The sequence below is a fragment of the Quercus lobata genome, chromosome 6, assembly GCF_001633185.2.
Source record: "Quercus lobata isolate SW786 chromosome 6, ValleyOak3.0 Primary Assembly, whole genome shotgun sequence".
NCBI classification, from domain to species: domain Eukaryota; kingdom Viridiplantae; phylum Streptophyta; class Magnoliopsida; order Fagales; family Fagaceae; genus Quercus; species Quercus lobata.
The window spans coordinates 3431799-3563437 of NC_044909.1; the positions used below are offsets into that span (position 1 = coordinate 3431799).

General features: G+C 35.6%; 8 protein-coding genes and 4 pseudogenes across 12 annotated transcripts; 9 read left to right on the plus strand and 3 right to left on the minus strand.

Moving 5' to 3' along the window:
* Positions 1–3393: 3393 nt before the first annotated feature.
* LOC115994162 lies at positions 3394–4361 on the plus strand (annotated as a pseudogene).
* A 538-nt stretch (positions 4362–4899) lies between these two features.
* On the plus strand, positions 4900–5934 carry LOC115994701 (annotated as a pseudogene).
* A 10139-nt stretch (positions 5935–16073) lies between these two features.
* Positions 16074–17124, plus strand: LOC115993705 (annotated as a pseudogene).
* Positions 17125–19448: 2324 nt separating this feature from the next.
* Positions 19449–20420, plus strand: LOC115994215 (2-hydroxyisoflavanone dehydratase-like). Its single transcript, XM_031118274.1, has one exon. The coding sequence runs from the start codon at positions 19452–19454 to the stop codon at positions 20418–20420; it is 969 nt and encodes a 322-aa protein (XP_030974134.1). The 5' UTR covers positions 19449–19451.
* Positions 20421–24162: 3742 nt separating this feature from the next.
* LOC115994047 (2-hydroxyisoflavanone dehydratase-like) lies at positions 24163–25232 on the plus strand. Its single transcript, XM_031118060.1, has one exon. The coding sequence runs from the start codon at positions 24181–24183 to the stop codon at positions 25153–25155; it is 975 nt and encodes a 324-aa protein (XP_030973920.1). The 5' UTR covers positions 24163–24180; the 3' UTR covers positions 25156–25232.
* A 13244-nt stretch (positions 25233–38476) lies between these two features.
* Positions 38477–47679, plus strand: LOC115994702 (annotated as a pseudogene).
* Positions 47680–53455: 5776 nt separating this feature from the next.
* On the plus strand, positions 53456–65103 carry LOC115994703. Its single transcript, XM_031118932.1, has 2 exons — positions 53456–54476; positions 63834–65103. Exons 1-2 carry the CDS (start codon positions 53505–53507, stop codon positions 64896–64898), a joined length of 2037 nt encoding a protein of 678 aa, XP_030974792.1. The 5' UTR covers positions 53456–53504; the 3' UTR covers positions 64899–65103.
* A 4001-nt stretch (positions 65104–69104) lies between these two features.
* Positions 69105–69869, plus strand: LOC115995108 (40S ribosomal protein S16). The gene has a single exon (XM_031119543.1). It carries the CDS (start codon positions 69215–69217, stop codon positions 69650–69652), a length of 438 nt encoding a protein of 145 aa, XP_030975403.1. The 5' UTR covers positions 69105–69214; the 3' UTR covers positions 69653–69869.
* A 7838-nt stretch (positions 69870–77707) lies between these two features.
* On the plus strand, positions 77708–81676 carry LOC115994661 (RAN GTPase-activating protein 2). Of its 3 annotated transcripts, none has more exons than XM_031118879.1 (2): positions 77708–77987; positions 79656–81676. In XM_031118879.1, exon 2 carries the CDS (start codon positions 79682–79684, stop codon positions 81269–81271), a length of 1590 nt encoding a protein of 529 aa, XP_030974739.1. In that variant the 5' UTR covers positions 77708–77987; positions 79656–79681; the 3' UTR covers positions 81272–81676. The 3 variants fall into 3 exon arrangements, with proteins under 3 accessions (XP_030974739.1, XP_030974738.1, XP_030974737.1); XM_031118878.1 differs by lacking the exon at positions 77708–77987 and adding an exon at positions 77995–78090 and having other exon boundaries at positions 79658–81676; XM_031118877.1 differs by lacking the exon at positions 77708–77987 and adding an exon at positions 78993–79541 and having other exon boundaries at positions 79658–81676.
* A 1295-nt stretch (positions 81677–82971) lies between these two features.
* Positions 82972–95148, minus strand: LOC115994058 (probable ATP-dependent DNA helicase CHR12). 2 transcript variants are annotated; one of them, XM_031118076.1, is made up of 12 exons: positions 94735–95148; positions 92546–92699; positions 91710–91774; positions 91066–91254; positions 90628–90777; positions 89466–89861; positions 87885–88144; positions 87566–87784; positions 86502–86709; positions 86271–86424; positions 84697–85302; positions 82972–84202 (listed from the first exon to the last, which is right to left on the minus strand). In XM_031118076.1, exons 1-12 carry the CDS (start codon positions 94990–94992, stop codon positions 83499–83501), a joined length of 3363 nt encoding a protein of 1120 aa, XP_030973936.1. In that variant the 5' UTR covers positions 94993–95148; the 3' UTR covers positions 82972–83498. The 2 variants fall into 2 exon arrangements, with proteins under 2 accessions (XP_030973936.1, XP_030973935.1); XM_031118075.1 differs by having other exon boundaries at positions 86502–86712.
* A 3082-nt stretch (positions 95149–98230) lies between these two features.
* LOC115995307 (putative methyltransferase C9orf114 homolog) lies at positions 98231–104946 on the minus strand. Of its 2 annotated transcripts, none has more exons than XM_031119823.1 (11): positions 104508–104944; positions 104350–104397; positions 104076–104252; positions 103893–103959; positions 103208–103269; positions 102139–102217; positions 101587–101705; positions 101390–101469; positions 99303–99372; positions 98739–98816; positions 98231–98638 (listed from the first exon to the last, which is right to left on the minus strand). In XM_031119823.1, the coding sequence occupies exons 1-11, from the start codon at positions 104793–104795 to the stop codon at positions 98567–98569; spliced, it is 1140 nt and encodes a 379-aa protein (XP_030975683.1). In that variant the 5' UTR covers positions 104796–104944; the 3' UTR covers positions 98231–98566. The 2 variants fall into 2 exon arrangements, 1 of the variants encoding a protein (XP_030975683.1); XR_004093319.1 differs by lacking the exon at positions 98231–98638 and adding an exon at positions 99450–99602 and having other exon boundaries at positions 98802–98816; positions 104508–104946.
* A 5488-nt stretch (positions 104947–110434) lies between these two features.
* On the minus strand, positions 110435–121566 carry LOC115994737 (protein phosphatase 2C 70). The gene is made up of 13 exons (XM_031118970.1): positions 121276–121566; positions 119864–120053; positions 119568–119741; positions 119269–119444; positions 119013–119171; positions 117969–118112; positions 117822–117883; positions 113567–113702; positions 112752–112846; positions 112186–112301; positions 111969–112098; positions 111329–111383; positions 110435–111197 (listed from the first exon to the last, which is right to left on the minus strand). Exons 1-13 carry the CDS (start codon positions 121426–121428, stop codon positions 111045–111047), a joined length of 1743 nt encoding a protein of 580 aa, XP_030974830.1. The 5' UTR covers positions 121429–121566; the 3' UTR covers positions 110435–111044.
* Between the last annotated feature and the right edge of the window lie 10073 nt (positions 121567–131639).

A 131639-nucleotide genomic window follows, 5' to 3' on the forward strand; every position in this document is an offset into this window, starting at 1 on the left:
AAAAAAAACCAGAAAATCAGCACAGAAAAATACCCAAAACCTTATTGAAAATACCCAAAAAAAAAAAAAAAATCAATCCTAAAACTCCCTCTGTACACACCACCAAAAATAGCCCCAAAACCTTGCAACAAAACCATTAAAAACCCTCAAAATCTTATTGCAAATCCACTGCTGAGATCGTGTGTGGTGGTTGGCGTTGGCGTTGGTTGGGTTCAGTGGTGGAATGGGGAGGCTTTGCTTCATTTGGATCAAAGTCTAGATAGGCTCGGATTGAGTTTGAATTCAGAGATAGAGCAGAGAATGAGGTTGTTGAGTGTTGTGGTTGGAGGTGATGAGCTTGAAAAGCACTGGCCATGGAGGTTTAGAAGGAGAGCTCAGTTTTAGAGAGAGAGCTCGAAAGGGTGAGAAGTGTTTTAGGCCGATGGAGAGGGTGAGACTTAGGGTCGAACCACCATGGAGTGGTGGCATTGATGTTTAGAGATGGAGCTTGGTGGTCAGCCTGGAGCACGAGTTTGAGAGCAGAAGATCAGAGAGAGAGGGAGAAGGTTCTAGATCTATTGGTTTTTGACAGAAGGAGAGAGAGACAGAATAAAGAATGAATAAAAAATAAAAAATATTTAAATAAAATGGTAAAAAAATAGAAGTTTTGATATTGAGTTTATTGTAAAGTGATATGTCAAATGCTATAAAGTTAATTTTTCAGATGATGTATACTAAAATTTTTAAAACCCTTAGTGGGAATGCTCTTAAAAGACCAAATTTTGTGGCAAAGCCTTAGTTTCCATCACTATTCTGGAGAACTATTACAAATAGGAAAATTTACAAATTTCCTGGCAAAGCCTTTGTTGAAGATTGGGCCTCCTTTTTTGCAAGCAGATCATAATTTTGAACAAGGAAGTTTCCTACCACTCTCTGTGAGCCTAGGGGTAGAAAAGTATTTACAAATGAAAAGATTTTCCTATGGTGCCTCATGCTCGTTAGTAAGATTCGAACACAACTTAGCAACGAGAGCTTCATTTCTAGCTTTGAATTGAAAACGGTTTTCTTTGGAAGCGTAATATATAGTGCGCCAATTAACAAGATGAAGTTTTCTTTTTCTTTTTCCTTTTTTTCTTGGGTGGAGCCCACAAAAAAATCTCCATGCAATTTATTAATAGCATTGCAAACTTTGACAGGGAGAGAACAACATTGCATAAAAAATTCTGGAATGATGAGAAACAAGTCTACCCACTGGTGACGGAAATTTGGACTTCCACCCAACTAACTTATGAAAAAAATTAACGGTAGTACTATTCTAGCCTTTGTGAAATTTTCAATTAAATTAAAATATATGGTTGTATTGATTAATAAAATACAAATAATTTTATATTTAAAAAAAACAATTAGATTTGATGACAAAACAACATTAAATTTAATTGAAGAGTCTAATGTACTGTACCTAAGAAACCGTACCTATTTTTTATACCCCAATTGATGAAAAGAAAAGAGACCACCCATAGTATCTTGTAAATATAAGCTCTAACAATGACAAAGCCAAACCAATTTATCAAACTAGTAGTAGTAGAAATTTTATATCTTAGTGCCAAAAAAAAAAAAAGTCCATATTTATTTGATTTTCATATCCACCTTTGCTTGAGAGGAAAATATTGAAATTTTCTCATTTCAAAGGCATTGGTAAATATAAAAATTTTATTTCTTTTTGTATGTTTGATGGTAAAAAAGATAGAAATTTTCTAAATCCAAATAATTTTGTGTGTTTATGTTTCTTAAGTTTCAGCAAAATTATATTAATATTTTTAAATATACTACGCATTATATGATTTTTATCTTTTATTGCATTAAAATTAGCTTAAGGTTTGCTGTCATGCTAGGTGTGATGAAAATTTAGACAATTATATGCAATGATTTACAAATATGTTGCTATAGTGTGGACAACTTGGCATTGAAGTGTGTTTACAGTATTATTTCAACTCTTCAACATATAAAATAAAGATGATATTTAAAAAAAAAAAAAAAATCATCACATCTTTTATTCCCATCCCCCTACCATTAATTCCTTTCCTGGCTCCACCATGTGGAGTTAAGTTCTTTTATTTATTCTTTCTCAAAAAAAAAAAAAAAGTTCTTTTATTTATTTTATCCCATGCATCTCATTCTTCTGTCGAGTTTTATTTTATAAAGTTTAGAATGATGTTAAAGATATTACAAAAAAATTTACTTCACGAATCTTATAAACTGCCATATCACTAAGGACAAAAAAAATTTTAAATATTCATTTATTATATTGTTTAAGTGGCACTAGTCACATTCTCGGCGCATCAATTTATAATTTTTTATAGTAAAATATATAATATCTTTAGGGTATGTTTGGATACCACTTATTGTTGAAAATTGAAAACACTGTAGCAAAATAATTTTTAAATGTATGAATAATGCCGTATGATCCATTTTTAATGAAAATTTTGCTAAAAAAAAAAGGTTTTTGGGTTCCATAAACAGTGTACGGAACCTACTGACAGACACATTATTCAGTCTTTGGGCGTAATTTTTGGCTACTATAGCCATGAGGCCCACGGACTGTGAACGCCAAACGCAAACGTTGCTTTGAAACGTTGTATCCAATCGTTACCTTAGTATACTATTTTCCAAAAATGTGTACACATGGCGTTAATTTGTTAATACATTCTGTCCCTTTTGGTTCGACCACTACTAGAGGCTTGAGCTTGTCTGGATTCCAAAATAAATCTTAAAATGGATAATTGTTTTCATTTCATGATATGGGCATTCTACCTTGTTGCAGTTCCACTCCAAAGTCTCCAAGTACAGATTATTCGATTTAGCACTTCTGCGCAATGGTACTTTAGATTTCTACTACTTTGCCTCCCATTTTTTGTGCAAGGTCAGAGTATAAACAACATTCAATAGAGGAGTTGGAACCTGTCGAAAGGGCTGAAAAGATTCCCATGCATACAGAAAATTAGGCACTTACAAAATCCAAAATCCAAAATCCAAACCTGAAATATATCTAAAAAACTGAGTTGTTGGTTCCTATTCTAATTTGCAGCATGGCAACCTCTACAAAACAAACAGAGAAACCAATAACACGTGCGCTTTTGGATGATTGGCTAAAGTCCCTGGCAAATATATAATCTAATACACATGTTCTTTGGTTAACATGACTGACAATACATTATAGGATTTATATATTCCCATGTGATGTGGGTGCAATGCTCAGTAATATTTAAATTCAAGCCACTAATCAACAGAACCAAGTCAGTGATCCAAGCAGACTGATGGGTAGGAAATACCGATGAGCTTTGCACAACCTTGCTATATATCACAAAGTATTTGCAGCTCAAGGTGCAAAGCTTGAACCATCCCCAACTCCAAAATATGGCTCCCATTGACAAAGAGGTGGCTACTGAGCTTCTTCCATTCCTCCGAGTCTACAAGGACGGTTCAGTTGAGCGATTAATAGGCTCACCAATTGTGCCTCCCTCACTTAACGATCCAGAAACAGGAGTGTCATCAAAAGACATTACCATTTCTGAAAACCCCACCATTTCAGCTAGACTTTACCTCCCAAAACTCACACAACCAAACCAAAAATTGCCCATCCTGGTCTACTTCCATGGTGGAGCCTTTGTTGTTGAATCCGCCTTCTCCTTGACCACCATAAGTACCTCAACAGCTTGGTCTCTCAAGGTCAAGTTGTTGCTGTATCGGTGGAATATAGACTGGCTCCTGAGCACTCTCTCCCCATTGCATATGAAGATAGCTGGGCTGCATTTCAATGGGTTGCATCTCACTCTTTGGATAACCGTGTTGATAAAGAGCCATGGCTAGAAAATCATGGGGACTTTAAACGAGTTTTTATTGGTGGTGACAGTGCAGGAGCTAATATTGCCTATAATATGACCATGCGAGCTGGGATTGACAGCTTGCATGGTGGTGTCAAGATTTTAGGAACTTTTCTAACTCACGCTTTCTTCTCCGGATCAAAGCCAATAGGGTCAGAATGTACTGAGGAACTTGAGCAGTCACTCACATGTAGGTATTGGGAGTATATATATCCGGGAGCACCTGATGGTATTGATAACCCAAAGCTGAATCCGTTGGGTCCAAGTGCACCTAGCTTAGCTAGATTTGGGTGTGATCGGTTGCTTGTGACTGTTGCTGAAAAAGATGAACTGAGAGATAGGGGTGTTTGGTTCTATACTGCAGTAAAGGAAAGCGGGTGGGATGGAGAAGTAGAGCTGGTTGAAGTGGAGGGAGAGGATCACGCTTTCCAAATTCTGCATTTTAGGTGTGAGAATGCTAAGAATTTGAACAAACGGTTGGCTTCTTTTCTCCTCAAGTAAAGTTATCTTTCATGAGGTTTCATGATTTCTTGCTTTGATTTGTTTTGTTTGTAAGGCCTTAGTTTTATGAGTGATGACCAGCAATTGCAAGAAGAAAATTTCACTTAGAAATATGGAGATTATAAAATTATAGTATAAATGCATTCTCATAAAATCCAAAATCCAAAGCTCAAAGATATCAAACAACTCTTGATGCTCAGGTTTTGGTCTCCTTCCTAACTTGTTCCTCAAAAGTTCACCCCTATCTTTTGCCTTTGGCAATGGATGACTGAAGTCTTTGTTGCGGGGGATTCCCAACAATCTAGTTCAACATGCTTTCAGGGAGGCGAATAGGACTGCCGACGCCCTTGCAAGGCTGGGAAGATACCAAGACCTGGATTTCGTTGTTTTTTCCTCTCCCCCGGTTTTGTTTCGGGGTGTTTTGTAATGGATAATTTGGCGATGACTAGCTCTTGCCTTGTTTCGCTTTCTTAGTTTTTAATATAATTCCTTATTTACCAAAAAAAAAAATTGAGGAGTTGTTTGTTCCTCAATTAACATGAAGATTGCAAAGATAGTATAAGAGCCCATCTATAAGTTTCCATTAGCTTCACCATAGCACTAGTCAAAAGACTAGATTTTCTAGCAAAGCCTTAGTTCCATCACTATTATGGCGACCTCCTTTTCCTGATCGACTTTGATTTCCAAAAGGTGAACCATTAGTGTTGAGCTTATACCAGCCAGCAGGTGGTTTGCTTTAGAAGACTGGGACAAGGATTCTAGACTTCTAGTCTGGTTGGTTTTCAAACTAGCTAGCTTGGAGCAATGGAAAAAAACTTAGCTGCTTTTTTAATATATAATTCGTGAACTATATTGGGTTCATAATTCCTCTATGGAAGATAAAAGGAATTCATGTGCAACGTCGCTCAAGGTCAAGTTGTTGCTGTATCAGTAGAGTATAGGCAAGCTCCTGAGCACATTTTCCCCATTGCTTATGAAGATTGCTGGGCTGTTCTTCAATGGGTTGCATCACACGTCATAGATGATACTAATGCTGTCAACAAAGAGCCATGGTTGATGAATCATGGTGACTTTAGCCGAGTTTTTCTTGGTGGTGATAGTGCTGTTGTGCATAATTAATATAGCAATGAGAGCTGGCGTTGAGAGCTTGCATGGTGGTGTTAAACTTGTAGGAGCTTTTCTTACACATCCTTACTTCTGGGGTTCAAAACCAATACGGTCAGAGCCTATTGAAGGACATGAAAAGGCTTTGCCATACCAGTGTTGGAACTTTGCGTATCCAAATGCACCAGGTGGTCTTGATAATCCAATGATCAATCCGATTGGTGTAGCTGGAGCACCTTGCTTGGCTGGACTTGGATATTGTCGAGTGCTTGTGACTGTGTCCGAGAAGGATGAGATGCGGGATAGAGGTATTTGTTACTATGAGGAATTGATAAAAAGCAAGTGGGAAGGAGAGGCTGAGTTGGTTCAAGTTGAAGAAGAGGAGCACCCTTTCCATATCTTGCATTTTGAGACTGAGAATGCAAAGACTTTGATCAAACGCTTGGCTTCCTTTCTCCTCAAGAAGTAATATTCTTGTGTACTGTTGGGAAAATAGCTCCACTTTTTGGCTGCTTTGAGGCTAGAGGAGCTTTCGATGAATGTAAGGGCATATTCAAAGCCCATGCACTTTCTTTTTGGTTCTTGAACTTGGCTGTTTGTACTTGAAATAACCACGGTTAATGATATGTGTCTGTACTTGAAATGCCATAATTCCACATACCTCGATGAATGTAAGGCCATATCCGAAGCCCACTTACGTACCATGATGTATGTAATTGTGAATGATATCCTTTCTGTTGTAATTTTTTTTGAGGATGTATCTTTCTTTTTTGTTAGAAGAGAGGGCAATTCTTCAGCCTATCTCTTAGCCCTTTGGGCCGCCTTCTGGCATAGATTTAAGTCTGTTCCCCTCTCTTGCCCTCTTGCTATTGTAGTTCAAGCTTTGGAAAGAGATGGGTCGGGCCTAGTTTTGCTTTTTGTTTATAACTGGTCGGTTTCGGCCTTCTTCACAATAAAATGAGGTTATTCAGCCAAAAAAGAGAAAAAAAAAAAGAAAAAAGAGTTTTCCTTTTGGTTCTTGGAATTAGATGTTTGTAATTGAAATGATAACGGTTAATAATATGTGTCTGTACTTGAAATGCTATAATTCCACCAAAGGGTTCTAGATCATAAAATATTCTATAATTTTTTATCACAATTTTAATGTGGCAAACTGTAAGTAATTGTCTTTATCACTTACGCATGAATTCACAATTTTTTCCTCATCAATCACATTCTAACACATTACAGTTGTGGCAAATAAGTTATATAATTTTTTTGTAATACTATATTTTTTTTCTAATTCAACGTGTACCTTTTAGAATGGATTATGCATTTGTTGGATCAATGTGTTTGTTAATTTGTTTTACAAACTACTCACAATCTTTACATCGCTAGTTTTGTCATGGGAAGAGACTACTAGAGTCGATCTCTTCCAAATTGCAGGCAGAGAGATGGTCTATTTGAGAGAGCACTTAGAAAAACTGTACTGAATCAAAAATAAACCTATTATCAGATGCGTGTTTCCTAATGTTAACGTGTATTAGGGTATGTGGGCTTTAGACCCACATTGTTTACTTGTATAGCACACTTACTTGTACTGCACACTCTGCCTCCTATATAAAGGCACTTATGTATATTCTATTACTTGAGAAATACAATACAATCATTCAGTATTTCTAACATGGTATCAGAGCCATTGCTCTAATTTTCTTGTGTTTTGCAGTCCTGTCTTCGTTGGTATTTTCCGCTGCCTCGACTTCATCGGTCCGTAAACCTTTTCCGTGCCCTCTCCTGACTGTTCCATCGTCATCAGAGGTGCAAAGGTTGAATCTTCACCGCCAGAAGCTCAATCACCGCCACCAAGATCACTGCTTCCGTCGGATCTTCCACACCGGATCTCTGATTAAGACATAAGACCTATCATCGGGTAGATCTTCAACCGATCTACACAAAGCCGCCGGAATCACCACACTCTGACCATTCACGCGCTTCCACGCGCCGGTCAAATATTCCGCAGCTTGTTCACGCGCCTCACGCGCCACCAGTGTTGCTCCGATCAACTCACTGCCGCCTTCATCGGAATTGTCTTTCTCTGATCTACATAACCGGAGAAAAATCGGCCTGATCGGAATCCCCATGCGCTCTCACGCGCCGACCAAAGTTCTGGCGAGATTGACTCACGCGCCTCACGCGCTCCACGCGCCTCTGTGCACCTGCTGATGTCATCATCCACGTCAGCCCTAGTTGAGGTCTTCAGCTTACGTCATCCTGCTGACGTCATCATAGTGGTTGACCGTTGACCGTTGACTTTTCTCAGGGTTGACTTTTTGCAGTCCAGGTGCTCCTTACCCAGTTTTTCGCGTAGATTTCATTTTTGCAGTCCATTTCTACATATTTTGCTTCTAAATGAAAAATAAGGACATGTCTTCTTCTTGTTGCAATAATCGTCGCCGACAATCCAGCAAACGTTTTTGCAATTTTTGCAAACGTTTTGGCCACAATATTGAGACTTGCTATCATCGCAACAAATCAGCTGTGTCAATTTCCGCTGCTACTGTTGCTAACACTGAAAGTGTCCAACCAATGGCTCCCATCTCTGCACAGTCTAAGTCTTCAGGACGCACTTTCACCATGTCCACAGATGACCTTAAAAATATCATCGCCAATGTCATTCGTATGGTTGGTAATGCATCTTATTCCTCTTCTCTCTCAGCTTTATCTGGTATGTCTCCTTCCTCTTAGCTTATGGATTCTGCTTGTTGTAATCACATGACTCCTCACTCGTCCTTATTTTCTGAACTTAAACCTGCACCACACCCTCTTAATATTCACACAGCAAATGGTTCCACTATGTCTGGTCATAATATAGGTTCCGTTTCGACCTCTAATCTCTCGGTTCCTGGTGTCTTTAATGTTCTTGACCTTTCTTACAATTTATTTTCTGTGGGACAATTAGCTGAGTTAGGTTATAGTATTATCTTTGATTATTCTGGGTGTATTGTGCAGGATCCAAGGACGGGACAGGAGCTTGGGATCGGTCCTAGAGTTGGGCGTATGTTTCCCGTGGACAACCTTCGTCTTCCACTTGTTGCTGCTGTTTTTATTGTTGTAGCTACTGCAGTTTCTTCTACTCCTTCCCTTGCACTTTGGCATGCTCGACTTGGTCATGCATCTTCCTCTCGAGTACAACAATTGGCTTCTAGAGGTTTGTTAGGTTCAATGTCTACAGAAAATTTTGATTGTGTTTCATGTCAGTTAGGAAAACAACCAGTTTTGCTTTTCAATACTAGTGAATCAATATCCACTGATATCTTTGACCTTATTCATTATGATATTTGGGGGCCTTCCTCTATCTCTAGTATTGGTGGATCTCGATATTTTGTTGTCTTTGTTGATGATTACTCTCGCTATAGCTGGATTTTTAATATGAAACATCGTTCTGAGTTATTGCAAGTATATTCTAATTTTGCAAAAATGGTTGAAACTCAATTTTCCAAACGTATCAAAATTTTTCGATCTGATAATGCTCTTGAGTACACTCAATATGCTTTACAAGCTGTTTTGCATTCCTATGGCACTGTTCATCAACTAACTTGTCCAAGTACCTCTCAGCAAAATGGTAGAGCCGAACGAAAACTTCGTCATATTCTTGACACTGTTTGTGCTCTTCTTCTCTCTGCCAAAGTTCCTGCTCCTTTTTGGGGTGAAGTTACCCTTCATGTTGTTCATGCTATTAATCGCATTCCAAGTCCTGTTATTCAAAATCAAACTCCATATGAGCGCCTTTTTGGGTCACCTCCAGACTATCACCACCTTCGCTCCTTCGGTTCTGCTTGTTTCGTTCTTCTTCAGCCACATGAGCATAACAAACTTGAGCCTCGGTCAAGGCTTTGTTGTTTTCTTGGCTACGGCAAAACTCAAAAGGGGTATCGGTGTTATGATCCTATCTCTCATCGTCTTCGTATCTCCCGCAATGTTGTCTTTTGGGAATATCGCTCCTTTGTCGAGCTCTCTCACTTCCGTGCCTCCCTATCTTCCTCCTATGTTTTAGATCTTTTTCCAGATGAGGCACATATTCCTTCTGTAACTGCTCCTGATCCTCCTGTAGTTGCTCCTGATCCTCCTATAGACTTTTCTGTCCAACCACCAAATACCTTTGATCCCTTTCCTAGTTCACCTTTTAATGAACAGGTGGAAGATGCACAGGTTGAAGATGAGCTACCCAACCCTGAGCTTGGGTCCCCTGCTCCTGCTCCGCCTGAAGATCTTGCACAAGAAATTCCACCTCATCACTCAACTCGGGTAAGATCCATTCCTACACATTTACTTGATTATCGTTGTTACACTACTCTTGCTACACTGCATGAGCCTCACACCTATCGTGAGGCTTCCACTGACCCTTTGTGGCAGATTGCAATGAAAGAGGAACTTGATGCATTATCTAAAAATCATACTTGGGATTTGGTGACTCTCCCCCCTGGGAAATCTGTGGTTGGTTGTAAGTGGATCTACAAGATTAAGACTCACTCTGATGGGTCCATTGAGCGCTATAAAGCTCGTCTTGTTGCAAAAGGTTTTACACAGGAGTATGAGATTGATTATGAAGAGACCTTTGCTCCGGTTGCTCATATCTCATCTGTTCGAGCTCTTTTAGCTGTTGCTGCTGCCAGAAAATGGGATCTTTTTCAGATGGATGTCAAAAATGCATTCCTTAATGGGGATTTAAGTGAAGAAGTTTATATGCAACCTCCTCCTGGTCTCTCTGTTGAATCAAATAAGGTTTGTTACCTTCGGCGTGCTCTTTATGGCCTTAAACAAGCTCCACGAGCTTAGTTTGCCAAATTCAGCTCTACCATCTCTCGCTTAGGTTACATGGCCAGTCATTATGATTCTGCCTTATTTCTTCGTCGCACTGACAAATGCACTATTTTACTTCTCCTGTATGTGGATAATATGATCATAACTGGTGATGACCTTAGTGGCATTCAAGAACTCAAGGGTTTTCTCAGTCAGCAGTTTGAGATGAAAGATCTTGGACATTTCAGCTACTTCTTAGGTCTTGAAATCACTCATTCTACAGATGGACTTTATATTACTCAAGCCAAGTATGCCTCTGAACTCTTGTCTCGAGCTGGACTCACAGATAGAAAGACTGTTGACACTCCAGTTGAGCTTAATGCGCATCTGACTCCGTCAGGGGGGAAACCGTTGTCTAATCCCTCTCTTTACAGACGCTTGGTTGGCAGCCTAGTTTATCTCACTGTCACTCGTTCAGACATTTCCTATGCTGTTCACCAGGTGAGTCAGTATCTGTCTGCTCCACGATCGACTCACTATGCTGCTGTTCTGCGCATACTTCGATACCTAAAGGACACTCTCTTCCATGGTCTTTTCTACTCTGCTCAATCTCCTCTTGTTCTCCGTGCATTTTCTGATGCTGATTGGGCAGTAGATCCCACTAATCGCAGGTCCACCACTAGCTATTGCTTTCTTCTTGGTTCTTCTCTGATTTCTTGGCAAAATAAGAAACAAACTCATGTGGCCCGCTCCAGTACTGAAGTAGAATATCGTGCCCTTGCTGATACCACATCTGAGCTCCTTTGGCTACGGTGGCTTCTCAAAGATTTAGGTGTATCCACATCCTTTGCTACTCCTCTTTATTGTGACAACCAGAGTGCCATTCATATTGCTCACAATGATGTCTTCCATGAACGGACTAAACACATCGAGATCGATTGTCATTTTATCCGTTATCATCTTGTCCATGGTGCTCTCAAACTGATCTCAGTTTCTTCTAAAGATCAACTTGCAGATATCTTCACCAAGTCACATCCTAAGGGACGTCTTCGCATTTTGGTTGACAACCTCAAGTTGGTCTCACATCCACCTTGAGTTTGAGGGGAGCTGTTAACGTGTATTAGGATATGTGGGTTTTAGGCCCACCTTATTTACTTGTATAGCACACTTACTTGTACTGCACACTCTGCCTCCTATATAAAGGCACTTATGTATATTCTATTACTTGAGAAATACAATACAATCATTCAGTATTTCTAACACCTAAAAATACTCTACTATACTTATTTTATTTTATTATCAGAAACTGTACTGAATCACAGAATAAACCTATGATCTGTTTCCTCTTGTTTTATTTTATCAGTTCTATAAAAGGTTTGATGTTTTAATAATATGATTTTTGATATTGTATATGTTTTATTTTTTCCATAACCTTTTCCAATGGATTTCATTTTTGTAGTGGAAATTTTCCCGTGATTCGCTGAAGAGGTTATATACTTATATTCTTTAATCAGTTGCACCCTGGAGGTGCTGTGTGTGCATGCATATCTAATGTCTGTTGATTTGGATTCATCTATCATTTCAATAGTCAGTTGGGCTTAAAATATCTGTCATAATTTTAATGTATACAATTATAATTTATATGCAATGATTTACGAATATGTTGTTGCAGTGTCTACGAGTTGGCATTGAAGTGTGATTCTATAGTATTATTTCAACTCTACAACATATAAAATAAAGATGATATTTTTTTTATTCCACGCTTCTCATTCCTTTGTCGAGTTTTTTTTTTATAAAGTTTAGAGTTATTTTAAGGATATTACAAATATTCATTTATTATATTGTTCAAGTATTACCAATCACATTCTTGATGCATCAATTTGTAATTTTTTATTATAAAATTTATAATACCTTTAGTATACTGTGTTCTCCAAACCTACTAGGGCTGTGGTACTGGACGAAGGATTTGGGTCCCCAATTTATTTATTTGTGGGCTTTCTAGCAATCCTACAAGTTGGGCTCCAAGCACCAACTAGATAGTCTAGGTTGTATCTTTTCTATGAACTTTTAGACCTACAAACCTCACCCTCTGGTAGTTCTCCTTCCTTCCTCTTTGCTCACACTCCCTTCACTCTGTGTTTTCACTCTTTTTCCAGTGTTTTCCAACCAACCCCTCTTGTCTGCCTTCCCACCCCTTATATAGTCTCTCTTTAATGGGGTACTAATCATTATCATTTCACCAATTCACATGCATTTCCACTTTCACCAGAATCCCAAAAAATCATCATGCCTTTTGAGGATTCTCTTGAAACTTGTTCTAGATGCCAAATAGCGTTTGGTAGCGAGTTCCCTAAAGGTACTAACAACTCTCAGCAATTGATATTAGTTTAGTCAATTCTTCATCGATTTTCCACCATCTCATCAATTGGTGGTAGGCTGAACGCTAAAGGATTCCCCCAAATGATGATTTCTATGTCCCAATACACATGTTATCGGACTGAGCCCACTCCAACCGAGTTTGAGGTCCACTTCCCTCTTATGGGTTGGTTTTGGCTACTTAGGCCGATCTTGGGCCTTAGTTGAACGGGTTGGTACTGATTTTCTGGGCCCAAACCCCCCACATATACTATTTTTCAAAAATGTGTACACATGGTGCTACTTTGTTAGTAAACAAGAATAGTCACTTCTTTTTTGGTCATTCTATCCCTTTTGGTTCGATCACTACTAGAGGCTTGAGCTTGTCTGTATTCCAAAATAAATCTTTGAATGGATAATTGTTTTCATTTCATTATGTGGGCATTCTACCTTGTCGCAGTTACATCATTTCAAAATTCCACTCCTAGTGCAGATTATTCAATCTACTTTAGACCGGATAAAAAAGAATCTGCTTCTGCGCCATGGTACTATAGATTTCTAGCTACTACTTTGCCACCCATTTTTTGTGCAAGGTCAGAGTATAACCAACATTCAATATTGGAACCTGTCGAAAGGGCTGAAAAGATTCCCATACAGAAAATTAAGGTACTCTTACAAAATCCAAAATCCAAGCCTGAAATATATATATCTAAATAATTGAGGAGTTGTTGGTTCCTATTCTAATTTGCAGCATGACAAAACAAATAAAGAAACATATAACATGTACGCTTTTGAATGATTGGCTAAAGTCTCTGGCATATAATTATATAAAGATACTAATTTTGGTTAAGATGACTGACAATACATGCTTTGTTAACATGACTGACAATACATTATGGGGGTTAAAGGAAAAGGATTCCTTTACTTGGAGGAGGTATCAGAAGCATGGGCCAAAAATAATTTGCATACCTCTAGTTACGAAAAATGTGTATAGTAGTCTTTGGACAACTATTACACAAATAAGAAAATTAGTATCAAGGGTAATTCCCCTTGAATCCAAAACCTCGCAAGTTGGAACACTATGGTGACAAAGAAAAGGATTCTAGGAGATGTATAGATATGTCATGCCAAACCCACATAAAAGAGGAAGTGTCAAGGATCAAAAGGTTTAAACCTTTACCCATTAAATAAGCAGACTTGAGAGAAAAGGAGCCATCCTTAGAGAAGGCTCAATTTAGCAGGTACAGGATCAATTTTGTGATACTAATTAATATATTAGTCAAGACTCAAGAATTAAGATAAACTATGATACACATACATAAACACTTATACACAAATATATAAACTTAATATTTTAATATTAGAGTAGGTCATAATATATAAATATATTGTATTCCAAATTATCAACTTTACAAATTTCTAAAAGACTATAGTTTCATTTTTCTAACCTATAATATTAAGCCATGCATGTGTCTCACTTCTTTACCGGCTTCTAGTTTATAAAAATTTATACACGTAGTGTTAATTTTTTTTTACCACACGCATCTCATTCCTTTGTCGATCTCAAGTTTTATTTTATAAAATTTGGAGTCATTTCAAGGATATTAATTTATAGTACCTTCAGTATACTATTTTTCAAGAATTTATCTACATGGTGCTAGTTTGTTAGTAAACAATAATGATAGGCCAAAAACGAATTGACCCTTTGTGATAAATTAACCAATTAATTTAGTCAAGTGAATTAATTAAGTTAATTAACATGCAAACGCGTGGTAGCACAAATAAATCACCAAATAACTAAATATGCAGCGGAAAATAAATGATACAGTAATTTGTTTACGAATAGGGAAAACCTAATAGCAAAAACCTCACCAGATGATTTTCAGGTCACCACTCCCGAAACTCCACTATTATCACAACAAGCGGTTACAAGTAAAGGAATCCCAAATATCTTACCAACCTACAGTTGAACCCTTACTCCAATACCCAATTGAACTTGTTTTATAGTGACAGTTCCTCCTTTCGATGCACGGCTCCCAAGTATGTGACTAACCAATTGCGCGGATTCCAGTACGCGACTTTAATTACCAACTAAGAAGGTTGTTGGCTGCAAAATTCTTCAGTTCATCCACACGATGAAGATCAAGAAAATACTTGGGTACAAAACCCTACGATGCACATACACAGCAACTTCTTCAAGAGAAAAAGATGAACTAGGGCAAGAACTTCGTCTCCTGTCATAATTTACTTGAACAGAGTTTGCTCAATGCTTGTGCAACTTGTGAACTATTTGACGGCCCTTAAAACAATCCTTTTATATGTCTAGGGTTAAGAGAAAAGAAGGCCCAAAGACACATCTACGGATCCCAAGAAAAACAGATTAGAAATTCTGTTTTTGTAAACCTCGACGATAGAAGCTGTCAAGTATCTATCGAGCTAGCTGTCGAGTCACGGGGCTGAAACAACTTTTTAAACCTCGACACATGCTAGCTGTCGAGCTTCAGTAACTCTGCACTTTTAGCTTGTTTTCTTGGACAGACTTGAAGGCTTCAATACTTGATCTTTAAACATAGTTTCTTGAAGTATTTAAACACATTCTAAATCTACCCCAATACAAGTAAAGTGCGTTTTGTCAAACGATAAATCAATTACATAAAATAGTGACATATGTTTCTAACAAGTGAATCACATATGTCCTAACAAATAATAGTCACTTTCTTTTTGTCATTCTGTCCCTTTTGGTCCGAACACTGCTAACTAAGGCTTGAGCTTGACTGTATTGCAAAAAAAAATTTTGAATGCATAATTGTTTGACAGATAAAAGTCCCTTTTTTTAGCAAAATAAAAGTCCCTTTCATGATATGGACAATTTGACCTTTTAATTTGCGGTACGTTACATCATTTCATAATTCAATCGCTAGAAAGAATTATTGGCTTATTTCCCCTTTAGTACACACACTATTCGTCCTAGCGCTTTTGCGCCATAGTACTTGAGATTTCTAAATGCACAAGCGTCTCTCATACTTCGCTTTCCATTTTTGTGCAATAATAAGGCCAGAGTATATAGTAAACATTCAAAAGAGTAATTGGATTGAAAAGATTCCTATACAAAATTAAGCACAACCTGAAATATATTTTTAAATAACTGTCTCTGTCTCTGTCTCTGTCTCTCTCTCTCTCACGTATAACAACTTCCTATTCCAATTTGCATGATTGGCTAATAATGTCCACAGCATATAATCTAGCTAATACAAATGTGGTTTGGTTAAGATGATTGACAGTACATTATGGGATTTTTATATTGCCATGTGAGTCATGTGAAGTCGGTAGAATCCTCAAATAATACTTAAATTCAAGCCATTAATCAAAAGAACCAAAGTCAATGATCCAAGCAGACTGATAGGTAAGGAATACCAGTTGAGCTTTGCACGACATTGCTATATATCACAAAGTATTTGGAGCTCAATTGTGCAAAGCTTGAACCATCCTTAACTCCAAAGTATGGCTTCCATTGACAAAGAGGTGGCTACTGAGCTTCTTCCCTTCCTCCGAGTCTACAAGGACGGTTCAGTTGAGCGATATCTAGGCTCACCAATTGTGCCACCCTCACATGAGGACCCAGAAACAGGAGTGTCATCAAAAGATATCACCATTTCTGAAATCCCCACCATCTCAGCTAGGCTTTACCTCCCAAAACTCACACAACCAAACCAAAAATTGCCTATCTTGGTCTACTTCCATGGCGGAGCCTTTATTGTTGAATCTGCTTTCTCCTCTGACCACCATAGGTACCTCAATGATTTGGTCTCTCAAGGTCAAGTTGTTGCTGTATCAGTGGAGTATAGGCTAGCTCCTGAGCACTCGCTTCCCATTGCATATGAAGATAGCTGGGCTGCTTTTCAATGGGTTGCATCACACTCTATGGATAACTATGCTGATAAAGAGCCATGGCTGGAAAATCATGGTGACTTTAAACGAGTTTTTGTCGGCGGTGACAGTGCAGGAGCTAATATTGCCTATAATATGACCATGCGAGCTGGGATTGAGGGCTTGAATGGTGGCGTTAAGATTGTAGGAACTTTTCTAACTCACCCTTTCTTCTGGAGTTCAAAGCCAGTAGGTTCAGAGTTTACAGTGGAACATGAGAAGTCACTCCCATGTAGGCTTTGGGAGCATATATTTCCGGGAGCACCTGATGGCATAGATAACCCAAAGATGAATCCATTGGGTCCAAGCGCACCAAGCTTAGCTAGACTTGGGTGTTCCCGGTTGCTTGAGTGTTTCTGAAAAAGATGAGCTGAGAAATAGGGGTGTTTGGTACTATAATGCAGTGAAGGAAAGTGAGTGGGAAGGAGAAGTAGATCTGGTTGAAGTGGAGGGAGAGGGTCACGCTTTCCAGATTATAAAATTTGGGTGTGAGAATGCTAATAATTTGAACAAACGGTTGGTTTCTTTTCTCCTCAAGTAAAGTCATCTTTCATTAGGTTTCATGTTTGTGTGTGTGAGGCCTTAGTTTTATGAGTGCTTGAAAACTCAAACTTTATGATGCTTGAAGGCTCTGTTAATAAAGGAAAATTATTGTTTTACGCTCTTTAATTTACATTCTGTATAAACAATGTCCATATTTTTGAGTCATATAGCTTAGCTTGCCCAATTAGAGTTGTGAGATCAATTAAAAAAAAAAAGGTAAATTCCACAAAACTACCCTGAAATTTGGTATAATATCCAACTAGGTCCAACATAATTTAAAACCTACCAATTTCATCTTAAAAGACCATTTTGTCCCTAATTTTTATTATCTCTTCTTTCTCTCTCCGGTCTTGTTACTCTCCCTCTCTCTCAACTCTCTTCTCTGAGTTCTCTTTCTTAGAACTCTCTCTCTAACTGATGAAACCCATGAGTTTTGGTCACCGGAAACACCACCCAGCAAAGGACTTCTCGATTCCCACCATAGGTTTGAGTTGTTTGACGCCATTAGTGCTATTTAACGGACTCTCGTCCCTCTCAGATCGGAACCCATGCGGTGGTGATGGTGCTTCGATCTGGATCTTGCCAACAACAGCCCAAACACCGTTAGTGTTCTTCAAGGGATGACGACCCCAATCTTGTGGTGTTTTTTTATTTTTTTTTTCTGGTTTCTATTTTGATGTTTACAGTGGGGTCTTGGGTGGTTTTGTATTGATTTTCTGTGTTGTGTTTGGTTGGGATTTTTTCTGGTTTTTGGGGATTTTTGTTAGGTTTTTCTGGAGATTTTAATGGGGTTTACAAGCGGATTAATGGGTTTTGAAAGAGTGATTTTTATGTGCTTTTTTGTAGCATATTCAGGGGACCTTTAGTGGGATTTTGGTACTGCTCTTATGGATTCAGAGATTTGGGTTGGGTATTTTTGGTCAGAGAGAGGTTTGGGAGTGAGAGAGACGAGAGAGAATAGAGAGTTTGTATGTTTAGGGGCAAAGTTGTCTTTTTAGGACCAAATCGGTGGGTTTTGAAATGTTCTGGACCTAACTGGTATTATCACAAATCTCAGGGTAGGTTTGTGGAATTTACCAAAAAAAAAAAGTCTCAACTTTCACCTAATGCTATGCACTAACGGCTAATGAAATCAACAAAAATTCTCATCCTCTATTTAGCCTCTATTTGGGAAGTGCGTTTTGCATGTTTCCAGTGGAAGCATTGTTTTTCGTGGGTCCCGTGCACTGTTCACGGGACTCACAAATACCTTTATTCAGTAATTTTTTCTTTAAAATTGGGTTCCATGGCACTATTCACACATTTAAAAATTATTTTACTACAGTGTTTTCAGCAATAAGCGGTACCCAAATGGACCCTTAACCTCCTTCCCCATTTTCTCTCTCCCCTCACTTTGTCTCATTTTTTCTTTGTTTTTCTTGGCAACCAAACAAATCCAATTTCATGAAATTCACAATTAAACAACACTTGATTGTTTGAGCTTAGAGCTATGCTTTCACTACACTATAGGTCTATTTGGGATCCGCTTATTTTGTTAAAAGTACTGTAAATAAAAGTAAAAGTTAGCTGAAATAATATAGTAAGACTCATTAATAGTACAAAAAAGTGCAGTAGAGCCCATAAATAGTAACAAAAATAAGCTGAATAGTAAAATAAGTTAGCAAAATTAATCATGCCAAACGGACATTATATCATTAAATTATTATTTGATTTGACATTAGGTCTACGTCAAGAAAAGTTTACTAGTAAATATGAAGATTACCCAAGTAGTATAAATGTATTTTCACTAGAATCCAACATTCAAATCTCAAATATATTAAAGAAGTCTCTTTCACGAAAAGATATACCCTACATCAGGTATATGTCTTCTCTCTCTCACAACTAGTGAGTCTCTTAAAAGAAATATATAACTAATGTAGGGTATACCTTTTCCCTTCTCACATATAACAAATAAGTGGCGACTTGTTGGCTCCTTAGTTAGCATGGAAATTAGCTCCTCAAAAAAAAAAAAAAAAAAAAAAAAAAAAAGCATGGAAATTACAAAGACGGGTATAAATGCACTTTCACAAAATCCAAACCTCAAATATTATATGGAAAGGACTCTCTATCACATATCACAAATAAATAATATATTGAGGAGTTGTTCGGTTCCCTATTCTAATTTCCACCACCACCAGGACAGCCTCGACAAAATAAACAAAGAAACTTGATATAGATGCATTTGGTTAACATGACCGACTGTGATGGGATTTATACGCTGATGCAATGCTAAGGTAGTACTTAAATTCAAGCCACTGAACATAACCAAGTTAGGAAATAGCAGTTGAGCTTTGCACAACCCTGCTGTATATCACAAAATATTTGCGTCTCCCACTCCAAAATATGGCTTCCAATGACAAGGAGGTGGCTATTGAGTTTCTTCCGCTCCTCCGAGTCTACAAGGAAGGTTCAGTTGAGCGATTAATAGTCTCACCAATTGTGCCACCCTCATTTGAGGACCCAGAAACGGGTGTGTCTTCAAAAGACATCACTATTTCTGAAAACCCCACCATTTCAGCTAGGCTTTACCTCCCAAAACTTACTCAACCCAATCGAAAATTGCCCATCTTGGTCTACATCCATGGTGGAGCTTTTGTTATAGGATCCGCCTTCTCCTCTGACCACCAACAGTACCTCAATAGTTTGGTCTCTCAAGGTCATGTTGCTGCTGTATCAGTTGCGTATAGGCTACCTCCTGAGCACTCTCTTCCCGTTGCTTTTGAAGATTCCTGGGCTGCAATTCAATGGGTTGTATCACTCTCTCTGGATAACTATGTTGATAAAGAGCCATGGCTGGCAAATCATGGTGACTTTAAAAGAGTTTTTGTTGGTGGTGACAGTGCAGGAGCTAATATTGCCTATAATATGACCACGCGAGCTGGGATTGAGGGCTTGCACGGTGGTGTTAAGATTTTAGGCACTTTTCTTACCCACCCTTTCTTCTGGGGTTCAAAGCCAATAGGTTCAGAGCGTAGGGTAGAAAATAAGAAGTCTTTCCTCTGTAAGCTTTGTGAGTATATATATCCAGAAGCACCTGATGGCATTGATAACCCAAAGATGAATCCGTTGGGTCCAAGAGCACCAAGCTTGGCTAAACTTGGGTGTGATCGGTTGCTTGTGACTGTTGCAGAAAAAGATCAGCTGATAGATAGGGGTGTTTGGTTCTATAATGCAGTGAAGGAAAGCGGGTGGGAAGGAGAAGTGGAATTGGTTGAAGTGGAGGAAGAGGATCATGCCTTCCATTTTATGCATTTTGGGAGTGAGAACGCTAAGAATTTGATCAAATGCTTGGCTTCTTTTCTTCTCAAGTAAAGCCATCTTTCATGATTTTCTTATGTTCTTTTTAGGATAAATATTATTGCGCACACTTTTACACGGTTAAAAAATGATAATTGGAATTGTGAAATTGTGACTTGAAGTCACAATTTATTAATAAGCATTACTCTTCTTTGAGAGCCTGACTTTTATGGACAATGGAAAACTTAAGCTTTATGATGTTTGAAAGCTTTTTTATAACTTATTAATAAGCCTGATTTGAAATCACAATTTATTAATAAGCACTGCATTATATAAGTGATTATGAGAATCCCTAATTATAACTTAAACAGTAGTCTTTTGAGTTCAGAGCTAGTTTTTAATGCCAAGTGGTTCGGGAACTTCACAGCATAATGTAATTAATTAATTTTGTACGAGAGTCACTGGAAAAGGGAGTTGGCATCATTTGATAATGAATGAGCTACATAGTTACATTTTTCACGAACTTCTCTTATATACCCTTGTTGAAAGGTTTGGATTGATTTTTCACAAAGTCTAGAGCTCCCCAGGGGAGTTTTTGAATGATTGAGAGATTGAAAGATGACGGAAGTATGGAGAATAAGAGGATATAGGGGTTAATATGGTTTGGTCTTGACAACCTAAGCATTATTATGTTGCCTAAGTAAAATTTATGTAGGAGTTAACCTAATTTTACACGGACCCACAATATATTTGGGTCTCTTGTGCCATGAATTTTCTAACACAAACCCCCCAATATCTTTAACTCTTTTTTTAGGCCTTCACCATCCACCAATGATATATATCAAAAAATTTGAGGAATCTTAATATCTTTATTGTTGGAAACCCTTGGGACAATTGACCCAGAAACAAATGAGTCAATTCCCAAAACTTAGAGATGAAAAAGTCTCTTCTCACTACTCCCTCCCAAGCACAGCTTCCATCAGAATCTCCTTATAACAAAATTCATTTAATCATAGATTTTATAAGAAAACATAAATGTGATTGGCCCTATTTTCCCAGGATAATAACTTGCTCATCCAACCATTAGTTTCCAATTTATCCTTTATGTAATTTAATTTTGGGAGGCATGGATAACACCTCTAAACATAAAATAAACCTAGTGATTAGGGGTTTCTCTGAATGAGACCCCTGAAGGGTCTTCCTCACTAATTTCCATTTATAAGAAATAATAAGAAGTGAAAAGGACACCGTGAAAATACATTAACAAATAAGTCCAATGAAGAAACCATTGAAGCCAAATCTCTCTATATATTTAAGAAAGTCTAAAAATAAACATAACTTTCATTTAAATAGAAGAATAATGTTAGAGATACAAACTATTTTACAAAAAAATTACAAACTACTAATGTGATGAGTAGTTATTGGTAAATGAAAAAGTGATATTAATGGTGGGTCTAGATGAAAATCAATAAAAGGTTGGCCAAAATAGAATACAATCCAACTTTTTTTCATTTTCCCACTCCTACTACAGTTTTGTGTTTATAATATAAAAGTAAAAGCTCTGTGTGACTAAATTAGACAAGAAAGAGTGAAAGACAAGTTTGAAGCTTTCGTAGGCCCCTCACCCATGTACAGTGCTCCTTTACATGTTACTTTACTTTCATTTGCTTTTTTATTTTATTTTTTAATTCCTTATAATACATTATTTGTTATTATAATAATCAATATATTATATACCGTATGACATTATAATTTATAAATGTACTTGATTAGTCTGATTAAAATATATAGTATATATTACTATATTAACATGTATTTAGCACTTCAAAAAAATATTAACATGCATTTAGCTATTGTTTATAGCACATTACTATTTTAGATTTCATTCACACACAAATTTTTTTTATAAATGGCCCTCCCAAAAATAAATTCCTAGCTCCGCCACTATATTTATGCCCAACCCACCAACCACTGGTATGATTTATACTCTTCTTTAATGTATGATCTATTCCTTGGGCGAGATTGTTCATTCTACTAATCGAAGACAAGCAATTTAACGTGGTTCGGCTATAAAGGGCCCAAGTCCACAGTACTCTCTAGTTCTCTATTTCACAGTGTGTTTCTCTGTAACATTATTCTGTTTATATACACAGCTTTTGGGGACAGGATAGGAACACTACACACACTCAATTCCTAGTGTATCTGATTTCGCAAATTACAAGGCATGCAATTTTCTGAGTTGGTCAGTGAGATTTCCATATCAGTTTGGTAATAAGAATTATTTGATTTGGGATGTGAAGTTTCCATATGGGTTTGATCCTTCTCAATATCTACGCACTCCATCTGGTCGTGGTCTCATTCTATTAGCAATTATCTACGCACAACCGCAATGATAATTTACTCCAGTGTACCAATAGTGAATGATAAATCACATTATTAGCAAAAATTGGCTCATAACAGAAGTAGATGAAAATTTTAAACAAAAAAAATAGTTCATTAATTTTAGTATAAAAAAAATTGTCCTTGGTTAGTTTTGTAAAGGGCGAGATAAGAAAGAGGTTTTCTATTTAACAGGATCATTCTCATCAGTCATCACAAGTACCCTTATCTGTCAGCTTTGAAAATGTCCCTTAAGCTGACTCATTCAAATTTTCTTCTTTGGAAAACCCAGTTGATGTTTGAGAGCGAAGTGATGATTTCTCAATGGTGAGTTTGCAATACCTAAAAAAAACTGTGATTTCCATTTACAAGAAATGAAAAGGATACAATGGAAATTCATTAACAAATAAGTACAAAAACAAAACAATTCTATCATGTTATACCTTTTATTGTTAATTTTTAGGACAAAGTTTGGCTATAAATTTGGTTATAGCCTAAAACTACAATCCTCACTAATAAAATTAACATAATTTGATAATTATATATTTTAAAAATCTAACTATTGAATTGTATGTTATTTATGTTTTTAATACACGTTAAATTTCATGTTAATTAGATTTTAATTATTATACAATCCATAATCTTATTTTTTATGCATGATTTTAAACTACAAAAATCTAAAATTTAAATATTTGATTAATGACATAGCTATTGGTTTTTGATCTTTTAAAAATTTAGCAAGCATGAAGATATATAAAAATGTAATCCAATAATAGATTTGTTAAAATTCAAATTTACTAAAAAGATATTAGGTGGAGTTACTCTTAGCCTATATATAGTCTAGTTTGTTGATAAAATTTTTCCTAACTTTTATGCCCAAATAATGGTATGATTTTATACAATTCTAGAATGTAAGACCAATTCTTTGGGCAAAAATTGTGTTTTCTACTGCGCACCCCATTTTGTAGTGGTCTCATTCTATTAGCAATTATCTTAGAATTAATTAATTACTTCTAAAGAACTTATCAAAAAAAAAAAAAAAAAACTTCTAAAGAAATTCTGCACAACTAGAACGTGAATTTACTTGTGTCCTAATCGGGAATGGTAAAGATGGTGGCATGCGATCTCAGTGTATTGGAGTTTTAGGTTAGTTAATATGTAAGAGGTATCTTTTGTAACAATTTGTGTGATTATAATTCTTATTATTAATAATGAATTTTTGTTGGCATTAACCGTGAAGGTGGGCTTGGAATAGTTTAACTACGTTAATTTTGGCTATTGTTTGCTATTTTATTGTTTTGCATGTATTTTCACAAGACTATTTATTGTAACTAGACACAATCTGTTGACGTCATGCTTGCTTATCTTTTTGCACTCCATAAACTCTTTTAGTTTTGCAAGCTATCGCTAATAGTTTCATTCAATCGCTTCCTCTCTTTCTCAACCAAAGGCAGCAATGACTTCCACCACCAAAGAAGTAGACTTAGAGATTCTTCCTTTCATCCGGGTCTACAAGGACGGTTCAGTGGAACGCCTCGAAGGCTCACCATTTGTTCCACCAACACCTGATCAAGACCCAGAAACTGGGGTCTCATCCAAAGACATAACCATTTCAGAGAACCCTTCTGTTTCAGCTCGCCTTTACCTCCCAAAACTTACTGATCACACCCAAAACCAAAAGCTCCCCATCTTAGTCTACTTCCATGGTGGTGCCTTTTGCATAGAGTCCGCCTTTGGAAGCATCTACCACCGCTACCTCAACAACTTAGTCTCCCAAGTCCATGTTCTTGCTATCTCGGTCGAGTACAGACTTGCACCAGAACACCTTCTTCCAGCTGCTTATGAAGACAGCTGGGCTGCACTTCAATGGGTTGCCTCTCAATCAGCTGGTAACGATAAAGAGCCATGGTTAATCAATAACGGTGACTTTGGAAGAATATTTATAGGAGGTGACAGTGCTGGTGGCAATATAGTGCATAACATGGCCATGAGAGCTGGTGTTGAAAGCTTGCCTTGTGGTGTTAAAATTTTAGGTGTTTATCTTGTCCACCCACATTTTTTTAGTTCTCAGGCATATGGGTCAGAGTCCAAGGAAGGGCACGAGAAGAGCTTGCTGTATGCAGTTTGGGACTTAGTGTATCCCTCAGCAACTAGTGGTGTTGACAATCCAATGGTCAATCCTGAAGGGCCAGGTGCACCGAGCTTGACTGGGATTGGGTGTGATCGGATGCTTGTGTGTGTGGCAGGGAAGGATAAGATGATAAAGGAAAGAGGTGTTTGGTATTTTGAAATAATGAGGAAGAGCGGGTGGAAAGGCGAAATAGAATTGTTTGAAGTGGAGGAAGAAGGTCATATTTTCCATATCTTCAATATTGAGAGTGAGAATGCTAAGGCTATGGTCAAACGCTTGGCTTCTTTTATCTTCAAGTAAAAAAAAAATTCTGGCACATTACAGAAGGAATGCTGCTTGGAACTGTAACTGCAGCAAGCAATAATAATTATAGTGGTAGTAGATGCTTCCTGATGAATATCGTTAAGTCCCACTTGCTTCCTTCTATTGTTTTAGTTTAAATTATGTCGTTTGATTGTGGCAAATTCCTTATTTCAAAGTCGAATAAAATCATTTGTTTCCTTATTAGAGTTTCATACTTCACCAACTGTATTATGTCAAATATCTGATTTTTTTTAAAGAAAATCTTTGAATACTTTAATAAGAAAATTAAAATGGACAAGTTGTAGGTTGTAATTGTATTTTAAAGAATAAAGTGAAACATTAAAAGTGAGAAAGAAGACTTGTATTAGTCAAAAACGGCTTGTGATGAAATTGGTTATTTATTTACTTTTATTGTGTTGATGCTTAATTTGGTTATGTCCTTACATATCCATGCATATACAATTTTATTTTCCCTCGAGATTTCATTCATACACTTGTTGAGCTCTTGACATTATTTTAGAGCTAATGCAGACCACTCTCTCTAATCGGAGATGGTATTTTGTATCATGGGGATGTATAAAGCCTTGCTCACATGAAGATTAGTATGCTATTATTAGTCTCATTCTATCTTAATTCTTATGGTCTAATTGGATAAAGGGAGATAGAGGGGGTAGAGGATAGCATAGTAGAGATAGTCAGAAATTATCAAGTCTTACATTGATTTTGCACTTTTTTGCCTACCCTTTTTTCTTTAGTGAGAGATTCTTTGGAATCATAGCTTCTCAAGGGTGCTATGTAACATTCCCAAACAATGGCCTGGTCTCTTTCAACTTTCCTTATATTTTGCTCCATGGGAAACCACACCTTCAAGTCGTGGTTGTGCCAAGTAGTTTTACTAAATTATAAAAATATTTTGGATAAAAATAATTTATAGATAGAGACAACAACTTATTTATCTATATATATCTAAAAGCTGAAGTGTAGCATTTATTATTGTTACGCTCCTGATAAGCCTTCTCATCCTTCACATTATTGTCACATCATTATTTTTTTATATTTATTTTTTACTTTTAATTTTTTTGACATTATTAAATGTATAAATACATTGGCTTTACAAATTCATCTTAGACGGTTTTAACTTTACATATTTAGCTACTTTAATTTTAATGTTATAACTAAGTATTGTCTATACACATTCCTCTTAATCAGTTTTAACTTTACATATAATTTTGACCCTTTATCTTTCTTTATTTTGTCTCTTTTTATTATCATCCTCTTACTATAAATTTGTCATTCTCTCCTATTTTATGCATATTTTATTTTCTCACACGAAAAGGTTCTCTCTCTCTCTCTCTCTCTCTCTCTCATATATTTTTTTCATTCTTTGTTGGATTTTTTACAAAGTTTGTACACCCATTGTCTGATTATTGACTAACTTATATGTGTTCCTTGATGCAAATATTTTTTTTTAATCATTTTATTTGTAACACTAAATACTTTTAATGTTGTTGACTAGATTTAGGGGAAAATTATACTATAATATGTCCATATTTTGTGTTATTGTTAGGTTCTAGTTTATTTGGAAAACAATAGGATAGTTTGGACAATATGATAAAAAACAGTTAGTGCAATTGAAGAAGACGGTCTCTGTGCAATTTTCTTTCACATTTGTAAATATCTTCATTATATGATGTTTTTAGATGCGTGAGTAATTGTTTTTAAGCATTTACGGATATTTTGTATTGCTCATCTTCCTTATCTCATTAGTGTATTTTTTGAGATTTTTAAGAAAACAAATTCAATTTCAAGTTTAAAATTATTTATTTATCTATCTATTTTTTGCATTTTGGATTAGATGTTAAATTAGATTATAACAGTATTAACACAATATTTGACTTGATTACAATCATTATGTATAATAGGATAAAAGTTTTGAATTTAATTATGAATTGAATATTTGGCTTGATCACATCACATTTGAAGTGTTTTACATATTCAACACATTTGAAGTGTTTTACATATTCAAGAGAATGACTTTGACTTTGATGTGAGTTTTATTTTTCCCTTTCTTTTTTATTTGAATTGTAATTTTATTGAATTTTATAAAAAATTTTGATACATTTCTTGGTGTTTTTGATTGTACGGTAGAAAAAATTGGGTTTGAAAAGTTTTTTTTTAACTAAAAAATAATTTCCAAATATTAGTTACTTTTTAATGATACATAAAATGTTATAAATAATTTTTATTAAAAAAGTAATATTTTTTCAACCTTCTGAATTTCTGAGAAAAATTGTTTTATTTTCATTTTGGTATGACAAAAATTCTATATTACGTTTGTGATTGTCACTATAACAAATGAAAATATAATTATGAAATACATAACTACTTACTAAATTAGTCCAAATTGCAAAAATAAATTTAATGAGACCACCCTAAAAATATTATCATGCACAACGCGTGGAATCCATGATTAGTTATTATCAATTTCTTTAGATAAAATAACAATAAGTGTTTTAATAAAACATACAACATGCATCTAAGTTTCGGTTGATGGATACAAGTAGACAATAACTTATTTGTTCTTATCAATTACTTTAGATAAAGTAACAATATATAAGTGTTTAACAAAAAAAAGGCAACATGCATTTTAAATAAAATAACAATAAGTATTTTAACAAAACATGTATCATGCATCTAAGTTTTGGTTAATAGAGACAACAACTTATTTTTTCTTATTAATTTCTTTAAATAAAGAAACAATAAATGTTTTAACAAAACATGCAATATACATCTAAATTTCAGTTGATAGGGACAACAACTTATTTGTTCTTATCAATTTTTTTTTTAAATAAAGTTGTAAGGACGCGATTCGTGGCGGACCGTAACAGTGTCGGGTTCGCACGTGAAAAGGCCCCTAACAATATCATTTGTAGAGCGTGGGTTTGGAAGGCTAGGCCTTGGTTGATAGGCGGTGGGTTTTTCACGGTGTTCGTACCAGTTTCAGTTTTCCTACACCCCTGGAGTCTTTTTCCTAAAGGTGGGCTGGGAGGCTCTGGTTTCTGGCCATTTTTTCCAGCCTCTTCTCTAGTTTACTTATCTTTCCTTTTATATCTCCTTGCGTTCATTGTCCTTCGTCCACGTATAGGGTCAACTTTTCCAAGACTGATACTTGTCCCATCAGCCCATACCCAAAGTCGTTGGGGATGGTTGTAAAAGCCAAAGAATGCGGCTCTGTCGGGTTCAGAACATTAAATGGCAATAACAACAGCTTTCCCTGGATATTTTTAGATCTTTCTTCCATGTTCCAGTCCTATACCGTTTTTACCCTTCCCTTTGGAGGTACTGTGGGTCTGCCGAGGACTGAACTACCCTCGGCGGTACCCAAAGGCTATTTCGTTGAACTTGGGCCATAATCCTCCTCGGCCTGGGCCTTGGGACTCTCCCTGGGTAGAGGGGCCTGGCCCATAAATCATTTGCGCCCCACATTAGCCCCTCAAAACCCGGCTGTCCAACCTCTGGGCTGGACAGGGGGGTTTTGGTGATGCCAAACTTCTTCCTACGGCCCAATCCATTCGGCCTATTGAACATGCTGGCGGCGCTTCATATGCCCAAGAGGTGCACCGGTCTACGAGACAGTTTTTAATTTCGCGCTTGATGCATTCTTATCGCTTGGGGTATTCAAAAACGCGCTTTGAATAATCACTATTTACGAGACTACTTTAATTCGACGGTTTATTTTGATGGGGTGGAGAAGCGGAACCGGCGTGTTTGGGTTTGCTGGTTCCTTTGGAGATCTGAACCTATTAAATGCCCCCCGCTCCGCCCTCTGTATAAGTAGGACAGGAGGAGGTGATTGTTTTTACCAAAAATCCCTTTTCATCCTCCTGCGACTCTGGAATACTTAGCCTCCCTTAAGATTCGGTTTACTCGCCGGTTTATACACTTAATCGTAAAATACTTTACCATAACAACAAGGGATGCAAAAGTCCCACCCCTCCCAAAAACGCCACGTTCCGATAAAGCTTATCATGGCTCGATCGGGACAAGGATGGCGAAGACTCAAAATCAACCTCATCCTTCTTTCAGTCAAAATCCGAAGTAGGGACTCGTCACGTCAAACTTTCGACGTGACTGAGTCGAGAACACCCAAGATCGTTACCATCCGGCTCCTCACGAGCGTACCTAATATGGCACTGGCGTGTTAGGAGTCAGGGCGGAGGCAAGGGCTAAGTGCTTCTGCTTCTCCCTCTTTTGCTCCTTGGTGCCCTTCCCCTCCCTCTTCTTATTGTCTTCCCAGCACCAGTTCTGCCCTGGTGCTGTTTCTTTTCTATCTTTTGTTCCTCTCTTTGTCTCTTTGTCTCTTCATCTCTCTCTCTTCTTCTCCTCCTTCTTTACTCATGTCCTTCATCTTCTTTATTCATCCCCCTCATTTTCGTCATTGATTTCTTCCTTACTATTTCCTTCTTCTTCATTCATTTTCTTTTTTAAAGTGAGTCCCTCTCTCAGTATGAGCAGCAATGAGGCAGAGATTGGAGAAACTTTGAAGACGGGTTTAAAAGACGCTTGACAGTTTACTTTTCTGTACTACAGATGTAATGGTTGCTTAGGTAGTTTACATTTTGTATAGGCTCGTTTGAGCCCCTTTTTGTATGTTGTAATGATTTTTTTATATTAATAAAAATTGTTGTCTACCTTATTTCGCATGTTATGTCTCTATGTTTTCATAAATTTGCAAGCGCTGCTCGGCACAATAATATAGCATCTAAATCAACGACGACTAAGACCAAAATATTTGATAATAAAATGATGTCGCCATAGCTTTAGTAGAAGTGCTTGGCACAATAAGGCCAACCCGTAAAAAAAAAAAAAAATAGTACTCACCCGGAACTAGCCGAGGAGAGAACCGAAGGCTTGATGCCGTGTGAGAAATAGCCGTCCGAGGACATATCCCCTACCAAATGAATAGCCCTCTTATACGACTAAATGCTGGGGCGTTCCACCCCCTTCCTTACACCTTTATTGGCCTTAACATTTTATGGTGTTTAAGCCGTGGATGAAGTGACCTGACATTTTTACCAAGTAACCTTTCTTATGAGAGTCAAACCTTTTCTTATCCAAGTATTTGGTTTTCCCATAGGCTTGAGTCCGAGGACCATGCAAGGCCTTGGTTCTGTCCAATAACTTGTAATTTTTATAATTTTTCGTGCTTGGCTTCCCCATAGGCTTGAGTCCGAGGACCATACAAGGCCTTGGTTCTGCCCAAAAACTTGTAATTTTTATAATTTTTCGTACTTGGTTTCTCCATAGGCTTGAGTCCGAGGACCATACAAGGCCTTGGTTCTGCCCAAAAACTTGTAATTTTTATAATTTTTCGTACTTTGTTTCCCCATAGGCTTGAGTCCGAGGACCATACAAGGCCTTGGTTCTGTCCCTGGGCCCATATGCCGAACGGGCCTGGGCCGCGAATTTACTGGGCCCACAAATTAAGAGGTGTTTCCATAACTTTTGATCACGCGGTACCTTTTGGCGTCCCAGTGTTTGAGGTGCACCTTCTCGAGACTCCTTTAATCTCAGGGTTGCAGACGACGTTGGAAGTCGAGCCAGAGATGTTTTGTCTGTAGCGTTCCTTGGGACGCTGCGCGAATTAAATGCCACCACCTTATCTTTTAACATAAATAGGAGAGAAAGTTGCTCCTTTTCACACACAAATCCTTCAGATTCCTCCCTTAGTTCATCATGCTTGAGGCAGAGATTGGGAAAAAGGAGCTCCCTCCGCCACAAAGGCGTCATGTCCCCCCGAGACTCAGAGTAGGGAGGTACGGGCCAAGGAGGTGCAAGTTCAAGGGAGCATTCCATTTCGTCATAGGGGAGAGGGTCCTCTTCCCTCTTTTAGTCGAAATCCGAAGCAGGTTCTGGTCATGCCAGTTTTTCGGTATGTCCAAAGAAGGAATTTCCACCATCAGCACTGTCTACCTTGTGGCAGGCAAATTTTTGTGGGGGCTTCCCAACCTCAAGCTCCTAGCACCTTTTCTGTAGATGGTGTTAGCCTGAGGTCAGGTTCTTTGGCTGCCTGAGTTATGGGCATGCAGAGGTGTCGAGGAATGGCTTCCTTAGACAATAACTTGGCGCAGTAGCCAACCTCTCCTCTGAGCTGTCCCCACGGCCTTCTCTCCACTCGCTTGTATTTTCCTTTACTTATGTAGTCAGCTTCAGTGTAAGCTTGTTTCAGCTTTTCATTGTACACTGTACTGTTCCTTTGTCTTAGTAAAATATGTGTCTATTTCTCCATACATATCTTTCTTCTCCGTAACAACTACTTTATGCATGAATATTAAATGCAAGCTTGCCCTTAAGGATATTCCAGGCAGAAAAAATGCTTTAACACGGGTTCCTACTAATTTAAACTCACAAATATTATCAAGTATAACAATGGTAACTTTCAATAAATTAAATTCTTGGAACTAACCGGGATAAGCGCTGAGTACTACGCGATGCATGCTAGACCAATGTCCGAGAACGATAATCTCTAAATAATTCGTCTGAAAGGGTAGCTAAGTAGCGAAGGACTTTGGTTGTGCTTTTGGGGTAATATGTTGCGCCGTATCGCATCAACCCCTTTGATACTGGGGATCCGAGGGTAGACCGAGGAATCCGCGCCATCAAGGTATTAACCCGTCTGCTAACGCGGAGTTCTCTTCGGAGGGATTTCGAGGTTTACGGGCCATAGTTTTTTCTTTAAATAGTTGGTTCCTCATCCAAGTAGTTGGTTTCCCCACAGGCTTGAGTCCGAGGACTTTGCAATACCTTGGTTCTGTCCAAAACCTAGTTTTCATTACATCCAGGTAGTTGGTTTCCCCTGAGGCTTGGGTCCGAGGACCATGCAATGCCTTGGTTCTGTCCAAAACCTAGTTTTCCACATCCAGGTAGTTGGTTTCCCCTGAGGCTTGGGTCCGAGGACCATGCAATGCCTTGGTTCTGTCCAAAACCTAGTTTTCCACATCCAAGTAGTTGGTTTCCCCTGAGGCTTGGGTCCGAGGACCATGCAATGCCTTGGTTCTGTCCAAAACCTAGTTTTCCACATCCAGGTAGTTGGTTTCCCCTGAGGCTTGGGTCCGAGGACCATGCAATGCCTTGGTTCTGTCCAAAACCTAGTTTTCCACATCCAGGTAGTTGGTTTCCCCTGAGGCTTGGGTCCGAGGACCATGCAATGCCTTGGTTCTGTCCAAAACCTAGTTTTCCACATCCAGGTAGTTGGTTTCCCCTGAGGCTTGGGTCCGTGGACCATGCAATGCCTTGGTTCTGTCCAAAACCTAGTTTTCCACATCCAGGTAGTTGGTTTCCCCTGAGGCTTGGGTCCGGTGGACCATGCAATGCCTTGGTTCTGTCCAAAACCTAGTTTTCCACATCCAGGTAGTTGGTTTCCCCTGAGGCTTGGGTCCGTGGACCATGCAATGCCTTGGTTCTGTCCAAAACCTAGTTTTCTCATTGTGTGGGATCTTGGCTTTAGGGGAGTTAGCTCCTCGGCCAAGCCCCTAGAGTTTATCCATACGGTTAACGTTACAAGGTACCTAGTTTACTCTTTACAGGGGACCTTGGCTTTAAGGGAGTTGGCTCCCCAACCAAGCCCCTAATCAAGAAACATAGTTCCTAACAGAACTTTATGCTAGAACTCTATAACCGACGGTTAGATATAACGAAGAAGCTCTATCGACCCACTTCCTATACCAACACACAAGCCTTTCCCACAGACGGCGCCAATTGTAAGGACGCGATTCGTGGCGGACCGTAACAGTGTCGGGTTCGCACGTGAAAAGGCCCCTAACAATATCATTTGTAGAGCGTGGGTTTGGAAGGCTAGGCCTTGGTTGATAGGCGGTGGGTTTTTCACGGTGTTCGTACCAGTTTCAGTTTTCCTACACCCCTGGAGTCTTTTTCCTAGAGGTGGGCTGGGAGGCTTTGGTTTCTGGCCATTTTTTCCAGCCTCTTCTCTAGTTTACTTATCTTTCCTTTTATATCTCCTTGCGTTCATTGTCCTTCGTCCACGTATAGGGTCAACTTTTCCAAGATTGATACTTGTCCCATCAGCCCATACCCAAAGTCGTTGGGGATGGTTGTAAAAGCCAAAGAATGCGGCTCTGTCGGGTTCAGAACATTAAATGGCAATAACAGCAGCTTTCCCTGGATATTTTTAGATCTTTCTTCCATGTTCCAGTCCTATACCGTTTTTACCCTTCCCTTTGGAGGTACTGTGGGTCTGTCGAGGACTGAACTACCCTCGGCGGTACCCAAAGGCTATTTCGTTGAACTTGGGCCATAATCCTCCTCGGCCTGGGCCTTGGGACTCTCCCTGGGTAGAGGGGCCTGGCCCATAAATCATTTGCGCCCCACAAAAGTAATAATAAGTGTTTTAACAAAACATGCAACATACATCTAAGTTTCAAAAATTTAAATCATACTCCAACTAAAAATCTATTATCAAAATATTAAAACTTATATATATTTACTGATGGTTTATCCATAAAATCTCTCTTGCATCCCATGTTTTTGTTTGTTTGTTTGTTTGTTTTTTTTTTTTTTGCTTTTTTCGAGTTGCAACTTACGCATATGCATTTGTATTGAAAGGATGTACATGTTGTATAGATTCATAGGAATTGATAAATTTATATGATACTCTCTCTCTCTAATAAACAAATACTCTCATTAATTATTAAATTAATTTTTTTATTAATTGTTAGGATATATTTCCTCAAATTAACGGATATAGAATTAACAATAGTTTAATTTAAGTAAAATTCATAATTTAAATTCTATTAAAAAAAATGTATATTATAATTTTTTTAACTTCCTTTCCCAGGAAAAAAAAAAATTTCTATATTGAAATCTAGAGAATTTGAAGTGGAGTTTGCCCAGAAGTGAGAGAATTTGAAGTTGTGAGCTTGCTCAGGAAAGTTTTTAATTGAAAAAATTTGGTAGTTACGGTTAGGGAGGAGGAGGTGGAGTCCGCAAATGTGTTAATGTAAAACAAAACCATGATTGATAGACAACTTGAGTTTAGGATAAGTTACTTGTGATTAGTGGGCTATTAGAAGAGGAGTCTAAAATCCTAAAGTTTGAGAAGTTTTTTGCTAATTTTTTTTTAACAATTGTTGATAGATAAATTTGAAGCTTAGTTTGAATTTGAAAACCAACTTGAGAGTAATTCTATTATGTAGGCAATATTGTAGGTGAGAGTTTTAAATATATTTTTATGGGATTGTCCTCTCAGTTTTGTCTCTACTTAATCCTAAGTGTAGGAGTATTTTTAAACCAAAGAAATGTCTATTCTAGATAGGAGATGTTCGTTAAATGGTATTTTATATATATGCCACAAACACAGCAATAAGCTAAAATATACAAAATATAGTAAGCTTTTTTTTTTTTTTTTTTTAAATCTCCAAAAACATGTATGGTATCAGTAAATTAGGTTTACATTATACTAGTAATGTAGACTTACATTATAGACACACAAAAAGTGTACTATGTTGTATAACATGAATACTACTGAATTTTTGTGTTAGAAATATCCAAATTGATATATAAAACTAAAATTGTTTCTAAGACACAATTTTTGTATAACATAATTTTATTGAATTTTTGTGTTAGAGATATCCAAACCTTAAATGTTTGAGTGCATGATATCCAAACTAATATGTAGAATTGAAATAGTGTTTTTAGGACACAATTTCTGTATAACGTGAATTTCTTCCTTAGAAATATCGAAGATGTATGATTTCCAAAATGATATGTAGAACTAAAATGGTGCTTCTAAGATGCAGTTTCTATATAACATGAATTCTATTGAATTTTTACCTTAAAAATATCCAAAATTTAAAGATTTGAATGTCTAATATCTAAACTTATATGTACAACAGAAATAGTGTTTCTATGACACAATTTCTAAATAACATGAATTCTTTTGAATTTTTGCATTAGAGATATCCAAACCTTAAAGATTTGGATGTCTGATATCCAAATTAATATGTAGAACTAAAATAGTATTTTTAAGATATGATTTCTGTATAACATGAATTCTATCAAATAATTTCCTTAAAGATATCCAAACCTTAAAGGTTTGGATGTTTGATTTCGAAACTAATATGCAGAACTAAAATGGTATTTCCAAGACACAATTTCTTTATAACGTGAATTATATTCGATTTTTACCTTAGAGATATCCAAATTTAAAATGTTTGGATGTTTGATATTTAAATTGATATGTAGAACTAAAATAGTATTTCTAAGATGGACAAAATTTAGCTACAAAATTGATTGTAGCTACTTACTCAATAAAATAAACATTACTACATATTTTGAAAATCTAATCATTGAATTGCATTTTCTTTACATTCTTAATACACATATCAAATTTTGTGTCAATCAAATATTATTTATTATATGATCTATAAGTTTATATTTTATGTATAATTTAAACTATAAAAACTTACAATTTAAATAATTTATTAATGACATAGCTATTGATCTTTAATTTTCTAGAAATTTTGCAAGCATGAAGGATATAAGAAGAAAATGTAATTTAATGGTGGATTTGTTAAAATTCATCTCCAATAAAAAGATATTGAATAAGATTGTAGTCTTAGGTTACAACAAATTTTGTAACTAAACTCTATCCTTCTAATATATAAGAGCATTATCATTGGTGGTGCTAAAAAGCTATATTGCTATTTTTAGCACTACCAACTAAATATTTTAATATTTTCTTTTCTTTTCTTTTCTCTCTGCTCTTTGTTCTCTGCCCCTCTCTCATTTTCTCTACTCTATCATTTTCTTTGCTCATTTCTCTGCTCTTTTCTTTTTTCAAAATATTTTCTCTTTCTTCTCAAATTTTTCACTCAAATTCTTTTCTTTTTCTTCTCAAATTCTTTTCTCTCTTTCTTCTCAAAATTTTCATTGTTGTGTGAGGGAGGACTCTTTTGCCGTATGGGTGTGGGTGTGGTGGGTCATCGGTGTTATGGTCATGCTGTGGGTGTGGTGGGTCATCGATTTCAGGTCATGCCGTGGGTGTGGGTTTGTGTCATGGGGTTCGTGGGCCATGCCGTGGTGGATCTCGCCTGAGTTTTTCTTTTGTGGTTGTGTGTTGATTTTCTTGGCTTGGGTTGCCATGGGTTTTAATTTTGTGGTTGTGGGCTGAATTTGGTGGTTGTGGTGGTGGTAGGCAGTGGTGACTCTAGAAATTTTATTTAGGGTGGTCATTAAGAAATTTAAATTAAATAAAATTTCATAAAAATAAAATTTGAATATATTGACATAAAAAAACAATTGCAAATACATAAAATTTTAAAATTTCATTCTACAAGTTTTTTATATTTTGAAATTGTTGTATGATAGTTTCATTATTAATGCTATCAACTAATTATTATTTTTTCAATATACATAGTTAAGTAATCATTAAACTACTGATCTCCCATTCAATTATCAACATCTTACCTAAATAAGTAACAATATAAACAAAATGCATCATCCTATTCTATGATATGTTCCAACCTATATTTCGTATTCTTTAAACTAATCAGGATTAAATCAATGCAGTACTCCACTAATTTCTTTTTTAGGGAAATCATGGCAAAGAAGTTGACAAGAACATCAAGAACATCTTTGTAAATATGATCTTTTTATTTTCTCTCGATTATTAGGATGAAAAGATGAGAACTTTTCTCATAGCCTAGGATCTAAAAGAAGATTATTCAAGTTAATACGAATTTGCTTAAAAGATAAATTTTGTAATAAAAGTGATTTACTTATAAGAATTTTGTCCATAGTGATAACAAATAAATAGAGGGTAAGTTACAAGTTCATTCAACATATTCAACTTAGGCATTAAACTGTTACATTAATCACATTCAATAATAAAATATTGAGGTATTATTTTAGTGCATATGTGTATGTACAAGATGTATCACATAAATCCAATAAATTCATCTAAAGACTAAAGCAAGTACTAACTGACTAGTTATTGGAAAATATGCATTTTTTATAATAAAAAATAGCAATTTTAAAATATATCTTTTGCAAACATAATTTAAAATATCACAATTAAACATTTGATTTGGGCTTTTAGGCTAATTTGTTTGTTTGGAAAATTTTTGAGAAATGTTACATGCACAATATTTCCACAACAAATTTTAGTGGGCAATTGTTACTAGTTTTAATTTACATATCATTAAATTTTTTTTTTTTTTTTTACCAGTGACAATTTGCCACTTAAAATTTATTATAAAAGTGTTGAGGACATTTTGTGAACATAATACTTCTTGCAATTTTTTGGTTTAATCTTCAATGGAACAAAATTTTGGGGAAGTCAAATTTTATTTTTAAGATAAATTTTTATTTAGGATGCTCAAGTTTTTTTTAGGGTGGTCAACCATCAACATTAATTTAGAATTTTTTTTTTTTTTTTTTTTGTAGGTATAAAATTTATGTATTTTTCAAGTTTGAGGGTGGACCTGGGTGGTCATAGGTGTGACCACCCTCAATTATATATGGCACCACCCTTGGCGGTAGGAGTAGGCTGTGGGTAGTGGCGGTGGTGGTGGTGAGCTGTGTGAAGTGGTGGTTGGCCGGTGATGGTGGTTGTGATTATTGTTTATTTTAGTAGATATATTATTTTATTGTAATAAATATATTATTTCATTGTATTGAAAGTTAAAATAAAACTACTGATGTTGGGTGTTTTGTAAAGTAAGAAAATAAAATAAATAAAGTAACTTTTTATTATGCCAAATAGTTAAATTTATGGCTCCACCAATGTGGATGCTGTAATTTATGTATAATATGAACTCTATTGAATTTTTGTCCGAAATACATCTATACCTTAAAAGGCTTGGATGTATCAAAATTGATACGTACCATTGAAATAATTTTATTACATTTAGCAACATAAGTGATCCACAAAAAGTAGTATTTTTTTTTGAAAGGAGTCTTCCCCAAATTATGAATCTTTTGTTGCTACCCTGCATAAACCTCCAATTCCATCCATCCTACAAACAAACAATTCCATTGCTTCAACGTCACGAAATGATGAACTCATATTTTACTAATTCTTCTAACCATATCCACTGTAACCAGACACAATCTGCTGAAGTCGTGCATACCCACCTGATTTTCTTTATCACTTTTATTGGTATGATTGTCAGCTATGACAACATTTAAAAAAAAAAAAAAAAAAAAAGAAAAAAAAGAAAAAAAAAAAAGAGGATGAGAATAAATTCTGAAGATTTATCACAAAGTCTTCTATATCTTCCTTTTACAAGCTCACGTTAATAGTTCCACTTTCTCTCTTTCTCAACCAAAGGCTGCAATGACTTCAACCACCAAAGAAGTACCCATAGAGCTTCTTCCTTTTATCCGGGTCTACAAGGACGGCTCAGTGGAACGCCTCGAAGACACCCCTATTGTTCCACCATCACCTGATCAAGACCCAGAAACCGGAGTCTCATCCAAAGACATAACCATTAATTCAGAGAACCCTTCCATCTCAGCTCGCCTTTACCTCCCAAAACTCACTGCTCACAACCAAAACCAAAAGCTCCCCATCTTAGTTTACTTCCACGGCGGCGGGTTTTTCCTAGAATCCGCCTTCTCAAGCCTTTACCACCGCTACCTCAACAACTTGGTCTCCCAAGTCCATGTTCTCACCATCTCGATTGAGTACAGACTTGCACCAGAGCACCTTCTTCCAGCTGCTTATGAAGACTGCTGGGCTGCACTTCAATGGGTTGCCTCTCACTCAGCTGGTAACGGTAAAGAGCCGTGGTTAATCAATAACGGTGACTATGAAAGAATATTTATAGGCGGTGACAGCGCTGGTGCCAACATAGTACATAACATGGCTATCAGAGCTGGGGTTGAGAGCTTGCCTTGTGGTGTTGAAATTTTAGGTGCTTATCTTGCCCACTCTTATTTTTGGAGTTCTAAGCCAATTGGGGCAGAGCCTAAGGAAGGACACGAGAAGAGCTTGCCGTATTTATTTTGGAACTTTGTGTATCCCTCAGTAACTGGTGGTGTTGACAATCCAATGGTTAATCCAGAAGGGCCAGGTGCACCGAGCTTGGCTGGGCTTGGGTGTGATCGGATGCTTGTGTGTGTGGCTGGGAAGGATTTGATGAAGGATAGAGGTGTTTGGTATTTTGAAATGGTAAGGAAGAGTGGGTGGAAAGGGGAAGTAGAATTGTTTGAAGTGGAGGAAGAAGATCATATTTTCCATATCCGCAATATTGAGACACAGAATGCTAAGGCTATGGCCAAACGCTTGGCTTCTTTTATCTTCGAGTAAAACTATTTTCTGGCACATTATTCTAGGACTGCAGCTTGACAGCAAGGAATAATAATTATAGCGGTAGTAGATGCTTCCTGATGAATCTTGACGAGTCCCACTTGCTTCCTACCACTGTTTAAGTTTAACTTTTTTTTTTGGAGAATAACTGTTTAAGTTTAACTTATGTTGTTTGATTGAGGATTCCTTATGTCAAAGACGAATAAAAATCATTTGTCTCATTATTAGTGTTTCATACTTCACTTCACCAACTATATTATGTCAAATGTCTGATTTTTTTTTTTTTTAAAGAACTTTGAATACTTTATAACAAAATTAAAATGGACATGTGGTAGGTTTAATTGAAGTATAAAGTAGAATATTAAAAGCGAGAGAAACTTTATATTAGTTAAAAGATAGACTTGGATGAAGTTGGTTATTTAGTTATTTTATTGTGTTGATGCTTAATTTGTTGATCATGTTTTTCGAGCCTGATCCATATATGTCCTTATGTATCTTTGCGTATACATCTTTATTTTCTCTTAATAATTCTTGCGTACACTTGTTGGGCTATTGTCATTATTTTAGAGCCAAAGCAGGTCATTCTCTTTTGTCAAAATTGGTATTTTTGGATCATGAAGATATCCAAAATTTATTTCCAATAAAGCCTCAAACGAGACAAAACTATTACTCTAGGCATTACGCATTGCATGGTACAAAATACTTTTTTTTGTTGTTGATAGGAATGGTACAAAATACTTAATTGTGTAGTATTGGGAAGGCATTACGCTTGGATCAGTGACTCACATTTTTAGGGAAGTTAATAGATGTGCTGATAGACTTATTAAAATGAAAGCGATTCAACTAATTGACTTTCTTATTTTGTATGAATCATCGTCTGTGATGGATAATCTACTAACTTTTGATAAAACTGAACTATTTTGTAATAGACTGATTGTTGCGTAGTCTTATATATTTAGCCTATTTAACCCAAAAAAAAAATTGTGTAGTATTGATAAGTGTCTTATACTACAAAGTTTTTTTACCCGCTGAATGACTACACAATTAACTATAATCTATGGTAGTATACAATACAATAAGAAAATATCATACTTGAAACAATCTGAAATCACTTGTGTAGGGGCTTGGTTTAAAAGCCTAATATATAAATAAAGAAATAAAGAAAATAATATTTTATTGAATGAAACAAAACCCAAAGAACTGAAGAAATCAAAAGTTTCATACTTCACTGGCTACGCAACCATTACAACCATTGAATTGTCAATGCCCGGCCGTGTAAAGAGGTGCGTGGTCCACGCACCCTTTCATCACTCAAACAAAAACAAATCCCATGGCTTTTATTTACACAGATAAAATAAAATAAAAAAACGAATTAAATAATCTCATTATATAGCTTAATTACATTGACAAGTTAAAAACAAACAAGAAGGCTTTAAAGTTTAAACAAATACGAAGGACAGTCTTTTATAGCCAAACCAAGGATAAGGGTCCATTCCGACAACAAAGGTACAAGAAGGGATAAAAAATTCATATTTTTCATTAAATACACGAAGAGAATGACAAAGTTTCTAGTAAATAAAGACAAAGTAACAAAAAGGTTTGACTGATTTTTTTAGTTTTTTTATTTTAATTTTGCTTTTGGTTGTTGTTGGAGAGAGACAGAGAGAGCGATTTCAGTTTGTTATAGTCCAAAAATGTTTTTTTTTTTCTTTTTTGTGTGCGTGAATTTTCTTGGTAAAAAAAAAAAAAGTATTTTCATCGACTATTAGTTAATACTGAAGCTTAATTAAAACTTCTAGGTAAAGGGATAACTCTATTGATAAAAATTTGGAAGCCTTAGACAATTACATAACTCACTTGGCAGTAGAGCCGACGTTGCCTTGAGGTCACCTTGTATTTTTCCAAGTTATGTAATATTAAGGAAGTCAATTTTGTACCGTACTGGCCGATATAGCCGATATATACCGTACCGGCCAATTCACCGGTATAGGTACACCTCTTGTTTCGTAGCGGAAAAAATACCAGTTGTATCGGCGAAATCCGGCTGTTTCGGCCGATAAAGATGTTTTGGACCGATACAAACAAAAAAAAAAAAAAAAGATGGGAAAAATGGGTTTGTGATTCACTGACTTGGTGCCTTATGATTGAGATCTGTGCTTCAAATCTTTCATTTTTTTTTCCCTTCTATACCCTTTTCTAATTTAAATCCCATTCCTCTTCATTGTAGCTGCAATTGCAACTTCTTTATTCTCCTTCTTCTTTTTTCCTGCGTCTTTAGTTTCTTCACTGCTAAATGCACTACAACTGTATGCTTTCTACTTTGTGTCTTTCAAATTTTCTTATCTAATATTTAGTCAATGATGTTAGATGGTTAGGAGGAACTATGAAACACTCAAAAGTGTTGAATATTTTTCAGACTTGTCTTTAGTATCAATTCATTTCAACCAACCACGTGGCCTATGCTCTTAACTTTTTGTTTGCCCCTATACTTTCTTTTTCTTTCATTACCAAGGTATCAGGCACATGTACTGATGTATATATACATTATTATTATTATTATTATTATTATTATTGTTAAGTAAATTGATGGGACTTGTTTTTAACTTGCCACTCCGGTAGTAACCCACCCACAGTCACGTAGAGGGATATATATATATATATATATATATATATATATATATATTACACTATATAACTACAATGGTACACACTAAAATATATTTACGTTGTTGTTTTCTCTCTCTTTTTTTTTTTTTTTTTGATGAACTTGTTGGTTTCTCTAAAGTATATATTGTTGTTGTTGTTATTGATTAGATGAGTGATATAAATTTATCATTTTAAAATTTTATATACATATATATATATATATATATATAAATTAGTGGTAATCTCGAAACAATACACCAGTATTGACCGGTATCTGAAATATATCGTACTGCTAGCCAAACCGGTACAACCTCCAATACGGTATTGACTTCCTTGTGTAATAGAGCTTGAGTAGATCATTGAATCTTCTTGTTTATAGTAAATAGTTCAAAAATCGACCTGGGAATGCAAGCTTAGTGCTAAACCACATAAATCTTGTACGTGCATTTTAGTCTTACGCACCAAATAATTGGATATAAGTTTGATCGTGGTACTTTACTAGAAGATTCTTCCATTAAAGTAATACAAGAAAACTCACAAAAAAACCTATAATTTTGCACTGAATTAATACAAACAAGATGCAAAATAACTATTTTCCTTTTCCCTCTTTGGGAAAATTCAATAATATATGAGCTCTCCAAATTAGCCAATCACAATAACCAACTAAAAAAATCAACAAAAATCCATTTAAAAAAAAAAACATAAAAGTTTTACATGAAAAACTCTTTAATAAGAAGGGAAAAACTATGATACCTAGTCTAAATAAAAATTTATGTTATAACCACCGCGCACTCTTAGTGCGGTGGTACTCCACAAGTATAAATGTTTGTGGGGTGTGAGGGGTAAGAGTCGGGGTTTAAGTCTCCAAGAAGGAGTTTTACACACATATACACTTAGATTAGGTTAGAGTAGAAATTCTATCTTGTATCAAAATAAAAATAATAATAATAATAAAATTTACATTATAAAATAATAGGTTTATAACAATTTTCGATCTCTCCAAAAAATAAAAAAGCTACCAAAACGCCAAGACATTATTCTTAGATTACAACAAATATTCTTTACGTTAAAATAATTTTTAATCTCCATCTATACCAAAAAAAAAAAAAAAAACTAATTAATATCTTAGTATAATGATAAAAAGTAATCATTAAAAGCGGACTTTGTAAATTCAAATTCTAAAAAATAAATAAACAACAACAACAACAAAAATATCAGGGGAAGAATTTCAACCATGCATCACCACTAGTAAACAACTCAACATCAAGTTCTATTTGTGAGAAATAATATACTAAAATTTTGATAAATTTAAATGACTTTTAAATTTTGATTTTAAAGCGATTGGTTTTTTTTTTTTTTTTTTCTTCCTTTTATGCCATAACACATACCGACATACGTCGTCATACACGTCCTTCACATAGGAGGCGGAGGCATCTATCATGGTCAGGAATCTTGGTTAAGATTTGATCTGGTTAATTAGATCAGTGCAAACCTAAGAAAGAATGAATCAAAAGAAAAGGATATTGGGTCCAGTTGCGAGCAAAATTATGTGTTCTGTAAACTTTTCTTACGGACTCTATATATTTAAAAGGTTTGGATCAAACTTTTTGACTCATCCACAAATTTTGGAGCTCCTCAGAGGAGTTATTGAATGATTGAGAGATTGAAAGAGAAGAACAAAAGTAAGGAGAATGTGAGAATACTGGGGTTAACATGATTCGGCTTGTGACCTATATCTTTACCATGCTCAGTTGTGTCTTAAGCTTACAATAAACCCAATAACCTTAAACTCAGGGTATTTGCAAAAGCGAAGCTAACTTTACATGAACCTACCATTTACATGGGTTTCTTGTACAATAACATTTCTAACATACAAACTCATAAGTCATGAGTTTTGTAACTCAATTGAAACCTCCCCGCATTTTTAAAAGGAACACACAAAGTTTAAATCTTCCATGCAGCTTCTTGGGCTGGCATAGAATCTCAGGATTTTAGAAGAAAAAATTTCTTCTCATTCCTCTCCCCACCCCCCCACCTCCCACATGCAGCTTCAACCAAAATATCCTTAATTACAACAACATTCATTCTATCACAGATTTTATACAAAAACTTGTTGAGTATACGCATGTAAATAAAATCTCATATTGAATAAGAATAATAAGAAGGAATAATTAATATATCATAGTTGGGTCCAAGCTCATAAGTTTTTTTTAGATCAAGTAGTGTACTTATATGTTCTATTAACTATCCCCCTCAAATATATATATATATATATATATATATATATATATTTATATATATTTATATATGTTCTATTAACTACTCAATTGGACATTTCTCGAAGTGTTATCTATAAGGGGACAGCTTAAGGCTTAAACTATATTAAACTAATCAAATTTGGCCCTATTTGGCCAAAATATAAACCTGCAAGCTTGTCCAACCATTAGCTTCCAATTTAACCTTTAGGCCTCAGAACATAAATAAAGTTTGTAGTTTTTAAGGAGGGAACTTCTGGAGGGATTGAAGCCAAATCTCTCAACAAAAAAGGGGAAAAAAAATATCTCTAGATTTATGTACTAATATTTCCATTCTATTTTATTATACCTTTTGCTATTAATTTGAATGCCCAATCTATGGTATGATTCTATACTCTTCTAGAATGTATGAACAATTCTTTAGGCGACAATTGTGTTTTCTACTACGCACCCATCTAGATCTAGTATTGGTCTCATTCTATTAGCAATTATCTTAGAAATAATTACTTCTAAAGAAATTCTGCACAACTTTGAATTAGTAATTACTCCAGTGACCTAATTGTGAATGGAAAAGATGCTTAAATACGATCTTTGGGAGGCTTTTCATGAGGTTCATATCCTTCAGCAGAGGTATGATATCCGCTTGTTGAATATTTTACACATGATTCACAAAAGCGTATATATGTCTGAGTATCTTATAGGAAGCTTCAACGAAATTTCTGATGGCCTTTCTACAATTATCCAAGCCATAAGTGATCCACAAAAAGTAGTCTCTCTCTTCTGAAATGGGTAAAGCCCAAACTAAGAATCTTTTGTTACTAACATGCATAAACCTCAAATATTATCCTACAAACAACTAATCCCATTGCTTCAACGTCATGTATGATGTACTAATATTTTACTAATTCTTCTGATAATGATGCTAACCATATGTCCATATCTACCGTAACTAGGTGTACACAGTCTGATGAAATCATGCATGATGTATATATACCCAATTGCTAATCTTTAACCTCCTCATCTTTATTGGTAATATGGTTGTCAATTATGTCAAGATTAAGGTAATGTGTGGTTAGGGTGATTTGTGAGGGATGGAAAATGGGGGAGGGCAAGAAGATGAGGATAAATTCTGAAGACTTCTTACAAAGGTCTTCCATGTCTTCGTTTTCCTCCACTTTTAACCCTTAAAAAGTTTTGCAAGCTCACGTTAATAGTTCCATGCATCCACTTTCTCTCTTTCTCAACCAAAGGCTGCAATGACTTCCACCACCAAAGAAGTAGCCACAGAGATTCTTCCTTACATCAGGGTCTACAAGGACGGCTCGATGGAACGCATCAAAAGCACACTTATCGTTCCACCATCACCTGATCAAGACTCAGATACCGGAGTCTCATCCAAAGACATTACCATTTCAGAGAACCCTTCCATCTCAGCTCACCTTTACCTCCCAAAACTCACTGCTCACAACCAAAACCAAAAGCTCCCCATCTTAGTCTACTTCCATGGCGGCGGTTTTTTCTTTGAATCCACCTTCTCAAGCCTCTACCACCGCTACCTCAACAACTTGGTCTCCCAAGTCCATGTTCTTGCTATCTCAGTCGAGTACAGACTTGCACCAGAGCACCTTCTTCCAGCTGCTCATGAAGACTGCTTGCCTGTACTTCAATGGGTTGCCCCTCAATCAGCTGGTAACGATAAAGAGACATGGTTAATCAATAACGGTGACTTCGAAAGAATTTTTATAGGGGGTGACAGTGCTGGTGGCAATATATATAGTACATAACATGGCTATGAGAGCTGGGGTTGAGAGCTTGACTTATGGTGTTAAGATTTAGACAAAACTACATTATTAGTCCCTAAAATTTACCCTAAAAATGTAATTGGTCCTCTAAATTTCAAGTGAACAATATTGGTCCCTCATGTTTAAAAAATAAGCACTATTAGTCATTTTATTAACTATGGTTAGTGTTAATATTTATGTAGCTAACAAAATAGTGACACGGCATTTATTTAGCTAATGTGTAATTTTTTAAATTAGAATATTATAAAATTGAATTTACACATCATAAACCCATAAAATTGAATTTACCTGTCAAAAACCCATAAGATTTTTTATGGTGGGCATGAGGTATTGAGTCATGTTATGTGGGTCGACAAAGACTTTGTAGCCCATTGCAATGGCTTCGATTTGGGTTGAAGGGTGGTAGACTGCGATGTTTTTCTGAACCCATGTGGAGGGGAAGGACTTGCTTTTTGGATTGAAAACTGTGACTTTGATTCCAGATCCAAATTGGACTTTGAGAATTGCTAGGTCGGTATCGAATACTTGACCAGGTTTAGACCCTGAGATTTGAAGAGGGACACCACCTTTGTTGCTGAAGGAAGTAGAAATTTAAAAGAAAAAACAAAAATAAATGAAGTTGTTTTGAGTTTTGAAGCAAATGCGTGAAAATGCTAAAGAACGTAAAAAGCTTGTTTTTATTTTTTATTATTATTTAAAAATACCCAAAACAAACAAGTAAAAACCCATCATTGTATTTTAAGTTGAAGTCTTTTCATGGAAGAAAAACAGTTACCTGCTAGTGAGAAGAGGGAAAGAAACAATAGGAAACAAGAGAAAGCTAGGCGAGCTATGCTCTGGTTTTCAGAGAATTAGTTTATTCAATCAATTATGGGGATTATGACGTGTAAATTCAGTTTTATAATATTTTTATTAAAAGAATGCCACATCAGTTAAATAAATTTTATATCACTGTTTTGTTAGCCACATAGACATTAATATTAACTGTAGTTAATAAAAGGACTAAAATCACTCATTTTTTATACTTGAAGGACCAATTACACTCATGGGATAAACTTTAGGAACTAATAATATAGTTTTGCCTAAGATTTAAGGTGCTGTAGTTGAGCACCCTTATTTTTGGAGTTCTAAGCCAATTGGGTCAGAGTCTAAGGAAGGACACAATAAGAGCCGGCAGTGTTTAGTTTGGAACTTTGTGTATGCCTCAGCAACTGGTGGTATTGACAATCCAGTGGTCAATCCGGAAGGGACAGGTGCACCGAGTTTGCGTGGGCTTGGGTGTAACAGGATGCTTGTGCGTGTGGCCGGGAATGATCAATTGAGGGACAGAGGTATTTGGTACTTTGATATGGTGAGGAAGAGTGGGTGGAAAGGGGAGGTAGAATTGTTTGAAGTGGAGGGAGAAGATCACGTTTTTCATATCCATAATATTGAGACTGAGAATGCTAAGGCTATGGTCAAACGCTTGGCTTCTTTTATCTTCAAGTAAAAAAAATAAAAAATAAAAATAAAAAATCTTTTTTGGCTGGAATTGTTTTGGCTGCTTTGTTTGTATATAGAGTTTGTAAGAGCATTCGCATCAGAAAATTCTATCCTGTCTTATTTTACCATCTCAAAAAGCCACTTTATCAATTATACAATACTATTTTACGATATTTCCAACATTCCAACTTTTATTTTATAATACAACACATTAAAATAATATTTCTACACAATAAAATAATATTTCCCAAAATCATATCTATTCTCTCCCATTTCTCTCCTCTCTCTAATTTTTACCTCTCTTCTAGTTGCAACTTCCACCAGAGCCTTCATTTCCGATGAGGTGGTGAAATAGCCTGAAGCCACAATCTTATTCACCCTCTCCACGCCGATCTCCACAAACCCAGACACAGGCCACCCCCATCGGAACCCACCCAAACCCACCTCGCCGATCTCCACCTCAACTGTGCCGCCATGCCGATCTCCACCTCGCCATGCCACCACACCGATCAACAAACCCACTACGCTAATCAGACCCACGGCAGCAACCAGAGAGAGAAAGTAACCACGGTGGCAAGCAGATAGAGAAGAGGGAGAAGGGGGAGAAATGAAAAGCACAAATAGAGGGAGGCGCTGCCACACCGATCTCCACCTTGCCATGCCACCATGCCAATCAGGATACCCAGTATGCCGATCAGACCCACGACGGCAACCAGAGAGAGAAATTGACCACGTCAGCAAGCAGATTACACAAATAGAGAAGAGGGAGAAATGAAAAGCACAGTGCATGCACAGATAGAGAAGAGGGAGAAGGGAGGAGTGTCTGTGAGCGTGAAAGACAGAGGGGAGAGAGTGAGTAATAAAAAAATGAAATTTAAGTTTACAATTGGTGAACAGTGACTTGTATAAATAGAATTGTACTGTAGTACTATTGTAAAACTTTTTAGAATCGGAAGACCAGATGGAGGGGTTGTTTTATGCTTTTATGCTAAAATTTTCCTACATATGCCATTTAGCATGCCCAGTGAAAATGCTCTAATATTAATAATGTTGTTTTGCCTGATTTACCAACTCCTTAATAAAAAAATTTCTAGTGCATTAGAAGGAATGCTTCTTGGGATCGTAACAGTAATAATAATCATAGTGGTAGCATATGTTTCCTAATAAATCTTGTTGAGTTCCACTTGCTTCCTTTTTCTTTCTTCTTTTTTGATTTAACTTATGTTGTTTGGTTGAGATCAAGAGGCAAAGTCCTTGGGTTAAAAGACAGCTTGTGGTTATTTATTTATCTTAGAGTAATGCTATGTATACAACATTTTTATAATAATTTCATAATAAATCCTAGATGGCATATAGTTACTAGTTCTAATCTAAACTACCACTAACATTACATTTTTACCCACTAATATCGACTTGCTACCTTGAATTTGATATGAAATTATTGTAAAAATGTTATGGATATAGCATTACTTTTTATTATAATGTATTGATGCTTGATTTGACAACCAAAGCGGACCACTCTCTTTAGTCGAAGGTGGTATATATTTTGTATCACAGGAATATCAAAGTGGACCGTATAAGACCAAATGGACTGAATATGACTAAATTGGACCTAATAGGACCGAAGTGGATAGAATAGACCGAGTAGAACCAATATGGACTGAATAGGACCAAAGTAGACCGAAATGGACCAAATAGAAACAAAGTGGACAGAATAGACCGAATAGAACCAAAGTGGACCACATATGACCAAATTGGACTGAAGTGGACAAAATGGACCGAATTGAAATAGGACCTAATAAGACCAATTTGGACCGAATAGGATTAGCAAAATCACACACACAAAAGAGAGAGACATAAAGATTATCACTGGCATTATTTTATTTCACTTTCAGCTGGTTGGAGAAAAGATGGAGCATGCCTTCTGGAGTTAAGAATTTTGAAAGCAACAATGACCATTGGATGGGCTTAACTCAGGACTATATTGCTCCTTGTAGCAATCCTCAAGGTCTTTTTTTTTAAAAAAAAATATCCAATTTTTATGAATTTAATCATTAAAAAAAATTAAGAAGAAGAGATCTTTTAAATAGACGTGTTTATTTATTTATAACTCGAAATTTCATGAAGTAAAAGAGATATCTTCTTAATTTGATAGTTGGACGTTTGACGTGAGATTTTCTATTTATTCTATGGGAAATTAATTTGGTAAGAAGTAAAGTCCAACACTACATGCTGCCAAAGTAGGATGAATTGTGAAGTTCCAAAACTGGTTTATATATAATTGATTTGGGCTACTCTACTTCAATTCATTGAAAAGATTATTTCAGCCAGTAAGGAATGTTCTTTAACAAACTATGTTCTCCAATCTCCAATGACTTGTTCTTGGCCTTTTTTTGACCTCCTTAATTGCTCTCTATTTTGTTTTGCCAATATTGAAGCCTAATGTTGCTTATGTTTTAATTGAAATTAGTGAATATATCCAAATTCTTTGATGACATTGAGAATCTTTTAATAGGATATTCATAACTAATATTTCTTTTGTTTTAAGCTAAAATTAGATACGTACGATTTTTGTGTGACTAAACCTATGTGATAGGCTTAAATGTCATTTAATTGACACATCAGCAAAAGCATGGATGGAATAATTCCTAATCAAAACTATAGATAATGTTAGGGACTATCTAAAAAATTTAAACTTAAAAAAAAAAAAATCAAAATCACCCCAAATTTTGAAGTTGTGATTTGCAATTAGTCTTTTTTTGTTGGCCCCCATCACTGACTAATCTGAAAGCTCGTTCACGGGTTATTTATTAATAATTCACACATATTACATCAAACGAAAAACAAGTGGGTCGTCCTAGCTTGGCAATGGTAACTTTTGGGCTCCTGAAAATCCTTAGACCGTTCAGACACTTAACAATAAGGGTCTGTTTGGATTGAGGGGGGAGGAAGGGGGAGTGGAGAGGAATAAAATAGAGTAAAGTTGGCTGAAAATAGACTAATTTTGGATCAATTTCACTCTACTCTACTCTACTCTACTCTACTCTCCTTCCCTCCCTCCCTCCCTCCCTCTCAATCCAAATAGACTATAAAAGTGTATACTACTCTTCTGAGCCCAATTGTTTTCTCAACATTGCTAGTTTGATACCCAGCCGACATAGTTTGTGCCTGAAATATACATGCAAAATGTTCATTTACTTAGGCATCTTCTAAATTTTGGTGGCTTATTTGCGTAGTGTAATACAAAATAGTTTTTTTTTTTTTTTTTTGTAACTTTTATGTTAAATATGTAACAAAACTAAAAAATTAGCTAATTTTTTAAATAAAATAAAATAAAAAACTACTTTTTATATTAAAAAAAAATAACTACGACAAAAACATTTTTAAAAAAAGAAGAAGTTAGAAAACTTAAACCAAACAAACACTATAGAAGCTGACAAAACATCAGGAACACTCTGTTCTTGGATCACAACAAATATCTCTCTCGCTAACACAGAAATTATCTCATTTGGTTAACGTCCGAAGAAACGGGAATAATTTCAACAATCACCAACCAGTCAACATGAAGTTCTATCCATCAAGATCAATATGCTAAAAATTTTCGTTAACTTTAAAAGTGGTTGTTTTAATTTTGTTTTGAAAGGGATTGACTGTTTTCTATGATTCATCAATCACTGCCCAAAATGGGGATATACCCCTTTCAGCGAAAAGTTTCAAATGGGGATGTACCCCTTTCGACGAAAAGTTCCAGAAAAATACCCCATTTTAGAAACTATTTAGAGATATGCCCCTGTTTTGAAATTCGATTTTCTAAAAATCAAATTTCAATGTAAAACTCGATTTTTAGAAAATCGAGTTTCAACCAAACTAAACTTAAAAAAATAAAAAAATAAAAAAAAAGTTGTGGAACTTAGGTTCCACTTGAAAATTTTCAAGGAACTCGAGTTCCACACTAAAACTCGATTTTGGTAAAATCGAGTTTTAAAACAATGACATATCCCTAAATAGTTTTAGAAATTGAGCATTTTACTAAAACTTTTCGCCGAAAGGGGTGTATCTCCATTTTGTCCTTAGTCACTTCAATTATTATTTTTTGGGTTATGTTAACACAGTACCCGTTAACAGCCAGTTTTATGTCATTTTTTTAATAGCTTTATAGGTTGTGGTGCCAGCTTCATAAGGAGAAAGAAAGATTAACATAGGCTGTAAAACCAATTTTGTCTTTTTCTTCCATTTATCCAAATTTTTAAGTGGGATCCACATTAGTCCAACCTTAACAAACACCGCACCATACTTGTTAACATTTGCCTTATTTTAAATTAAAAAAAAATTTGGTACCACAGAAATTTAAAAAAAAAATAAAAAAAACAATATTTTTATCATAATTGTTCACGTGACATACTGTAAATAGTTGAGAAAAGTGATAGTCTATGTGAAAGTGACAAACAATCAATCACAATCATTTGTATATAATAATTGTGAAAAACAGTGACTTTTAAGTTTTAATATGGCAACAAAATTAGTGAATTCCTCTCTTTTTTCCCTTCTATAACATAACACATACTTTATGCACGACAACATCCTTCACGTATATAGAAGGGACCGCCCTTCACTATCCATCACATAGGATTTGATTATCAGAAATAACAAAATCAAAAAGAAGAGGATGCTCCACCACTTTGCCTCATGCTATCCCCTTAAGTCTAGTCTAATCTCTCTCTTCCCCCTCCCGGAAATACAATTCCAAAAGGATTTTCATTAGAAATTCACAATTCATATTCTCTGTCCTCCCGGTTAACTTCTCTTTTTAACTCTAATTTGTGAGCATTATAATAGCACCTCATGGACACTAACTAATTTGACTATCTATAAACTAAAAAAAAAAAAAAAAAAAGTGAGTTCATAGAATAAGAGTGGTAAAAGACATTAAACTCAATCAACCTACACAATTAAGATACTACTACCAAGTGCCAACCCTTCATGAATAAAAATTAAGGAATCAACCTCCACAATTAATATACTTCTACCGTGTACCAACCCTTCATGAATAGAAATTAAGCCGATCTAAACCATCCTTTTATACATATGCATGTGTTAGATGTTGAAGTTGTCAGTTATACATTATCAATAATCCAACTCTAGCTAATGATATTTTGAGTTGAATTCTTGGTGATTGACTGATTATCATGACTCAACTCTCTCGGAATGAGCTTTCTCATTCATAGTGGGAAGCTAATCAATGTTGTGGGGTTACTCTATCGAAAATAATACATAGCTTCGCACCTCTAATGTCTTTTCCATGAATTATTGCTGTGAATGGACCTAACTGCTTTTCCACTCTATCTTCCTTGCTATTTCTCACTAGCTAGACATACTTGACCATTAGACTTCATCTCACTTGCTGTGAAGAATTTCCATAATATCATATATAGTGAGGAAGCTAGTGAGTATGAGCCATTGCTGTGAATTTCAACTATATCTCACTTGCTGTGAATGGACCCAACTGCTTTTCCATGAAATAATCCTCTAATGGTCAAGTATGTCTCCTACAAGTCTCTCTCCAGTTTTCAGTAACAACAATTATTTAAATAGTCATGGCAAAAAGAAAACACACTATAAAGTAGTTAGATCAACTTTATTTCAAATATATTTTATAGTTTATATTAAACTTTACCAATCAATTAAAAATTTAAAAGTACATAAAGTACTAGAAAAAATGTCACATTATCAAGGAAATAAAATCTGTCCATTTCAAGTATTCATCATATGTATTTGGACAAAGTAGAACCAAGTCAGTGGTCCTCTTACTCTCTCTCTCTCTCTCTCTCTCATATGGCTTCCATTACCAAAGAGGTAGAGAAAGAGCTTATCCCATTCGTCCGTCTCTACAAGGACGGCTCAGTTGAGAGATTAGGGAACTCTCCCTATGTGCCTCCATCGCCACAAGACACAGAAACTGGAGTCTCATCAAAAGACATCACCATTTCACAAGACCCCTCCGTCTCTGCTCGTCTCTACCTCCCAAAACTCAACCAACCCCTCCACCAAAAGCTCCCCATCTTGATCTACTTCCATGGCGGAGGCTTCTGCATCGAATCCGCCTTCTCCTCTGATCACCAGCGGTACCTCAACAGTTTGGTCTCTCAAGCTCAAGTAGTGGCTGTATCAGTTGAGTATAGACTAGCTCCTGAGCACCTTCTACCCATTGCTTATGAAGATAGTTGGGCTGCTCTCCAATGGGTTGCATCACACTTCATAGATGATAATGTTGTCAACAAAGAGCCATGGTTGATCAATCATGGTGACTTTAACCGAGTTTTTCTTGGCGGTGATAGTGCAGGAGCTAATATTGTACACAATATAGCCCTTCGAGCTGGGGTTGAAGGGTTGCATGGTGGTGTTAGAATTACAGGAGCTTTTCTTACACACCCTTTCTTCTGGGGCTTAAAGCCAGTTGGATCAGAATACACTGCTGAACGTGAAAAGGGACTGGCTTATTCGATTTGGTACCTTGTATATCCATCGGCACCTGGTGGTATAGACAATCCAATGATCAATCCGTTCAGTCCAGGAGCACCAAGCTTGGCTGGTCTTGGTTGTTCTCGGTTGCTTGTGACTGTGTCTGAAAAGGATAGGCTGAGGGATAGGGGTATTATGTACTACAATACAGTGAAAGAAAGTGAATGGAAAGGAGAAGTAGAGTTGATTGAAGTTGAAGGAGAGGGCCATGCTTTTCAGATTTTGGACTGTGGGACTGAGAATGCTAATAATTTGATCAAACGCTTGGCTTCTTTTCTCCTCAAGTAAATGATCCTTCTCTGGTGGTCTTGTTATTTGGTATCTTTTATATGTAAACCCAAATGTTAGTTCTTCAAAGTTTGAAAATAATTTTTACATTTTATATGCATACCCATGTTAGGCCATGGATCATTTGTACTTCGATTGCTAATGAAGATTCTTAACAGATGTTTTTATGGAAAGTAGGCAAAGTGTTTTGAGAAAACTACTTGTACATTGGCTTAACCAACTGCAATTTACTATATTTGGCTTGCCTGATTGTAATGCTAGAGCATAGAATCCACATTAATGCTAGTTCAGGTAGATTGTCTTTCACTAATTAGGAGCAGAACATGACCAAAATACATTCATAAATGATTGGGACGCCAATCTAGCTAAGGTCATGGCTTCTAACTTCTAAGATAATCCATTCGTGACCAGCAAAAAACAAATTTTGTATCTCTTTCTCCTGAAATTTTTGCAGGTCTTTCACCATAACTGTTAGTTGCCCGGGTGGATTGGATCCTTCTTTCTAGTGAAGATGTCTTCTTCCTTTTTCTTTTTTCTTTTTTGCTAGCCATTAATGTAATGATTCGAGATAGGGACGGGTCTATTCTTTGGCATGGCCCTCCGAATTTTTGAAAAAAAAAAAAAAAAAAAAACTATTAGTATATGGTTTTTATACATATTATTGAAATCTTTGGTTAAAAAATTCATATGGTCCCCTCCAAAATTGAAACTAAAATAGTCATTAAACCAAAAAAATTCAAAATTAATTGAAATGGTCATCTAACCAGTATTTTTAGTTGGTGATCCCTTTAAAAATTGTTAGGAAATTTAGACCTCGGTTGATAGAATTAATAAGTTTTAAACCAAAGTTGTTAATTAGATTTATTATGAATAAACCTTGTTAAAACAAACAAACATCAATATCATGTCAATATCATGCACAGAAAAAGTAAATAAGACAAGATATGATGATCTAAGAAAATCAATGAAACAAACTAATTTTACAGTAAAAAAACCTGGGGGGAAACCTTCCTGAAAAGCAATCCACTATAATAAAGAGAAGTTTTAGATCCAATACAAAACTTTTGTCCCTAGACTCTACAATCCCCGTAGATAAACTTACAGCAGAAACCTTCTACCGCTTCAGAACCTCTGAACTCTTCAATATATGAATGTCACTCTTTTGCACGGAACCCAGTACGTGACTAACCAATAATGCATGGCTCCCAATACGTGACTAACTCCAGCAACTTGAAGATGTTGTTGGCTGCAAAGTTCTTCACTTCATCAACAATGAAGATCAAGAAGCACTTAGTTACAAAACCCTAAGGCGCAAAAACGTAGTAGCTTCTTTCGAAGAGAATAAGGCACTCGTTCACTTTTGCATGTGTTCTCCTTCTATTCTCATATGTGACAGCCTTTAAAATAAGCTTTATATATGTCTAGGGTTGTAAGAAAAGAAACCCTACACATACACATCAACTTGGGCCAAAAATTAAATCTAGAAATTTTGATTTCGTAGCTCGATAGATACTGTTTTTGTCGAGCTTTCTTCATTAAACCTCGATAGATATTTTCTGTCAAGCTATTTGTCGAGTTTTAATGAACAACATTTCTTCACTTGTTTCTTGGACGGATTTGCATGACTTCAATACTAAACTTGAACTCTTATTTCTTGAAGTACTAAACTCATCCTAGATTTATCCAATTACAAATAAAGTGCATTTTGTCAAAGAATTAGTCAATTTACATAACATATGTCTCTAACAAGTTCCACATATGTCCTAACAAAAATAAATAAATAAATAAAAACATTACTTTTTTCTAACAAAACAAAAACAAACCCCTTAAAAAAAATCTTTGTTGAAAAATATATTAGTATGACACTTTGGTTGTTTACTTATCTGGGACTCAATATTAAAAGTTCGGGTCTTTAAGATTTAGGTGTTATTCAATTGGGTAGTTCAACCTTTTCTCATAATTAGTAAATTGACTTTCCATTTGAGCACTATTATCAATTAGATATTTTTTGTATGTTGTAGTAAATTCTCAACTACAAGAATTAAATTATTAGTTTAGTAAATATATTGTAGAGTTACTTATTCTTAACTCAGTGATGATCCTTAAGAGTCAAGAGACACATGAATTTTTTTTTTTAAATAGATGATATTTTGTTTATTAATAAACAAGCTGTAGCAGCAAGATTCATAAAACATGAAAAACTATTATTGAAAATAAAACTTCACCACTATGTGCATAATGTAGTTTGAAATATGAACTTCCCAAAAATTGTTAATTTATTTTCAGTTGAGATTTAAAAGGACATAAAATTTTATTTTGATAGATAATTTTATTACAATATATTAAGAAATAGTTAGTTTGTATTTTTTTCATTTGCTGATATTTTGTTAATAAACGATTACTAATTTGGATCGTCATTAAAAAAAAGGGGAATTACAGATTACCCGCCTGTGGTTTGCCTCAAATTTAACTTACCCACCTATGGTTTCATGTTTGACACTTTACCCACCTGTGCTTTACTCTGTAACTCACCTCCATTTCAGACGTTACTCTAACACATTTTTTATCAAAAACAAAACTCAAAACAGATCAAACACTCCTCTCTCTCACCGTATAAAAAATAAAAACCCAGCCTTGCTTTCGAGTACAACGCAATCAAAAACCCAGAAAAAATATTTTTTTTAAAAAAAACAACAGAATTAATAAACCCGACCTCAAACCAACAACCAATATTCAAACATCTTAAGCTTCAAACCCATTACTATAATCTACATTAGAACCTAGCAATCAATCCCCATACAACCTGATTTTACATAGACACCAACACTAACACACCCACACCATCAAAGTACAAACCACAGATCTACCAAATACAACCCCATAACCCAAGTCAAAATACAAACATCAACACATCCATACACATCCAAACCCACGGATCCATCAGTAACCATGCCTCAAATCTCATTTCTCAAACCCCAACAACCAAAAGAAACCCAATGCCTAAATCAAATAAACAAAGAAGAAGAAAAATATAGCAGAAAATAGAAAAAGAAAACAATAAGAGAAACAGAAAGAGAAACGACAGCCACCTTCAGTGGTGGCATCGTCGCACGCCCACGCCATCAAAGTACAAACCACAAATTTATCAAAATACAACCCCAAAACCCAAGTCAAAATACAAACATCAACACACCCACACACATCCAAACCCACAGATCCATCAGTAACCATGCCTCAAATCCCATTTTTCAAACCCCAACAACCAAAAGAAACCCAATCCCTAAATCAAATAAACAAAGAAGAAAAAAAAATATAGCAGAAAATAGAAAAAGAAAACAGTAAGAGAAACCAAAAGAGAAACGACAGCAACCTTCAGTGGTGGCACCGTCGATGGTGGATGTCCTACTCGGCCATGGCACACCTTAGACTCAACCTCAAACACATTGTCCTCCTCCTCAATAATATAAGTACAAAACTAAATGAAATTTATATGAAATCGACAAATATATAAGTTCCGATGGTGGTTGTGATGGCCCCAGATGGTTCTCGGTCTATTATTTGAAGCTCTCTGCCTTGTAGCATCTAGGATCTTAGTTTGGTGAACACGCATGGAAGGAAGTGTGTTTTGGGAGAGAGGAGTGTTTGATCTGTTTTAGGTTTTGTTTTTTATATTAAAAAAAAAAAAATGTGTTAGAGTAACGTCTGAAAAGGAGGTGGGTTACAAAGGAGTAACGGAGTGAAGCATAATTGGGTAAAGTGTCGAAAATGAAATCACGGGTGGACAAGTTAAATTTAGGCTAAATTACAGGTAGGTAATCTGTAACTCCCCCTTAAAAAAAATAAATAATAGTTCAGACTTTGGCCTCTTAATAGAAATCTAGACTTTGCCCTTGATTCGAGAGAAACTAAGTCATGCTACCCATTCAATAGCCTCTTCTAACAGCACTTTCCAATAAAAGCTGTACCTCCCCACTTTGCAGTGGAAGGCCAAAAACGTTTATCAATCTATAATAGCATGACTTATGTTTTAATTTTGAATGTTCAATTAGTGTGTAAAACACCTATGAACATTTAGACCTCCAATATATGTGCGGAATATGAAAATAAGTTAAAACAGAATTGATAAAACAATCTAAACCAAAATTAATCACAACCACAACAGTAATTAAAAGGCAAAGATTAATGGAAGAGATATGCAAACAAAAAGACAACATAGCGATGTGTTATCGAAGAGGAAACCGAAGTCCTCAACGAAAAACCTCTCTGCTGCCCTTCAAGTGGTTAATAATCCACTAGAGAATATAGTTGGGATACATGAATAGCAAAAGACTCTCCAAACTTAATCTATCCAGTGCACCTAAGCCCTCTAAGCTTCTTGCTCCAACAAGGTTATGCCGAACCTTGTCTTCTCTAACTACTGAATCCCGCAATTGCCCATTGCATCAACCAAAATGAATTGGTCCCTTCCAAACTGCTTCCTAAGTACCAAAATGCCTCCTCACAAATATGGGTATGATGAGATAAGAATTTGGCTAATGTACCTCTCAAGGATGTATCAATGGAGAGGGTGAGAGTAAAGGAATTTGGAGAATCAAAGAATGAAGATTGTGGATAAGTTAATCTTGTTTTTATTTAGGGTTTCTCTCGCAAAATTCTCTCTGGAAGCTCTCTACATTTCGTGGGTATAAGGGTATTTATAGTAGAGTGTGTATGGAATGCGAAGAATCAGTTACAACCAAACAAGGTATTCTGGCGACTCGAGCTCGCAACTGGAACGAGTCACAAGTTTGAGTCGCAAGCTAACTGCCTTGCCGGACTGAATGTTTTGTCCTGTAATGCAATAGCTGGCGTGACTCTACAGCTCTCCTTGCATGCTTCACACATGTGCCATTCTGGCGACTTGCCAGTCGTGAGCCAGTCACGAGATCCAGTTGCGAAGCTCTTCTTGATTGCACATTCTTGAGTTTTTCTTCACTCTCCCACATACTACCCTTACATGATTTTCACCTAAATACAGGGTTTTTAAATGCCGAATTACAAGAAAATTTGGCACGGAATAAAGCCAACAAAATGATTGAATAAATTCAACCTTACAAATTTGATGCTTTCTCTCTCTCTGGCATGAGCTTTCATTACTTGAGACGTTGAGATTATTTTGCCTGTCTTTTATTTGGAAAGAGGAATGCCAAAAACGTTTAGTAATAATTAGTATTTGTCAATCTAGCAAAGCTAACCCATCTCTCTCTCTCTCTCTCTCTCTCTCTCTCTCTCTCTCTCTCTCTCTCTCTCTCTCTCTCTCTCTCTCTCTCTCTCTCTCTCTCTCTCTCTCTCTCTCTCTCTCTCTCTCTCTCTCTCTCTCTCTCTCTCTCTCAGAAGGCTTGAGGTTTCATTGAGATGATTTGGTCTGTCTTTTATTTGGAAAGGGGAGTGCCAAAAGCTCTCTCTCTCACAGAAGGCTTGAGGTTTCATTGAGATGATTTGGTCTGTCTTTTATTTGGAAAGGGGAGTGCCAAAAGCGTTTAATTAATTAGTATTTGGCATTTGCCAATCTAGGTAGAAAGGCATTACTCATTTTTTGGATCTCTCTCTTATTATCAGAATGGGAGTGCCAAAAACATTTCATAATAATTAGAATATTCCAATCTAGAGAAGCCTTTCTCTTGTGCTTATTAGAGACAGCAAAAATTCATTGTCTTACTTGACCCGTTTTATTCTGCTATGTCTTCCATAGGTTTTTCCTGTTTAAAAGTCTCTGCCTTATCTCACTCCAAATGTGTATAAATGTACATATCTATTTTAAATATGCATTTAAATTATGTAATTATATGTAACTTGAATTTTAAAATTCTCAAACATATATATCTGCTTCTTCTTTTTTTGAGAATTTAACATATATATGAGTCCAAATCTTTTGTCTCACTCTTCCTGCTCCACTATATACTTCAAAAATAAAAACATGCCACATGTCCATCTAATTTATTAAATGCTAAATTTATGTATTCTATTATTTCAATTTTCTAAAATAAATAACTCATCATATTTAGGTAATTGAAAAAATAGAATGCATAAATTTAGCATTTAATAAATAGATAGACATGTGACATATTTTTATTTGTGGAGTATATAATGGAGAGGAAAAGTAAGATAGAATATTTAGACTCCATATGTATCATTAGTTATTGATTTAATGGTATTTTTATTTTGGTATTTTACAAAAGGTAGAATCTGATATTTATCAATCAGATTTTACTATCTGAATTCACTAGACATTCTCACCAATTTTGCATAGGATCCCAATTTTAATAGCCATCACAGCCATAGTCCTCCATAAAGCATGTAAATATTCATCTAGCCATGCCATAGAGATAAGAGTACTCTTTCCCAAAAAGAAGAGATTATCCATTGCCACACCTTTAGGGGCCATTTGATAATGTTGTTTTAGTAAAGTTATTTGTATTTTTTTGAAATACATGTAGGTAAAAAAAATATAAAAATATATGTAATATTGTTTAAAAACTGAAAACATGATGTTAAAACACACTACCAAACACGTCTTAAGCTCTAAGATATCTACCGATTGACTTGAGAAATCGAGGACAACAGCCCACACCCACCATGCATTAGTCTCTATCTCCCACCCACCGTGCACTTGACCCACTGCTAATATAATATATTGTGATTTGTGAACAAAAGTGGTGAAAGTAACTAATACATGTAAAACTGGTATTAAACAAATCATAACTTGTCGCTTATATGAAAAAAAAAAGGTACTTTTAGGGTTCGTTTGGATACAGCTGAAAACTGAAAAACACTGTAGCAAAATAATTTTTAAATGGATGAATAATACCATGAGACCCATTTTTAATGAAAAAATTGCTGAAAAGTAAAATTTGTGGATCCGTGAACAGTATATAGTATACACTGTTCACGGGAAAAAGTCAAATATTGCGGCTATTGTACATAAACAGTAGCTGCAACAGTGAATGAACAGTAAAAAAATGGTCAAAAACACGTGAAAAAAAAAAAAAAAAAAGAGTTGAAAATGCAAAACGTGCATTTGGGAAACGCAAATACGCTTCCCAAACGCACACTTAGAGTGACTCACGTTTGCGTTTCAGATTTTTTTTTTTTTTTTTTCAGCAGTAACTTTTTGACTTTTCTTTTGTGAATAGTGTTCTCGTGTACTGTTTATAGGTCCTACAAATTACACTTTTTAGCAACTTTTTCATTAAAAATAGGTTCCATGGTACTATTCACATATTTAAAAATTATTTTGCTACAGTATTTTTCAGTTTCAGTTTTCAGTTTTCAACTATATCCAAACAGACCTTTAATTTCTTTTTTTTTTTTTTTTTTTTTTTTAAACAGTATCGTTCTTAGTCTAGCTTTACGTTATCTTTGTTCAAATTGTACCAGTACTATCAATATTAAAGCAATATTGGTTCTATATAGTAGTCTCAAGTCTCATTGAGACACTCTAACCACCATAACCATCAGAAAAAGAGGTTATACTTTGTTTTTGACTTTGAAAAAGAGGAAAACTTTGTTTTTGAACTTTGAAAAAGAAATACTTTGTTTTTGCAACTTCCGATCTGCATGGCATGGCTATAAATTAAAAGGTAGGGTTGCAAATAAGGACATAATCATGGAAATAGGATTTTGAGTTACTCTAGTCTGTTAGTAAAAAAATGTGAATAGATTCTTGTTAACGAGCGTTTTAGGAACACAATACAAAAAATATTAAATGTTTAAAAGAGAAAATTAAAATTGACAAAAATTTACTGATCATATGTGGACACAAAATTCAAGGTTGTTGTATTTTTTTTTTTTTAATGTACAATTTAACTTTATTTTTTGAAAACAAAAATCATTTTTTGCAACAATGATTGCTTTTATATAGGAACTCACTAGGTTACATAGTCTACCCTTTAAAGTCGGATTTCTATTTTTCTCAATTTCACTCGAACAATTGTCAAGCAAACTTTCGAGAATAGCACAATGTACCAATTTCAAACGGTCATATATATATTTCACTCACTTCAAATTCAATTAGGTCAACTTTGTGTCCATTATTGACAGCCTGATGTTTGATTTTTTAATGAAACAAGATTCACTTAGAAATTATTTATGATGATGAAATGTTCAAAAGATCATTAACTTATCATTTTTGAGCAAATCAAAACCTCATCTTTGAATAGCTTTTAACCTAGTTAAACTTAACCTTAATATATAATTATATTGATACCATCCAAATTTGATTAGATTACGATTCTAAATAGTTTTGACATAAGAATTTGTCCAACAAACCTAACAGCTTTTAACCTATATATATTGCTGATTGATAATGTATTTTATAAATTCAATAATTTGATATGAAAAATTGTAATTATATAGGTTGCCCCAAAGCTTCTTATCAATGTCTAGCATCGCAGCACGCTTAGATAGCAATTTTTTTTTTTGAATTTTTTTTTTTTTGAATTGTATTTGAGATGATAAATTATTATAAGAATGATATTATTTTATTATACACTAATCATAAAAAAATCATAAAAAATTTATGAAAAGTTATCAATCCCTCATTTTTTTCAACTATGAGTTAGATAAAAGTAAATTTATTACTGCAAAATAGAAAGATGATGAAATAAAAGTAAATTTGTGAACAACATTATATTTATTATTTGATGAAATAAATTTTATTAAAATGATGTGATATTATACACCCTTTTAGAACTCAATAAAACTAAAATGATGTGCAGTATACATATTCGGTTTGAAGTACTCTTGAAAGGAACTAGAATCCCATTTTCCAATCGTGTACTTCTCCAAAAATGATAGCAAAAAATGATGATACGAACACGAAGTACTGTGTAACACTTATATTTTTTTTTGATGAATACTGTGTAACACTTATAGGTAGCATTGCTTTATAGCCCTTTTTTTTTTCTTTTTTCTTTTTTTATGAGAGCTTTATAGCCCTTTAATGAAGTGCAACTGCTCACTGCCAACTGATAATTAGGTAGCATAGTTTAAATACCCTTGTATGATCGTTTTGTAACCTCCTCTTTAGAGGTTGTTTTGCTTTTTAATGAAAATTCCCGTCTATTAAAAAAAGGAAAAAGTCTTGTAATAAGTGATCGACGAGTTGTGGCTTTTTCAGTGACACTAGAAAGACTCACTGCTAACTGATAATGCAGCTCATTCATTATTTTCATCCAACCACGTTACGTACCATACCTCATTTTGCTCAATATTTATTGAGTGGTGCTTATTATGGAAACTGTGACTTCAATGTGCAGTTTGTGCATGTGAAAGCTTGAACAATAGGAACTGATTTAGTGATTTTTACCCTTATTTATTTGCATCCACCCACTCCATCTCTCTAGACTCTTGACTCTTACTCTCCGAATTCATTTCCGTCTCTCTCTTTCTCTCTCTCTCTACAAGGCTTCAATGGCTTCCACCACCAAAGAAGTAGCCACTGAGCTTCTTCCCCTCATCCGGGTCTACACTGACGGCTCGGTGGAACGCTTGTTTGGTTCACCGATTGTCCCACCATCACCTGATCAAGACCCAGAAACCGGAGTCTCATCCAAAGACATTACCATCTCAGAGAACCCCTCAATCTCAGCCCGCCTCTACCTCCCAAAACTCACTCCCCATAACCAAAACCAAAAGCTCCCCATCTTGGTCTACTTCCATGGCGGCGCCTTCTGCGTCGAATCAGCCTTCTCCCTCTCCTCCCATCGCTACCTCAACAGCATTGTCTCCGAAGCCAATGTTGTAGCCATCTCTGTCGAGTACAGACTTGCACCAGAGCACCCTCTTCCAGCTTGTTACGAAGACTGCTGGGCTGCACTTCAATGGGTTGCCTCTCACTCAGCTGGTAACGGTAAAGAACCATGGCTAATCAATCATGGTGATTTCGAAAGAATTTATATAGGGGGTGACAGTTCTGGAGCCAATACAGCACATAACTTGGCCCTGCGAGCTGGGACTGAGAGCTTGCCTGGTGGTGTTAAAATTTTTGGTGCTTTTCTTTCTCAGCCTTACTTTTGGGGTTCGAAGCCAATTGGATCAGAGTCTAAGGAAGGACATGAGAAGAGCTTGACTTCTTTAATTTGGAGCTTAGTGTATCCCTTGGCAAGTGGAGGCATTGACAGTCCACTGATCAATCCATTGGGGCCTGGCGCGCCAAGCTTGGCTGGACTTGCTTGTGATAAGTTGCTTGTGTGTGTGGCTGAGAAGGATATGCTGAGGGAAAGAGGTGTTTGGTATTGTGATGAAATGAAGAAGAGTGGGTGGAAAGGGGAAGTAGAATTGTTTGAAGTGAAGGGAGAAGATCATGCTTTCCATTTCTTCAATGTTGAGGCTGAGAATGCTAAGGCTATGATCAAACGCTTGGCTTCTTTTCTCAAGTAAATCTGTTCCATCATCAGATTACTAGCCATAAGGAATATGCTTGGGACTGTAATAGTAGATATTGAAGCATCTATGAATGCTTCATGAGTCTTGATTATGCTTCATGAATCTTTTCCAACTTTTTTCCTTCAGTTGTTCCAGTTTAATTATGCGGTTTGATTGATCTTTGTGTCAAATATCGTTGGTAGTAAAGTTAGTTTCTTTCGAAGGGATCTGAATTCTAATATATAAGTTAGCTCTTTGTTTTTTTTGGAGGTGGGGTTAAGAAAAGTTGAGAGAAACCATTTTTGGATTTTGAAGCAGTTTTCTTTTTCTTCTTTAGGTCCTACGGTACGAGAAATTTTTTACTATATTAAGCTGTCTGTCTATCTGACATACTCAGATACTCTTTGATCTTTTTCTTACTCTCGCGTGAGATAGTGCCACTCGAAGAGTCGAAGTTTCTGCCTGCACATGAGATCTAAAATTCTAAATCTAACCCACATTGAAACCCGACAAACTCGGAGATCTACAAGTCAAAATTTCAGAATTTCTCAACCAGATATTCTGCCTGATGGGATGGATGGCTGGGCTGGCTCAACCAATCCAACTGATGAAGTCTGGTTTAATTTTCCTAAATCATTGTGCGTGTGATTTTTGTGGTGTTGCCCTCTTTGTTACGTTGTCTTAACGTGCAAAATAAATAAGAGGAAGAAACGTCAAAATTTTTAAGTGAGGCGTGGCTTTCTTCATTCATTCATGACTTGTTAATCATTTTGCTTGTCATTACTTTAGAGTTTAGACACATAGGCATGGAAAATCAGAAACATAGAGACTAGTGCTTTGAAACTTTGATGATAAAAAACATGGCACATTTGTTAGACTGTAATAGATATTATAATGTAATCGATATTCTTACTGCATAACTATTCGATTGTTTAGTTATTTTTTTTATTACAATGAATAGTTATTCCTTATGAATAACTATCCTTCAAAATGAGGAATAGATATTCAGCACTTTTGATAAAGAAAGAAAACAAATTTTTCTTGTTAATTATTAGCTATATTTTGAACACCCTAAAATTAGTGTATTTTAGGAAATTTGACTTAAAAATGATTTAATTACATCTTCTTTTTATACTCTACTAAATTGTGGATGCATATTCAGGGTTCTATTCGTAAATGGTCACCAAACTAATGAATAGTAATACTTATTACATTCCAACTTAATGTATTCCTTATAATACTTATTTCTATTCTCATGTAATAATCATTACATTGTAACAAACGTGCCCTAAAAATGAGTATTTTTTTTTCTTTAATAAGAGTCAAGTGGGTAACCTTTAAGTAACAACAGTGAATTTCAACTAAAAGAAAGCCAGATTAAAAAGCCATTTTTTTTTTACTATTTAGCTTATTTTTGCTATTATTCATGGGTCTCATTGCACTTTTTGGTATTATTTATAAGTCTCACTGTACTATTTCAACTACCTCTAAACTTGCAAAAAAAATTCAATTTCAGTTAAATAAGTTGTTCCCAAACGGATCCATAATATGTGCAATGCTCATAGGTTTTTAAAGGTTCGGTGGCTGCCATTTTGGAAGGTGCGAATGGGCAACAATGATAATTAGTGCTTAGCCCTAAGATTATTATCTGAAAATGAGGATAGAAAATTGGGAGAAAATGATAAAAAAAAATGGGGAGGATGAAAAAGTGAAAGGAAATAAAATTGGGAGAAAATGAAGATAGAAAATGTAAAAATTATTATCTGAAAACTAGTTTCAATTTAAATTTTTTTTAAATTGCTTTCATATTATTTTGAAAACAAAAACAAAATCCTCCTACCAAACAAGCCTTAAGATTTTTTTTTTTTTTTTTTCTGTTATGATTTTGTCTTATTAAACACTTTGAATTATATTATTTGGTCATTGATAAAAATTCATTTGATTTGATGTGATCATGATCAATTTATTAGTAATTTCAAGTATGATTTATTTTATTATAACACATTTTAGAATTTTTTTTAAAAAAAATTGTCTGATTAAGAGATATTCTTAAAGCATTTATTAATAAACCATTTTAGGAAAGTTATAATATCACTTTCATAGAAAATATAAAAAGTTATAAAAAAAATAATTACTTTTTTTTTTCCTTTAAAAATTATAACAAGTGTGAGTAGAGCCTTGTGAAATTTGAGATGTGGATTAGGCAAGATAGTTTATCCCGACATGCGAGTGAGGTAGTAATGGGCTTGGACAACAATCCATCCTCCGACCTTGCCCATCCCATTGCCTCAAAGAATGGCCAACAAACTAATGTTTTTATACTAAATAATGTTCCTAAAAAATACTAAATAATTCGGCCAAAATTGGGAATTAACAGTGTTTTTCAAACAATATAATTAGTAAGCACGGTTTTAAAAGTATATAATTTACTAACATCTCGAGTCTCATAGACTTGATTTTGGCCTATAAATCGAGTCTCAAAAACTCGATTTCCATGGTCTGATCACGTCTGATGTGGCATTTTTTCCACGTGGCGTCCACTTGGAAATCGAGTCTCTAAGACTCGATTTATAAACCAAAAAAATTTTAAGTCTCAAGTCTCTCAGCCATTCCTAGAAATACCAACAAAAAATAAATAAATAAGAAATCCCAAAAACACAACAATCCAGCACAATCAGATCAGAGGGCCAAAATTGGAAATTAACACCATTTGTCACACAATATAAGTAGTGGGTACTGTTTTCAAACTATATTTTTTACTAACATCTCAAGTCTAAAAGACTCGATTTAAGGCCTATAAATCGAGTCTTTTGAGACTCGATTTCCATGGTCTGATCATATCTGATGTGGCATTTTTTCCACATGGTGACCACCTAGAAATCGAGTATTTAACATTCGATTTATAAGCCCGTAGAGAGAAATAAAAAAACAAGAATCTAGGAAAAACCAAAAAATAAAAAGCGAGAAAACGAAGGAGAAAACATCGCTCAGATATTTTTCTTCCAAATACGACACCGTCCAAAAAAGTCACCGAATCCGATGTCGTTTTTGACAGATTGGAGTCCCCTCGCCTCAGACCCAGGCCGTGCAGCCCTGACAATGCGACCCAGATGAGGTGAGCTCTCTCTCCTTGGATTCTTTCTCTCTCTGATCTAATGGGTTTTGGGGTTTTTATTTTTTTAATTTGGATTTTAGGTGGTTGTTGGGGGTGGATTTGGTTGGATTAATGCTCAGATTTGTGGGTTGTATTTGAAATTGGCTAGTCTGTGCTTGTATTTGATGATGGTTGATTTGTGTTTGTGTTTTGTACTCCAACACTTGCGAAAATTTCATCTTTTTAGTTTGAAAGTTTTACAGGACAAATCGAGTATTAAAGCGTCGATATATAAATCGAGTTTCTAAGACTCGATTTCCAGGTGGACAAAGTGCCACCTCAGACCTGATCAGAATATGAAAACCGACCCTCAAAGACTCGATTTATAGCCCAAAATCGACTCTCTTAGACTTGAGATGTTAGTAAAAAATATAGTTTGAAAACAGTGCCTATTAATTATATTGTTTGAAAAACACTGGTAATTCCCAATTTTGGCCAGATCAGAGACACAACAATCCCAGCACAATCAGATCAAAGAGAGAAAGAATCTAAAGACTCAAATCAGATAAGAGACCCAGATCAGCGTGGCCTAGGCAACGCGGCTTGGGTAGTGCGGATTGGGTTGCGTGGTGTGGTTTGGCTAGCTATGGGTTGGCTGGATCGGGTGGCTGTGGGTTGTACTATTTTCGATGACCTCCTTTTATTTTCCTCTCTGTACTCATATTAAAACTATACCAATAATCACACACACACACACTTAAAAAGCAAGGTGGCTTATAAATCGAGTTTTAAAGACTCGATTTCCAGGTAGTCACCACTTAGAAAAAATGTCACATCAGACCTGATCAAACCATGGAAATCGAGTCTCAAATACTCAATTTATAGGCCCTAAATCGAGTTTTTTAGACTTGAGATGTTAATAAAAAAATATAATTTGAAAACAGTGTCTACTAATTATATTGTTTGGCAAAAAGTGTTAATAATGCACAGTGGCATCAAATCTCTCACCCTTTTAAGACCACGTGTCGTCAAATGACTCCAACAGCACGGAAAATAGATGCGCATCCGAGTCACCCAATCACTGAATTCCACAACCAATCACAGCCGTCCATCTAGCCTCCAAAAACCCTGAACCCAAACCCTGAAAATACCCACAATCCCTCATATATTACTCCCTTCTCCTCCAAACCCTAGACTCCACTCTCTCACACACACGCACACACAGAGAGCACAAACCATGGCGACGCCAGCAGTGGAGTCCGTACAATGCTTCGGCCGCAAGAAAACCGCGGTGGCCGTAACCTACTGCAAGCGCGGCCGAGGTCTGATCAAGATCAACGGCTGCCCGATCGAGCTGGTGGAGCCCGAGATCCTACGGTTCAAAGCCTACGAGCCGATCCTCCTCCTCGGACGACACCGTTTTGCCGGCGTCGACATGAGGATCCGAGTCAAAGGCGGAGGTCACACCTCTCAGATCTACGCGATTCGCCAGAGCATCGCAAAGGCACTCGTCGCTTTCTACCAGAAGTACGTGGACGAGCAAAGCAAGAAGGAGATCAAGGATATTCTGGTTCGATATGATCGGACTTTGCTTGTCGCCGATCCGAGACGCTGTGAGCCTAAGAAGTTCGGTGGTCGCGGCGCTAGGGCTAGGTTCCAGAAATCCTACCGTTAGAGACAGAGACACAGTGAGAGAGAGAGAGAGAGAGAGAGGGAGAGAGAGAATTCTCGAGCTTGAAATCGGTTATTTTATATGTCGTTTTAGGACTATTTATGTCGTTTTGTTTCTTGTTCTGTCGTTTTAGGGAGATTAATCTGGATTTAAAATTTTGATATGGATTTCATATTTGGCGCAATTTTGATTTATGATGAATTAGTTGTTTTATTTTTAATGTTTGTTTGTTTCAAATTTTGATATGCTAAAACAATGTTAACTTGTTTGCTTAGTGAAATCATTTGCTGTATTTATTGAAAATGTGAACGGAGGAGTTTTGTGCTGTCTGTGAATTGTTAGTGCATAATGTAGTGCTGGGGTAAAGCGGGAATGGCGGTAGATTTAACTGAATGATAATTGGATGAAAAAAATACATGTGGCTGAATCTAACTAGTCTGTTGCGAATCCATAGCTGACCCAAATTTTTTGATACTTAAGCTAAGGATTAATATAATTAGTTTGGAAAGAAAAAAGGATTAGTTGATTTATGCTTTTTATGTCACGCAATAGATGGCTATGGATAATGCTTTGCTCATAGTTAGGTGTTCAGTTATTACAAAGAGGTTTGCCTTGATTTTATGATATATTGCGAATGGTCGTAGATTGAACTTGAGCTGAATGGTGATAGTGGTTTGATAATTTAGTTTGTTGACCTCAGGTGTTTGGTGTTGGATTGAAAGAAAAGTCACTGATTAGGGGTTTAAAAAGCTGGTGAGGGAGGGGTTCGAGCCATAGGGCTTGGTTTTTCTGTTTTTAGTAATTTGCTTACTTCATGTTTACTTTTCTTCTTGGATGATGTTAGTAAATAATCATCTTTTTAAGGTTTATAAGTTGAGATTAGATACTCTGGATAAGGCTTGGGTGTTTTTGTTTTATAGAATTGAACTTGGTGAAAATGAAGAAGTATTTTTTGTGTAATGTTTGAGACTTTGAGGTGATGCAGAACTCTTTAGTTGTAATAATGTCGTATGGGATCTAGCAAACTCGTGGTTGAAACTTGAAAGTACAATTGTCTACTCCTTAACCAGTCATTTTAGTTTCATAAATTATTTGCTTGTCACAAATGATTTGGCAGCCTAGGCTGGGTGTATCCACTCGTTACTATCTACTAGGGGGAATTAGTTTGTCTAGTATAATGATTAAATTTTTTTAGATTATTGCTCATCATAGTACTTTAGTTATCTAACTGCGAAATATCAAATTCTTGGCTAGGTGTCTTTATGAGAAATGATATTGATTTGTGAGAAGGACATGTTTAGAAGTTATTTGCTGCATATTTGTGCATGTTTTGCCAATGAGCTCTAGCACAAATGGTAATGCCTTATCCCAAAAGAAAGCCATGGGTGGTGACTGGTGAGATCATGGGTAACTAGGTTTTACATTTGATATGATTGTGACCATAGTTACCTTTCAATTCATGTATGGTTGCTATGTTTTCCATCTAAATTTATGTGAGGCATGGGTATTGGGTAGCCATACCTAGTAAGCTTATTGTTTTACCATGTTTAGTAGCTGCTTGTTCATGCCATTGGGTCATAATAATGTGTCAGGTGATCCCTGCATTGGATGACCAAATCATCTTCAAAGTAAAAATAGGATTTATGGAGAGGTTTGACTCTTGTTGAATTTAAGGTGCATGTAACTGGAATCTCTGCACCCCTTGCTAGTACTAGGTGGAGGGTGAGGTTGTGAGTTCAAGATTGATTTGATGCGTGTGCAACTTTCCAATAAAAAAGAAAGGAAGAGGTGTATGTCACATACAGGATGATCTCTTTTTTTTTTCCTTTTTTTTCTTTTTTGATGAGAAAATTTCCATTAATAACAAAGACCTGAAGTACAACATAAAGCAAGAAAGCTACATCAGAGTAGGCGATCCTGGTGGATTAGGAGTCTCACTGCTGGAGGGGAAAAACCTTCCCAGACTTGACTAGTTTCATTACAATTAGCATAGTGGGCAAGCTCATGCGCAACCTTATTAAAGTCCCTCTTCAAATGTCTGATTTGCCAACTGCTAAAACAGTCAAGAATGCCCAAGATTCCTTGAATAATATGACCTATTTCTCCACTGACTTCCTTGGAAGAGATGCTCTGGACAACTGTGAGAGAGTCTGATTCAATGATGACTTGTTGGAGACCCAATTCCTTACCGAATGACCCTAAGATGTTGGCAAGTAGTTTTGAACCTAGGACCTTATGAATTTCAGTAGGCCTTGGAAACTACTATACCAAACCCCTTAGAATTTGGCAATATTCATGTTATTACTTATTGTCATACGGTGAAAATAAACTTTGTAAGTTCTAACCAGAAACCACCAATTCAATGCAGAGTCAAAGCCTATTTTATTGCATGATAGTTGCTCACTTGCTCGTTGCACATCTGTCTTCCACCTGACTTTATCTTGCTAGAAGGGAGAGATGCGAGGCCCATATGCTCTATTGAGTAGGACCTAAATGCCTTGTGTAAAAATGACCCTCTTGAGTCAAGAATTTCACCAACAATCTAATAGCACTATCATTGTACTATCGCTAAACATGTGTCTATGTTCCATTTGCTGTTTGCTGTTTCTCTGGTCTCCTGTTTTTCAGTGGTATATTATAGACTTATGGCCATTTTGGATAAAAAGTGGAGTAGAGTTGGTTGAAAATTAGGTTAATAATTGCCACCTATTGGTTACTGTAAGTTTCAAGTTTGAATTCCCTCAAAAGAACTTGGGTCTAAGAAAACTCAATTATTCAGCAACTACCACCTGCTGTCCAACGAAAAAGAACCGGTCAAAATTTTGTCTATAGTTGGGCTTTTTTCAATCAACTTATTCACCATGTATAATTTTTTTTGTTCTTTCTTTAAAAGTATGATTGTATTTTTGTTAGCAAAAAGCTAATTATTTGGAGTTTTTTAATTTATTAACAATTTTTTAAAGTTCCATGCTATCATTTGCAAACCAAACACAGGAGAAATATATTCCACAAACTTTTCTCTCTATGTACAAACACATAAACGGACGGTTATTTGCCATGCCTTTTTTCATTGTCTCTCAAGTGCAGCCAAACAGAAAGAGAAATTATACGGTCCTTGTGGTGGACTACGTTACATGTCCACCATTCTATTAAAAAACTCTCATTTGTTTAAAATTGTTAAGTTAGTAATCAGTTTCTATTTAAAAAAAATTTCTGACTCGGCAATTTTGTACAGGTAAGAGTCTTTTAGTAGAATGGTGAACCACGTCACTTGTCCATCACGAGAACCTTATAATTTCTCCAAAGCACAAAGTTCTAAATGCAAGTCTGCAATGTGGTTGCAGTTGCACTCATTATGGATGATGGATCCATTCCATTGGACCGCAAAATGATGAGGCTATTTCTTTTACATTACGACTTATCTCTACCTTTTTTTTTTTGAGAAACCACTTACCTTTACCTATGTGGTCCTAAAAGAATTTATTCCATAACAAGAATTCTCCAATAAAAAACTTCCATAATAATGTGGCAATAATGTGATTTGATACTTTTTTTTTTTTTTATGAGAATGTGATTTGATGCTTAACTACCATTTTAACAATATGACAAATGTAGGTTTGAATTAATTTTTTGGGTAATTAGTGACATTAATTTATAAGATTCATATAATAAAATTTGTAGTATTCTAGCATGAGCATTTTGTCAAAATATCTCTTTTTCAGAAGCTTTCAACAAATGGCATAACCATTCTTGAACATGAGACCATTTATGGACATGGGCGGAGCCATGTTGAAGGGTGGGGGGGCCATGCCCCCCCCCCCCCCCCCCCCCAAATTTTGAAATTTTTTAAAATATATATAATTATTTTAATATTTTCAAAATTTAGTCTACACAAATAAGAGTTGGCCTCCTCTAAGTATTTGAATTAGTCCAATGATGATTTTTTTTAAAAAAAATGGTCTAATAGTTATAGAGATAACTTTATTTTTCGCAATTCTATTTTTTATTGTAAAATATTTTTTTAATCTGTCAAATATTTGAAAAAGTTTGGCACCAAACATATTTAAATTTATCTTTTTCAATCTGTTATGTGGCTATTAACAAGTCATTGACTCATTAAAAAAGTATTGTCACTAAAACTACACATGAAATATCTCTTTAGTTGCCACACAATGGGTCAAAGCAAAATAACTTCAAATATGTTTGGAGCCTAATTTGTTCCTCCAAGTTTTGGATCATTCTTGTGTTTGAAAATTATATTAGTTCAATTGAATAATTTTACTTACATTAGTATAAAATTTGATAATTTTTATAGAAAATGAAACTTTTTAAGAATTTCACTATGAAAATTGTGAAAATGTATTTTATTAATTTTATGAAAGATAGCCATCAAATATAATTTTGATTGAAAATATTAAGCTCTTTTTTGGTTGGGTGTGTGTATATATATAACTTATCAAATAAAAAAGTGTGTATATAATAAAATAAAAAACATGTGTATTTATGTGTGTGTATGGAGTTGTCTTGATAAATATATTAGTGTTGCAACTTAGCCCTCCCAAACAAAAATTCCTGGCTTCGCCCCTGTTTATGGAAGAATATGAAGTCCCAATCTTCGAACCTGAAACCATATGTATTTCAAATTGCTTCTATAATTGTTCGATTTTTACAAGGTACAACATGCAGAAATTCAATAAACTTGCTATATGGAAGTAAATCTCACTTTCACAGTTTTTTTATCATTTTTTTTCAGTAAAGAATTTGCTTGGCATACATTCTATGTTGATAGTTGGATATAGATGTGGAGGGTCCATCATCTGAGACAGATACCAAACCTCTGAACATACTATGCCAAAGTTTTGGTGCACTGTTAAAAGGATGATTGTGACCCTGCTGTGTGATAATGACCAATTGTGGTGGTTGGCAGCCTCATTTTACTGGTAGTAGTAAAACCATAAAAGGCATAACTCTCACAGAAATTAAGCTTGGTTCATGCATCTGTTATTTTGTCATAATTTTTTTTTTGGCCAGGCAAGCAAGCACAAGAGAGACTGAGTTGCACTGAAGAGAATGATTGATAAATCCAATAACCATGATGGTTTTTTTTTTGGTGGTGAAAAAAGATTCATTAAACCAAATTACGAATGAAAGAGTCTAGGATAACAAACATCCATGTATCAGCCTTAAGTTGAGTTACAAGTTACAACACAGCTTCTATATGCAAAACTTAACACAACGATTCTTTTTGGGATAGGTATATTCAATCCGAAATGCCTCCAAAATTAATGGACAAAGAAACCTGCAATCATTAATAAGAGTACTGCACGGGTTAATGTTAGGTTCAATATTTGATTTCAAGCTAATAAGAGCAATTACCAATTGTGTATTCACTTCAATAACTACATCTCAGATTTAGGATGTGCACTAGTCAAGTTGGGTTAAGTTTGAGGTATTTTTGCGTTGAGTACTTTCCAATTCAACCCAAGTCATAGTGCCTCTCAAAACCAATTTAACCAGTATAGGGATCGAGTTATAGGGGCATTTCATCAAGCTAAATAAATAAATAATTGTGTTTTCATTTATATATCTAAGTCCATAATTTAATCAATGATTACAATTTACAATTGAGCGCAATATATCAATTTCATCAAAATTAAATTTCAAAATACCAAAAAAATCAAACTAACAAATTTAAACTTTATTCCCAAAAAATAAAATAAAATTAATGAATTTAAAATACATGCATTTTTAAAGACTATTAATAGTACGAGTTGGGTTGTGTTACTTGCGTTAAAAGATTTTTCAACTTAATCCAACCCAACCTTCCAAAAAAAAATAATCTCCAATACATGCACTAGGTTAGATTGGATTAGGGTGAGTTTGTTTTACACTCCCACCAATGGCGGCTCTATAAAATTTTTTTAGAGTGGTCACTAAGAAATTTAAATTATACAAAATCTAATAAATAGACAATTTGAATATATCAACATCACAAAAAAATCACACAAAAAATACATGAAATATTACAATTTTTTTGTACTAACAAAGTGAAAGAAAAAAATAGACTAATAAGAAATAAAGTGGAAATTGGAAATTGAAAATGCTGAAACAAGAATAATAAAGTGACCACAATATTTTCATAACAAATCTTATGCAACAAACTGTTATTAGTAGGTAAAACATGTCAATGTTGAGCCTAAATTAGAATTAGTAATAACTTACTACATAATATTTATTGTGAAAATATTATGGATCGATGTAGCATTACTCTTATTTTTGTTGAACTCAAATTCTTGTGATTCTCAGATTAGGGTATTTAACATTTTTATTAGAGTAGTCAAAATAGGTTAATTTAGTATATAATATTTTTTTTTTGTAAGTATATATATAGGGGCCGACTCCCCTCCAGTCCAAAATTCTCCCATGGCTGTTTTAATCCGGATGCAAGACACATGGAAAATGAAAAATCTAATGGTGAAAAACAAAGCCACCTTGAAATGTGTTTATTTCAATTTTACCCACACCTTCAGCGATCTCCCTTGCAAACCCACAGCCTATACACCACCGTCCTTGGCAGCGGAGCCATCTGAAATTCTACCTAGAAACACGACAGTTGCATCCTTCACAGATAGTCAAGATGGATTATTCTATAGATTTTATACTGCATGATTATATGCAGATTCTTCAACACCAACTAATCAACATCCCAGTGGGGAATGAAACAACAAGGGGGCCAAGTTAAAACTTCTATGAGATAAGGTTTTGTATTGACACAGTCAAAGAGGCAATATCTTTTATTTGGGTAATTTGTTGTAAAAAATAGAATAGATGTTGGGTTTGATTACTTTGAAGTGAAATAAGCAAAACCCACAAAAAGTTATGCCTAGATCTAAGAGATCCAAAACCTAAGAAGTGAATTTTGGTGAAATTCATTAAGATTTTTGATGTTTGGAAGAGGATTGGAGCAAACTCCAGATGGTACAATAGGGTTTTCAAGTATTGAATGAGAATTGGCTAGACCCATATTGAGTTTTTGTGGATTTGTGCAAAAATGGAGATAACCCTGAAAAGAATCGGAAGTTTCCACTTTTTTTAGAATTTTTATTTTTTTTATTTTTTATTTTTACTTGCAGAAGAGATGTAACACCAAGAGCTTTTCGGAATGATGCCAGTAACTCCAAGGTTTCTGGCACTATTTCCGATGGCTTCTAGCCATATGCTACCAAATATAGCTGAAAGGTATATGAACAAAGCAATAAATTACGTTTCGAGGTGGCTTTGTTTTTCACCATTAGATTTTTCATTGGCCACGTGTTTGGCATCAGGATTAAAACAGGAGAGAATGGGAGAATTTTGGACTGGAGGGGAGCCCGCCCCATATATTTACATTTCTTTTTCAAGTTTTTTTTTTTTGAGAATCATTTCTTTTTCAAGTTAGGTGGTCACAAAACAGATTAATTTAAGCTAACTATTTATTTAATTTTTTTTGCTAAGTAAAAAAAAAATTGGCAAGTGAAGGTGGTCCCAGGACCACCCTCACATACAAGTGGAGCCGCCACTGACCCCCACTTTAAATCTATTGTCATCTTGTGACCATCTCTTCAACATCCCAGTTAGAAGGATTCCACGCAATTGACAACTTTTTTTTTTATTAGAATTAAACTAAGAGCTTTGTAAATTGTAACCCAATTGGTATTTGCATATTTGATGTTTCTAATAGAGATATTTAAAATTTAAATCTCTCTTATTTATTGTAATAATTATTGAATTATTAAAAATATATATTAATTAAAATTAGATTTTTTTTCAAAATTTTATAACTTTTGAGACTTTCAAGTTTTAACCATGTATATTTTATATATATATATAAAGTTTTAAAATACCACAAATTTTACTACATAATATTTACAAACAAATATAGTAATGAATATGATCCATAGATATCATCAACATAACAAGTCAATGTAATCTTTTTAGCATTTCCCCTAAAATTGAATGTCAAAATTACACTTTTTTTGGCCCATTCTTGTTGAGGAAAAAAAAAAACCTAATCAACCAAACAAACCCAAAAACAGAGTTTCCCTCAGTTCAGACAGACATCCAAACAGCCTCTTTAAAAAAGTGACTGTCTTTGTTTGTGGAGGCGTGAATACGACCCATTTCCCAAAACCCAATTCTTCGCTCCCTTCACTTTTCAGTTCCCTCCACACTCTCACCACTTTCACTATCATTATATTTAATTTCTCTCTGTTTCAGTGACAACTCTTTGAACCAAACTAAGCATCAAGTACTTCCCCTCAAACCCAAAAAAAGTTTTCCCAAGGAAAAAAAAAAAAAAGGTACCCTTTTCTTTTGTCTTTGTTTTGAATTCTAGGGTTTCTGTGTGCTTGAAAATCTTTCTGGGTTTGAATTCAGGTTCTTTTCAACTTTATTATAAGTGGGTAAGGTCTTATTTTGTCTCAGATCTGTTACATTTTGTTTTAAAGTTTGCTTTTTTATGGTTGTTTTTCGTGGGTTTATGGTTGTTTCATGTTTGGAACTGTTATGTTTAATGCTATTTGTTGCCTAAGGACTGTTACATTTTGTTTTAAAGTTTGCTTCTTTTTTTTCTTCTTTTTTTTCCATGATTAATTTGACTTGTCTCGTTTCTGGGTATTGAGAATCACACATATGAGTTGGTATAACTTAGTTTGTATTTATTTTAAATATGTATGTATGTATTTTTATGTTTAATTTGAAATCAAGGTGGGAATGATAGGGTAGACAATAAATAGAGGAGTTTCACTTTAGTGGGGTTAAGGAGTCTTGTGTCTGGAAATGAAAAACTTGAGAATTGGGAACCATTGTGTCTGAACTTAAGTCTTTCTCAGTTATAAACTTTTGTGGAGGGAATTTTGATGCTGGTCTTAGCTCAAATTTGTTACTACACTTTGTTTACTATCCTTTAAACCAAGTGTGTGTGTGTGTGTGTATAAGGATGCTACAAAATTTACTACATAGACCTTACCAACTGATGTGCTACCAATCACAAAAAAGTAATTCGAAACATGTATTTGTTATGTTGTTGAAGTGACACCAATCACATTCATTATTTCATCAATTTGTAAGAATTTTGTAGTAAAGTCAGTAGTAGCTTTATCCTTTTCCTTATTGCCTTTGTTATTTGCTTGAAAATTGTTGTTGCACTGACTTGCTTTGAATTTAGAATCATTGGAGAAACACTTTTTCTGAAGTTCCTTGGAATTCTTCTGTCTTTTTAAATATTTTAAATAAATAAATAAATAATTCATTCTTCCTACTGATTTCTATTTTCAAATTATTTTTTTGGAGATTTAAATTAAGATGAATTTGTTGTTTGTTTCCATATATGACTCCTCCCCTAAAATTGCATTGTTCCAATTGAAAGAAAATGAACTTTTTTACCCTTCGAATTAGAAGAATTTTAAGTTTCAATCATTCAGTTCACTAGGTTTTCTTCTACAATGTAATAATGTTTTTATTGCTCAACGAATTTTCTGTTTCTTTCTCTTGCTGATAATAGTCATTTTTGTGTTGAGTCCATCATGATATCTTGGCTTTTATGAACGTCTTTGTAGTGCATTTTGTTGTTGAGAACCTTGCTTGTGTAGAGGATATCTGATCTCATACCATTGTTAGTCTAAGCTTCCACATGGTTGATCATTTTTGCATCACGGAGATTTTAAGACTTTACTTGTGTTGAGTCCCTCTTGCCAACATTTTGGTTGGACAGTAGCATGTTAGGAATTTTTGTTTTTAGTGACGATTAACAGCTTATCTTTCTTATCTTTTTTATTGGATGATGACTACAGGTCCTTTTAGCGGATTAGGACTTGGCTTGTGTCTTGTATCCCTTGAGAGTACCTTATATTACGTATTTGCTATCAATTAAACAGTTTAATATGTGGAAATTTTATACATCCATTTATACATCTATATGATCTACTGATGTTTATCACAGTAATTTTTGAGATCTGTTCATGTTTGCAGCTTGCATTTTTAGGTTCTATTGCAATGGAGGCCCCAACACTGAACTCAGAACGCAGGCAATTCTCAATTAAACTATGGCCTCCTAGCCCAAATACAAGGCAAACACTTGTGGTGCGGATGACGAACAATCTTGCCACTAACTCAATTTTTACCCAGAAGTATGGCTGTCTCAGCAAAGAAGAGGCTGAGGAGAATGCAAAACGAATTGAGGATGTGGCTTTTGCCACTGCAAACCAAAACTACGAAAAGGAGCCAGATGGTGATGGTGGTTCTGCAGTTCAGCTTTATGCCAAGGAGTGTAGCAAGCTCCTCCTGGAAGTTCTTAAAAGAGGCCCTAGAAGCAAGGCAGACACCACATCTGAGGAAACTTTCTTTGATATATCAAAGGGTCAACGAGCCTTTATTGAGGCAGAGGAGGCTGAGGAACTCCTAAGGCCACTGAAAAAGAAAGGAAATTCTTACACTAAAATATGCTTCAGCAATAGAAGTTTTGGTTTAGGAGCAGCCCGTGTTGCTGAGCCCATTCTGGTTTCCCTGAAGGATCAGTTAAAAGAAGTAGACCTGTCAGATTTCATCGCAGGAAGACCAGAGACAGAAGCTCTTGAAGTCATGAATATATTCTCAGCTGCACTGGAAGGTAGTGCTTTGAAGTCTCTGAATCTTTCAAACAATGCCTTGGGTGAGAAGGGCGTTAGGGCATTTGGGGCACTCCTGCATTCACAGGCTTGCTTGGAGGAGCTTTATTTAATGAATGATGGCATCTCTGAGGAAGCTGCTCGAGTGGTTTCTGAGTTAATTCCCTCCACAGACAAGCTAAGAGTCCTGCAATTTCATAATAACATGACAGGAGATGAGGGAGCACTTGCTATCTCTGAGGTTGTAAAGCGTTCTCCATTATTGGAGGACTTCCGTTGCTCCTCTACAAGGATAGGTTCTGAAGGGGGAGTTGCATTATCGAAAGCACTCGAAACTTGTACCCATTTGAAGAAGCTTGACCTGCGGGACAACATGTTTGGTGTGGAAGGTGGACTTGCCCTGAGTAAAGCTCTTTCCAAGCATTCAGATTTATCTGAGGTTTACCTGAGCTACCTGAACTTGGAAGACGAGGGTTCAATTGCCATACTGAAAGTTCTTAAGGAAACAACTCCTTCACTCGAAGTCTTGGAGATGGCGGGAAATGACATAACAGCTGAAGCTGCTCCAGTTATTGCTGCTTGTATTGCGGCAAAGCAAATCACCAAGTTGAACCTGGCTGAGAATGAACTTAAGGATGAAGGTGCAATCCAGATCAGCAAGGCATTAGAAGGTCATTCCCAATTAAAGGAAGTTGATTTTAGTGCCAACCTAGTAAGAAGGGCCGGGGCTCGGGTTTTGGCTCAGGTTGTGGTTCAGAAGCCCAAGTTTAAGTTGCTGAATATCAATGGGAATTTCATCTCTGATGAAGGCATTGATGAGATCCAGGATGTATTCAAGAAATGTCCTGACATGCTTGGGCCATTGGATGAGAATGACCCAGAAGGAAGGGAGGATGATGAAGAATCAGGTGAGGGTGAAGGTAATGAGGATGAACTTGAATCAAAACTGAAGAACCTGGAAGTTAACCAAGAGGATTAGAGGTTCACCTATGGAAGGTGTTTTCGTTTGGTTTCTGAACGAGTAGCCTATTGGAACATTAATAATTGTAGGACAGGACATTTTGGGTTTGCCTGTTTTGTTGAATCTACAGTCTGCATGAGCAGGCTGTGGCAATTTTTCAGAAGGATGATAGGTGCCATGATTAGTATCTATCTTTTCTCTATCAAATTTGCCTATTTGGAAACCTGCATAGGTTAGTCATCTAATGCAATAGCATATCTTGTAATGGATCTTGCTCTAATTGTAGCCTAAGACCATTTTCTCTGTTGTGATCAATTCTTGACGGTCAAGTTGCCTGACATCTTTCTCTTCTTTTGGACCTTTTAGTTTTTTTTGTTATGCATCCAGCTCTACTGGTGTGATATGCTTTATGAGGTTCTAAAATTCGTGTACTTCAATTGTGCTTGCTATACTTTACGATTGCTAGTGTGCACATATCATACCAAGTGAAGCTCACTTGAGAAGATGCCCCACTCTTCCCTCATAGCGCACTGTTCGAATTTTTTTGTTCCTTTTACTGCTTTTATATTTAAATGGAACTTTCATACGCATTACAATCTGAGAATATGTTTAATGGGAATAGGATGCCCATCTCCGTCTCATCTCCTCTTCAAGGCGGGGTAAAGTGTAAACTTGTGTGGAGTATGCTGGGGTTTGAGTGTTTGAGTTTGGAAGTTTTTGTTTGTCATCTCAGTTTTGACATATATATCTAATAGTTGAAACATAGTATTTATTGTTACTATGTTCTTGTTAAACTATATTAACATAGTATTTCAGTCTAGTTTGATTTATTTTTGTGATACTTTGGGATGAGAGGTTTTTCTAAAAAGACAGTTTTATTAACAATATTGGTAGATTTTTTATAAAATTATAATTTTCTTGTGTTATTAAAGTCTTGTATTTTTATTTCTAATGTAAATGATAGAATTACTTATTTCTGCTTTCTCATTCGAAACATGCAAAGGATGAATTATTTATAAGGAGTATTAGAAACAAATTCTAACAACAAATTACATTATTTACAAAATATCTCATTTTATATAATAATTTATTGTAAATTGCATTATCTTTCCTTGAAAGAAAAAAAGCAGGGGAAAAAACTTACAAAAAAAAATCGTCAAATATTCCCACGCATTGCACACATCTACAACTAGTTAATATAATAGAGATAAAAGGGAAAATGAAAGATGTTCATGAAAGTGTTAAAAAGAGTAAAAGCAAGTGTTTTGATTGTTCTTGAAAATATTATAGAATACGTAACAAAAAAATATATTATAAATATAATATAAATGAAATTAAGTTTTATATATATATATATATATATATATATATATACACAAGTTAAACAAATATTGAATAAAAGTATACATACAAATTCAGGGTTGAACATGCGAGATTGGTCTGTCTCATTAGATTAAGTCGAGATTGGTCCGTCTCTTTAGAGTAAGTCAAGTCAAGCGAGATGTGGAATTTTTGTCGTCCCTAATGGGCTAACCAAATGCCTACCATATCTTAGAAGAGATTTTCATCTTTCCCTCTAAAACATTCTCATATTAATATATAATGCTAAGAAAAAAAAAAATTAAAGTCTCATGGCATTCTCAATTATGTGTAGGAGCTTCTTAGCAATTCCAGGGACTTGAATGCATAAAAGAAAATTAAATTACGTATAATGCACATCTCATAAAATTTTGAAAATTCTAATTAATAAAATAAAATTATGAAGACATGTTTGAATTATCACATCTATCACTATCAGACCATTCTTGAATAGATTTTAATAGGCACAAGAGTCCAGCTTTAGTTTATTGATTTGCAACTAGCACTCGGGTCTCTTCTTCTCCTTTTTGCCCTAACTAACAGCAACTACAACCTCTTCGCTACCAATAATATCCTACTTTATCAACACACTGGTTCAGACCAAAGAGAACCAACAGTGCATTCCATTAATTGGGATAACTTCACATTACTGCTACTATGTGAGATGCTAAGAACACCAGTGACTAGAAACTGAGTGACCATAACCGCACCAGTTCAAATAATCATCTAAAGCTTGCTGCCCCAAAATTCCAGTAACTGAGCCAAACATCGTAGCCCAAGCTGGAGCCAGGTGTATAAAAACACCGGCAGCTAAAAATACAAGAGGTCCAGCTACTGATCTGAATATCGCATATCCATGTTTGAAATTATTTTTTAGTCATTTCAATCAAGTCCATCCACTTCCTCTTCCATTGGAATTCTGCCCTCTAGAATCAGACAATGTGCTCTGGACAACAAAGCTTGATCTCTTTTTCTTATGAGTATTCCATGTTAACAAATGCCCATTCCAGTTACTTCCTCCAGGACCCTGATATTCATGTTTCTCAGTATTTTCCTCTTCAGACTTTGGTCTCTTTGGGGCTGGGGCCAAAGCAAAGGTATCTTCATTTGTCATAGGCATGTTTTCATTCTCAAGCTCTAATACCTTTTCCTCTGCACCACCAATATTTCTAGTTGATGCATTGCCCTCGATTGCAAGATGATCTTTTCTCTTTCTTTTACCAGAAAGCCTTAACATGTCTTCTCCATTTTCCACAGCCTTCATCCACTGTAAATCACTCAGAGTATCAGCATAAACCACCTCCTTTCTTTTCCGCTTTCCCATGGCACCACTACCATCAACACCTGGGGCCTCATCTTCCTTAATTTCAGGTGCAGAATATGCCCACTCAGGTACTTCGTGTTCTTCCATAAGACGAGATCTGTATTTCTCCTTTTGTCTTCTCTCCTCATCCATTTTCTCAAAAAGCCAGAATTCATCATCTGATCGGGCAGCGAGGCGGTTGATTTCTCTCTCACTTGGCACATCTGTCCCAAGTGAACTTGTTCCTCTACGCATGATTTGCTCTAACATCTGCCTGCTGTCCTGAGCTGTATACAGAAAGATGTGCCATGTTAACACAATCTTCAGTAAGAAAGAATGGGCAGACATTTATATTAAGCAAGCAACAAATCTGCCTGTTGCAGTCCTTAACGAGATAAGGAGTGGCACATATGTAAATGACATTTAAACCCTAACCCCATAAAATTTTCACCAGAATATAGAAAAGGTATTCATGACATAAGTGGCAACTTTTGTGGCAGTGATGCCCACCAATTTCTCCCAGAATGATAAAGATATATTACTGCCCAAAGTCTGAAAAAGTGAACAGGAAAAAATAATGGATTTTTTTATAAGCAAGTTCACAATATGAAATATTATTCATCTTTCCAAAATATTTCTTGATTCTAAAATGGCATGAGTATAAACAAAGAGGCATAGTAGGGAAATCTTCAATAAATGCCCTTAACTTCATAATATATAGTTTTTGAGATGGAGGGAGTGACAATATTATGACATTGCATGAAATTCAAGTACAACAAACCTGTGGAAGTTGTATTGAAAAGTCCTGCCTGGATCACCTTGGCATCAATGCCCATCTTCTGTTTTGCACGCTCCAAGATTGCCTCTTCAACTGATCCAACAGTAATTAACACAAATACTCTAACTTCCTTTTTCTGTCCAATACGATGGGCCCGATCTTCTGCCTGTTGATCCATTTGAGGGTTCCAGTCAATGTCAAAAAGTATTACAGTATCTGCTGTTTGTAAGTTCAATCCAAGACCTCCAGCACGAGTGCTCAAGAGGAACATGAAGTAAGGAGAGCCTGGAGCATTGAATTGGTCTACTAGAGATCCTCTACTCTCAGTTTTGGTGTTACCATCCAGTCTAAGATACTTATAATTGTGAAGTTGCAGATAAATTTCTAAAATGTCAAGGAGACGAGTCATTTGTGAGAAAAGCAGAACTCTATGCCCCGATCTGTGAAGTTTTGGCAGTAAACGATCAAGAAGTTCAAATTTCCCAGATGCTCTGGCTATCTCCTCCTTGCGCCACATATTATAATCTCCCGCAACAAAAAGGTATGGATGGTTACAACACTTCCTGAGCTGCATTGTCAGGTTCTGTAGACCTTTTGATTTCCCAGCACCTGCAAATCTTCTATATTAGTGAACAGGTGGTGACTTTTGCGGAGTTTAAAATTTAAAACTATACCTTCAGATGAAAGAGACGAATAAATAAACATGAAAGTAAAAATCCACTGTTACCAAAAAGAATATAAAACTACCCCACAGTGTTTCTCTCTAAAAAAATTGTAGATTGAGCTTTTAATCCATGGGACGGCAATATTAATTGCCGTTTGCTTCGTGAAATGAGGTGGTAACTGTTTATTTAGCATTTTGAGAAAAATAAAATAAAATAAATTTACTTTTGGGAGCAAAAATGTAGAAGCGATTTTCAGTTCTCAAAATGTTTAAAACTAAAAAAGGCGGGGGGGTGGGCGGCGGGGACACTTGGTTTTGATTACAAAAGGGAAGGTCTTGGGGAGGGAGATATAACATTAAACCTTCAGCGTTTTTGCTGAATTGGTCACTGTAGAAAATAAACCTAACATAGGTGTGCATGATAGCCCTAGACTTCTAACAATGCATAAAATATGGCTAGATACTAAGGTGGAATAACTAAGAAATACCCCCTCCGTATTTTTGTCCAGTTTAGATATCCCATTTTTAACGGAAAATCATTTAATACCTCATCTTTCAAATGAGAACAATGAATAAGTTTTCCAAACTACCCTCCTTAATTTATATGGGGTATTGACTTTTCAAATAAAGTAAAGGATAAATTGAGAAAGTTATCAATCTTTATTGACTTTTCAAATAGAACGATATTTTGGCACATCACAAAATAGATTGAGGCCCAACAATATGACACGAAGCAAGAAATTTTTTTTTGAAATGCCCACCCAAGTTAGCACTTCTCCAAATCAGAAGCATTTTGAGGAACAATTAGTGTTTTTTTTTGGTTTTGTGTGTGGGTGGGGGGGGGGTGGTATTTAAATGTAGTATGGAATGTTCAAATGCATATGCATTGCATGCAGGTTTGGAAGCTACAAACCATTATCTAGCCCAACTCTGCCCACATCTGTAATTTGTTGATAATATGCTTTCTGCCAAGCTGACGTATCGCATTTCAAAATGACCTGGGATTTCCCAGGAAGGTATTTCTCCACCTCATCCTTTTTCCTCCTCAATATGAAAGGTCTTATAACCTAAGAATCACAGAAGTATTTTAACAAGAATGTCCAGAAAAAATAAAATAATATACAAATTAGGAGACAATACCGACTTGATGCAGACGACGAATGATCAGTAGCTCTTCTTCATCTGTAAGAGAAACATCACCCTTACCCTTAAAGGGTGCATTAAACCACTCCTCGAAATTCTGAACTGAATTGAAAATGTGCGGCAGAAGAAAATTAAGCAGGGCCCACAATTCCTGCAAACTATTCTGTATTGGGGTACCCGTTAACAGAAGCCTCCGTTGTATCTGATAGCTGCTACACGAAGAAATTTACTTAAAGAAGCATTCTCAATTTTTAAATTTTATCAAAAACTCCCAAAAAAATCAGCAGCATTTATCCAAAATATCTAATAAATAAAATGAGAAAATCAGTCATAATCATCCTGGTACCAAAAGGATTATTGTAATAATTTCCACAAGAATTATACACAGCATAGCTAGGTTAACACCAGAGCTAAGAGTGAAAGCTTAAGAGTAGCAACTTTTGATGGATTGTATAGTTTAGAAACTATAATATTATTATAAATCTCAAATGTCGACCCCAAATTTCGGGACTAAGACTTTGTTGTTGTTGTTGTGAAGTGCAAATTTCTTGAGACTCCATGCATCTATGCATTTTACTTCTCAAAAAGACTTCATTTAAAACCAGAACAAGTGGATCTTTCATTCAAGAATAGTGAGAAATCAGAACTAACAATGCCATCATTCCCATTTCGGGTAGGGTTCCAAATAATTACCACTCAAGACAATTATGGCTGATATGAGCACTTGATCATTTATTTATTTTAATTATTGGGTTAGGCTCACAAATGTTCTTTCTAGTTTCAGAGAAATCAAAATTACAAAGTAAATATCTATATAACATTAGAAGTGAATTCCACACCATATTAATGAATTGCGAAAGTTAATAAACATCATCACATAACCATAAAACTAGGATAAGAGATATAAGTTAAAATTGGCCAAATGGCTCCATAAGCAATAAGTGGAGGGTGAAGTCACTAGTTAAACCCTGTTTGGGTGGATGAGTTACATTTACCTTTTTTTTTTTCTTGAAGAATTCACACAACATATACATATTAAACATCACAAGAAGCTCAGTCACATACCCTGAGACAAGAGTCTTTGCAAGAACGCTTTCATGATTCTTTAACCGATGCCCTTCATCAACAATCATGTAGTACCAGTGAATTTTCTTTAGAAATGCCTTATCTCTCATGATAAGATCGTAGTGTGTGATCAACACATTAAATTTGCCCTCCCCTGATAACTTTTCCCTCATTGCCTTTCTCTCTTCTTGACGTCCATCATAAAGAAAAGCTGCAATACTGGTTCAGAAAGAAAATTGAAGAGTGATTTCAAAGTAACCTCTCTCTAACACACACACACGCACACAGATGTAGGTTTCAAAGAATTCTTTTTGCATACCTAGGAGCCCACATTGAGAATTCATAACTCCAATTTGGTAATACAGCCTTTGGAGCCACTATCAAGTGGGGCCCAGCCACACCCTTGCTCTCCATGAGATATGCTATCAATGAAATGGTTTGTATTGTCTTCCCCAGACCCATCTCATCAGCTAAAATTCCATTTAAGTTGTTATTGAACAATGAAACCATCCACTGAAGCCCCTCTACCTGGTATGGTCTTAGCTCTCCACCTTGAAGCATGGCTGGCTGCTCAGTTACCTGTACAACTTAAATTCAGTTAGATTCACTGATTCCATTATAAGTGATGTTTTCAGTTTTTTTTTTCCCCCAAAAACTGTAACAGAGATTTCAAGTATTAGCAACAAAAAAAAAAATTGCATGGAATTTGCATATATTATTTTTGAAACATCAAGCATTCTTATATAAAATGGAGCACTTGTCAAGCATTTAGCAATCTTAAGACCGTTACTTATGCTTTAATTATAGGAGTTCAACACAATCATACACTTTTTGGGGTAAGTAAACATACATCCATACACAGATAGAAAAGAAAAGGGATTGAAGCAATGTACGTCATGCAGTCCACACTTGAAACAGCTCCAAGCAGAGATTATTAGGCCCTCTATGTTGGAATCTGTTCAAACCTATGCCCCACCCATCAAATCTATAGAGATTTTAGAACACACACACGCAACAACAACAACAAATCATAAAAAAAAATACAAAACTAACCATACAATGATGCAGGAGGCACAAAGAGATATATATTTAAATTTAGTCTTATTTAATTTTGAAGTCAGTTGTATTTTATTTTAGGTCTAAGTACTTAATTAGGTTTATTAGTATTTTTATTTAAACTCAAAGGTATTTTTGTAATTGAATAATTTGGATTTCCCAAGTCAATTAGAATTTGGATTTTCCTATGTTAGTTAGAAATGGGGTGTAGTAGTTTATCTAAGGACAATAATGTACTCCTATGGAGGAGGATTATTTTGATGATGAATGCAATTTCTTGAAATTGTTCCAATTGTCTGGTGCTAACTCCAACCAACCCTAGGTATTGATCCCTAGAGGTTTACTCCTTCTTGATGTTGAGTCCAAGCAAGTTTAGGTGTTGGCTCCTTGGTTATCTATCCTTTATTTCTTGCCTTTAATTTTCATGTTGCATTTTTCTAATTTGTACCACATTATACAAGTTTGATAACATAAAATATTAGGGTTCCCAAATTTTGGGAGAGTAGATGAGTCTGGGAGACTTCCAAGAGGCAACAGCCAAAGAAGTTTCAAAGTTGAAACTCCTCACTAGAAGAGTGATATAAACCATTGCACAAGTAACATATGGCGTTGTTATCTTGTCAAAAATTACATAAAGGCTTTATTGCACATTCAGATTGCAACCACTAATTAATTTATCATTCCCCATGAATGTTTGGCAGTCTATATATTTTATGCACTAGCCCAACAATTAAAGTGCAAATCCATTTGATAGAGCAAAGAGGGGGTTTCAAACATAGAACCTTGCGCTAAAATAGCTTTGCACTAAGTAATATGATGCAGAAAATTAGGTTTTATCCTTTACCTTTTCTTGAATTGAATGGATGGCTGAGTGATACTGCCTCTGACCTTCAAGCAAATCACTAGTTTCACTGTTGCCATTAGAATCAATGATGTCCATCTCTTCCTCAGGAAGTAAATCTTGAGGAGTTCCATTGTTTGAAGCATCCAATTCAGGAAAATCAGCTTCTGAGTCGTTCAAGGCCTCTATGTCATCTGAATGTTTAGCGTCTTTCTGACGTTTAACAGCAGCTCCCAAATTTACAAGAAGTTTATTTGTTTCTTCAAGCAGCATTGTCAATCGTTCATTTTTGCTCTCTTTTACCATTCTCATGTATGCTTCTTGATCATCGGACTTCAAGGCTTGGAACCTCAATTTCTCTGCCCGTGTAGCACGTTGCCTTAGCCTTTGATGCCATTGCTGCCAAAATTCTTATCAGTGGTATTTTCAGTAAATGCTATAATAGCAATATTATACATTTCAATTTTGCTTATGATCTTTGCTCTAAGTGATAACTGATTACTCAGCCAGCAAAAAGTAACAATAATTTTCTCTCTATCTCTAAAAAAACTTTCACCTTCTGAAGCGAATCTCAGAAGATTGCAGTAACTTGTTTCTTACTAGCATTCTTCATCAAGAGAAGATGTAAAACAAAACAAAAAATTGTTTAAAAGATAATTAAAAAATTGATATATATATATATATATATATATAGAGAGAGAGAGAGAGAGAGAGAGAGAGAGAATCTCTTTATTAGCTTGATATATAGATTATCTAGTAACTGCTGTGACATTGTTACAAACAGGATTGGATTACAAAATTCAGTTATACTCTGGTTGCAAAGTATAAAACAAAAAATAAAGGTTTGAATTACCATTCATTTTAATCTGAAATGCCTTCTGAAACAAGGACAAAACCCCTAGCAACAAAGGATGTTTTAAAGTTGCATATCAAATAGCTAGGGTCATAAAGCATTATTGTAAATTCACTGGAGTAGTTCCTGAGACCAATGGGAAGCCTGCTTTCGACTAACCATATTTGTTTGTTTTCTTTTTTTCTCTTTTTTTCACCCCTCTTTTTAAAATATTTCCCCAGACCTTTCCCACAATGTTTTCATCTCTATATCCCATTTTAAGTAGGCATAAAATGTAAAAATGAACAAATAGAGGAAAGACATGTAGCATACCATGATCCCATCATTCCTTTGTCTCCGGCGTTTCATAGAATTTTGAATTTGCAATTGGAATTCGCGCACTGCATTGAGTACTTCCGCAAAAAATTTTCTCTTTCTAGTTTCAATATAATTCTTCTCCTCCTCTTCCAACCTTGACAATCTCTGCATCAAAGGTTTTAACCATATCAGCTGTGTCTAGGGACAGAGTACTCTTTCTCTACACTTCAATGATCCATATTTGGATCTTTTTATCTATATAACTCGTTTATAAAAATCATACTATAATTTAAACACATGACGATAAGACTCACTGATAAGTGGCCCTTTCTAAGAGTTTCTCAGGCCGAAACTTGACCAGGTATAAATAATTTTAACCTTTTATCATTGTTATACAGTATTCATTTTGTTTTCTTTTCTTTTTTTCAAGTAATCCATAAACTAATAAAATACCTCAGCATCCCGTTTCTTCCTGAATTGGTCGTCAGCATCCATGGCAAAAGCATCTCCGACACCATAAAGTGGACGACGCAGTCGCATCATGCCCCAGTCAAATAATTGCTTGTCAGGTTCTGCACAGTTCACACGAAGCCAGTACTCTGAACTCACCTCAGATCGAACCTTGCTTTGCAATTCTGCCAGCTGCCGGGGAAAAAGGTAGTCACCAACAAGGAACATCTCTTAGCATCAGAAGTAACAAGTAGTAAAACACATTCAACTATAACCATCACTAGGAGAACTCCCTTACCACCATTTTAAAATAAAATCCAATAAGCAACATAGAAATTGGCATTTGTAAAATCATCGACTAATTAACAGAGGCCACATTTGGTTATTTCTTCATGGGCAACAGTTCTCAAATTTCTCAATGAAACAACTCTCAGAAATCAGAATTAGTTTCTTTTGTTTTTGGGTAAGGACCAAGGAAAACCGATCCTCTCTCTGAAGAACCAATCTTTGTAACCCAACATAACAAGTTGCTTCAAAAAGAATCATTTCAAGGAAGTATAACCAAATGCAGCCTTACCTTTATTTGACAACTGCCATCCTCCGTTCAATGTTTAAGCATTTGTTATAATTTAGGGTATCAAGTTTACCTTTAGCCCATATAGTTCAAGCAAGCACTTTGTCTGCAGGTCCTCACCTCTATTTGAAGGCAATACTGGTTCAAGAAATAAATGCATAAGTAATCCTTTTTTTTAATAAGTAAAAATTCTTCAATGAAAGTTAAACAAAAGTGATCCACAAGTACATAGGCAGTGGACTAGGGTTACATAAGTAATCCATTTTGAAAGATCAAAAACTTGATATTAGTAACAATTAATTTGTAAAAAGATAAAAAAGAACCACTTTGAGGGAGAGAGGGGGAGGAGATCTCAAAGCAGTTTAGTCTACCAATACCTTAGAGAAAGCCTCCAGACATTTTCCAATCAGTACACTACATGTAGATCAAGAAATGAAATATAAAGGTGGTAAATCCATGTCAACAAGGTCTAGCAGCAGCTCCAAATTTTAATCCAACAACCACCACCATCTTTACTTCAATCACATATCCCTGTTCCCCCCACATTTTTTTTTTCCACCAGACAAGAACCAACCATAGATCTAGCTAATCTCCACATCCTTATTGTACCCATATCCTACATTGCAACAACTACTCTAGAATATGGTTGACAGCAAATAAAAATAACCATAAATGATAACCAATTAATTAGATAGTGGAACTTGCCAAAGCTATTCTTCCATAGATCTTTGATATTTAAAAGCAGCCAAATGCCGTAAGAATGAAATTATCAATAAAATAAATAATCTATCAGCTCTACTACTTAAAAGATAAAAAGGACCATCAGAATATAGTGAATGCAAAGATATTTAAATATCATGCACCAAAAATATGATACACAAGGTGAAGGTTCCTTATAAAATTAATAACCTTCAAGCTCTGTCAATCGATGCTGAATGTGACTCTGATAACGATTTTCCCGTAATGCAGTCAATCCAAAACCTGACATGCAATTTGGACGTTGCTCCAACAGTGCATCCTCAAAGTTGTCTAACAGATCCCCTTTAGGACTACCATGATCTTCCTGCATAATAACATCAAGTTGATATTGTAAGAAACAAAATCAGAAAGACAAGTTAATCATACTGGGACACACATGGCAGTTAGCAGCAAATACTAAAATAGTTCAGTCAAATCTCAAGAGGGAAAAAGATTGCACGGCTGAGTCAACATTGGTGAGATATGTATAAATACATGAAAGAAATATTCAATTTGTTAGGTTTCAGGTCACAAAAAGCTCCATAGCAATATGACTTTAAGCAAGACTTATTCAATAACAACATCAACATATTATTTAAAAATAAACGCTACTTGCATAGTAAATAAGATTCACTAAACACACCTATCAAACAAAAAAAAAAAAACTAAACACATCCATTGATAAATTAAACCCAGAATCTATATACCATATATTCTGTTACTATCATGATTCATGAATAGACTAATCCAACAAACTGCAAAAATCATAATTTGCTTAAAACATGTTGATAGATCCACACGTCATATGAAATACTTAATCCTTTGACTGCTTATTACCAACATATGGAGGTATGTGACGTATGTCATACAAAGAGTTTCAAATAGAAGTGTAATAAATGTCTGGTCATAGCTCTACATGAGATAAACTTTAAAAACATATAGAACAGATTCCCCTATTCCGTAACATCATAAATAAAGCTAGATTGAATTACCCCTTTTGTCTTTAACCTTTGCTAACCTTTGCCCCATGTTTCAAAATTGTTCCTAACCTTCAAATATTTCAGTTTAGTCCTTAACCTTTAAAAAATGTGTCAAAACGGTCACTGCTATCAACTAATGAATGGAAAAATATGACTTGGCAAATGGAAACACTAAGATCAAACACTTTTAAGTTACACATGCACCCATTGGGTCTTGAACCTACGACCTCACTCTCCGCCTAGCACTTATAAAGGGCGGAGGTGCCAGTTGAGGTAGAGCTCATTGGCAACACTGACAGCTAGTTTTATTCAGCTGAAAGCAAAAAAATTCAAAGCATACCTTCAATGCCTTGAAAATTGCCTTTTTTTAAAGTGAATCAAGAGCAAAGAAAACCAACCAAAAATCAGAGAAGTACAGCCTTCTCCACATAGCCACTTAATCTGAACATCATTACTCTATCAAACCACAAAAAAAAAAAAAAAAAAAAAAAAAAAAAAGACCCAAAAAGATAATGAAAACAAAAAATAGCCAAACTTTAATCCAATACAACTATTGTAGGATTTTTGTAGGCAAGTAGTAACATTACACTACTAAAATTCTAAATTTCCACACACACGACACACCCATTGTAAACACTCAAAAAGAAACCAACAAAACAATCCCTTCAACCCTAGACAAACCTAATCTCACAAATTTCCCTCAGCTCATAAACTCCATTACAAAACAATCACACACACACACACAAACAGGAAAAATCCAAAAAAAAAAAAAAAACCAGCAATAACACAAACAAAAATCCCAACCCTAAACCTAAACCCTAATCCCACAAAACTCCTTCAAATGAACTCAAAGAAAAGCCCCCAACACCCAAACACAAAGCCATTCAACCACATAAAAACACAAACACATACTCAAACCAACAACAAAAACCCTAATTCACCACTCCCACACACAAAATCCCCAACCCTAACCCCTTCAACAGACAAACCTAATCTCACAAATTTCCCTCAGCTCATAAACTCCATTACAAAACAATCACACACACACACACAAACAGGAAAAATCCAAAAAAAAAAAAAAAACCAGCAATAACACAAACAAAAATCCCAACCCTAAACCTAAACCCTAATCCCACAAAACTCCTTCAAATGAACTCAAAGAAAAGCCCCCAACACCCAAACACAAAGCCATTCAACCACATAAAAACACAAACACATACTCAAACCAACAACAAAAACCCTAATTCACCACTCCCACACACAAAATCCCCAACCCTAACCCCTCCAAACCACGCAAAATCCCAACCCTCACAAAAAACACCAAAAACCAAGAAACAAGAGCACAAAAAAACCAAACAACATCGCAAAACGAACCCATACCAAAACCTTGCTCGCAACGGATCCGGATTCAGCAGCAGCAGCAGCACCGCCGACGCCGCCGTTTCGTGCCTCAACGGCGTCGGCGTGTTCGGGGGAGGAACAGATGGAGGAAACGGCGTCGTAGAGGTCAGGAGGGAGCGGGAGGTTGCGAGAGACGAGGTTGAGAGCGCAGATCAGAGACTTGGTGCTGCGGACATGGTCAGGGTCGAGCCAGGGCTCGTGGCCTTGGGTCTGAGCCTGGCTCTCGAGCTGAGCCATGGCGGGAGCGCCCCCCAACGGTCCCTTTTTTTTGCTCTCTTCTTTGTGCGTTAACGGATATTTGAAAAATTGTTAGTGCCAACAAATTCTAATCTTTTTGTTACTTCTGTCTCTGTGGGTTTATAATTTCGCTTCTCTCTCTCTTTTTTTTTTTTTTTTTTTTTTTGCCCTATATATTTTTTTTCTTTTTTTTCTTTTGGGTTCGAAGAAAATAAAAAAAAATAGAATGGTTTGGGTCTCTTTCTCTCTCTATCTCTCTCTTCGGCGCTCTTTAGGTGAAGCAGAGAGGGATGGGTTCGCTTTTATATTTTTGTTTTGTGACCAAACACGGCTTTATTTTTTGTGGAATGACGAAATTGCCCCTGCAAATATCGCTAGATCCTTTTGGGCCGCTTGGGCCTTTGGTGCACCGCTGTACTTTTTTTTTTTTTTTTTTTTAAATCATTAGAGAATATTTTCATCGTATTAACCCTCTTAACCCAAAAAAAAAAAAAATCCCTGTTCTCAAATTAGGTGAATGGGCTATTATATTCCATCACTATGTTGTTTTCTAAGAAGTACTATGTAGATATTCAAATATCTCAATTCTCAAGCCATATTGTCCATTCCTCTACATGATTATAGCATGTTTATGTATTTAAATCATAATGTCTAGATTAGCAAAAAAAAAAAAACAATTGTATAGTTTATATGAATTTCATTAATAATATGAATAAAAATAAATTTAATTAGGATAAGGTCTATCAATCTATGTAATTTATTAAGGTCAATCAAATTGACTACAACTAGTCCAACTCGAGCACATTCATAACTATCCGAGTAAGTCCTCAGTTTAATAACATTTGAAACCTATCGGCCTGAATGTATGAGCAATGATGTGCTCCTAAGATTCTCACCTATAAATCTAAACATTACCCCACAATTGTCACGACACTAGAAATTTCGAGTAACATCCCGAATTATGTCCAACCAAGATTGAATACAAAACCTAATTCTATGTTACAATCAAGGTAACAAACTAATATAAAAAATTTAAAAAAAAAAATACTAAAACTTTTTTTTCCCTCAAAATTTAGAAACATTTACTTGCGAATTGAAAACTTGATGACCAATATCATACTAACGTCTTTCTAATTTCTTTGTTTACAAGAATTTATTATTAGTACTAGTCATACAATCAATTGCTTCATCACTAATGTATAATAATATGAGTTAAGAGTCTTATAACTCAACAATGTTGCCTAATTCTCTCGTAAAAGACAACTTGGGCTTGATTGAATCCTCCATTCTCCACTTTAATGTAAGCAAGAATAATAATAATAATAATAAAAATATATATATATATATATATATATATATAGTTATGGATAAATCAAGTTCACTCCCTCAGGGCTTTCTCAAAAAAAAAAAAAAAAAAAAAAAAGTTCACTCCCTCCGGGATATAAGAATAAAGGGAAATTATTTAAAAGGCTTTTAAATGTTTAATATTTTTTGAATATTTTTAAATATTAATCCAACAATATGGTGCTAGTAGAAGGAACAAAACGATTTATTTGATTCTTGAAAACTATCATGGAAAAAAAAAAAAAAAACTATCTTAAAGGAATATCAAAATTCAAAACACAAAGTTCTAATATTTCAAATTTATTATATTTCAAAATTACTTTCAGGCTTGGTGAGCCTATAGCTTCCAATTGCTATTGTCTCTAAAAAATTAAAAATTAAAAAGAAGAAAAAAAGAAAAAAAGAAAAAAAGAAAAGAAAAGAAATTTCATAATGAAAAGGTAGCATGTGTTATTAATGGGAAGTTTTAAATTATAGGTAAGTGTCATGAAATGATTTATAAGAGCATTATTTGACTTCTTAGGGCTCCTTGTTTTGAGAGCATCTTCAACAATTCACCAAATTTGAGCTAAAAAACCATTTTATTGTAGATTTAAAAAAAAAAATAGTTAATCACGTTTTTAAATAAACTTTTTAACAAGCTTTTTATTCTTTATGTATTCCATTTATTAAATATTTATTTATTTTTTCTTTGTTTACAATCAAAATTTTCACCACTTTTTTTTGCCAAAAGAAAAAGTATCTTGTGTTTCAGGTGTATGTAGCGAGTCTCTCACAGTATGTAGGCCGCCCCACATACCAGTAGAATCCACATACTATGAGTGTCTCGCTGCATGCACTCGAAGCATAGGATGCATTCACCTTTAAAACACCCTTCCCTAAGCCAGTAGACAAGTCATCACGCACAAGTTCAAAGACCATCCAAAAATCCATACCACCAACAAAACACCACTTCAGACGGCCAACATCCAACCCAAATTGTTAAACACATTCCAAATCAAACCCCAAAAATTGCCACTAGCCACCACAACTCACTCTACCGCCAAAAAACTAACTCCAAGCTCAAACACCACCAAGAGCCACCAATGCTGTTGTGAAGCAAGATTGAGGGATAGTTTGGTATTGCATTACCAACCCCCATAAAGAGGTGGAAAGATCATATGTTTGGTCAAATCTGAAAAGAGTATTTGGAGCCCTTAAAGCTCTTTTTTTGCATTTCTTTTGGTACTCCTAAAAAAGAAAATTATTTCCAAATTAGCCTTAAAAAGTTTTGCATGGCCTCCTTGGCCAACCCAGTAACCTCCTTCATTACCAGTCACGGTCTTACTCTGAAATATACTTTGCTTAAACATAGCTTTCGACGTGCGTAGGTTCTCTGTTGATGCTTTGGATCTTAAGCCTAGAGTTTGAGTGCAATAAGCTCTCTGTATCCATATTTCCATGCTGCATAAAGTGCTGCTTTGGTTGTTAGAATCTGGCTAGTTTCCTTATTGTTGGTGTACTAGGAGCAGCATCCTTTGTTGATGGTCTGTCCAGTGCGATTTTTTTATCGCAAAGGCGCCACCATCCCAATTTGCTCGTCAACTGCGAGTGCAATGTCCTAGAATTATTAGAGGTAAATTTTGCCACCCATAACCACATTGTTGCTCCTCGCCATTTAAGCACTCAAACTGAACCAACCCTCCCCCACCACCTCACAAAAATCAAAATCAACCCTGGGCTCCATGATATAGAATAGGTAATAATAACAACATTGACAATTAATTGGGTTGTTTGAATTAAAGTATGAAAATAAGTATTTCTTGATTAACGTACACAAGCATTTTAGTAAAACTTCTGATGCCAAAAGTTCTAAATTATAAATCTGTAAGTGTTCTTAAGCCAGCAATTTTAAGTAGGGAATGAAATTACGAAAACATATCTTTATGGTACAACATTCCTGTACAGCTTCTCTTCAAAAAAAAAAAAAACATTCCCGTACAGCTTAAACCAAGGGTACATATCATAGTTTAACATTTCTGGGAAAATACCTCAAAAAAGAAGCCTCAATTAATGGATAAAAATTCAATTAAGATGTCAGGGTAATTCCACCTTCGTAATTATTCATATGTATATTTCATAGTCTACAACCAGATTTAATCTGGAACATGGTGACCAGATTGAGTACTTCCACCAAGTAAGACATTTGCCAAAATTCTGATATGTAGCTGTTAGTTGACTCAAGGAAAATTTAAATTTCCACTCTCTGCAATGCTCGGCTTATTGGCTCTTGGAAATACTGAAGAGATATAAGTATTGCTTCCTATAAATAAAGATGCAAATTGAGCAAAATCATGAATAGTTAGATAAGATTTTTTTTTTTTTTTTTTTTGGGAACTGAAAAATGGAGAATAGAAGAGTACCTCTGTTCGAATCGTTCGACTCCCCTGATGTGGACATGTGTTCAAGTATGAATCAAATACCTCCTGCGCATTTTTCCCCTGAAGCAACATTAACAGTATTCAGTATTTTACGTTTCTCTTTTCCTCCTTTTGGCTGTTAAACTGGCAATAATAATTGCGGCTAATCATGCAAAATTATAAAGGATAGAAATTTCAAGCAAGTCCAGACTCCATTACTAAATCTAATAACCAATGCCTTCCACAATTCCTTTTCTCACGTCAAATCAAGCATAAGTGGGTTACAAGTTACAATGGATACACAAATAAGAAAAGAACAAGTGCACAGTGAGATTAAACATTCTTTTAAGTCATAAGACAGGAGTATTAAAATCCCAGTCAGAAGCATTAAAGAGAAATAAAATCATGTTCTCTGTTTTCTATTTTCTATTTTGCAGCTCTATTCAAGAAAGATAAATCTGAAAATATCTTGTTACCAAAATCCATTGGCACTTTCTGGAAACACGTTTTCCCAAACAGGAAACCAAAAAATGTTTACAGAAATTAATCTTTCATCTAGTAATATACCTTTAAATTATTGTCTTCCTCGATGCTCTCTTCCAACCCAGCAAGTCCACCAAAAGCAATCAATAGATGCCTAAAAATTATACATACAACAGATTAACAAGCATCAAGGGTAAATGCATTGAGTATATATATTATCATGATGTATACTTGATTTCATATTGCTTCAAATCTAAAACTTGGGCTGTTCTGAGAGATGGTTTTGTCATCTTTGATTCTCCAACTGCATATGTGGAGCTTAATTATAATTTAGACAATGCTAAATTGAGGGTAAGGCTGTCTACCAACCACCTCTCCCATACCCTGCAGAAAACAGGAGACTAGGTATGACCAACAATTCTAATACATATTATCCCTATTCCCTGCCTAGTTACTGCTTGATGCAATTTGGCTAATAAAATTCCCATTAAAAAATAATAATAATCTAAATTTGAATTCTAAATGAAGTTGGGAAAAATGGGATGTTAAGAACACTACAAACCCAAACATAAACATAAAGCAAGGAAATATGTTGTACCTTTATAAACAGACACTACTGAATGCCACTCACTTATCAAATCAGATCATTCAATTGCTAAAAATGCCTACTAAACAGACACTACTAAAGTTGATTTTTTTACTCACCTCTCTCTAGTTTCCTGCTTAATACGATGAACATAGAATATCGTAAAAGTGATTCTATTTTTAGCCTTTAAAAGGCTTAGATATAGATCAGAGGTTATTAACTTAAGTTGCTGAAATTTTTTCTATTGACATCATGAGGCAGCCCACTAATTGAACTATAAATATACATATGTCAGCCGGTTTAAATTTTACAGACAGAAACATTAGTTCTAGTAACCAAAGAGCAGCTAGCCAAAGGAAGTCCTACAGCATTAGTTTTAGAAGTGGCTGGCTGAACTTCTCTAAACTATTACAGTATGACGTGGGTGATGGTACTAGAGTGAAGTTTTGGAAGCACGTGTGGTGTTGGGATTGTTCCCTCAAAGAGGCTTTTCCAGAACTTTACAGCCTTAGCAGAGCAAGGGATTCTTCAATGGCGGAGGTTATGGGCTGGTCGGGTGGGCAGCTGCATTGGAATTTTCTTTTTCGTCGTTCACCACAAGATTGGGAGGAAGAATCTTTTGATCGGTTCATGGACATTGTTTACTCTTCGAAAGTGCGGGGGGTTGGCCCTGATAAGGTTTGTTGGAAGATAGCTAGGAGTAGAGGGTTTAAGGTTAGTAGTTTTTATCTCTCCTTCTACCCTCCTTCCCTTTCGTTCCCTTGGAGGTTGGTGTGGCACTCAAAGGTTCCCCCAAGGGTGGCTTTCTTCTCATGGTCAGCTTCTCTAGGTAAGATTCTTACAACTGATAACCTTTGCAAAAGGCGTATTGTTGTTCTTGATTGGTGCTACATGTGTAAGAGGTGTGGAGAGTCAGTGGATCATCTTCTGCTTCATTGTCCTTTAGCCTGGGAGTTGTGGTCATTGGTGTTTTGTTTGTTTGGGCTGCATTGGGTTATGCCTCTTAAGGTTGTTGAGTTGTTTGAATCTTGGCAAGGTAAATTTGGGCAGCATCGCAATATAGATTTTTGGAAACTTGTGCCGCACTGCTTGATGTGGTGTATTTGGAGGGAAAGAAATGCTCGCTGTTTTGAGGAATGTGAATGGTCCTTACCAGAGATTAAGTCTTTTTTCTTGCACACTCTCCTTGGTTGGAGTGTGGCTCTGTCGCATTTTTCTTGTTTTTCTCTTCCTCTTTTACTTGATCATTGTAACTTGGGTTTTTGATTTTCGCCCCCAAAGTACATCTCCAATGTACTCGGGCTGGTTTTTATTTTTATTTTTTTATTATTATTAATAAAATTTTTAGTTATCTATCAAAAAAAAAAAAAAAGAGTCCTACAGAAACTGACAAAAAATAAAACTTTTTTTTTGATTGATACTTACACATGCTCCCAGAAGACCTTTGAATGACCTCTCCCTCCACTTTGCTCTTACAAGGAGAAAGTGTCACTCGGGCTAGAGCCCAATGGACTCAAAAACACTTTTTTTTTCCCAATAAGTTATAAACAATCTTATTTACAGTCAAAACCAAACAGAAACATACCTGAAAGTAGGTATGGTCAGATCTGATGAATTAACAATCAGACCATGCTCTGAGGTACCAATTAAATGGTCATAGCCACCCTGTGAATATAAAATAAGTTGATAGAGAAAGGCAATCAATGAAGGGTTACCAAGAAACAATGCTAAAAAGAAAGGGGAAAAAGGGAAAAGATAAAGAGGAAGAATGAGGATGAATACCTTGTATGGGCAATCCTTAAATACTGAACTCAGATTGGAAGCATATCGAACTCTATACCCCCAATACATTCCTGATTCTTCCCTAGGCTTGGAGGGTGAGGCAATTTCACGTGGTAAATCTAGATTAATGCAATTGTGGATCATAAACTTCAGTAATAACACAATTTCTTTTCCCAATTACAGGAAGATGATGCATGAAGGCTTAATAAAAATGAAACTTTAGGGAAAAAGAAAAAGAGAAAAAAGATCACTGTATTCTAATGCGATGGCAGATGGAACTCACCACCAATACTTTATCCAGATGCTAGCAGGTGGGGTGAATAAAATGAATGCCAAACCAACTTAACTACAATTTTTTTTTTTTAAAAGGCAAACCAACTCAACTACAATTTAGTTCCAAGAAAATGAATAGGTTGCACAAATGAAGGAAAAAGTTGAGATATGCAAGGAATTAAATGATCAATAAAAATGGTCCACATGACTCAGCATTCAGCAAACAAATTAATATGATTAAGAAACCGCTTAGACAAGTTAGAAATATCTACTCATTACCAGTATCCAGGTTGCGGTTGGTTCCCATAGCTACAGTAACTCTTGTTCCAGGTTCCACTACTTGGTCAATAACAACATGCTGCATAAATTACCAATGAATCAATATTTCTTTTTTATTGAAAAGTTACATGCACACCTATTAGGTCAGGAACCTCACCCTCCACCCTATTCTTACCAGGAGAGGAGGTTCCATTTGAGGTAAAACTCATTGACACCAGTGAATCAATAAATGAACAGATTTTTGGAAAACATTATATATCCTTTTATTTTATTTTATTGGGAAAATGGGATGGGGGGGAGGATTTTCCAATCTTCAAAGGCAATGTGCTACCAAAGGGAGTCAGCACATATCTTCACTTACCGGTTTTAGCAAAGATTTAAAGGTCCGTATACTACCTTGCCAGCAACCCAATGCTAATGAATAAAGACAGCAAAAAACTAAATGAGACATGGCAAACATACACGAACAATGCCCCTTGACCAGCCCACTCACCATAAATCAAACTCAACGAGCAATCCAAGTTGTTAATATGGATGAAAAAATTAGGGGGAAAAAACAAGTGGGACCATTATACATGAAATGTGTCCTGCAGAACCACAGCAACAGTGGAAAGAGCAAATAGAACTATCCACTACCCCTACAGACAAATGTGTACAGCCACACAAGCGCACACACACACCCACAGAACTATAGTCTACTTTGAAATAGCGTATTGGCTTTCAAGTAAACCAGGAAGTAGACAGGACTAAACTCCAGGAATTAAATACAGATTAATGTTACAGGATTACAGAGCTCAATTGTTGAAACTCATGACATTATCATTTGTTTATCACTGCTGGATTCATTTGGCATGATCATAAAAGTTCATCAATTGTTTGCCATCATGAGTCACATAGGTCATTTGACATCCAGATACTAGATGACTGTGCCCATAAATTGATGCGTGGAAAAATATTGCACAACTGTCTATAAAAATTTATTTTGTTGATGCCAAATAGAGGGGGAAGAAACAATTAATTAATAACAATTGAATAAAAAAGTTTTAGGCCAAGCAAAATTTGACCGTACCTTATGTAGACCCACATCAACAAGTGTTCCCGAGTCTAGAGATCTTTCTTTTAGTGTGACACCTACAAAGTTAATTCAAGATATCAAAATTTCAGGCATACATCTAATACTATGGATTGAAGGAAACAAACATGGTCATTGAAACTAACATTGTCAATAGTTTCAAGCTAGCTCTCCAAAATCTAGAAGAAAAACATCATACAACACAATCATGCAATGCACAATGTTCCCTCAATTAAAAGCAAACATTTTCATCCTTGTTAAATTCATCTTAAGTAAAATTCAACAATCTAAACATCCAATTCCATCCATCTTAAGCCACATCTTTGGTCAAATTAACTCCCAAGTTCTTTCACAATTTCTCTTTCTCTTTTAGATTCTTTGACCAGACACACTTTTTTTTTAATTGGTAAGTTACACATGTAGCCAATACATCTTGAACCTATGACCTCACCCTCCAACCATATAACTTATAACAGTAGGAGGTGCTAGTTTAGCTAGAGCTCATTAACATTTCATACAATCTTGGTATGATACTCAACGTCTTTTTACCTCTATAATACACTATTAACATTGCGGATATTTCCAAGTATTTAAATTCAAAAAGCACATTAATTCACTATCAATCATCGAAAATGTAACCAATCCCCACAAAATTTACATTTGTTAACTAAATTATCATTACCTTCTCGATAGGGAGCCCACTCATGCTTACGCAAATGGTGCGGAGCATCAAGTGGTGGCAACACACCCTGCCAAAAAAAAACACAACACAAAACAAACTTCAATTTACCCACTACACACCAATACTCAACTAAACAAAATGCACTTCAATTTATCCAAAAAAAAAAAAAAAAGGCATCAGTACCACATATCTCAAGCTATTATGCTTCGGGAACAGAGCTCTCCTCAAATATTGAGGCGTCTCAAGATACCGCAAGATCCTAATAAGAAAAGGCGCACCGGTTTCGTTCTCATCTGAACTATCCAATTCAGTAACACTGTAATCATTCACTGAATCACTCTTGTTATCAAACACCACCACCTGTTTGTTTACACAAATAACAACAAAAATTGAACAATTTCTTTCATTGCAATCCAAAATATGAACAAATTAGAAAAAAAATGCATAATCTTCAAACCTCATCGATTCGGAAAATCGTTGCGGCACGAGCTATCTGACCAGCCAACTGAGAAAAATAAAAAACAAATAAATAAATAAAGATAATATGATATATATATATATATATATATAGAGAGAGAGAGAGAGAGAGAGAGAGAGGGAGAGAGAGAGAGGTACGCGAGTGGCGAGTTCGAGGGATTGGGCGTTGTTGATGATGGAACCGGCGAGGGCTATGGTGACAGTGGGTATTTCCTTTGCTTCTTCTTCTTCGTGGTCGTTGTCTGCTTTGTTATGTTGTTTCTTTTGCTTTTTCTTCTTCTTCTTCTTCTCGCTATCGTGAGAGTCGCCATTAACAACGAGCTCGACTTCATTTTGTGGTTGTGGTTGTGGTTGTGGTTGTGGTTCTGGTTGGGATTCGGATTCGGCTTCGGCTTCAGCTCTCGCTCTCTTTTTCTTCTTCGCCATTACTAATTAATGTGGTGTTTGAAGCTAGTAGAAATTTAGAAACCGCGCCTAGTTTGCAAGGGTTTTGAGTTTCAGCTTGAGAGTTTTTAGACTTTCGAGTGAAAGGGTTTAGGCCAAAGCTTATTTTCTTTGTTCATTTTGCCTAAAATTTTAAACTAGACGTTTCTCCAAAAAAAATAAATAAATAAACTAGAAATTTTTTTAAAAGATATATATATATATATATATATATATATATAGGGTCATTAGAGCTTATATACGAGCAATAAAAATAAACCCTTTAAAACAAAGAATTACTAAATAAAAATCAAGTCGATCTCATTGAATTGGAAAGTAATAATAGATAATGAACTTAAAAAAAAAAAAAAAAAAGATCTATTTTGATAAATAAATAAATAAAAACTCAACTTTAACTAATGCATTTCTTGTACTCATTAATGAAAGTGGGACCCAAAAATACCAAACAAATTATTAGCTAGAATTGAAAATTTTCGAGCATATACTTTTCAGGGGTCATTTTGGCAATTGATCGGTGCTTGTTTTATTATCAAGTTAGAAAAATTATTAGATAATTCTATGACATGGTACTCATTCTCCTTACATTTATGACAGAATATACTATGAATTTAATTAGTGAAATTCATCATAAATATAAGAGGAGGAACTACTACATCATCATGCTCTGGGAACACCTCATTACTTATCAAGTTGTATTGCAAAGATAAGCATGATAGAATTACAATTCGCTTCGCTTGTGGGCTTTATTAGTATTAGTATTAGTATTGAAATTAACTATCTTTGCAATTAAATTTAACACATGCACCAATCCTGCCTTGTTTTACTACATTGATTTCTGTTTGCAGGACAATGTTATGTTACGGGCTGCAGATTAAGATGAAGCATATACATAGATTATAGAGAAACTAATAGATGTGTTGACCATCTAGCCTAGCTACAAAGCCTACAATGGGCGCTCAACTTTTATACCCTTTTGTATCTTCTGGCATTCTCCATGATCTATGTATTTTGATTACCTATGGAACATCCAACAAAATGTCAATTATAGAGTTGTGTAATATATAATGTGATGTACCATTGTATGTCTACTAATTTGGTCCTCTAATTCAATTTTATCCTTCGACTATTAATTGTGTTTATTTAAGCTCTCGTGTAAGGAAGATGCAGAGGCTATTTTAAGGATACCACTGAGCAGAAGGCAGGTAGTGGACTCGGTGATGTGGCTGCACACAGCAAGGGGAGTGTATTATGTGAAATCAGGTTACTATGTGGCAACATAGGTTCTTAGGGGGGCGGATTGGACAGAAAGTTCAAGAGGGGTGTGTGGTTCTAAAGTCTGGGCAATGTTATGGAAGCTCAAGGTCCCAAATAAAATCAAGGGTTTTGGCTGGAGGGTATGCCAAAACATTCTTCCTACCAGAGATAATTTAGTCCATCGACGAATTATGGATGATGACACATGTGAACTCTGCAAGAGTACTTCAGAAACAGTGATTCACGCCTTATGGGAGTGTGGGGTGGCGAGGGATGTGTGGGCTAGCAGCCTTGTGAAGCTACAAAAATGTGTTGGAGGTCAACAAGATTCAATGCAATTATTTGAAGAGATGCAAGGCCGGCTGACCAGGGAAGAACTGGAGCTATTTTTAGTCCAAGCCTGGCTCATATGGTCCCAACGAAATAGGATTTCACATGGAGGCAAGCTTCAGTCACCAACCCAACTGAACAAAAGAGCACTTGATCTTCTAGCAGAGTTTCGACAAGCACAAGAACAGCTAACAATAGTCAGCAGATGGTGTCCTCCACCGACTTCAAGGTTTAAACTTAACTTTGATGCAGCCATTTTCCCTGACCTCAAGTGTTCTGGTATAGGAGCTATTATTCGCAACAAAAGAGGTGAAGTGATGGGTGCCATGTCCGCCAAGGAGCAACAGGTACTGGACAGCACTGAAGCCGAAGTACTTGCTTGCCGCAGAGCTCTTGAATTTGCCATTGATATTGGATTTTCAGAGCTAGTGATTGAAGGAGACAGTGCGCAGGTGCTGAATTCACTAAGGTCCACTGCTACAAATCTGTCTCGGCTTGGTCATATTTTTGCTGATATTCAATGTTTAATGGCTGGCTTACTGTGGGTAGAAGTCGAACTGGTGAATAGGAATGCAAATGGTGTAGCACACTCCTTAGCGCGTTATGCAAAAAATATTGTTGAAGATGTATTTTGGTTAGAGGATTCTCCTCCACCAGTCTTGGAGGCATTGTATGTTGATTCCCTTCAATTTTAATGAATGAAAGTTTTGATGCATTTTCAAAAAAAAAAAAAGGCTCTCGTGTAATAGTTTTGCAATATACACTCAACTTTCAAAGTTAAATCAATTTCATTCTTAAATATCGTTCTCATTTAAATTTTATCAAAAGGTAATAAATGTAACAAATACTACATTAAAAAGATTTTTATTAGACAATGTAAAAATTAATCATTTCAATTATAATTCATTAAAATTTAAATGGAGAGGGATCCCTATACCCTATGATATTATCTATATATATATATATATATATAACCGAAGCTTTCGAAGCTTCCACAATTTTCCACGTCAACACAATTTTTAAATATAATATAAAAACAAATTAAAAAAAAAAAAAAAACATAAAAACTGATGCACGGGAAATTCAGCCACTAAGTAGTAATATATAAATCTCATAAAACCTAAACTTGAACGTAAGGACTAAATGGTTGAGAAACATTGTTAAAATTCACAGTTTTAAGTTATTTATTTATTTTTTAATTTTTTTAATTTTTAAGTCAACAATGATAATCAATGTCTCTTGGATCGCCTTCAATGACTTCTGTTTTGAATTAAAATCTGTCTCTTGGGTGGCTGAATTAAAATTTGTTATGTATTTTTCAATGACTTCTTTGGATCGCCTTTTCAAAGGGTCTATTGAGTGGACTCATAATCTCAATAATTTTCTATAGATTATGCTATTTTACCATGTTTTCTTTTTCTTTTGTAGCATGTAGCTTATCCAAATTTGGACAGTTCCACCTTTCTTTGGTGTCTATGATAGTCATGGAGGTTAGCATATGGCTTTTATTTATTTTTCCATATTTTTCTCCCATATCATTAAAAATTTCTTCCAATTAAAATTCCTTTTTGAATTGAAGTTTTTGTCCTTTTTTTTTTTATGGTGTTGGCATCTTTTTCAGAATTAATACATTCTTTCGGGCGATATTTAGATTTGCTTATGAATCTTTAAATTGTTTGGCCTTTCAAAAGTTTAAACTTTTAAATTTTTGGATTATTTTTTGCAAAATCTAAAACTATTTGGCAGATTTCAACAACTATAGAGTATAGCCATGTAACTTTCTTTTTAGGTTAGCCCATCTTTCTTTTATATATTTCTATTGTATGGTTTTATATATTTTTGTTTTGTTTCATTAATTTCTAACTCTGGATCCTCTGATTTTTTTTTTTTTTTTTTTTTTAACTCATTGTAACATTGAATAAAGTGAAAATATTTAACATTTGTTAACTATACGGTGCATCGCATGACTTCGGTTTAATATATATATATATATATATATACATACATAGATTAGAAATCCATATAAAATACTTTTGCCGACTTAAGCAATCGAAGTCCTAATTGGATGCTTATAAAAAAAGTCCTACTTGGATTCCATAATTATGCTCCATGGATATATATATATATATATATATATATAGACACACACATGTTTTGTGCCTCAACATTGGTTTTGTAATGTAATTAAGGTTTCTCCTTGTGGTGAGAGAGCTCTTTAGAGTTTGGGTTTTGTGAGAGTATTTTGATACTTTCTTTGTAAATTACATCTTTTCCTTGAATCATACAAATTTGTGTATTCTTTTATACACAAATACATGAGAGAGAGAGAGAGAGAGAGAGAGAGAGAGAGAGAGAGTCAAACTTAAATTCAAACTCAAAAGTTGATCATTTATCTCCAAATTTGCAAGGTTAATCATGAACATTATAAAAGCAGTGCAAACCCTAAATTTTTTTTTTTTTTTTTTTAAAGCTGAGTATAGGTATAAGCTCTTTTTCTTTTATTTTATTCTCCTCTGCTTTGTTTTAAAAAAAAATTATTTTATGGTTTTTCATCGTTTAAAGTTTAGACCTGTTAAAATTTAAAACTGATTGTTTTATGGGTTTGTATACTTTTTTCTTTTTCTTATATTTCTCTTTTGAATTGTTTCAATAACTTATTCTTTAATTATATATCTTTTTTGACATTTTGGAAGTTTTAACATCTAAATTTGTGTTAGTTTTTGTAATATTTGAACATGTTTAACAGATTTTAATAACTATATCAGGTATTATTCTTTTGAAGGTAATCAATTTTTCTTTTATATTTCTCTATTGTGTAATCATATACATTTTTTTTTTTTCAAAAATTTATAGGAAGTAAATTTTATGATTCTTTAATATTTTTTAGTATTTTAAAAGTTTTAACATCTGAATTATTCTTTTGATGGTAACATGTCTTTCTCTTATATTTCTTTGTTGTGTGTGTGTGTGTGTGTGCGCGCGCGTGCGTGTGTGTATAGGCTTTGAATCTTTTGATTCCTTTCAATAGTTATAGTCATGGATTATTCTTTTTAATGTAATCCATCTTTCTCTTATATTTCTTGCATATTTAGTCATACATATTTTGTTTTGTTTCAATAATTTCTAAGTAGTGAATCATCTAATTCGTTAATATTTTTTGGTTTTTCAAAAGTTTTAATATCTGAATTTTTGAGTTATTTTTTTGCAATATCTGAAACTATCTGACAAACAAATTTTTATAAGCCATTGCAAGTTCAAGCAATGGCTTATTCATCAAATTGTAACACAAATTGAAATCATACAAGAGCAAATCATGCAATGGTGTAATTTCTTAATCAATTTAAGATTTTATAAAATTATTTTAATTTACCTCACAAATAGGTAAGTTCCCGTGCATAACACTGGTTAGCGACTATTGTATATTTCAATTGCTTCTTTGTATTTATTCTTGAGGTTTGGATATCAATCTTCAAGTACTAAACAATTAAAATTCAACAATAAAACTTAGATAATAAATAATCAATAGCTTATTGCTACGCACACTATGAGTTGTGAGATCACAACTTCAATAATATTCTATATACTCTCAATAGTAGATTTTAAATCACTTTTGAAAGAACTGGGATTTGTCTCAACTTTTTTTTTTTTTTATATGAACTTTTGGTCTCAAATTTAGCCATTTCTTTGTTTTGGATTACAGGTTTGGCCATATAGTGGATCACACTAGCATTACATCGGTTCTTTATCTTAAAGATAAAGCTTCTATTTCTACCGCAAGAACTATTTAGATATGTATCCCTTGCAAGCATACATGAAGTTAAATTGTCTTTTAATATATGCATGCTTTATTATTTTCCAATAGTTTTTCCATGCATCGCACGGATTAGCGACTAGTTTACTTTATTTTAAAAGTTGCGAGACATTTTAAAATTTTAAATCAACACAATTGATAGTTGAGAAATCAAACTGAACTTTGTGACTTTATCATGTAGCTGGAGGACAAAATTAGTAATTTGACCCCAAAAAAAGAATCAGTATGGGAAAATGGAAGAAAATTTTACTCCAACATGCGAAGGACAAGGACTATCCTGATTAACTAACCAAAATTTTACATAGCACTAGCAATGTAAAAGCCTAAAAGGTTATTCTTCCCTTTTTCCTTATCTGGCTTTAAGTGCATAACAGCAACCTCAAATATCATTCTTTCATGTTTCTCTCGTTCTAACTTGCATTATAGCTTCACCTCAATTGCCAAATGGTTAATCATTCCAAGTAAGTTCTTGTCTTTGAGATAGTCCCTCAGAAAAAACCATCTTGTGCAATGGAGATATCTCGGATCAAGGACCACTTTGTCCCTCATGACACCAATTTCTTCCTCTCACAGCACCATAGGAGTCTGCTTGTAAACCATGATTCTAGGTTCAGTTCAAGCTTTCCGCATTTGCTTAGGCTTACTTCCATTGCCATCTGCACCATACATCTTGAAGCAGCTTCTTACTCTTCTAGTACTAAGGAGCCAGACCAGATATACATCTATATTTGGGTGGATATTACTTGAAAGAAGAGAAAATAGATGGTACAGCACTTCAAAAAACAAAAGAAAACAAATATAATCATTACTGAAACACTAAAACCTTTTGATTCAAATCAAGATTCAACTTTACATGAGCTTCTATTGGTATCAAAATCTAAGAAAACTATAGAAGTGTTATCCTTTGTACGCAATGTTCTAGCCTCACTCAACAAATAATTAGCAATCTTCTCTGCTGAACTCTCATCTGTTGAGTATCTCTCCCTTGTCTGTCAAGAACAGAAATTTATAGATATATTTAAATGACTTGGGTGATAATACCTGAAGAAACTTTAAATCTTTTTTTTTTTTTTAAGTCATAATCCACAGAGAAACTTTAAATCATGTAACAAGATAATACCTGAAGGACTAGTTGTATTGCCCTCTTTGCACCAATGACATCCCAGAACCCATCACTGTGATTTTATTACAATCCAGTTACATTTCCAAAATTTTCATAATTATTAAATATATACATATACAAAATAGGCTATCATTGAGAGAGAAAAATATATAAGATCAATTTTTATAAAGTACTTTGAAATGAAAAGGGATTTGTTCAAGAGAAGGAAACAACTAATATGATGATCACATTCAAATAAATCTTTTTCTAGTCAGTGAGTTACACGCTCAAAAGGTGGGTCTTAAATGCATAACCTTGCCCTGTACCTTACTCTTAAAAGGGAGGGAGTGCCATTTGAGCTAATCCTAATTGGCCATGAAAATTTAATATCCAAAATAAGGCCATCAGTTGGATCAGCCAACAATGAGCTGAATCAGGAACTAAGGCATAAATTATCATAGAGACAATTATTGTCAAAACTGAAGCCAATGAGATCTGCCTCAAATGACACTTCCTCCTCCCACAAGAATAAGTGGAGGGTGAGGTCATTGGTTCAAAACCCATTGGGTGTGTGTGTAACTTACCAATATAAAAATTTATTGCTGAAACTGATGCAGTGCACAAGAATTACAAAGACAAGGATCAGAAGCACAATAACCTGGCCAGTAGTGCAAACGTCCCACTAGCTTGATTGATATGTACAACTTGACTTATATAAGGCATTGAACTGAAGCGGGAATCCTGTTGTTTAAGAAATTTGTCTCCAAGCATTCGGCCAAGGTTCAAACCTGAACCAGGGAAGAAAAAAACCTTGAGCAACTAACCATTACTTATTTATGTAATTGACAAAAAAGTTGAAGTAATTTTGCCATTACCACAGAGACGAGTTTCCCCATCTCTCAATGGTTCTCCTGTTTCTTCAATTCGAAGTCTTTCAGAATAACTAGTTATTCTATGGTCTTCGGTCATCTTAATCTGTTTTCCATCAACACTGCCAAACAACGGGAAAAAAATTATACAAGAGGCAGAGACAAACACAACATGACAAAATCACAAGCAAAAAAATTTCAACAGTAATACATGTAATGTTATGTGTGGATGCTAGTCATTGTAATATAAGAAGATAACATCTAACGATAATATGATGTGATTGTTAAGATGTTAAGTTGATAACCACCAATGTCCAGTTATATTCTACCACATTCAAATTAAACATTTCATTTCAGAAAAGAATGGATATATAAATTCAACAGGTCCTTGTCATAAGAATAGCGAAAATCATAGTAACCATATTAACCATTCCAAAGAAGATAAAAGCCAAAGACCCCTAACTTCCATGCTTGCCTACCAAATTCCCCATCCAATACACTAGCATACAAGTTTTGATCATATGTTTACCTAACAACCCTATGCATGAAATAATGACAACATGAACACATACTTCATAACACAAGCTGAATCCCCAACATTTGCACATTGCGCAAAGAAATTTTCATCACCATCAGTCCATACCAGAAGCACCGTTGCAGTACAACCCTGTAACGAATTGATTATTATGATGTGCAAACCACAACCTTAAATTAATAACAAAACAAACATTTAAAAGGAAGATGGAATAATCCTTTTCACGCAAGGTGTGGTCACCAAATAAAAAATACCAATCGAATGAAGCCTACAGTTTATCATGCAGTTAAATAGTTAGATCCATTATCCAAGTTGCTACTGCAATTAAATATCATATCACACTAACGAAAAAAGGAAACAAAATAGAGAAGCTAACATCACATAAATCTACAGAAGAGGTACCTTTTTTCTTTTTTCTTTTTTGTCTTTTTCTCTTGTATAGAAAGATCTCTCTCGCTCTCTCACACACACTCCAGGTGAAAGAAGTTTATAGCCATCTAGGTGCATGCATATGCACAGATTCAATTCCTTATGATATGCATTTGAAACAAGTTCTTGCTAATGGTAAAAGGAGAGCTTTGAATGTAAGGGCTGTTCTTATTTTTACCAGAAGGATTTCAATCCCCTGGCCTCCCCCCAAAAAAAATCTCAGTTAAGGTTCTTATTATTAATTATTATTTTCTAAAGAGAAATAGCATATTTCTTCTATCTGCTTACCAACTTCTACGCAAGCATGATGGCTGAAATTTGCGACTCTCTATAACATCAAAACACTTGACAGCTAGGTTACTGCAAAATGTTTAGCCAAACAGAAGGAAAATTAAATTTGACTACAGGAGAACAAGAAACTACCTCATAATTATGATTCATGCATGCTTCTGTCTGAGAGAATGCATCCCTCAGAACATCGGAAGCATCACGTAGTGATAAAATCCTCTCTCTTTTTAGTGAATCCGACAAAATATCAGCAACCTTCTCAGGTAAAATTCTGTAGAAGAAAATTATTAACAGTCATTACTAAAGTATTGGACAACAGCCAAGTACCACAAAAGCATAACATCTTGATGCACAATATTGAAAAGCAAGACCAGGGGCAGACTAATTTTTGAGAGGGGGGGGGGATTTGAAGAATTGCATCTCAAAGGGCATCATATGTGAGGGCAAAGGATTGTTTCAGATTCACTATCTTCAAAACCCATCATATTTTGAACCTAACCCAATCCCCCAACCACAGATTGTTGCAGTGTCAAGTCAGTTTTTGCTGTTCGCAAATATGCCCAGGTTCAAACAGATATTCAGAAAATGCATAACTCTGCAGTAGCTTTCACTCTCTCTCTGTAACATTTATGCATGTATGTATATGTATTTATGCATGTGTGTCCTGACATTTTTTCTTATTCAAACAGATGGCCAGAAATTTTGGAAAAGTAAGATGCATGATGGCCTACTATGAGATGTGGCAAGGATCAATTCAAAGAGGAGGTTCTTTTATGGTCTGGTGCTGATCGCAGCCAACCCTAGGGGCCGAACCCTAGTGGTTTTCCCCTGCTTGGTGCTGAATCCTAGTGTCCATGCTTCTTTTTTTTTTTATAGGTAATCAGAAAACTTATATTAAAGAGGGAAAATAATAAATGAGAATTACAAGATGTTCATGATGATGAACAACAACACAACAGCAACACAACACAACACAACACAACACAACAGCAAGAGAGAAGTTAGGAAACTAAGCTAAGGAAAGGCATAAACTCAGAGAGAGAAGAACACTCAGTAAAACCCCAACAACGAGACCACTCCATTAGATTGTGTTGGCATAAAATCTTTAACTCCAACGTTTTCTCTTTATCTTCAAAAGATCGACGATTTCGCTCCAACCACACAATCCACATTAAGCACCCTGGAACCAAATTCCAAATCTCCGAATTATGCTTCCCAAACCATTGATGCCAGCTAGATAACAAACCCGCCAACGAACCTGGCATAACCCAATGAATACCAAAAGCCTGAAGCAAGAAAGCCCATAGGGAATCAGTAACAGGACAATGCTACCAACTCCCCATCACAGTAACACATACAACACCAATTAGCCAAAGGGCGACCCTTAAGCATTAGATTATCCAAAGTGAGGATCCGATCATGTGCAGCAGAACACAAAAAGAACGCCACACGCTTAGGAATCTTTGGTTTCCAAACACCCTTCCAAGGAAATAAAGAATTTGAGGCACCCCGAATCTCATGGTAGTAAGACCGGGTGTCGAACTTTCCATCCCCTTTTAGCCACCAGCAAAGAGTATCTCTCCTATCATCCCAAGGAATTCGAGGTTGGATAAGCTGAAATAGAGAATAAGAAGTAGCCAAATCCCAATCTTCAAACACTCTATAAAACCTTAAATTCCACACTCTAACAGTACCCCCTTCTGGAGCCCACAAAACCTCAGAGATGCAAGCATCCTTGACCGCTGAACATGCATAAAGCTCAGGATAGCAATCTTTTAAAGAATTCTCACCAATCCACCTATCATGCCAAAAGCGGATACGAGTTCCATCACCCACTGCAAAGGACAAATGCTTAGAAAAGCTCTCCCACCCTTCATTAATGCTTCTCCAAAGACCACACCCATGAGCCCTCCTGCAGACTTTAGTGCACCACCCCCCTTGACCCTCACCATATTTTGTGGAGATAACTCTCTGCCAAAGATGGGTAGCTTCATGACCAAATCTCCACAGCCAATTCCCTAAAAGCGCTTGATTAAATGACAGCACACTTCTTATCCCCAAACCGCCCCTCTCAACGGGAGAACACACCTTATCCCAAGCCACCAACGGATACTTGAAACTCCCCTCAGAAGACCCCCCTAGAAAATTCCTCTGAATACTTTCCAATCTAGCTGTCACAGCTTCAAGAACAGTAAAGAGAGATAAAAAGTACGTAGGGAGACTTGATAAAGTACTCTTTATTAGCATGAGCCTACCACCTTTAGATAAATAGAGACGCTTCCACATAGATAGCTTCTTCTCCATTTTCTCCAAAATAAGATTCCATATCGCAGTTGACTTAAAAGAAGTTCCCAACAGCATCCCCAAATATTTCATAGGCAACCTGCCCACTCTACATAGAAGAATATTAGCCAAAGCAACTATATTATTCACCTCCCCAACAGGAACGATCTCACTTTTCTCGATATTGACCTTCAACCCTGTAAAAACCTGAAAAACAAGACAACACCAACCTTATGGGTAGCAACTGTTCCCTAGAGGCATCACAAAATAAGATAGTGTCATCAGCAAATAAAAGATGGGAAATAAGCACACCAACAACGTTTACATCTCCCACATGGAATCCCTGAAAAAGATTACACTCTTCTATCTTCTTCAAGAGTCTACTTAGAACCTCCATTATCAAAAGAAACAATAGCGGGGATAGTGGATCCCCTTGTCTCAATCCACGCGAGCATCTAAAAAAACCTTCAGGAGATCCATTTACCAGGACAGAAAAACGGACAGACGTAACACAAGCACGCCAACAACGTTTACATCTCCCACATGGAATCCCTGAAAAAGATTACACTTTTCTATCTTCTTCAAGAGTCTACTTAGAACCTCCATTATCAAAAGAAACAATAGCGGGGATAGTGGATCCCCTTGTCTCAATCCACGCGAGCATCTAAAAAAACCTTCAGGAGATCCATTTACCAGGACAGAAAAACGGACAGACGTAACACAAGCCTTAATCAATATCAAGATCTTCCCAATTCACATGATCATAAGCTTTTTCAATATCAAGCTTGCATACCACCCCTGGACTTCTGCTCTTCAACCTGCTGTTCAGGCATTCATTTGCAATAAGCACTGAATCCAAAATTTGCCTTCTGCCAACAAACGCATTATGAGTCTCAAATATGAGCTTGTCCAAAACCACCCTCAACCTATTAGCCAACACCTTAGACAACAGCTTGTACATGCTACTCACCAAACTGATGGGACGAAAATCCTTGATATTAACGGCATTACACTTCTTAGGAATTAAAGTGATAAACGAAGCATTCATAGACTTTTCAAACCCAGAGTGTCGGTGAAAATGAGTGAAAAAATCCATAACATCCTTTTCCACCACACTCCAACAAATGTGGAAAAAAGCTATGGTGAAACCATCAGGACTAGGGGCTTTATCCCCCTCCATCTCCCTTAAAACCTGGGTGACTTCCTCCTTCGTGAACTCCTTCTCTAATGATAACCGCTCACCCTCTTCGATACAAGCAAAATCTAATCCATCCATAGTGGGATGCCCCACCTCAGTTTTCTTAAACAATCCTTGATAGAAAAGAACTAACTGAGAGCGAACATCAAGCTCATCCTCATAAAGAATACCATCCACCTCAATCATTTTAATTTGATTAGCATTTCTATGAGAGTTTGCTACTCTGTGAAAGAACCGAGTAGTATTATTGCTCTCCTTCAAATACAAGGCCCGAGACTTTTGCCTCCAGGAAATCTCCTCAAGAGAAGCCAACTGATCTACGTCACCTTTGATTTGTAGACGACGGATCTGATCCTCGTCTGAAAGACCCACCAACTTCTCTCTCGCATCTAAACCCATCAGCTCAGTCAGCAAGTTCTTCTTTCTGAAAGCCAAATCACCAAACTCCTCCCTGTTCCATTTTTTAAAATCTGCTTTCAGAGCCTTCAATTTTTGAGCCAAAATGAAGCTTGGAGAGCCTGTGAAACTGTACCCATCCCACCAATGCTTTACTCTATCAACAAAACCCTCTACTTTCAACCACATATTTTCAAACTTAAAGGCACTTCGACCACGCCGAAGTGTGTATGGATAACATAATTCCTTTGACATGAATTACATTCCTAACCATTTGAAGTTGTATACACCAGTAATTGAGTATAAAATCAAGTTCCTCAGGCTTCCATAATCACATCAATAACTTAAACACAAAGCATGAAGCAATAACTTAAAAACTTGACGTGCTGTGTAGGGGAAAAAAGCCACAAATTGCTCTATTATCTAACAATAATGCAATTTCTCAAAGAGGCAGATGACAGAGTTCAAAATGCAAAGTAACATAGAACATTTAAGATGAAGTAAAAAACTAACTTGCTAGCATATTTGGCAGCTCCTGCTCCACCATGTCCATCACAGATGCCAAATAAACCAAACTGCAAGGTGTGCATTTACGTTAGTATAGCTATATCAGGTAGACGTAAAGGATCTTCATTGAAGTAAACACAATAACTCCAAAACCTTGTCAACACCAGGAAGAGGCCATTGATAATAGCACACATCTTCCATTGGAAGCTTCTTTCCTCCTCTACGCACAGCCATTGGATCCGATGCCACACCAACTCCAAAGGGGATCTGAGACTCAGTTTGAGACGTAATGTGAACCTGATACAGTATATATCAGGTACTGATAAAAAAAGGGTAGCAATTGTGGCATTAATTACATTTTAAAATAACATAACAAAGCATTAATTATACTTCAAAAAATAATTAAATTACTTTCCTCTTTCACAGTATCATCACACAAGAAATTTAACATACTAAATATAATATATAACAAACAGAGTCCAATCAAGCCATCCATTACGTAAGTAAATTTCTTAAATCATGTCCTTAATTTTTCTTTTATACACACACACATGAAGAGAATGAAGTACAGACCTTATTAAAGGCTGGAATAGAAGCCCTAAAAACATAGATAAGTATAACAACCCAACATCATTAGCTAGACTCATTTTTCTTATTTGTCAGAACTATTATTTTTCCCTTAGTATATGAAGCTTCAAAATGTCTCTTATGTTTTAACTTTAGCTTAGTGTTTCTCATAAAATTGAATTAAGTCTCAAAAAATTTAACAGAAAAGGAATTTAAAGAAAGAGAAAAGGTGATCGCTGCAAAAGGCAAGATTAAGAATATTTCAAATGTTAGACTTTACAATGTGTCTGAATAATTCTTCAATAATTTAGAAAGTCTGTACTCCAATATTCAAATTGAAAACAAGCACACAAAATTCTATAATAAAGACTATGTAAATCAAAAAAGATAATTCAATTAGTTATACCAAAAAAAAATTATCAAAGTATCTTTCCTATATGCAAGAACTTTTTGCCCCTAGACAATATTCAATAAGCCAAAACAGCATATCAATTCTCTCCTTTCATGTATAGTCCAGTACTCCAGTTCATTGTTAACATAATTATACTTATCTAGAAAATCAATCACTATTCCATAGAATCAGAAATGAAAACTACAGTTGTAACTTGAAACAGGATGACATTAACTTACATATAATTTGGAGGTTGTGCCAAGAGTTATTACATTTCCACTTGCAAGCTCTATTGGGTCACCCCAATGTCGACTACCAGAATCAGGATGGTTGATTGACTGTGAATTTAAAAGTGTTCCATTTAGGCTACCCATGTCTATAAGTTCCCACTTCATTTTCTGAAACCAATAATGTAATTATACAATGATTAGCATAACATATACATCATAGAAGCAAAGTGGAAACAAAGTGGTAATAGTTATCATGTAGGTTTACATTTGAATTCCAGTTTATCATTGCATGCTTTCCTGACACCTCTGAATCCTTCAATAATAAATCACTTGGAGAAACCCTTCCAAGGGTCAGTGGAAGCCTAGATGTATTTGTTGACTGTACAGAACAACGAAGCCCACGAGATGGACCAGAGATAACCTCCAGGGTGAGGCAGCTTCCTGCACTTCTAACAGAAAGATATGATGACATGTTTTTCATACTTGGCCAATTACAAGAGATATAGAAATTAAACTTTTCATACAAGTGAAAGAGTTAAAAAAAAAAAAAAAAAAAAAAATTACTTTGATCTAGAATATCCTTGATCACAAACTCTTGAAATTTTTCATCTTCTAAACTCTGTCTACCATGTTTTTGGATTTCCGATATTTGGTCTGTTGACAAAGGGCGCCTAAGTGTCTGACCAAACAATAAATCTTCCGGAGGATCAGAGATTACATCTACACCCAAGCTATCACCTGGAAAGAGTAAAGAATACAATTTCGCTTTTGCTGAGGACTTAGAAGTGGAAGAGCAACTAAAGCATAACTACTAATTTAATATTGTTAAAAAGTGATACAGAGAAGGAAACATTGAATACCTCGAGTTGTATGGTGAGATACAGTGGGAAGCCTTTGTTTATAAAGGCGTCCATAAGTCCGAGGTGAACGGAAATGCCCTTCATTTTGAAGACTTGCTCCCTCCAGATCATAATCAATTCGCAATTCATTGCTTTGGTTTCGGATAAGATCCTCATCGTCTGAAACAAGGGGCCTATCTAGATCATCAACCTACCAAAGAAATAATCACAAGAAGTGAACAACATGAGAAGTTAATGTTTTTATTTTTTATTTTATTTTATTTTATTTTATTTTTTTATTTTTTTCACTCTCTTTTTTGAATTATAAGTCATATGCCCAAAAGGAAGCATGCTAAAATAAGCAGGTTTATAAACATTAACCACCACTGGAAATACAAGGAAATTTATTAAGAGTTGCACACAAATCCATAGTTTCACTTTTATGCAATGATATCAAAGTTTAAGACTAAGTTACTTGCCTTCAAAATCAACGCGAACTTTCCAATCCTACCATAGAAAATTCACTTAGCACTCAGCTAAGAGGACAACTCAAAAACCCATTAATTGTATTTATAACATTGACAGGTGTATGATATAAATCTCAAAAATAACATCGAAATGATCTAAGCTGTGATCATCCTTTCCCAACCAAAAAAAATAATTATATTAAGGAATACACATTCACATAACCAAAACTTGCATACAAAATCCCCCCCTCCCCCCCCCCAACCCCAAAAAAAATCATAAATTAATCCCAAATTTTTCGGGTCGGCTATGGATCCTCAACAGATTAGTTAGGATCGGCCACATGTATTATTTTCCTCCATTCTATTCTATCTAAATTCATACTCTCTTCTAATTCCTTAATTGACCCGTCCCAATTTATTATTTCTACTAATGTGATTTCCGGTCTTCCTCAACCTTTTTTCGTTTCATCCAAAAAACTAAGAGAATCACCAAAGTTTGCACTTTTGGACAGTTAAAAGAGTTCCTCAGCTCCACTAAGCAAACCAAGTGATCAAACTAATGTAACAGTCCAATTGCCATGAGTTGGCTCAAACACCAATCTCAACTCAATATTTCCAACATACCCAAGATACCAAATTACCACGATCCAATAATTTCACAGCTCAAAACAACATAAAAAACCTAACAATTCAACACAAAACCCTAAAAAAAAATTGCTCACACACTGATCACTCCAACAAAAACACATCAACGCATCATGAAACAAAAACTAAAACCCTAAGAAACAAAAAATGCAACGAATGTGAGTCATCCACCAAAAATTCTCAAAAAAAAAAAAAAAAAGTATTTTTTTCCCCGAATCTTATTATTTTCTCAGCAACCAAACAGAGCATTGCACAAAGATCAAAAACTCTAAACCTTTTTTTGAGGTAGCAAAAAAAGAAAAAGAAAAAATCCCACAATACCTTGATTGTGTGAGAGCGAGTAGAAGAGGAAGAGAGAAAAAAACGCCATGGCTTGAAGAAGAGAAGGATAAGGAGAAAGATGAGAAGAAGCATAACTACAACAACTACAACAACAATCACAACGACGACAACATTGCTCTCTACCATCGCCATCGTCTACGCTCTCTCTCTCTCTCTCTCTCTCTCTCTCTCTCTCCTCTCTCTCTTTCTCTCTCTCTCTTCCCACACGGATAGATAGATAAAATCAAATTGTTAATCAAGTTTTTTTGGGCTTTGCTTGCGACAACCTCGCTCTACGCTTTGAAATGGTCGCACTTTATTTTTATTTTTATTTTTTTAATTAATTTAATTTAATTAGAAAGTTTTTAGTCTCGTTCATTAATTAGGGGGTGGCATTTTCTTGGTTTTGGTGTACTCTAGATTGTGATGTGTAATATAATTAATTATTAGTTAAACTATTACAATTTTTTTTTTTTGGCCATTTGGCTTACTTAAAATTCACAACTATTAATTTAAACTCTTAATTTTTTTTTTGGCCCTAAATTCATTTTTTAATGTCATAATCTATTAATCTATTAAAAAAAATAGTGATATTATGAATATTGAAAATTTTAATTACAAAAAAAAAAAAAGAGAAAACTTAAGCCTTAAGGTATTTGTTAGAAAACAATTTTAAAAAAGTTTTTATAGATTAAAAAACAATATTTTCAACTTTTCTTAAAAATTATATAAAACTTTCCTTAAATAAGGACACCCATTAACATGACCTAAAAAATAATTCAAATTTATTTATTTATTAGTTGATTGAAATTTGAAACCATCAATTATATTTTTTGTCACTTTAAATCATAAATTTTACGTAAAATTGTATAATTTGTATTTTTTTTTTTTTTTTGAGATTATAGGTCATCCAATTTAGATTAAGTTTTGATTTGTTTTGTTGTTGAGTGTCTAGAATGGTACAAGAGGGAAGGTAAGTTGAGCACTAAAAATGATATCTTAGGTGGTGAGTTGAGTGGTGACTTTTTTCTTATTATGGGTTGAGATGGATTAACTTCGGGGGGAAGTTAATTCGGTTAGGTGTAACTGTGTTTATGCTCTAATTTTGACTACGTCTAGAACTAGAAGGAGGTCAGGGTGGGTAAGATAAACTGCCTCTCTTTTGTTTTCTCATTTTTGGGTGTAAAGGGCCTGCACTTATTAGGCCCATTGATTCAGCCCACTTGAACTACTGCATTGACATGGTCCAATGCATGGGTCAGATGTAGTTAGCATGAGAGACAGAGAGAGAGAGAGAGAGATTCAATAATGTTTCCTCTTACGTAAATGGAAAGTCTTATCATGTTTTTTTATTACTGGAACTCACTATTATATAAAAACAAGAAGTATTATTCTTAAAGCATTGCATACTTAATTGGAGAGAGAAAATTACAATTACTTTTATTTTTGCCCAATCCTTCCAATAAAAGATTTTGTATATTAACAATTAACATAGACCAAAAAAAAAAAAAAAGCAGAGAAATTAAGAGAAATGATTCATAATATTTACCCTTGTCATAAGTATATTTATTAACTTTCATATAGAGGAAAATGTGTTTCTTTTTGGTCCAACTTAGAAAATCTATGAATCTCAATATATCTGGGATTTGATTATCTTTTCTTATTGGTGTGTATCATATATTTCTTCATTGTAGGAAATTATCTATGGTTATAAAGAAGGGGGAAATGTAGGATTATTATTCTGAAGAAGAAGGGCTTCCCTGAATTTTATTAGTATGTATAACTTACCATTTGAGCGGTTGATCCTAATCTGAAAGTAAAACCAACTATTCATTTTTGCTTTTTCTGGCCAAAAACCACATACAGTAATCCACTCATCGTATAAGATTTCTATGCCATACATCATATTGGTGAATATAGGTTTGGAAAAAGTTAACAAATTTTGTATTAGACCAAATGCCTCAATTTAGATTAAAATAGTTTTAGTATTTGGTCTAAGAGGCATGATCTTTTTCTTTTTCTTTTTCTTTTTCTTTTTTGTTTTTGTATTTGTAAAGAAAAAAAAATGGTTAGGGTGGCGATTAATGTGTATGGTATGCAATACAAGGGTACAAGGAGCACTAACGTGTTGCGAGTGCGTAGGGGGAACTCAAACCCACAATCTAAGCCATGTTGGCCAAAGTGCCTTACCACTAGACCACCAACCCAATTGGTGCATGGTCTAATTTTCTCATTAAGGAGAACTTTAGTTCAATTTTCCCTCCTTCATTTGTAAGAAAATAATTACAGCTAGCACTTGAAGAAGCAATGACTTCAAAATATGAACATATGAATGTTCTCTCAGGGTATGCTTTTCCAGGATGTTTTTGTTTCCATTAAGCTAGCTGAGAGAGGAATGTCAAATCTTTATAACAAAAATGAAAAGGAAAAAAGTGATGTAAAAGAGATCTTCAATTTATGCCCAGGTACTCATAGAAGGAGAAAAAAGAAAACAACCTAATATGATACAACTCATCATAGTACAGTGTAGACAAAATTTTTTATGAAAAATTTCATACCTTAAAGTAGGAGTGCATATGGAACTGATGAGTTCTGACCATTCTTTTCAAACTTGGGGAATGAATTTTTCTCAACCTGGCCAAAGCTATGTAACACTCAATTGAATACTTTAATTTAAGAGAGGGTATTAATAAGGATAGAGACAATGAGAAATGGAATTCAGAATTCTTATATTTAGAAAGGATATTATGAATGATGATTTGTATAAAAGTTATAGATTGCTCTTTTATTGATTAGGATTTGTTGTATCTATTAGATTAGGTAAAGATTTATTTAGCAGTTATAAAAGTGAAAATTTCGTGCATGAAAAGAGGTAGGTTGCTACGTTTATATCGTCAATTTTATTTTATATGTGCACTCTTTTATCGTTATGAAGTAGACGATATAGAATCAAATCTTAAGATATGTTTGGTAACTGTTTTTTCTCCTTATTTTTTCTTTTCAAAAACAATTTTTCATTTTTGAGACTAAAAAACTTATTTGGTAATCCAAAATGGACAGAAACAAAAACTGTTCTCAAAACTCAATTTGTAAAGGAAACTAAAAACATGCAGAAGACTGTCTTCAGTTTCTAATTTTCAAAAGTCAATGAAAACATGCATTTAATTTAATGAATTTGTCTCATTTAATGAGTTAGCATTAGAGTTTAAATCCTAGTAACAACATATTTTAGTATTTTCATTTTTTTTTCTTCAAAAAACTATCTTTTTTAATTTCAACTAACCAAACATGTTTTTTATTTCAAAAATACAAGAAATTTTTTTTTTCTTTATATTCCCAAAAATAAGTTTTTGAAAATAGAAAACAAAAATTGTTACCAAACATAACCTTACTGTATTATTAAGAGTTTTGTAATTAAACTCATACTTTTTAGTGTTGGAAAATTATTAGGTACTCCCGGAGTATCATAAATGCGTACTCCTCCCTCTCACATAAATGGTGGGTCCCACTATAAATTTAATTAGTGAGATCCACCATTCATGTGAAATGAGGGAGTACGCATTTATAATATTTCAGGAATACACAATAATTTCCCCTTAGTGTTTTCAATAAAGAAATATTCAGAGTTCAAATCATCCAACTTTTTATGGCAATAGACTTTTATATAATTATACATACATGCATACAATAATATTTAAGCTCTTGTCTTATGTATGAAAAAATACTTTAAAAACACTTAAAAAAAAATTAGAATACAACACAAATTAAAATTTACTGTACTATGCCTATACAATTTTTTTTTTTTTTTTTACTTGAATGACTTTAAATGGTAAATTTTTTAAATAATATCTTATAAAATAATATTAAAATCATAACATAAATAAACTACCAAATCAAGATAAAATTTTATGAAAGGGTGTATGGTCTTTACAATCTCCAAAGAAGGTTAAGAATCTAATATGAAGAGCTTGCTAAAACCTAATGCCCATGAAAGCCAACCTGGTGCGCAAAACTGTTATTGATAATTCGAACTATGATCATTGTCATTTAAGGTCCGTTTGGTTCGAGGAGTGGAAAAGCGGAAAGATATAAAATATAGAGAGGATAGAAAAGTGGAAGGATAGAAAATATTTTAGTTTTCCCTCGTATTTGGTTTAACACTCTGTTTGTTTCGCTAGAAAACCTTCTGTAAAGATAGTTTTCCACATTTTCCAATGTTTGGTAGTACAAAAAAAACCTAGTCAATGGAAAACTATCTTTGGTCAACAGAAAACTCTAATAAAAATAGGGCTTATTTTCTATAGATTGTTTTCCAAAAAATTTTTTTGGAAAACAATCTCTCTCTCACGCGTTGCATCTCCTATAAATATTATCTTCGTCTATAGTCATGGGAAACATAATTTTTTGGCACCTTCTCTCTCTCTCATGGTAAGTTTTCTCACTTTTTCTCTCTTTCCTTTGCTTTTTCTCTCCTCACACCCTCACTGTCACTAACTCTGGTCTCTCTTCTTCCCATAGATCTCTCTCTCTATCTCTCTTCTCTCTTTTCTCCATGTTTCTCTTCCCCTTTGTAACGCAATTCTCTTATTAGATTTTTTTTTCCCTTCACTAATCGGTCAATAGCTCCGACTTGCAAAGGAGAACAAATTTGCAGTAGTAATTATTTCATTCCTCTCTACCAAAATCCCAATTCTTTACTTTGAATTTCAAGCTTGATTTTCTTTTTTCTCTAAGAAATTTTCAGTTTGATGGATTCCAGGCAAAAGTTACTTCATTTTCGTACATAAAGTGCAAAAAAATAAAAAAATAAAATAAAAAGAAGAAGAAGAAGAAAGAAAGAATGAAGTAAAAGATGAAAATTTTAAACATAGTAGCTATATTGCTCTAAATTGCTTTTACATGGGACAATCTTTACCGTAGACTAATAATATTGTTATATAATGAATGATAATTGTTTAGGAGAATTGCATTTGTTGGCAAATACTTTTTTTGTTGGCAGATACTATGCAGTGATGACATATTATACAGTACATTATATAAATACATAATTTAGAATAATATTGGAGACTTATGGTAGTAGACAATTAGTATACCAACAAAAAGAGTAGACAATTAAAAGTTATTGTTATTTATACTTATTGAAAATGTATTCCCTTGTCAAATTTATATATATATATATATATATATATAGACAAATGGTTGATATGTGTGTGTGTGTGTGTGTACGTACGTTACTGTCTATATATATGAGCAACATGAGTGGTAGAGATCATGAAAATTTGACAACTAATTAATTTTGATTGTATCCATTGTCAAAATTTTAGTATGAAAACCAAATTCATTCTTGGTTTTTTATTTATAATAATTACATTAGTTAGTTTACATAATATACATGTTTTAAATTATAAAAGAAATATTTTTTAAAAAATTGCATACCAAACATTAGAAAACATTCTCAAGCTCATTTTCAAGGTCATTACCAAACACCGAAAAATGAGACAATTTCTAGAAAATTCTCTTTGGAAATTGAGTAATTTTCCAGAAAACATGAAGGAGAGTAAACACCCGAGCCCCACCAGTTTTTTTTTCCTCCCTTCCCTTCAACCAAACACTCACCAAATTTTTTTTTTTTTTTTTCCATCCTCTCTAAAATCCACCCAACCAAACATACTCTTATGCTAGGAAACACCACTACATGCTTTATGGTCTTGCCCAGCATTGGATGCTGTGTGGACCAATTTTAAATAATGGGATTTTCGCAATTCCACTCACTTTTTGGATTTTAAAGATCTTGTGACTTGGGTTATGTAGAAGAAGAAAATTTTAGAGTTGTTTGTGATTATAACTTGGTCAATTTGGACTTAAAGGAACTAGGTGGGTCTTTGGCTCCCTATGATCCATTGATTAAAGATGTGAAGTCCTATTCTATGTTTTTTACTTAGTTACATTATTCTCACACTAAGAGAGAAAGTAATAAAATTGCTTACAGTCTAGCTAGGTATGCAATAAATAACCTGGATTGTGTTTTGTGGATGAAGAATATTCCACCACAAATTTATATTATACTTCAGGCTGATATAGCCGTTTTTTCTTAATATAAGTGTAAGGACACTGTGGGGGTAAAATTCATCAGACAACAATGGGCCTTGGTACCCGTGCGGAGCCCAGCCATAACAGGAAGTGAAGACACGGCCAGAGGACTCCCAGCCCAATCCTGTTGGGCCGGGCTTGTTTAAGGGGCGTCCGAGGAGGAGTGTCTCCTCGGACGCACCAAATGGGAGTCCAACTCACACCCTTTACATGGTGAGAAATCGTCCCAAATCAAAGGGAAATGCTAGACGTTCAGGGGGTAACCACAACTGCTGCATTAAATGCAAGGAAGCTACTTTTCCAACCGCATTAATGTAGAGAGGACAGAAGAACAGTATTATCTTGGCCAGTGCAACTCACAGAAAAGAAGGAGGATGTCCTATGGGACAAGCACTCAAGTAGAGGCCCAGATGGTTAACAAGTGTAGGGCCATTATCAATTGAAGGATGCTATATAAGAGAAGAAAATCCCCATGACTAAGGGATCGGGAAAACTGGAGAGAAAAAAGCAAGGAAAAGAGAAAGAGAGAAAGGAGTTCTGTAAACAAAGTATAAGATACAGCCCCATGGACTGTTACTCCAGGAAACTTAATGAAATATTCCCACGTTCAAATGGATGCATGGCTTACTAATAATTACATTTACTCTGTCAAGACTTAGTTCTGTGACCCACTATTTACAAATTCATTGTCGAGGGTCTTTTGGGCCAGAATTGCTTGCTTGCTGGGCCTGGGCCCCAAAAACCGCCCTTACAATTGGCGCCGTCTATGGGGAGAATTTGTGTCTTGACAAGTGAAACAGTAAGAAATGGAAGGATCAGGCCCGCGCCAAACCGGACATGCAGATTCTCAATCGCAGGACAATTTTTTAAATATCGAACGAGGGAAAGACCAAGATAATCAGCGAGAGGGCAGCGTGAACACCTCTCACACGAGTAAAAGTCGCTCAAAAGGGAAGGATCATGCATCCCATAAGCAAAACGATCGAAAGGCTTTACAACAAGAGATTGATGATTTGAAGAAAAAGCTGCGCCGAGCACAACAGAAACGTCCTTCACCCGGCTCGGGCAGTAGCAGTGATGAGGATAACGAATACCGGCGAAGATCAAGAACCCCTCCAAGCGAGACTTTTTCCTATGAGGAAGAGAGGCCTCGCAAACGCAGCCACAAAAGCCCATCTTACCAAGGCCTGGCCAACAATGCCATGAGCAAGGCTTTGGATCGCATTTCCCAGTCGCCGTTCACAAGTAGAATAGAGAGGGCAGTGCTTCCTCGGCGGTTCCATCAACCAACGTTTGCCATATACAATGGTCGGACCGACCCAGTAGAGCATGTGAGCCAATTCAATCAGAGGATGGTCGTCCACTCTAGAGATGAGGCGTTAATGTGTAAGGTATTTCCATCCAGCTTGGGACCTATGGCGATGAGATGGTTTGATGCCCTCCAGCCGAATTCCATAGATTCCTTTAGGCAGCTGACGCAGGCTTTTGGTGCCCATTTCATCACCAGCACTAAAGTCCCTCGGCCCCTCGACTCCCTCCTGTCCTTGTCTATGCGGGAAGGAGAGATGCTGAAGGCCTACTCAGACAGGTATTGGGAAACGTATAACGAGATAGAAGGAAATTATGATGACATCGCCATCAGTACGTTCAAAAGGGGCTTACCGACAGAACATGGCTTAAGAAAGTCCCTCACTGGAAAGCCAGTCACCAGCGTGCGCCAACTCATGGACATAATTGACAAGTATAAAAGGGTCGAGGAGGACCAGCAGATGGGGAAGGGTAAAGCGAAGGTCGTCCCTCAGGAGAGGAGGGACTTCAGGTCGAAACGATTTAACAACAGTAACAGGCCGAGAAGGGACTATATAGAGCAACCCGGATCTACTGGGGCTCAGGCAGTCCATGCTGTGTTCCGAGAACCGCTTCACAAAATCCTAGAGAAGGTGAAGTATGAACCTTTCTTTCAGTGGCCGAACAAGATGGCTGATGATCCTTTGAAGCGCAATCAGAACCTGTATTGCGCGTACTATCAGGAGCCAGGTCACACCACTGATGATTGCAGGAACCTGAAGAACCATTTAGATCGGTTCGTCCGAGAAGGGAAGCTGAGACATCTGCTGCATCGCCCTGAAGGATGGCAGGAACCATCAAACAATGAAACTAGACAAAGTACGTTGAGGCCACCCATTGGCACAATCAATGTCATTCTCGCCGCACCTGGAAGGACAGACTCTGTCCCCTTCAGGGTAATGTCAGTGAACAGTTTCCTGACTGAGCCAGACGATAGGGAATCCAAGAGAGCTAGAGTGAGTGCCACGCCATTAATCGGGTTCACGGAGGAAGACAAACAGGGAACTATTCAACCCCACGACGATGCCCTAGTCGTCACGCTCAGAATAGGAGGTTATGACGTGAAAAGGGTGTTAGTTGATTAAGGCAGCGCTGTGGAAGTAATGTATCCTGATTTGTATAAGGGGCTGAACTTGAAGCAGGAAGACCTGTCGCCATACGATTCCCCCCGGTCAGCTTTGAAGGAAAAATCGTCATCTCGAGAGGCATGATTAGGTTGCCTGTGCAAACAAACTCGGATGTGGTAGAAGTGAACTTCATTGTCGTAGATGCATACTCCCCTTACACAGCTATCGTGGCCCGGCCATGGCTTCATGCACTGGGGCTGTGTTGTCAACCTTGCACCAAAAAGTGAAGTATCCGTCAGGAGGTCAAATCAAAGAGATAATAGGGAACCAGGGAATGGCTAGGCAATGCATGGTGTCAGCAATCTCACGGCGGCCGAATGACGAACCTTCCACTTCAACCGAGAACGACTTATAGCAATCAATGACCCCGGTCCCAATTGCGGGTAGTGATGGACCGGCCATGGAAGTGAACTGTGAGGAGCTGGAGAAAGTACTCGTCGGATCAGACCCTGAGAGGTTTTTTCAAATTGGTTCAGAATTACCGCCCCAGGAGAAGTCCGTACTAATTGCTTTTCTCCGACAGAAATGTAGATGTGTTTGCTTGGGACCCCTATGAGGCCCTCGGGGTCGACCCAGATTTCATCTGCCACCACCTTAATGTGAATCCGGCTATAACACCTAAGAGGCAGACTCCTCGACGACCGTCAAAAGAACATACCAACGCCGTGAGAAGAAGTCGCAAGATTGAAGAAAGCAGGGGCTATCAAAGAGGTCTTCTATCCCGAGTGGTTAGCCAACACGGTAGTGGTGAAGAAGAAGAGCGGGAAATGGCGGGTCTGCGTAGACTTCACAGACCTAAACAAGGCGTGCCCAAAGGATCCCTTCCCTATGCCTCGGATAGACCGGTTGGTAGATTCAACTGTCGGATACCCTAGAATGAGTTTTTTAGACGCCTTTCAGGGCTACCACCAGATACCCATGGCTACCGAAGACCAGGAGAAGACTGCTTTTGTCACCCCAGTTGGGAATTATCATTATAAGGTGATGCCCTTTGGCCTGAAGAATGCTGGGTCAACCTATCAAAGGATGATGACCAGGATGTTTGAACAGCAGATGGGTAAAAGCGTTGAAGTGTACATAGACGACATGGTGGTTAAAAGCAAGGTGGTTCCCGACCATCTTGAAGACCTCGGCAACGTTTTTCAAATACTGAGAAAGTACAAACTACGACTAAACGCAACCAAATGTTCATTTGGAGTGGGATCAGGAAAATTCTTAGGTTATATGGTGACTCACAGAGGCATAGAGGTTAACCCTGACCAAATAAGAGCCATTCATAGCTTACAGCCTCCTCGGAACCCTAAAGAGGTCCAGAAGCTCACTGGTATGATAGCTGCATTAAACTGTTTCATCTCGCGCTCAGCAGACAGGTGCAGGCCATTTTTTCTCCTATTACACAAGTGGAAAAGATTTGAGTGGAATGAGGAGTGCGCTATAGCTTTCCAACAGCTAAAGGAATACCTCACCCAACCACCGATTATGTCTAGTCCCGATGCCAACGAGGTTTTGTTTGCCTACATCGCAGTAGCCCCACATGCAGTAAGCTTGGTGCTAATCCGAGAAGACAACGGCACACAACGACCAGTCTATTACGTTAGCAAATCGCTGCAGGAGGCAGAAACCCGTTACCTTCCCCTCGAAAAGGCTATCTTGGCCATCGTACAGGCCACACGGAAGCTTCCCCACTACTTTCAAGCACACACTGTAGTAGTGTTAACTCAACTCCCCTTAAAGTCCATCCTGTGCAGCGCCGATTACATAAGCAGAATTGCAAAATGGGGAACGATTCTGGGCGCCTTT

Coding starts and splice junctions, on each gene's coding strand:
- LOC115994215 (XM_031118274.1), top strand. CDS start 19,452: ATGGCTTCCAATGACAAGGAGGTGGCTATTGAGTTTCTTCCGCTCCTC.
- LOC115994047 (XM_031118060.1), top strand. CDS start 24,181: ATGACTTCCACCACCAAAGAAGTAGACTTAGAGATTCTTCCTTTCATC.
- LOC115994703 (XM_031118932.1), top strand. CDS start 53,505: ATGGCTTCCATTACCAAAGAGGTAGAGAAAGAGCTTATCCCATTCGTC. Junction 54,477..63,833: donor TGGCTTCTTTTCTCCTCAAG/TAAATGATCCTT, acceptor TTACCCTTATTT/ATTTGCATCCACCCACTCCA.
- LOC115995108 (XM_031119543.1), top strand. CDS start 69,215: ATGGCGACGCCAGCAGTGGAGTCCGTACAATGCTTCGGCCGCAAGAAA.
- LOC115994661 (XM_031118877.1), top strand. CDS start 79,467: ATGATGACTACAGGTCCTTTTAGCGGATTAGGACTTGGCTTGTGTCTT. Junction 79,542..79,657: donor TTGAGAGTACCTTATATTAC/GTATTTGCTATC, acceptor TCATGTTTGCAG/CTTGCATTTTTAGGTTCTAT.
- LOC115994058 (XM_031118075.1), bottom strand. CDS start 94,992: ATGGCTCAGCTCGAGAGCCAGGCTCAGACCCAAGGCCACGAGCCCTGG. Junction 87,785..87,884: donor TTCTCAATGTGGGCTCCTAG/GTATGCAAAAAG, acceptor TTTCTGAACCAG/TATTGCAGCTTTTCTTTATG. Junction 84,203..84,696: donor TTTCAATACAACTTCCACAG/GTTTGTTGTACT, acceptor TTCTGTATACAG/CTCAGGACAGCAGGCAGATG.
- LOC115995307 (XM_031119823.1), bottom strand. CDS start 104,795: ATGGCGAAGAAGAAAAAGAGAGCGAGAGCTGAAGCCGAAGCCGAATCC. Junction 103,270..103,892: donor GTGGGCTCCCTATCGAGAAG/GTAATGATAATT, acceptor TTAACTTTGTAG/GTGTCACACTAAAAGAAAGA. Junction 98,817..99,302: donor AGGAAGACAATAATTTAAAG/GTATATTACTAG, acceptor ATGTTGCTTCAG/GGGAAAAATGCGCAGGAGGT.
- LOC115994737 (XM_031118970.1), bottom strand. CDS start 121,428: ATGGCGATGGTAGAGAGCAATGTTGTCGTCGTTGTGATTGTTGTTGTA. Junction 118,113..119,012: donor GCACAACCTCCAAATTATAT/GTAAGTTAATGT, acceptor ATACTGTATCAG/GTTCACATTACGTCTCAAAC. Junction 111,198..111,328: donor CAATACAACTAGTCCTTCAG/GTATTATCTTGT, acceptor TGTTCTTGACAG/ACAAGGGAGAGATACTCAAC.